Raw genomic sequence first — 135,000 nt, 5'->3', positions numbered from 1 at the left:
CAGCCCCATGCGCACCAGCTCGCTCCATTTTCCAATAAACTCCAGCAATCAGATCAGTGCTGCTTTAAATGGGGGGACTAGATGGCAGCAGCTTGCATTAGCCGCTGGTGTTCTCGCAATCCGATTAGACAGAGACAGTGACAGTTTCCAGCCAAAAGAGGCAGGTAAAACATTATGCTCACGCACGCACGCACACACACACACAACACCAATAACGCACACGCACACGCCCACGCACGCGCACACACTCACAGACATACACAGTACACACACTTGTGGCCGCACTAAAAAACAAAAGCATTGGGGCGTCCGGTGGCCTACTGGTCAAGGCGCATACCACATAGGCACCGCCACAAAGGCATGGTTGCCGCGGCGTCGCCGGTTCGATTCCCGATCCGGATGACCTTTGCCGCATGTCACTCCCCATCTCTCTCTCTCCCCATTTCCTGTCAGTCTACTGTATACTATCAATAAAGGCATAAAAGCCAAAAAAAATAATTATAAAAAAAAACAAAAACAAAAGCATTCACTGCACAAATTGCCTCATGTGATACAGTATACACACCCACAACACATACATTATGCACATACTGTAACACATATTACCAGACTTGTGAAGATGTCAACAACATTTTAGGACGGTGATTTTATGAATGTCCTTTTTAACCGTAAGCCCCGCCCCCCCCCCCCCCCCCCAAAAAAAACCTAAGTAGCCGATCTACAAGCTGACAACATGTGGCCACAGCACAGCATGGCGCGTTGCGATGCATTTTTGTGCATGAGACCGGCATGCAATTAATAATAAATCTAACTTTTAACTGCCTAACCTATAAATGGCTAACCTGGCCGAGCGCGGCCATTCTTTGGTTCAGAAGAAACTCTCCGACCAATAGCATTTGTTCACCGATCTCTGTGATATTGTGTCAGTCTCATGTGGTCTCAGCGCAGTTGAGGTCGCTTCTCCCCCTTAGGGTGTCTTACTAGTTGTACACAGAGTGGTTAAAATATGTTTTTGAGCAGTGCTAACCACTCCTACTGTACGTCTGGCTTTGTGTGTAGGTACCTATGTCCGTATGAGCATGATGTCCTTATGAGCACTAGACTAAGGTCACACTAGACTAACGTCAGAAAGTACATCACCACATGCACGTGTGTCATTGTTTGATACCATGGTGCGGTGGAGCCACTCCTCCGACTGGGTATGTCTGTATGTGGTACAACAACATTATTTTCTTTCTAGGACTGCAGGAAAATGGTCCTCACAATGTCTATTTCTCAAATTGGACTATATACTACTGTATATACTTGGACATTTGGCCCGGCTCACAAGTATAGTAATGCAAGTAAACACACACACACACACACACACACACACACACACACACACACACACACACACACACACACACACACACACACACGCTCCAGAGGCAGGACCTCTTGTGGCCGTTTGCGGTGCTAATTGGATGTTCTGAGGCAGATGTCATTATTGTTGAGCAGTCGGCCAACTGATGTTTCCAAGTTGTTGGCCAGTAATTTGAGCGCATTAGCAGCTCCTCCAGAGCAAAGGTCACACCCCTTGGCTACGTTGCTGTCTGTGTGTGTGTGTGTGTGTGTGTGTGTGTGTGTGTGTGTGTGTGTGTGTGTGTGTGTGTGTGTGTGTGTTTACTTAACACATCTGGTGCCAACCCCGAGTTTCCCGAGTTTGTATTGATACCAACGCTGTGCCAACCCCGAGTTTCCCGAGTTTGGGCCGTTTTTTCAAAAAAAAAAAAAAATCAAAAAAATTTTTTGGACCTCCAGAAATGTATGATCGCGATCGCGAAATTGCATGTTTAACCCCCATACCAACCCATTCTTTCAAACATGGCAGCCATGTTTGTTTACATCTGAAGAAAACATAATGGCCCATAAATCATGAATGCCTGAACGGATTTCCAAGCGGATTTTTTTGTTTGAAAGCTGTGAACAGCATCTACACACGTGGTGCATCATCTAGGCATGGGCGTGCACTTTTTACACAATTGCACAATTACATGGAAGTCTATGGTAACCATGGCAACGCGAGACATTGAAGAGAAAAAATCATTGCAACATAAGTGTAAAAGTATCAATGCTGTAATGTAGAACTTAAAGCACTTAAAGTACCAAAAGTAAAAGTAGTCATATGCAGAATCTCCCATTTCACAAGTTTTCAATTGTACGAAAATCTTTTGAAAATAGCAGATCTGCTGTGAGCTTGTAAATCTGCTGTTTTCAAATGGCCGAAATGTTTATAGGGCTGAAGTGTTTAATGTACAAAAAATTTATGTTTTGGTAATAATAATCAAAATCTACAAAGTGTTCAAATAAATGTGGTGGAGTAAAAATACAATATTTGCATCTGAAATGTTTAGAGGTAGAAGTAAAAATATTGGAAATTGGTACAAGTACCTTAAAATTGTTCTTAAGTACAACACTTAAGTAATTGTATTTACTCGCTTTACACCACTGGCGTCCTTAAGTGATTTATCCATGTAAAAACCTACTCATTCTTCCTAACGGTTGCGATCTTGTAGAGCCATGCCATTTTATTACCCCTGATTGTTTTTTAACACAGACAATTGGGTGGTTTTCTGCGAGCCACGTGCCTGATGTGAGAAACCTGGCAACATGCTGCTAAGTGCAACAAAACAGCGCCATAAAAATGGCTGCCATGCCTCAAAATGCCCCCCCATCCCAAAAGAAACGCTCTTTGAAGGCACTCTCTCCTCAGCAACTCCACTGTGTTTAAAGAGGAGAGAATGGCTCCTCAGTGTAGCTTATCGGGGGAAATAAACCTCGGTGATGCAAAGTAATGGCTCGGTTATGTGAGAACGTGTGTGTGTGTGGTGTGTGTGTGTGTGTGTGTGTGTGTGGTAGAAATTGGGAGTTCTGTTTCTTATCACAGAGAGGAGAGGAGTGAGACTGTACTTAACAGATTCAGACGGTCGGTGAAGCCCAGCACCTGGACAGAGAGAGAGAGAGAGAGAGGGGAGAGAGAGAGAGAGAGAGAGAGAGAGAGAGAATCTCAGGTTACTGCGCAGCCAGCCCAACCACAAAGCCTCAAACGGGAGAGATGGAGGGAGAGATACAGTGGAAAAAACAGAATAGTACAACGCTAGTAAAAAAAAAATCCTTGTGCAAAAGCGAAGACAGGGGCCAGCGATATTTTATCCCACTGAATCATTTGTATGTATCTTTGCCATTCCAGATTTCCACCAATTTCATAGCTCGGTCGGTTTAATTCTTTCCCTTTTCTCCCCGCGAGCTTTTGGTTTCTTGGAACACCTGCCACTATAGTGCAGAATATAAACTGTTGTAGATGGAAAGATTTATTGAAAAAATAAAAATAGTTTACTCTACCGTAACTCAGGGTGCTGATAAAGCAAACCACGAATAGTCCCCCCCCCCCCTTTTTAATGTTTTACATTTTAAACACATTTTGTGCAGCGCCGCGCTACACCTGACACTTTCTGATCCCGCGGCTGATGACGGACCGTGGATCAGCCAGTTAATTTAGGGCCAGATAAAAGCCTCTCATCTCAACCGAGGTAGATTACTGTAATAGCAGCCGCTCTCATCTTTTGATCTCTTTTTTCGCGGCTGCATCACTTCATTTGCATGTGTCAGAGATACGGCTTTATTTAGGGTGCTTATTAATGGGAACAGGAGGGATTCTAGATGCTAAAACCTGAGCCAGATTAAAGCTGACCCCCCCTGGATCTCGGCTGCAGTTTCATACAACCGTAGTAGAGTAGTATGTGTGTGGCCAGGTACCAACCCACGCTGGCCCTTCATGCTGTACATGTTCATGTAAATGCTTGTATACAGAATTAAAGATGTGTACATGCTCACACATTCTCGTAATTTATATAAAGCAACAAACAAACAAACAAACAAACATTCCTTCATGCTAGCATGCGTGTTCAACTTCTTAAACGTTTCCTCGAGGCTTTGGGCCTGTCATGCCCCCTGTCTCTCCCTCGGGTGCTGCAGATGTGGTCGATGTGGATGTGGACGTGTACTTTGTGCAGATCATCCGTGCAGATGAGATGAGAGGAAGTGGGAGGTATTGTTCTTCCTGTGGCGCTAAGCCTCCCGGGCGATTACCCTGTCAGGGCGAAAGAACCCAGCGGCGTTTGCCGACTGCCACACACCAGCGCTAAATCCCAACTGATCGCCAAAAGAGGCCGATTTTACACTTTAGATTCCCCGCATCTCTTAATGCTGCCGATGCGGCGGAGGATCTTCGCCTCAGCCCTCATCTTATCCGCGCCGCCGCTATCCCGCTCAGCCGGTGGCGTCAACCCCTAAGCTCGCACTGCGGGGATAAGTCTCAACGCCTTGTCAGGCCAGATCAATGTGATTTTACAATGCAAGTCCGAGGCGGGGGCCCATGCGAGCACTGCCAGCCGAGGCTAAACCAGCGGCACACGGTCCCCTAAACACATGCCCGAGGAGCTGCTCAAATGGGACTCCGCATAGCACTCGCGACTATCTGTCTTGCACAAATAAGATACCGTTTAATCTAACAGCAATCTTGTACACAAAACCTGCCAACTGCATCTCCTAAAATCTGACTACCTCACACATACCTGCACTATCTCTCCCTGTCTCTGTCTCTCTCTCTCTCTCTCTCTCTCTCTCTCTCTCTCTCTCTCTCTCTCTCTCTCTATCTTGCAGTCTATCAGTGGGTCTGATATCTCTGAATGCCTCATTGAACTACTCCATCGCTTCATCTTATCTACTTTCTCAGAATCACTCCTCGGGACACTTCTGTAAATACCTCCTCAAGTCGTCATGATTTATTTTTTTATTTTTTATTTTTTTCAAGAAACATCACCCAGGAAACATTGTGTTCTCCATGTTAGGCATGTTTGTTTGTCAGACTACAGTACCACCAATGTTTGGTAAGCTACTAACTAAAAATATAGCTTGTTACCGTGTATCAATCAGTTATTCTTGATCAAAAAAGTAACAAAGCTACTCTAAAAGCTCTCTCTCCAAATAAGTAACTATCAGTAGCTATGCTACAAGTTACCTTCACTAAGTAGAAGTTGACAGCTACGGTATGTTGAAGCTACTATGTCCCTAATGTGGCTGAGGACATGTTATGACACAAGTGATTGAAGTGAATAAAACATACAATACGACCTTGTAAAAGCTACAAGTGGACACAGATGAGAATTCTCTCTTTGATGTGATGGACTCAAAACTCGTCTCGAAAACAGGAATTGTAAAAATCACAAAAAGGTAAAGCTAAATTTCAAATGGAGGACAAAGTACTCACTTTTTTATTGGCACACACCAATAAACAAACTCATATGTTGCGCTATTTGATGTTGAAAAGTGATGTAGCTATGTCAAGCTACCCAGCCACATTAGAGCTACAGTATCATCCTTTGTGCCCACAAACTACAGGGAGTTAAGCTACTGTGTATCTTAGCTACTTATACTAGTTGTAATGATGCAGTGCATAGTGGACTCTATGACTATAAGTGATCATGTTACTATAATTCAACAGCACCCAGATGTGTCTGGTAGGCCTACAGTGCCTGTGTGTGCGTGTGCAGTCAAGCACTCATGTGCTAAATGTAACACAGGACCACAATGGAAACAAGCCCCTATATGGCTTTTTGTATTATCCTTAAAACTATTATCATAAAGTCATACCTCTGTACTATTTGCAAACTGCTGTTAAAAGTATTCAATCGACCAATCAATGCATTGGGGGGGACAGGGGTCCTTGAGGGGGCTCCAGCTAAATTAGTTAATATAACATACAAAATCAGTTTAACCACTTCAACCCTATTCACATCGGCTATTTTAAAATAGCGCCATACAATCTACATTTTGCAATATATATTCGAAAAAGTCTGTGGCCGAATACGTATTAATTCGGGGCTGTTTGACCTGAAAAAGTTCGGGAACCCCACTGTTCTAGACGGAATTGTGTGGGGGCGGGGGGGTGATAGAAGATTTAGTGAAAGGCGGTTCAGGGACAGACAGATTGAAGCTAAAAAGTGAGATAAGAGAAAGAAAGTCCCCCCCCCCCCCCCCCACCCCCCTTCCCCATAGGAGAGTCCAGCTGCAGTGTGACACTGTACTCCCCGTTTCCACCCTGACAAACATTCAGACTGATTTCCTGTTGGAGTTTGATTATCATATGGCGGCCGTGGCAGTAGATCATCCCCTCCCTCTGCTCTCTCTTTTAGTTTTACGAGTGACAGTTGGGGAATAAAGTAGTGTGTAAATCTCTGGCGGTAATAAAGCTGCTCGGGCCAATGTTCCTGCCTTAATGCTGGTTCTTCTCCCTTCTTTTTTTGGTGGGGGGCTCACTTCTTTTTGCTGCTGTCACAGTTAAGTCATGCCGAAGTGTCAGTCCTAAATCCAGGCTCCGAGAATGAAGAGAATAGGGACTAACACGTCTCGTGCATACACGCCAGCGAGCACGAGGAATTAGCGCACGCATGGCATATGCATGCACACGACGCTCATGCACGCTTGCGTGCACACACACACACACACACCTTTCCTCCTCGCTTGACCACATTCCAGTTGAGGCCGATCATGAATCTTGCCCTGGAATCCGAGCCCTGGGCTGGTAGGGCGGCCTGTGGCAGGCAGGCAGCACTCCACTCCCCCTCTATCCCCAATAAAGTCATCGCTGGGTGGGCAGGGAAGCCCCGACACAGCTCCCTGACCTCCATCCATCAGCCAGGGGGGAGTGAGTGCTCACCACTTGGACGGTTCCTAAATCAACCTGCCAGCGTCCAACTCCAGCCTCGCACACACACACACACACACACACACACACACACACATACACACGCTCGCGCACGCACCCACTTCAGTACCTGGCCATAGCCCACAGGTGTCACAGGTGTGCTCCGAAAATTGCCGATCTACAAGCTCACAGTGTGTCGCAGCCTGTCGCGTTGTGAGCTTGTAGATCTGCTTCGCGGCGCCCGACACCAGCCAGCACGCGACCCAAGTATAAATCACGCCTAACAGCTCTTCAACCTCGCGGCCCACAGCCGTCCATAATCAGTCAACTGTTAGAGATAATGCTGTCGAGTGGTCAGCTATTCACTCCTGTCATACCATCCAACAATGCCTTCAGTCCCCACATCCCCTGATAGTGATGAGATGGGCAGATTGCCATTTAACTCGACGAAAACGGAGGATGCTCATGAGAGTATAATGCCATACCTCCTGAAATATCACGTTTCAAGCTGCAGGCGGAAACCTCTTATATCCATGTTTTAACTATTTGTGTTTGTGTTGTTCTTGTCAATTAACAGCCCTACTTGTCTTGATCGTCCTACAGCAGTGGTTCATATCAAGGTCCATTATTTATTCTGCATTTGAGCCACAGACCACCATTTGATATTGACATTTAGCCTCTCAGACCCAAAACTTTCAATATTTTGTTATCGTTGGATAAGATTTTGTCCACAATTCCATGCTGTATTGATGTGGTACCATGCATAGGAGAGAGAACAGGCTATTCTACGTTCTCTAATTGTGACTGTAGACTTCTAGATGAATTTAACTCTTGAGAGTTCATTTTACGCTCTCAAGAGAGAATATCTATATAAAGGTCCATTTACAGTAGTTACTAGCTGGAGACCACCTGGAACCCCTTCAAGGACCACTGGGTCAGTCCTATAGTCACACAAAAACATCAAAAGCAGCAGATACACAAACCCGACACATGACATGAAGTGGTGCATATTGAGTTTGTAGATCCGCTACTTTTGCTATTTTTGAATTTGAATCCTGAAAAGTAACGGTTTTGGATATATTTATGAGGTTTCCTCCCCAACATAGAAGGTTTACAGAAAGCGTTCATCATGCAAGAACATTAAGTCTAGGCTACCAACACCCTTCAGGTGCACTTTCAGTACACTGTAAGCCAGGGTTCCCCAATAGGCGGCCCGCGGGCCATTTGCGGCCCACGGGGGGCTACTGTCTGGCCCACACCAACCACAGTAATAATGGTGGTATAAGAGCAGCAACAACACTAGAATATCGTCGTTGTCGGCTGGAAATCTTGTATCTCCAAATTTGTACGTTCTTTCGCAAATCATTCAAGGCCGTCGCACAAAATAGTGAAAACAGCAGATCTACAAGCACACAACGCCTCGCACCGCGAGGCGTTGTGTGCTTGTGTGCTTTGCTGCTGTGTAGAGAAGAGATCGGTCTGGGATCCAAAGTGTGGGTCTTGTTCCAGAAAAACAGACACTTTTGTGCAGAACTGTCAGAAGTGCCTGCGCAATATCAGTTTGAGCATTGTGTCATGACTCATGTGAGACAAACAGAGATTCAGAGACCTCTACGATGTCAGATATCGTGTCCTGAGAGCCTCCACAGTGAGCACTAGCCCACAATTCTTTTTATTGATTGAAAACAGTTTGCAAAAGGTACAGTGTTACGATTATACAAAATGGTGCTAAAAGGATAACACAAACAAAAACTTAGTGATAACACAAAAACTTATGGCTCATGCCACTCCATAGTGGTCCTGTGTATTTAAACGTCAGTATATCAGTGGTTCTCAAGGACCCCCAAAATGATATGTATTTGGCTGCGGACACCCGTCTGAAAATTATTTTGTGTCAGGGACCCCCCCAGAAGCAAAGATTTGAGTAAATGCTTTTTAGCTAAAATCAATAGCCAAAGTATAATATCAAACATATAATTTTCCAAATGTCTGTCTGTCTGTCTGTCTGTCTGTCTGTCTGTCTGTCTGTCTGTCTGTCTGTCTGTCTGTCTGTCTGTCTGTCTGAGTGTCTGTCTGAAACAGCGTTTCTCCTCAGTGGCTGGAGCAATTGATCTGAAATCGCATCACCATTAGCATATGAACACACCTAACATAACTGTGAAGCCCGTTTGTCACTTTCACAAATCGTATGCTGTATATTAGCATTTTTATGGTGTATCTACTATCTATTCTGCATCTAGCATGAGGCTTATCTATTCTGCATCTAGCATGAGGCAACATGTTTAACCAGCTGTGTGTGTGTGTGTGTGTGTGTGTGTGTGTGTGTGTGTGTGTGTGTGTGTGTGTGTGTGTGTGTGTGTGTGTGTGTGTGTGTGTGTGTGTGTGTGTGTGTGTGTGCGCGCACACAGGCGGGGGGTGGGGGGGAGTGTCATGGCCCTGTTACAGATGTTGTCCAAAAATCATGCAGATCGGTACACAGTATCTCTATAGCCATTAAACGAAACGGGTATTTCTTACATTGATGCTCCTACATATTATCATGTAAGCACCAGTTAAAGTTACTTTCCATCCCTCATATACTGTGTGCACAGTGCACCCCATAACCCACACACTGCACATCATTTCAGAGCTCATATCTTTGAACGGGTAAGGGCTAGTATAGTTAAAGTGGTAAAAATGATTGTGACGCTGTATTAATTTAACTAATTTTGCTGGTGACCCTTGGTACCCTCCAAAGGACCTCTGGGGCCCCCCAGACCAGGTCCAGCAGACCCAACTTTGAGTTTGCACTGACATCGCGAGCTTGTGATGTCACAAGCTCACTGAGGTTACCATAATCCAGTATACATGGAGACTATTGTGGTGCACAGAGTGGAAGATCTTTGGCCATGCCTCACATGGAACTCCAGATACAGAAATCTCTTTATATGAGAATTAAAGGGAAACAGACATGTACAACGGGTACACTGACAACAGGTACAGCGTGTAAGGCATTAACCAGGTATACGGTTAATATATTTTCACCCCAACACCATAGGGAGGGGTACACTGACAACAGGTACAGCGTGTAAGGCATTAACCAGGTATACGGTTAATATATTTTCACCCCAACACCATAGGGAGGGGTGAAAATAATTGGGGGGGAGGGGGGCTCACAGCCTGAAAAGATTGAGAACCACAGCATTAGGTAAGCATTCGTAGGTTATGAAACCAACAGCTGTTGTGTTGTATTGTAGCATTTTGCTCGTGACAGAAGAAAGCACTTAACACAATCAAGTTAAGTAAACGTTGTTATGCCATCTACTCCTGCCTCACGACTGACTGCAAACCATTTGCTGCAAACCGCTTTTGTTGTTTCAATTTATATTCTGCCAGAGCAGAATTGCACGAAATAAGGTTATGTCACTGCTAAAATGACAGCTTCTTCCTCTATATACTGGTGCTCCCGCATCATCTGAGGTCAACTGCAAACGATTTCATTCAAATTAATTGAATTTGGTGTGGAATATTGCTGTCATGCTTGCTGGTGTGACCAGCCCAGCCCTTATCGGATCAAGCCATATAGGTGACAGCTGATGCAGGCAGGATTGAGGCTGGAGGCCTGGCTAGGCCAGGGTTTCTTAAAGTGGCATCTTCGGGGGAAAGATTTGCATATTTACGTAGCGTTATATGACATAAGATTCTAGAAATTAACAGTGTAATTCAGGAGTGTCATGGATTAAATAGTTGACAATTTGACCAATGATTAATTTGTAATTTTAGGGGTATTAAAAAGTCCTTAAATTGTCACTTTATAAATGTGCAGATACGCTCTATACACTTAAAATTAATGTTGGTTTGTTTACTGTGAGAAAACAATGTTTCACATTAAGTTAATCATCTGGGGACCCCCCAAATTAATTTGGTGACGCCCCCTGGGGGTCCACAGGTTGAGAACCACTGCTCTTGGCAACAACAACACTCATTTAATAAATAGATTAACATGACGGTCATCGAGGAACTGCCCCAGTGAACTAAATGCCCTCTGGGATTTCCTGACGGTGTGGGGACTGGGGAGGGAGTTGTCTGAGTACATGTCAGGTGCTGCTGGCAGGCCTTGATCTTGTTGGTAATGCAGCCATTGTTGTGCAGTGTCAAAACGTTGCTAGATGTTTTCTGCTCTTGGCACTCATATATATCCAGTGTCAGTCTACTCTGAATTTGGTGCCTGGCTAGCCATCTATGACATGTGTGTGTGTGTGTGTGTGTGTGTGTGTGTGTGTGTGTGTGTGTGTGTGTGTGTGTGTGTGTGTGTGTGTGTGTGTGTGTGTGTGTGTGTGTGTGTGTGTGTGTGTGTGTGTGTGTGTGTGTTCTTACTTAGAGTACTCTTTCTATGCATTTGTTGTATTGATGTTGATGTATTGATATGATATAGTATGTGTATGTGTGTGTATTGTCAGTTCACACTGAAATTTGTCTTGCGACACAGCAGCCATGTTTGCGACAACATATATACAAACAATTGACGCAAAGGAACAAAGACAGGATTACATACATAAGAATAATACAGACAAGAGCAATGTCCACCGCTTCGCCTACCTATGGCCAAGCTCCTGATTAAGCCTTAAAGTCGACTGATGGACAAAGGACCTTTTTAGTCTGACCTTACTGTATTCTGGAGTATCTCCGTCCTGAGGGCAGCAGTCTATATTTTCTATGCAACACATGGCTACTGTTAGAGGTAATATTTCTTGCCAACCTTAGAATGCTGTTATTATACGTAGATGTATACACAGTGTGTGTGTGTGTGCGTGCGTGCGTGCGTGCGTGCGTGCGTGCGTGCGTGCGTGCGAGAGAGAGTGTTGTGATTCTGTTTGTCCAGTGATAATCTCACAACACTGCCACTGCCAGTAGGCCACCGAACCTACTCATACTTTTTGAAATGTTTAACCAACATCATCATAGATGTCTGTTATTATACATGACTGATGTCACAGCTGGTCACATGGAGTCTGAGATCCACATTGGAGCCACACCGTTTCTATGTGGGTCTTAAGATCGGCGTAATTTTCAAGGTTTTTAGTTTTTTTAGTTAGGTTGCTCATATTGACAGTCCAGCTACTGCCAAATCAGCCTAATTGGGCTGATAGCAGTTATCAGCCTTAGGGCGGGATGATGACTTATCACCCTCTCTGTCCTTTTTATCAGCCCCATCACCTACTTGGGCAAATAAAGTTTGTGTACGCGTGATAAATAGAGCGTATATATGCGCGGCTTTTATTAGAAGTTTCAGAGACAACAACAATGAATCGATGTGTAACGCACGCACATATGCGCACAACAATGACGGACACTCACCCAGACTTGTGTGTGCCACATGTGCGTCAACGCTCTGCCCAGTTTGATCGGTGTCTGTTTCACACGGGGGTGGGACTGTGGGAACCACACTGTCACTTCCTGTGCCTGCGGGGCCAGAGCCAATCGCCCATCAGATAAGAGGCAGCGCTCTGCCAATCAGAGGCCGCTCCTGGGCCGCACATGACAGCACAGAGGACACGATAAGGACATAACTTGCCAGAGAAAATGTCTTGATCTCAATTGTACTCCCTCCAACCGTTGGCCGCCCCCTCCCCACCTCCCACCAAAATAGTTGTTTGGAGACAAGGTTTCTTTTTGTCTTTTGCCCATAATTACACTTGCCTTTCATCTGCCCCCCTGTTCCCCTTGACCTCCTGCTCTGGGGGTCAGCGGCCAGGATATCCCACTCTACTCGGCCCCATAATGTGCCTTTTAGGGTTGGATGAAGAGGGGCATTCACGCCAAGGGCAGACAGGAGAGCAAGGGAGTGCAGTAATCACTCCATCACACGCTGCCCCCGTCTGTCCTTCGCCAAACAGAGCCGCTCCGCTATAGTCCGCTCGTTCACATCAAAGCCCGTGGACGCTGGGAGCTCAGACTCCGGCCCCGGCCCCGGACGCATGCAGCACAGAGGAGCGCCTGTGTCGAACCGGCAGGGGCACCGTGGAAAAGCACAGTGGTTTTTCACCCAGTCAGTGTGGCTGCCCGGCCGCGATCGCACTGGAAAACCCCCTTGAGAGGCAGAGCCGCTCGCTGCTATCGGCGATCAGCGTTGATATGACGACTGGCGAGGCTATTTTTGATGTGCTGTTGAAAGTATATGACTGGGAGACATATAGGAAAGGAGGGCGGAAGCAGCGCGCCGCCTGGAATGAATGCATGTTCTAGTGCTGGGGGAGGGGGAGGGGGGGGCTCCCAAACTTCTCCTCCATGCCAAGAACTGCAGCCCCCCCCTCTCCCCTCCAAGGCAAAATGGCATAAAAACTAAACCAAAACAAAATCGTAAATGGTAAAAATAAATGTCTGTGCTCAGTGTGCTGTGATATGTAAGTTAGAAAAATGTTGTAACATTTTACTATAACAGCATATTCCAAAACGTACGTTAAAAATATATATGAATTTAAATAAAATAAATGATATATCATACAAAAGATATTGTATATATATTTTTTCAATTGCTCCCTTGCTATTTCCACAATTTTTGAAAAGGTTTGGAAATTAAAAAAAATATATCTATGTGGAAATGACAATGACAATTATGCAAAAAAATATATATATTATCTCAAATAATTGCGATTAGACAATTATGTAATAATTGTGACAGGCCTGTACCCATGTACCCACAAGTGCATGCATACACCCTCGCACGCATGCACTGCACGCACACACACACACACACACACACACACACACACACACACACACACACACACACACACACACACACGCACGCATGTAGGCACGCACACACACCCACACCCACACACCGACCCGTCGTCATCAAATGTGCTGTAATTGACTTTGGGTTGGGTTCTCCTACACATAAACAATGACTCATTAGGGAAGTGTTTGAGTCTCGGGGAATGTTCCATTACCCAGACTGTGGTCTCCCAGTCACACAGGCCTCACATAGATTACTATTGTTATTAGCGTGTAGAGACCAAGGTGGTCGGACGGATTAACTGGTCCCCGCGGACACCGTCTGAATAACAATAACTTACATTATGGTTATGTCAACATCTTAAAACACATAATAATTGTCGAGAACACGCTAAGGTAATCTCACTGTAAATCTACATGCAGTCTGTCTGACAATTTAAAGTGTTTCACTTGGCTTTAAATTGTGGCGGAGGGCTCATCGGTGCACTAAGAATATTCAAAGTGCGAGGCGTTATCTTGAAACATTCCTGAAAACCAGTGGTGGATTTACTCAAGTACTGTACTTAAGTGCAATTTTGAGGTACTTTTACTTTAACTATTTTCGATTATTAGACTTCTACCCCACTTAGGGCTGTCACGATATGACATTTTACATGACGTCACTCAAATAATTGCGATTAACGATTTAATTGTGTTTTTGTCGTTGATAATTACATTTCTGTTCGGCTTTTAGGCTTTGAAGTTGCACAGGGCAGATATGACACATAACCTAAATCTACAAAGAAATTAGTGACATATTTGACAACTTTCTACATAAAAAATAACATTATTTCCACTATTTCTGAAAATGTTTGTAAAAGTATGAACATTTTTCAACATTCACTACTATGACAAAATATTTGCGATTATGTCAAATAATTGCGATTAGATGATTATGTAATAATTGTGACAGCCCTAACCCCACTAACATCTCAGAGGAAGATATCGTACTTTTACTCCACTGCAATCAGTGGTGTGTTCTATCGTGTTAGTCGTAGTCCTCTACTCACCTTTTCATCCACTGACCACGCGCGAGCGTAACACATCTACGTGCATGTCGGCATTATCGTATACCCGCCGAATAAAAACTAAAAACACAATTATATGAAAGCTTGAGTTACTTACTTTGTAGATTTTGATTACAAAATGTACAATAACCACTTAATTTCAGCCATTTGAAAATAGCCTATCTAGAAGTCAAGATCACAATGATCACATTGTGAGATTGTAGATCTACTATTTTCAAAACATTTTTTTTTTACATTTTATACATTTGAAAACTTGTGAAATGGGACATTCTGCACATTGCTTTTGTACTTTTACTCAAGTACATTTTGAATACAGGACTTCTACTTGTTGTAACAGTAGTATTTCTGCAGAGAGTACTGCTACTTTTTTTTTCCATTACTGGGAGGCGGTATCTTCAAACATTCCTGAAAACGAGTCAAAGAATGAATGGAATTCTGCCAAAATGTTCCATGGTGTCAAAGTAATACTCCCCCATCTCCTCCAAAACATGCACCACACACGCACACACCCACAGGTTTCATGATGCATACTGTAAGTCAACATGATGTAATTTTCAGTTAAATATTTATTATATATTGGATATATGTACGACGTACGTACATTGTATTCTAATACTGTGAAAAACAGGAAATTACATTTTACATGATAATTTGTAATGAAAATAATTGAAAACCTTTATGTATTTATGTTTTATTTATCACACACACACACACACACACACACACACACACACACTCTCACACTCACACTCACACACACTCACGCACACGCACACGCACACACACACACACACACACACACACACACACACACACACACACACCTGTATATAGAATACCAATAGAATACCTATACAAACCCATTGTAACTTCAAACTCCATTTTAACCATGATAGACCTCCTATTACGTGAGCTGGCCATGTTTTTTCGAAAACTTTTTTCATACATTTTTTATATTTTTTTGGGAAAATGGAAAAAATGTACGGTAATACGATAAAAATTATTAAAGCTTGGGCTACATCACTGAGGATATGTCCCAGGTGCATCCATGCAATGTTTCTTCGTTATAGCTATTCTATTTATAGTGACTCATAGGAATAGACTACGTGACAACCAGGAATAGTCTGGTGACCACCGGAGAGACGGGTGACAGCCGGAATGTAGACGGCACCCGGGAGCAGGTTGGGTTAGTGCCCCAGCCTGTTTCTTCTGTGAGGAAGAAGCACAACAGACCCACGGTGAGGCCTTTAGGAGGGCCATTCAAGCCGCAAGCGGAGCCTGCAGCATCACCGTTGCCTAGGTGGAGCCTGCAGCACCATTGCGGCTCAATAATCCACCACTCCTGAGTGAAATGTCTGGGGCTGGAGTCTGGTGCAATGCACAGGTCGTGGACCCGGTGAGAACAGGAGTGGACCTGGTGAGACATTGGAGGGGCCCGGACAGAGCCTAGTCCTTCCATGTGCCAGATTTCCTCTCCCAGTCTCGGCAGAGTAGTTCCGGAGCGGTGGAGTGAATGGTCCTGTCTTTCCCTAATGGGACTGATCGTGGGTAGCTACTGTGACGTAATGATGAGCTTGGGCTACATCACTGAGGATAAGTCCCAGGTGCATCCATGCAATGTTTTTTCGTTATTAAAAATAAATGAAAAAAGTTATCGAAAAAACATGGCCAGCTCACGTATTAGGAGGGTAGTATGAGTCACCAGAAAAAAAGACGGCTGTTTACAATGACTTCATCATGGTTAAAATGGAGTTTGAAGTTACATTGGGTTTGTAATGGGTCCTGGATGGGGAGTGTCTGATAAAATGAATATCAAATATCTAAATATTGAATCAAGCAAATTAAAATCCGTCCAGGGTGTTCACAAAAGCCTGATTAGACAATAAAATGACCAAAAGTTTGACAAGTGGAATGTCCCTTTAAGAAATACTGGTTTTGACTTTGTCACCACTCCACACAGTGTCAGTTCACAAATGATTCACAAATGATATAATTTTTTTTAATGCAATGCTGGTTGGTTATTAAACAACCCAATGCTTAAACAAGAGGGAAGGTCAAAGATGCACCATCACTACCATTGTGGCACCAACCTACCATGCAGCCACAACAGGGTCGCAATAAATAGACCTCTGCCAGTCTGCCTGCAGCCTCCTCAGCCTTTTGAGTTCCACTCTGATCAATAGCTGGATTAATTGCTGAAAGGGTGTGGGGAGGTGCATGGGGGGAGGAGGGGGGGAAAAGAAAGGAGAAGAAGGAGGGAGTAGGTCATCAGAGCCCCAGGCAGGGGAGGGTTCTGGGGGTCTGAGGAGGAGGAGGTGGGGGGAGATGGTGCTGACAGCCAGGGAAAGCTGAGGGGATTTAAAAGGCGACCAGAGAGAGAGAGAGAGAGAGGGGTTTGGGGGGCTGTGGTAGCTAAAGAGGGAACGTCGCCCCCACCCCAGGTCACCTGGCAGCGCGCAGGGCGGCGGGCCGTCAGATTAGGATCTGAGAGGGGGAGATAACGAGTTTATTGCCCCCTGGACGGGGCTGCTGGAGCCAGGAGAGGAGGAGGGCTGGCCAAGCATGGCCAGGGTGCAGGGTGGGAAGAGGCTGAATGGGAGGCATGGTGTTGGTGTTTGTTTTAACCTGGGGAGAATAGATAGACGCAGGCTCTCTTTGTGAAGAGCACCCCATAGGGCCGTAAAACACACAGGCAGCATGGTTAGAATACCAGCCTCTCAACTAGAGCCACAATTACTGCAGCTCATCCATCACCGCCTCCACACTTGTAGTGTACACGCACACACGCACACGCACACACACACACACACACACACACACACACACACACACACACACACACACACACACACACACACACACACATGTGCGCGAACACGGCACATGCAAATGTATATCAATAAGTAAATACACATGCCACACAAAGCCTCGTAATCTTGAAGTAATGTCTGCGTGCGCATGCGTGTGTGTGCGTGCGTGTGCATGCGCGCGTGCGCGCGCACGTGTGTGTGTGTGTGTGTGTGTGTGTGTGTGTGCGCGCGTGTGCGTGTGTGGTTGTAACTACTGGGGTAAAGCAAGCAGGCAACACAAATTGATTATCCAGTGTTCTTGCAACAATTGATCTTATGAATAGGCATAACAAAACCACAGTTGTTGCCATTTGCCAAGCCTGTCATCGTTTGTGTGAGGCAGAGTGAATTCATGTCTTACGGGGCTGCGAGGAAATTCCAGTTCGCCATTGATCAGAGACGTGTAATTCCACCGTTATCTCTTGAATTATTGGGAAACGGAGATCAACCCCCTTCTTCCTATTATTACCAGCAAGCACAGAATAACATATGAAATCTATATGTATTTCACACACCGGGGGTTGATATTAAGCCACGGGATGATTCCGCGCACGTACTGCGATGCGAGCCCTGTATTAAAGCTCTTGCGTGTCTGGCCCCGGCGCTGCAGCAGAGATAAGGCGAGCAGGATATGAGAAATATGAAAAATAGCACTGTGATAGAGATGATCAGTGGGAATGAGCAACACAGGCTGCGGTGACAAATGGGACAGGGAGAGCCAAAAGAAGGAGAGCAATGCAAAACCACATTAAAGTCAAGGACAGAGCGATGTTCCAGGAGGAGACCGCGATGATGGCATGAATAGTGTATACCTTCTCAGAAGCATCAGGTTAAATAATAAACACAAACATCATTGAAGTCATCTTTGAAAAACTCCAAAACCTTGTGGAAATACAATGGATAGCAAACTCAGTCAACGTCCTATAACTCTGAGGCGGTACAAAGATTTCATTTTGTTTCATTTGTACCCTCTCAGAGTTACGAATGGATAAATGGACACATTGGATTTTATTGTGAAGTGACAGTGAGCTACAGTTATGTAGAATAGTTGTTCTTTGGCTGTTGATTCACCTGCAGTGCAAAATCCCAGAGGAAATCGAATAGCCAAAACAAAACAAAACATTAACAATGACCAAACAAAAGACCAACATTACGTATATCACCCCATAGATCAGATAAGATTATTAGGTTAGGTTAAGTTAAGATGAAATGTTCAGCTGGAGTTTCTTTTTTTTTTCGTGAACAATGAAACGGAACAATTAAAACGGACAGAGACACAAAGTATCAAGAGAAATGGAATGAATAGCAGCCTTGATCCTATCCCCAAACACACACGCACGCACACACACACACAAGCACGCGCGCCCTCACTTTCTCTCTTTTCTCCCGACATTCACGCTCGTATACTTTGCACTCAAAGGGATTTCGGGGCCCTGCGGAGCGGCACGTGAGCGGCCCTCTGTCAGCTGTGTTTGCACTGAGGCAGGCGAGGGGCGCCTCGCCTCGCGCCTCCGTAAAGACCAGGGCTGCAGAGAGAGGGGAGAGAGAGAGACAGACAGACAGAGGAGAGAGTGGGCAGAAAGGAGGGGTGCTCAGTGGAAAAGGCCAAGGCCTGGACGAGAAGAGAAGAGAAAAGAGCAACCACCACAATAAGCTGCCAGAGACAGAGAGAGGGGGGGGGGGGGGGGTTAGGGTATTGGAACAATGCCCTTTTAGCTGCAGGTGCAATGGCCCAAGCTCTGTGTGTGTGTGTGTGTGTGTGTGTGTGTGTGTGTGTGTGTGTGTGTGTGTGTGTGTGTGCGTGCGTGCAGTGAGCGCTTTTCTTTTTTGTGTTAATTGAGCTGATCCGTTGTCTTTTCACTGCTGCAAGTTTAACTCGCTGCTGATTAACATGTGGCCTTACGGAGCGTGTGTGTGTTTGTGTGCGTGCGTTCGTGTGTGTGCATAGCATATGATGTGTGTGTGTGCGTGCCTGTGCTACAGAATTAGCCTGTGTGTGTGTGTGTGGAGAGTAATGACCCTGGCACCGTGTGTGTGGACACAAGCAAACAGGGAGTGTTAACTCGATTTGCACTTGTATGAAGCACAGAGCGATGGTTAACACTCGTGAATAAAAGAGCTGTGCGATACATGTCGTACAATTGGAAGTAGCTATAAGCGCCGTCTTTACACACAGCCACTAGATTACATAGAACAGTGTGGGGATTATTTGGCTGGCTTCCTATCTACGAAAAGTACAACAATAACGTGGTGTTGAATTCATGAAATAATTCATTGTTAACAGAAACCAAACTGTGTGTGTGACACATTATTACGATGACACTGCATTGTTCTGCACTACCGTGCAAAGGCTGCCATGCACAGTTCCCCACGGGTACCAGATTTTATGATCTGGTGAGATGTGATTTCATCCCACAACTTGTCATATTATCATCAACACGCACATGCACGCACGTGCACGCACACACGCACGCACGCACGCACGCACGCACGCACGCACGCACGCACGCACGCACACACACACACACACACACACACACACACACACACACACAAAACCTCTATATATGAAGGTGGTATAGTTCGTGTGCTCAGGTATTAGGTCAAGCAAAGAACACTTTAATATTGTCTAATTTGACGTCAAAACACAGTGGCCATTGAACTTAATGAGTTCCTCAGGGTACCTGACGCCTAGTGTCTGTCCCTGCCAGCTGCCCCCCATGGTGAGAGACCCTGCTATCCAGACACCGACCGGGGCCGGCCTGGCCTGTTTGGACAAGTGGTTCCTATCCCACACTCCTATGAACCATCGCGGCCACGGGAGGGAGGATGGCTCGACTCTTATACTGCAGCCCCGAGGGCACATTACTGCATGGGGCTGCTGCTATAGTCGCTGGAATCCACCGTCAGTCGGCCACTGACCGACTGGCTGCACAGGTGGTTGTTGTTTTCTTTGTGGGGAGGCAAAAACAAAAACTCATGAGTATATGATATTGTCACTGTCGGGCAGAAACCTTGTATCTCCCAAGTTTCAAATGTGTATGTTTTTTCGTAAAGTGAAGCCCTGCTTCGTCATACAAGACTGTCGCGCAAAACTATAGCGAAAATAGACGACGGCTATTTCCGCTAGTTTAAATCATTTTTGAAATGATAAATACATAACGAACGGTATTGGACATGCAAGGTTTCCACCCCGACAACGACAATATGAGAGATGTGTGAAGAGTCAACAACACGCATGCAACAACTGTGCATGCGCACACATGCATTTGTGGTGCTTTCAGTCTCTCACGCACGCGCGCGCACACACACACACACACACACACACACACACACACACACACACACACACACACACACACACACACACACTCGTATGCACAACAAAACACCTCAAAGTGAAAGCCCCAGGGCCATCGGCGGGGTGCTCAGACAGCCCTGGTGAGGCAGAAACTCAGAAACACATGTAGGCCTTAATGTAGACACTTTGACTTCACAGAGGAGCGAAGTCTGTGTCCCAACGGTTCCTCCTCTTCCCTCCCCCATGCGGCCCGGCCCACACCTTGGCCCGTCCCTTTCATATGAGATTATTAGGAGAGTGTGAGGGGGCAGAGGGTAAGAGATGGGGGAGAGTGATACGAGAGAGAGAGAGAGTGAGAGAGAGAGAGAATGTGTTTTCCACCCCTCTCTCTGCAGATATTACTGCTTAATTAAAAGGGCAGCATGTGCTAAGTATTATTCCAGCTGAGATCTCTATCTCCCACAGCCTATGTAATAAGATCTTCGCCCAGGCTTACAGCTAAATTTTCAAGCAAATTTCCTTCCTATTCTTTGCCCTTATTTCCTTTTCGGGCCCAATATGCGTCTGTTTTGTGCTGTCGCTGCAGTCTTCTTCGCGTGCCGGTATTGTGTGTGTGTGTGTGTGTGTGTGTGTGTGTGTGTGTGGGTGTGTGTACGCCGGGTGCGGGGGTGGGGGGGTGTGGGGACTGTTTTGCATGTTAATTAATCTAATATTTTGTACACCACTCTGGTGCGTGTAAGTGTTCTCTTGAAAGTGTTCCAATTAAGAAACGTCCCTCGGGGACAAATTGGTTTGAACGCTCTGAAAATGTTCCCTATTTTTTTTCCTTTCCTACATATTTGTCGGAGGGGAGGGGGGGGGGGGGGTTTACATGGAAGAACGTGAACAAAATGCAGAGCTGAGTTGACACGCCGTGTTGATTTGGAAGATGTCGGGTTTCTGCGGATTCCTCCATTTAACGTAGAGGCCGATTCCCTTTAACTCCGCCAGTGGTATAAAGCGGCCTGGGCCTGGGCTCCATCTGCTCTCTATATCCTGATGATGATTCATGTCTCCTCGTAAGGCTGCTGCAGATCCAAGGAGAGATGATGGTGGCTGGGCTGGGGGTGTCAGAGACTATAGCTCTGCCTTTAAAAGGAACATCTTCCAAAACCTTCACAATGTACAATGCCATGTTTGAAGCTAAACTATCAAAACCATGTGCCAACGACGCATTTTTGTCATGACCGCAAATATGTCACTCAAGTTTTCATTTTTGCTCTCTATAGACACAGTAGAAATCACCTCATAAACTTTCACCTCACTGCAGAAGACGCGCACGCACGCACACGCACACGCACGCACGCACGCGCACGCACGTACGCACACACGCCAGGCACGTGCACACATAGACATCAAAGGGGGCTTGAGCCCTTGCCCTTTCGCCCGTCTGTAAAAAGTGCCCTTTTACAGACCATGAATGCAGTTTTTACTATGGTGAAAGAAATGCAAATGCCCCCTTTCCATGCCATACCTGAAGGCAGCAGGTATGGCATGGAGAATTGCCTCCTGAATGTCTTATGTTGAAAGAATTGCCCTCTTTGTGTAGAAATCCATGCCGTTACGCCACATCTCCAGTATTGACTTGATTATGCTAAGCATAATCAAGTCAATATAGATAGTATCAATATCAATATTGATAGTTTAGCTTCAAACATGGTTTAGTGATATAGCCGACCTCCGAAAAAAGAGGTCTGCTATTTTCAATATTTTCACCTAAAGGCCCTTTTAGAAATGTCAGCCCCTGCCTTTCTAACATTCTCTGCACTTCCCTGCGCACGCGCACACACACACTCACTCACTTATGGTTGGTTGGTATCCTGGCTGGTGACTGAGGGCTGGCTGGCTGGCCACCCTGACCCCCCTCTCCCCCTTTTACATTATTTCCAATAGAGTGGCTTTGGAATCACATTCAATCATCTGGTAAATTAGTTTAATCCCGTAGAAAATCTGCCTCTCTCCTGGGACGGTTCCAGAGGTGTCAATCGGAGATAAGGCCGTGTGACAATAAAGCCACCACCAAACCTCAGGGGGTCGAGAGAGAGAGGGTAGCCTTTAACAGGCCTGGATGGGCTCATTCATTCATTCACTAAACAGGAAAAAAAAACACTTTACCTTTCATGTTCCATAAGGAATGAGTGGAACAATAACAGACTCCTCCTCAGTCATGATGCACTTTGTTTGAGCGCTATAACAAACTGAGGTAAATCGACGTAACAGCATTGCTCCAATGTGTAATATCTTGACTCATGACATACAGACATAGCTGTTTGTTGAACAAATGAATCCCAGAGAGTCGACATTGTCACAATGTCGATTGGAACACCTTAAAAATCCACCGTTCACTGCAACTACAGTAGCAGCTCCAGTGTGCAGAAATATGCAGAAATATTCAAAAAAATTAACACATACAGTAGCCTATACATACACTGTTTGGCTACTCTACATACAGATGCACACTTAGTGTGTAGACCTACAGTATATGCACTTTGCCTTTGTCCTTCATAGCATTCACATTGTTACTATGGTCTCTGCAGACCACTACTGCCCTCTATTGTCCATAAACAGGATTGTATCTGAGGAGATGCAATAAGGCAGGCTGATTTGGGAATGGAAAGATTTAAAGATTACGTTTCTCTTCAAGCCTGCCTTTGTAAAGCTCCCGTGGAGAGACATTATGACTCTCTGTGGTAGATTAATGGTTAACTCAATTTAGCCAAAAAGTATTAGGAGCAACTGGTACAACCTCTGTTGTTTAGGAGAATTAGAATAGTAGCGCAATTTCCTAATCATGCTTGACAATATTATTGACGGGGAATAGCAAGAAGCACCACAATGAAACCTAAAGTATTTAGAATGTCAGCATTATTACTATCACAATGATGATAGATAGGAAAAACCATCTCCACACTGTGCACTTTAAATACCAACACTGTACATGAAAATGCTATGCCTTATACTGTATGCTCAGAATACAAATTTACAGCAACAATGTATTTATTAACAAAAATCTGAATGGGTTAAGTTTATAGTGTTTGTATACTGTATACATTTACACCACAATGTCAGATAAGGAACACAGAAAATATTGTGTGTGTGCGTGTGTGTATAATATATTATTTTTTGCATTTAAAAAAAGGAAGAAGAAAAAATATATATACTGTATGTGGTGGCACTCCAAATGAACATCATATTAATAAGCATTAATTAACAGTTATAAATCCATTATTAAATGCTTATTAACCTTTATTTGTTAATAAATAGCGGGTATAGGCTGCTTAAAGAGATATATCACTTTCAAACACCTTTGGGGTGATTGTAATGTCTACTCTTTGGCTTTTGTTTCACCCCAGGCAGTTTATTACGTTTCTTCGTCAGTATTTAGATATTTTATATTCAATTTCAACAGACACGCCCCCTTGATCATATAAACCCAACTTCAAACTCCATTTTATCCATGTTAGATTCATCGAAAACACACGTCCTTGGTTCTGGTGGTGACTGACATTGTCCTTCTAAGGCACGAGAGGGCTGTGTCTTTTGTTTTTTGTTCTTCACTTATATGAAAAAAACAATATCAGTCAACAGAACCAGGGATATATGTGTTTTGAATTATTAGTCTAAAAATGGTTAAAATTGGGTTACAATTGGTTTGTACAGGGTAGCGTGTCTGGTAAAATGAATACTGTATCTAAATATTAACAACTGACTGTAAAATTAACCCAGACATTAAAGTTAAATAATATAAGATCAGTAACAAAAGCCTTAAGTCTCTAAAAGTAGTTTCTAAAAGCATTAACATACACATTTATTCAGTCTCATTAACTTAACTATCATTTCAGTGTTCAACCTTTATTATGTTTTGTTGTTGCTTTATTGGCATTACCTGGTCTAAAGTGGGAACAGTGCCTTATTAAGGTTGATAAATCATTCATTATGCACTTATTAATAGTTTCATTAGGATTGTTGGATATAACTGGTCTAAAGTGGGATTTAAGGTTAATAAATAGGCCCTGTGCATATTGCATAACTGCAGTCCCGGATTAATTTGATTGATTGCAACCGAGCCAATCATATGAGGCTTTTGGAATTGGATATTCCAGCTTCTGGAAACCCACAGAGCCTATACTGTATATTACGCACTTATTGACGGTTAACTTTTCTTTCTTCATCTACTTGGTCTAAATAGGGAATAATGCCTTATTGGAGGATAATAAATCCTTTATTAAAATATGCATTTCATGTTCCGGATCATTTCCCCATAGCTTCATATGATTGGCTCGGCTGCAATCAATCGAAATGATCCAACTGAAATCAAGCCAATCAAATGAAGCTATGGGAAAATTAACCGGAACCAGGAAACAGGCATGACACCACATCAGTTACATGCACAGATTCTAGAAAGGATTTGTTAACTTTAATAAGGAATTCCCACTTTAGACCATGGGTAGTTTCAACGGTTAATAAGTTCATATTTAACCATTAATAAATGCATCATAAACTAATGTTAATAAAACAGAAAGACAACTTTGTAAAGGTCGAATAATGACATAATTAGGTAAGGTAAGACAGTGACATTGAATACATGTTTTTGTAATGCTATTTCAAACACTTTTCAACTTGTATTAATGTTCTTGCTGTTAAACTGTTAACAAGTTTCTTATAAGCTCTCATAAATGTCTTATAATAAATAAACTATAAACATGTTTACAATCATATTATTAAGACTTATATAGCCTTATGAACAAATAACAAGGTTAATAAGCATCTTATAAGGAATTAAAAGTATCGTACAGTCAGCGTATTAACTGTTAAATTAATGCTTGTTAATAGGAAGTTTGTTTGAAGAGCTACCAGAAATCCTACTCTCATGCATGAACATTCTCTGTTCACGCACAAGCATTCTCTGTGAGACGAGCGTTGATCAAAATTGTAAGAGCTTTCATTAGCAGTTAGCAGAGAGCTAACGGATACAAGGGGTGAGTTGTGGGATTGCGGCGGGGGTGGGTGGGGGGGCGGGACGTGTGGGTTGATTTAATGTGAGTCATTTTAACATTAAAACAAGTGGGTGCTGGGAGGAAACAAAAAGAGCGAAAGAGGAAAGGAAACTTCAAAATGCTCTTTGAGGAAAGTGAGATCACAGGCTGCAATTATATAATTCTTGTCAAGTGATGGCGGCGATAGCCATAGAAGAACGCTTGTGTGCACGCACGCACACGCACACTCACGCGCACACTCACACACACACGCACGCACGCACGACGCACTCCCGCACACTCACACGCACGCTCCCACACACAAACATGCTCACTGGCAAACGCACACGCACAAACTGCCCTGACTACATTTTTAAATGTTGGCATTAAGTTCTGTGTGGGGGGGGGGGGGTGGGGGTTCACACTGGGGTCAGATACAGGAAGAATAAGTGTGTGTCTGTCCGTGTGTGTGTGTGTGTGTGTGTGTGTGTGTGTGTGTGTGTGTGTGTGTGTGTGTGTGTGTGTGTGTGTGTGTGTGTGAACAGACCCTGCACACTGGGCCCTAGGATAAAAGCACTCTTTCTGATTTCCTCTTTGGTTTTTGCTTTTTGTGTCCATCTTGGTCTCTCTAGTCTTTCTAGTTATGATGAAAGTCAGAAAGAGCCGAGCGTTCTCAAGTGTTCACTGATGCCAAGCATAGATTTGAAATGGGAGAGCTGCACAACTCATGAAGTATGTGCATGTGTGCGCACACGCGTGTGTGTTAGATGTTTGGTGTCTCTGGTGGACTCCAAGGAACGGTCAATCTTGATAGAGGCTCCTTCAACATGCACTGCTGCTACACCAGCGCATGAATACAAACATAACATAATGAATGCAGTGACAGCGGCGCAGGCCTCTCCGTCTGAGATAGAATGAATGAGCGCTCGGAATAAACCCCAGCATTCATGCCGTGGCCCACATCATGTCCCGTACTCTGTATGGATGGATGTTTTAGCCATGGCTGCACCGTATACTATCCCTATCCCCCCACGAGTTTACAAGAGCCATTTACAAACACTGGGGAAGGAACACAAAAGGTTCAACTCTAAGCCTCCTGTCGTCGATTCCTCGCACACACGCACTCCTACGCACACATGCACACACACTGTGTGTGTGTGTGTGGTGGACGGATGGTGGGGCCAGGGGGTCTAGCATGCTGCTAGGTTCCCAGGGAGCCCCTCTGGTCTGGACGGTGGAGGCACTTTGTCTGAGGCCAGGGCTGCAGACTGACTGCAGCGCTCACAGACTGACTCCAGAGGAGATGCTATCAGCTGCACACTGGCTGCTGCTATACGTACGCTGCTACAGCCTGGAGGAGTGGAGGAGGAGAGAGGCCAGGCGAGCTGAGCGAGCGAGGGCGAGAGACACACACAGAGAGAGAGAGAGAGAGAGAGAGAGAGAGAGAGAGAGAGAGAGAAGAAACAAGGTGGATGCAAAATATAATTTAATATATTATGATACAAGGTGACTACATTCTTTAAAAAAGAACATTTTGAATTGTCAGCCTATATATATAGTGCCCTACAAAGCCAAAGTGCACTACGAACAACTGATAAACTGGTCAGCCAAATATATAGGCATACTGTACATGTATAAGGGCTATTACACTGATTGTATTATCTGTTCTTGAGGTAATTGTTTATCCACCAAAATCACGGAAGACTGGGATACACAAATAAGTCGGTGTGTCCAAAAACACAGTTACTGCACTTTGGCATTCTCTGTAGAGCAGTGTAGTCACAGTCAGCCGTCGCTTATGAAGAGCGAATCAAAGGTTTTCCGTGCGCCATTAAAGCTTGAATATTTCATAGGCCCTGATGTATCGGGTTAAGGAAGCTCCTGGGAAAATTCCCGCCGTCATTCACGTTAAGCTATATGACAGGAATCGATTATGATAAATGCCTTCGTTTCATCTTCAAGAAAGAGGAAATTCAAGTGATCGGGGGACGACGGAAAAGATCCCTCAGCGAGGGAATCACGTTAAAAGGACAGAGTGTGCTCACAGCACTGACAAAGCCATCCGTCCGCCGTGTGATGTATACTGTAGATAACAGTAAGCACTGTGGAGTCCATATTGCACTGAGTGTTGACAGGCTGAGTGATGTATGGGAAGACCTGGCTGGGGGGCGGGGGTCAGCGGTCAACAAGGAGCACGACCCCCACCAGGTGTGGCCTCTCTCTCTCTCTCTCTAGCAGTGGTTCTCAACCTTTCCAGGCCGCGACCCCCCCAAATAATCATATTTTAACTGGGGACCCCCCGACCCTGACGTGCACTAAGAGTTGAGGCATTACATTTTGTATAACACGGTTCTATTTCAGATCTACATGCTCACAACGCCTCGCAACGTGAGGTAGATCTGCTATTTTCACAATTTCTGCCTCTAATATTTGACAATTTGGCCAATGTTTAATTTGTCATTTTAGAGGTATTAAAAAGTCCTTAAATTGTCACTTTAGAAATGTGCATATACCCTCTATATAAACTTTATGTTGGTTTGTTTACTGTTGAGAGAGAAAACAATGCTGTACGTTAAGTTAATCATCTCGGACCCCCCCCCCCCCCCCCCAAATATAATTTGGCGACCCCCTGGGGGTCCCGACCCACAGGTTGAGAACCACTGCTCTATATCTCTGAGCTCCAAACAGGCCGGACAATAATTCCTGACTTTCTTTCTTCATCCCTGCACTATTTCCACCCTCTATTGCGTTATTTGGCATCATTTCTTTTAATTACACACATCCTATAGTCTATATGTTTGATCTTGTTTAATATTTGTATTTTTTGTATGTCCTGTGGCTACGTGTATGTTGTTGCACTGGCCTGTTCTGTTGATGCCTCGTACAGCATGTGCAGCACTTTGGCCAATTTTGATTGTTGTAAACGTGCTTTATAAGTAAAGCTTACTTTGATTTAATTTGAAACCACTTTCAACCTGGATTTTATTTCGGACATTCTGTGATTATAGATCAGAATTGTAAAAGAAATTAAACATTTAGTCAAAAACATTCCAAGTATAAATTGGGCTATTTTAAAAAGTGTCTACAGCACATTGTGTTTTCTTTCTACAGAGTAGACTTCTTTGACAGGTATTTAAAAAGGTGCTGAACGGAGATAATACAAAAGAAAAAAAGAAACGCAGACACCAAGGACAAACGTGATCCCTTTCTCCGATGTTCTTTTTCTGTAATCTCCGTCTCTCTCTCTCTCTCTCATGCGTGCTGATTATTGAGGCGAGGAGGTGTGCACGGTGTCAGAGTTATGTTGAGGACCGGGGGTTGGTCTTTTAGCCGGCGTAGCCGTAGACAGATCTAATGTGAGCTGTCTCCTGCATGGATGGCGACTTCCTGGTTAGAGCGCGAGGGCGCTGGTCTAAGGGGGGCAGGGGGGGCTCGCACCGCACCGTGACCCAGGGATCTCCACAGCAGCTCTGTCAGCGGAAAATTAGATTACGACTGCGGGACCAGGGGGGGCGTCAAGAAGTCTAAATATGGAGGGCTGAGTATGTCCATAATCACTTTATACAAGTTTAACAAGAAAGACTTATCTCTCTGTGAGTGGCGACTCCTGGCCAGCTTTGCGTGTGTAGGCTATGTGTCCGGCGTGTGGGTCACGCATGCGTTAGCCGCGTTTTTGGCGGGGAGACCCTTCTCTGATTGGATGCCCTCTGCCTGCCTGCGCGGGTTTTCATGTCTGTGTAAATTCTTCGCCCTCTGTGAACCGGAGAAAAGAATGTAAAAGTGAAGCATAAATGTTAGTGTGATGTGTGTGTGAGTGAATTCATGGATGGGTTCGACACACAGGAAGCCAAAACAGGCCAATTCAAACGGTTCTGTTGACTACATTACCGTTTGGAGAGGCGGACACAAAGAGCCGACTGTCTGTGTTCCACATCTATCTGCACCACTATGTCCATTTCAATTAACATACATTTGTGGACCATGAGATATGAGTTAGCTGCTTCATCAACATGGTAATGTCAGAGGTCACTGCATGGCAAGAAAAGAAGACGGCCATTATTTGAAGATTAGGTAGTCCAAAGAAGAAAAGAAAGCATTCTAGGCAAAACTCAGCCAAGATGAGTGATTTAATCATGCGGCTGCTTGTTTTAAAAATAGGTGATCAACTTTTCTTTAGACCAGGGGTCTTCAACAGAAGGGGTCCTCAGAGAGTTACTACAGGGGGTCCGCCACATCTATGTGTGACGGGGAACATTAGCCAAAAATAGCAGATCTGCAAGCTCACAACCCCTTGCAACATCGTGAGGGTGTTGTAGAGGAGGGGAAAAGAACGGACCAAGTACAGAGCCAATGTGACGTTGACTAAAAGTATTAAAAGGTTCACTGTCTGTAAATACACATTGTCATGAATCCAACTATGTATGGAATCTATGAAAAGGTAAATATGTAGTGGGGGTCCCTGCTTAATCTTTCTCTCAGCTAGCCTAGGGCATCCCTGGAATGAAAAACGTTGTCAGAAGTACAGTACCAATGGAACACAACTATAAAAGGCAGAGAGGAAGGGGACAGAGAGAGAGAGAGAGAGGAAGAGAGAAAAAAACAGAAACCAGCAAGACTGCATAATAATGAAGTCTTGCTGGACAGAAGGAAAAGCGACAATGACTGTTAGCTGAACAGTGGCGGTGGTGGGGCTGTGTGGGGCTGGGGGGGCTGGTGGATGGTGGTGGTGGGGGGGGGGGGGACGTTAGACAGAGACAGAGCAGAAAATTGAAGTACATGTAACATGACACAAAATGGACAAAAGTATTTAGCTAATGATTTATTATTAAACAGGCCAGGCAGCCCCCCTCCCCCCTACATCAGCCCCCCTGGCCCACCAGTCCAAGCCCTATTGTAGGGAGATGGGAGAAGGCGATAAGCCAGGCTGTAATGGTAGTCAGATGGCAGGTGGGCCGGCGGCCGCTGACGGGGCTCTGAGAGTCCAGGGTTAATCACTGCTAAGTGCTGTGGAGAGGGGAGAGGACACAGGACACACAGGCCTGGATGAGACACTGTATCCAGGAGGGGAGGGGGGGTTAGAGGCCACAGGTAAAGTCAGCCCAGGTAAACTCTCTCTCTCTCTCTCTCTCTCTCTCTCTCTCTCTCTCTCTCTCTCTCTCTCTCTCTCTCTCTCTCTCTCTCTCGCCTCGGAGGCTGCAGAGGGAGAGGCAGCTGGAACTGTCTGTCACCCTAGTCTTAACTTATAACTCAGTGGTTCTCAACCCGTGGGTCGAGAGTCGGGAACCCCCAGCCAGGGGGGTCCCCAAATTATTTTGGGGGGGTCCCCAGATGATTAAATTAATGTGCAACATTGTTTTCTCATTCAACAGTAAACTAACCAACATAAAGTTCAAGTGTATATAGAGGGTATCTGCACACACTATAGGGACAATTTAAGGACTTTTTAATACCTCTAAAATGGGAAATTAAACATTGGCCAAATTGTCAAAAATTAGAGGCGGAAATTGTGAAAATAGACGATCTACAGGCTAACAACGCTTCGCGTTGCGAGGCGTTGTGAGCATGTAGATCTGCTATTTTCACAATAGAACCGTGTTACAAAATGTAATGGCTCAACTCTCAACTCTTGATCACCACCAATGGGGGTCCAGGGACTGCAGATGGAAATTAGCCCACAGCGGGCTAAATCTGGCTCATTTACATTGAAGTGAAAACTGACATGTCCATTAATGAGCAAGGTCCCTGTCAAATAAACAGATCTTAACTCTTAGTGCTCATCAGGGTGGGGGGTCCCCAGTTAAAATATTATTATTTTGGGGGTCGCAGCCTGAAAAGGTTGAGAACCACTGTCTTAACTAATGGTGTTAACTCAGGAGGGCCTCCAAAATGATGTTACATCAACACCCCCCCTCCCCCCAACACACACACACACACACACACACACACACACACACACACATGCACACACGCACGCACGCACGCACACACACACACACACACACACACACACACACACACACACACACACACACACACACACACACACACACACACATGCACACACACATCATCTCCCCTTCATCTCGGGTCTCTCAAACAACGTTAGGCTCTTTTGTATGCGCGCCCCATCCGGCCCTCCATTGCTAGGAGCGGTTCCGAGTAACATAAGTGATTTAATCTGTCTGAAAGGAGGGAGTGAACACTGGCTATCACAGCAGCAGCAGCACAAAAAAACAAAAACAGAGAGTGCGTGCGGATATTTCAATTGCCACAGCTCCAGATGATATCGCTGAAAAAGAAAAGAAACCGTCTTTGCAGGCGGGTGATGTGAACGCATAATATTATAAGCAGTTTATTGAAGAATGTAAGACCCTAAAACAGGGGTCTTCAATGTTTTCAGGCAAAGGACCCCTTAGTTGAGAGGGAGATGAAGCAGGGACCCCCACAACCTTGTCATAGATTCCATATCGTTTCATTGTTTGACAGCACAATCATCAGTGTATTTTGGATTCATGTCAATTTGCGTTTTCCGATATTTAACCACTTGAACCGTCAATACTTCATAAACTTGACCTTTCACTCTGTACTTAGTCTGCTCCTCTTTTTCCCCTCTACACCAAACCTCTTTGCCAAAAATAGACGAGCTACAAGCTCACAACGCCGAGCATGTAGATCTGCTATTTTTGGCTAAAGTTCTCAGAATCTGGATAAGAATCTGTCTAAAAAGGAGATTTTCATTTTTCTCTTTCTGATTTGGAGGCTCCCCTGTAGTAACTCTGAGGACCCCCTAGGGGTCCCGGACCCCCTGTTGAAGACCCCTGCCCTAAAACAACACAACTATTTGAGCATAAAACATTTCCCAGTCAGCTTTTGATTTGGTTTCTCACAGTGCCCCCTATCGGTGGCGCCTCCTGGCTTCATAGGCTCTGAAGGGAAATCAGGCTCAATGGAGAAGAAAAAAAAGTCTTATGCCACGGCATGAAATGCAGGCCGCTTGCATTGCGTCTAAATGTCGGCTGACAAACCCATAATGAAAGCGGTAATTGGAACAACATTTTTTGGGGGTCCACTGCTGTGTGCACGTCTCGCTCCGGTATTCCCTGCCGGCCGATAGGCCTCCTGTCTCCCAAATCATTCCCAAACGTCCGGCAAATCAAAACAAAACACGGGGGAAAGGAACACAGCGTTACACAGCGGTGACTTCTGATGGGCCGTTCCTGCAGGAGACTGGAGTCTGGCGTGGAGGTGGGCCTCGCCTGGCCACGTCTAACATGAAACAGGCCGCTGACTCTAGGCTATGTGCCTCAGCTGTCTTCCTGAAGACGCTGCTGCTGCGCGTAGGGATGGGACGATACGTGATAATATCGTTTATCGTGATAAAAAGACACTCACGATAATCGTATTGCGGAGATTTAATTCATCGTGATATTGTCTTCCGTCATGCATTGGGTTCAATTCACCTTTTATTTGATGAGCTGCATATCTGGTACACTTAAACGCTCTAGAATTGGTAAAAGATACTTATAATATACGTACGTGATACAGTCTTTTTTCACTCTCTATCAAATATCTTTGCCAAAAAATAGCCGATCTACAAGCTCACAACGCGCATTGTGAGCTTGTAGATCTGCTATTTTTTGGCAAATGTTCTGCGCAAGGATGATGGATTTTGATTATCGCGATAATATCGTAAATCGCGATTTATTTTGTCACAATAATCGTGATATGACATTTTCATATCGTCCCATCCCTAGCTGCGCGCTATAAGTTGTTGCTGTTTCCTCCCGCATTTTTTGGAAACTTGTTGTTGTGTTTTCAAATCAAAAAGATGCGCCCAAGAGCGTGTGTAGTGTGTGCTGCGGGTGAGTTTTGACGTTTCTGTCTTGTGGTAATGGACACATGAGACAAAACATGGTGACACGCACACACGCGCACGCAACACTCCCCATCAACCCTATATCCTGGGCTGGCTCCTTCCTTTCTCTCTGCCTGCTCCCATAAAATGGAGCCATCGTAAACAACAGGATGAAGTCATCTTTGGGGAAGAAGAAACAGAGGAGGAGAGGAGAGGTCAAGTTGAACACAGAGCCGTAGTTAAATTATCTGCTTGTAGTAAACAGTTGAGAGGAACATCTATCAGCCAGGCACGTGCCGCTGACAGTATAATAATAAGGTGGCGAGAGCTGGAGCGTGCACCGGGAACAGATGAAGAGAGAGAGAGAGAGCTACCACTCACTCCTGGTAGAGGGAGAGAGAGGGGGGGGGGGGGGGGTGGAGAGAGGGAGAGATGGGGGGAGAGGGAGAGAGGGAGAGGGAGAGAGAGAAAGGGGAACAAAGAGAAAGAGGAGAGTACTGTATACTCATCACATCTTCTATCAACGACACTGACTGACTGACTGACTGACTGACTGACTGACTGACTGACTGACTGACTGACTGATTGACTGACTGACTGCAGTGTGCAGACTGACTGACTGACTGACTGACTCACTGACTGACAGGGGCGTCACAAGGGGGGGGGGGAGTGGGACTGAGTTACTAGGGCCCAGGGTGGATGGGGCCTTAATTATTTTATACTTTAGCTATTGAAAAATAGCAGATCTACAAACTCACAGAAGGAGAAGGATTTGAAATATTCAAAGACTTGGACAAAAATCTTGAAAAATGTTGAACATTTAATATTCAAAAATTTTCAAAAATAGCAGATCTACAAGCTCGCAGCGCGGCACATAGTCAAAGCACAAAACGTGAGTGAATCCTTGTACCCAGAGCCCGGAATTTGGTGTGACCCCTGCTCGCTGGCTGACTGACTGACTGATAACTGATTTATGTTTAGTTACATGCTGGTGTCTCACACGTTGTGAGCTTTTGTAGATCGGCTATTTTCAGTGCGGGACACAACACAATGAACATGGATGGAGCCTGCATGGTCGCATCACCGCAGAAAGCTCCCCTGTAGCATTCTAGTAACTAAAGTGGTTCGAAGTGGAGCGGTGAATTTGAGCAGCTGTACCCTTTGTGAGTGAGTGAGTGAGTGAGTAAACTGTGCCTGTGAGTGAGTGGTGAGTGTGCCTGGCCTGCACAAAACAGCGCCCCTCCTTTAACTAGTGTGTTGTGTGTGGCCACTCAAGGTATTGCCAGGCTACGGACATGGCCAGCCAGCCACCCACCCACCCAGCCAGCCACATACCCACGGACATACCTGTCTATTGGGAGCGCTTTCACCGCTCCAAAAACGGACCCTTTACTTTACGGGACCTTTTTGGTCTGTTTTGTTACACTCTCTGGGAGTTGTGCCTATAAGACAGAGGACTGGTGGGTTACTGTTCATTGTTCGCCTGGACCCTGCAGCACACATGACTGGCACAAGGTGGGCACAGCCCAGCTCTGTGCCACTGTGAGGATAATTACCTCATGACAACAAAGAAGTGAACTTTCATCTACACGCTCTCCTGCCTTAGTTAATGACCTTTGTGTTGCTATGCTTATGCCGTGCGTGTGTGTGTGCGTGCGCGTGTGCATGCGTGCGTGTACCGTGTCTCTGTGTGCATACACGGCTGACACATAAGGTGTGCCGTGAGGGGCAGAATTCAAACTCACCTCTCACACAGACTATACTGAAAATGTTGCTGCCTCACAAACACACTACTGAAAACCTCTCATATAGAGATGTGCCGATTGATCGGTGAGTGATCGTGATCGACCGATAATGCCTCTATCGGCTTTGCCGATCTACAAGCTAGATCAGCTATTTTCCCAATATTTATCTGTGAGACTGAATGTAACCTCAGCTTCAACTCCTACACGTTGAATTGGATACTAAAGGACCTCAGGCCTGCAATCTCCTAATGTTTATACTTAATATACAATGTCAATGTTTTGTAAGAAGAATCATTAAATATATAAATGCTGCTACAGTAACACAATAAATAGAAGAATTTATGGATTTGACACTGTGATCGGGATTATCGGTATTGGCAGAAACTGATTCCAGTTGATCGGTGATCAGTATCGACCCCAAAAATAGCAATCGGAGCATCTCTACTTCTCACACACTATAGTGAAACCTCACACACAAACTACTGGAAATGTTGCCTCACACAACCACTGAAAATGTTGCCTCTCACACACACACACACACACACACGCGCGCACGCACGCACGCACGCACGCACGCACGCACGCACGCACGCACGCACGCACGCACACACACACACACACACACACTACTAAAATGAAAATACACACTCAGTCAACCAAGCATGTTCTACTGTAGCACACATATTGACACAAACGTACACTGTTGCACTTTCATGCACTGTCTTACACGCACGTCGCCAGCACGCACGCACGTGCACACGCACACACACACGCACGCCTCAGCCAGCAGTGAGCCAGCCAGCAGGCTTGATGTCAATCAAGTGGGTGTCTAATTAAAAGTAGCAGAGGAAGCTGCTGGGGACAGCAGTCGCTATCAGACTCCCATTTTCATATGAATGGCCTTTTTTAATTAAACTCAACAGCTAATAAGCCTCTGTATCCAAACCATGTAGCAGTTTAACAGACAAAGAGCTGCAAAGGAAGGAAAAAAAAAAGAAAACACACTCACACACACACACACACACACACACACACACACACACACACACACACACACACACACACACACACACACACACACACACACACACACGGGAGAAGAGAAAGGGGGGGATGAGAGGTAAAGACAGAGGGATGAATAATGAAGAGTCAGAAGGAGACAGAGTGATGCATTGCCTTTGAACCTGTTGGCTGTCTTTTGTTGTTGGCGGAGGCACGTCGCCAGCAGCTATTGTTGTCAACAAAGTTTATTTAAGCATTGATGGTGTTGAAGAACACAGACAGTCCAACAGAATGATGATGAGAAGCGGGAGAAATGAAAGAGAAGCTCACAGTGCTATCTCTCTTCTTCAAATGCAAAGAGGTCTAGAAACAATTTGAGTGCCACGGCTCGGGGGTAAACTACAAATTTGTTTGAGCAGAACAACTGGATTGAATCAAACGTTAAAAAAAAAACTAAACAAAAAAGTACTGACTGAGTGGAGCGTGTTCATTTTTAAACCAAGCGAGGCAAAAACAATAATAGTATGCTTGTTTAACGCTTTATAGGAAACCCTAGCTGACATTTTTTTGGAAATATAATCTGAAATAATACAAAAGTAGATGTTGCGTTGGACTTGCGTTGGATGGTTTTCAGTCGTTGAAAAGACTGACAATGGATGACATAATTCAGTTGAGTCGGAAACAATGAGCTTAATTGTCGGTGCTCTCATCTTAAGAATCACACTGCAGTGTTCGAACCAGTGTAGCCTCCGGGACATTAAACAGGCATTTGTTTGTACATCGGCCAGATGTTATTAATGTGCATGGTTGTCAATGACAAATTAAGCTGCCAGCAAATCCCTGTATTTCTTTAGAATACAAGGAAAATCTCCCAATTCTTCCTCCCTTCTGCGCGCCGAACAGACAACGTGCGGAGAGAATGACAGAAACAAAAGGCCTAAACAAAGGCTATAATGCACGAGTCACGACTCCCATACTGCTACGATTTCTCAGCGGAGGGGATTATGGTTCCGTTCTAACAAACACGACAAATCTCCATTTTCTCAACCTTTTTACGGCAGATAAAACCCTCAGATCCCCTTTTTGCACGCTAAATCCCCAGATCAACTTCTCCTCAGCTATTCAAACCACCCAGCAGGTTGTTTCCAAAGGGCTTGTTGAAACTGAGCAGAGAGAGAGAGAGATAGGCAGCCATCTCACTCTAAAATGAGCTCTCCACGCCGCCTCGACGCGCACACACACGCTAATTCTCTCTCCTCCTCCTCCTCCTCACTTTCCTCTGAAACTTTTAACATCATGACCCCGAGAAACATTTGCAAAACTATAACAATAAAATTAACTTGTAATGAGCAAAATAATTGCACATCAAACGCCGCTCGTTGGCGGAGCGCGAGCTCGGGAAGAAAGGGCCCAATTTACAGATTACATGGCTCATGACTAGCCCGAGTTCAAAACACAGAGAAATTGGTTGTGAAGTGAGAAAAAAAAGGGCCCTTTCCAAAACGACTCCCCAGCATTCTTTAAACTTGTGTAATGGATACGCTGCGGGCAACGACGGGGCGAATTTACCATGCAAAGAATCTCCATTCTGCACGCAGCACTTCAAAGGACGAGGGGGGGGAACGGCGGAGTTTCAGGCAGCCGGTGGGCACGGCGGCGTCGGGGAGAAGGAGGAAGGGGGAACCGACGACTCGCCCAACGATGCCATGCACACACATTTGTCTCCCGGAGTGACATAAATTGGCAGGGGGTGCTGGAAATGAGAGATCTTTAGCTGATCTAGGGCATGAGGAGCTGTGGTGGTATATGGTGGCGGTGGCGTCGTCAACACCGTGCTGCGTGCTGCGGCGCTTCCTCCATCTTCAAACACTACAGAGTAGGGCATTCACCAAATATTAGAATATTCGAGTATTCGAATATCAAAGTCACTATTCGACGTTGTTCACAGAAGTCGAATATTCGCTTATTTAATTTTTTTTATTGTTTTCTCTTTAAAAAATATATAGTTTATAAAGCTTGGCTAGATAGGAAGTCATAAGAATGAATTGTCAATGCCCCTGGTGGATGAATTTCTTAATGCTCTATACCAGGGGTTCTCAAACTTTTTTAGGCCGTGACCCCCAAAATAAACATATTTGAACTGGGGACCCCCACTCTGACAAGCACATGAAATTGTAGGTATTATATTTAATGTGACTCGGTTCCGCAGATAAATATTGTTGCGAGACGTTGTGAGCATGTAGATCGGCTATTTTCACAATGTTCGCCTCTTGCTTACTTAATATTTGACAGTTTGGCCAGTCCTGTCAAATATTCGACTATTCGAATACTTTGAGGTCGAATAATTCGAATACTAAAAATCACTATTCGTGAATGCCCTACTACAGAGCGAAATTATTTCACGTGCAGGAGGAAGGAAGGAGGGAGAAATGTTGAGAAAGTTAGAAAGGCAACCTGTGGTATTACCCCCCCCCCCCTCCCCCCGCCTCCTCCCCTGAGAACTAAGAGAGAGAGAGCAAGGCAGAGGGAGATATGGGAGAAACGATGGCTTGTGAGGCCGACCTGCAGGCCATGTTGTTGTGTGGTATTTTTCCTCTATCAGTTAGTGGAGGTCTCTCGGGTTATGTTGGTGTAGAGGTGTTGGATCGAAGGATGCGGTCCAGATTACATTAGCGGTGATAAAGTGACAAACACCTTATACGGTGGCTTACCATCAGATACACTACAGTAGAAAAGCACAGTTTATATACAGCTCAAATCACACCCCTTAAATCCAAGATATAGTCAGACCGAGACTGCAGCATGATATGGCCACCGTATATATATAATATATATATACACGTACGCACGCGCACACACACACACACACACACACACACACACACACACACACACACACACACACACACACACACACACACACACACACACACATACATATATATATATATTTCAAATGTTCTGTAATTTTTCCCACCGGTCGTTGTTGATGTAAAAAAAAAAAAAAAAAAACATTATAACGGTTTGCAGAAATTACACGGTGCAATTGTGAAAGGTCAGATGCCATGTATAAATGGAAAGCAATGGATGTGCTCTCAAGATAAATGTGTTGGTATTTATTCGGCTGACTAAAAAACGGTCATGTGAGATTATTTCTTGGCTTTATATTTCTTTATTTCTTTGCTTGTTTCACAATCTTTTCCCTCCTTTTTCACCCTTCACCCTTTCTCTGGCTCTTTCCCGCTCTCTCTCTCTCTCTCTCTCTCTCTCTCTCTCTCCCGCTTCTCCCTCTCCTATTCTGTTGCCTTATCTGATGGGCGCCCTGCCACTATTTTCATAAAACACTGTTTATAAGGGGTTGCATATGTACATTAAATCTCTGTCCTGTGAATGCACACACACACACACACACACACACACACACACACACACACACACACACACACACACACACACACACACATATGCGCGAGCACGCTAAGTTGTGTTGAACTGAACTTGTTAGAAAGCCTGGCGACAGACGCACCGTGGGTTTGTCTAAACACGGCCTCTCCCTCCCTTCATACGGGGCTTGGCAACGCATAAAACACACAGACAGAAAGAATGAAGTTGTAATCAGTTTAGCTACATGACAGAACTCATGTAGTGAGAGCTTTACCCCCATGCCTCAAAGTGCACTTAAGTAAAAGTAGTATCAATTCCACTAAATGTATAAATTGAAGAAATACTCCGGTCCGGTATTCAAAATGTACTTGAGTAAAAATTCAGTCAAAGTATACTTAAAGTACAGAAAGTAAAAGTAGTCATTATGCAGAATGTCCCATTTCACAAGTTTCCAAATGTATAAAATCTTTAGAAAATAGCAGAGCAAAGTGTCGCGTTGTGAGCTTGTACAAATAGATGTTTTATAATGATAATCTTAAACTACACTTTAACTAGTAATTAACGTTTTCAAATAATTGTAGTGGAGTAAAAGTACAATATTTGCATTTGAGATGTATTGGAGTAGAAGTAAATGTATTGAAAATTGGAAATACTCCAGTGATTAAAATAATAATAATAATAATAATAATAATAATCAAATCTGTACTTTCCACCAAGAAATTCCAAGAAATCGGGATCACTTCATCATTTCTTTATTCATATTAGATTTAGTCTTTACTTGTTTTATTCCATAACAGATTGTATTTCAATCTATTGACACTACTCACACATACTGTACGTTTATATGTGCATAGGCCATGCGTGTAAACATACACATCTAGTTACTGTAATACTGTACTAATCGGGTCATTTCATAAGACAGTGACGACACAGTGAATATTTTCCATCCATCTCATCTCATCTCATCTCATCGCTTCCTCCCCTCCAGCCAGGGGCGTCACAAGGGGGGGAAAGTGGGACTGAGTTACTAGGGCCCAAGGTGGAGGGGCCTTAATTATTTTATACTTTAGCTATTGAAAAATGGCAGACATACAAGCTCACAGCGTGGCACCGAGTGCCGCGCTGCAAGCTTGTAGGTCTGCCATTTTTGAAAAGTCGTGAAAATGTGTGCAAATCTTTGAATATATGTATTTTTTAAGCGAACATTTGTAACTCAAATTTTGCTTCTGGCGGATCCCTGGAACTGAATATTTGGAGATGGGGGTCCGTTGTCAAATACATATCATTTTGGGGGTCCTTCACATGAAAATGTTTGAGCACCACTGACATAGAAACATAGTTTTTTCAAAAAACCTTCAAAGAAGCACAAAGTTTTTTCAAAAATAGCAGATCTACAAGCTCACAGCCGCGCTGTGAGCTTGTATGTCTGCTATTTTTCAATAGTTAAAGCACAAAATAACGCAGTGAATCCTTGTAACCCAGGGCCCAGAATTTGATGCGACTCCCCTGCCTCCAGCCTCTAACCCTGCATGGTGATAATCACCAAGGCAGCAGCCTACACAAACCATTAGTCTTTGCATCGGTCTCGCCTCATTTTCCCCCCAACCATTCCGCCCGGCGACTCGACTCGACCAGCCGCTATTGTGTCCAATTAAAATTCCGCCATTTGTTTTCTCTGAAAATTGGGTTACTTCTGCAAATTTACACTAATTTACTTAACTTACGCAAACCTCTGGCTCTGGCCACTCAAAAGGCCCCGCTGTTTGTTTTACGTGCAACCCGAACTCTGTGACTTTTTACATCTGCCCTCTCCCTCCGCCCTGGCTGCCCCCCCCCCTCCACTCCAGCCCACTGATGGTTCAGGCCAGGGACACCTTCCAATGTTGCCATGTCTTCTTATTATAAGCGACTTTGGGCTTGTCTTTCTTTGTAAAGATGCTTGTAAATTATTTGATTAGTTGCAGTTTGCATTCTTTGGGGGGGGGTAAATGTTGTTTTAACCACTGGTTCTCCACTGTCAAGGACCCCCCCCCCCCCCCCCCCCAAAAGAAAAAGCAGCTCCCCTCCCCTTCTGAAAATATTTTATGCCAGAAACCCTATACAAGATTTATGTGGATTTTGAAATATAACACAATTCCAAAATTGAGAACAGTTATTTTCAAATATACTGTAGGGTTAGAGTGGCCTAATACAGTCGCTTCTTTTGGGCTTGCTTTCATAGACCTGGTTGCTTATTTCTCTCTCAACATCTGGCAACACTGACACCTTCCCTGTTATGACTTTAGTATTATAAAACAGAAGGGCGGGTGTGTGGTTGGGGGGGGGGGGGGGGGGTTATCAGGAAGATACTGACAGCTGTGGTTTTGATTAGTCCGCCACACTACTTCCTGGGGGAGGTTTTCCTCTCAGCTTATACCGCTAGCTAGGGATGTCCTGCTTGGTATTTTAAAGCTGCAAGCTACACTTTTTACTTGATTATATACCTTTTAGTTTTTTTGCCAAACACAACACACAAACAAACACAACTACAGTGGTTGGAGGTAGTCGCCCAGTTTTTCTGACACATTTAAATCACTTGTCCACGTGTCTTTGCCTTTGAGGATAAGGGCCCTTTTCACCCATTAAAGCCAGGAAAGCATCTGTCATTTCCGATTTTTTAAAAATAGCAGATATACATGCTCACAGCGTGTCACTTAGTGCCATACTGCGAGCTTGTAGATCTCCTTTTTTATATACAATATTTTTGGGAGCTTTTTCTGTCTTTACATAGGTTGACAGGAAATGGGGAGAGAGATGGGGGTGACACGAAGCAAAGGTCGTTGGGAATGGGACTCAAACCCGCGACACGCTGTCAGGCCAGATTACGTATGTATAATATCTTATTTGTATATATAACAAAATATTTTGAGACGCAGTTGGGGGTCCTTGACACAAAATAGTTTGAGAACCTGCACTGATATTATAGTAACATAGGTTTTTCAGAAAAATAAAACTGGATTTAGAAGACATTGTAGAATCTGCCTTAAAGGGGAAGACCACCCATTTTCAATATTGAACGTCATTAATATACCTTAGAGGAGTTGTGTGGAAATAAAGAAAAAGTTCCCCCTCTTCTGTGTTGCCTAGAACTGGAGGATTGATTTTGGGGTTTGTATTGCAAATTACAACTTGATGACATCACACATTGTACTGTACTTTACAATACAAACCCCAAAATCAATCCTCCAGTTCTAGGCAACACAGAAGGGGGGGAACTTTTCTTTTATTTCCACACAACTCCTCTAAGGTATATTAATGACATAGTTCAATATTGAAAATGGGTGGTCTTCCCCTTTAAGTCTTAAAGGGTCAATCCCTACTTTATACTGTAGCCTACTTTTTCGTACAAGAGAGTGTCATGCAAAAGTCGTGAAAATAAGTCGATCTACAAGCTCACAACATGTTGCGATGCGATGAGTTCCTGACAGAGCTTATATATTTGCCATTTTGGCTCTTTTAGAAATGATTTTACCTTTGATAATAATAATTAAAAATAAAAATAAAGATTTACTCTCATTACATGCCCAAAATAGGGAAGCCAGGTGAAAGTAGCTAAAAGTGGAGTGGCCAGCGAGTACAGCGTTCTCGGGGGATTGAGGAGTGAAAGTTGTGTAATGTGGCTGTCAGCAGCAGACAGACACAGCCCACTACCCTCCTCGACCTTTGACCTTACCACTTCCGGGTCATGTCGTGACAGTTTTCACTGAAGGTTACTCAGAGGGCCAGGGGTGTTTCACGTGACCCCAGACATGTCAAATTCCACAGAGTTGCGATCACACAACCTTGCCCCCCCCCCCCCCACCACCCCAACCCGCACCCATTTTCTGTCTCGTCTCTCTGTCACGCACACACACGTAGTGCACACCTAGACATCAAAGGGGGCTTAAGCCCTTTTACCCGTCTGTAAAAAAAAACTGTCCTCTCCAGACCATGAATGCAGCTTTTACTATGGTGAAAGAAATGCAAATGCCCCCCTTTTCCATGCCATACCTGAAGGAAGCATTAGGGAAAATTACCTTTTTTCCCAAACTCTCCCGAACTTGAACGCAGCATTTTGAGTTGAAAGAATTTATCCTCTGTGTAGAAATCCTTGTTATACGCCACATCCTCAGTAGCTAAAGAGTGCATGGTTGCCCCCCGAAAATAGCTCTATGCTTGTAGATCGGCATTTTTTTCTTTTTTTTTTACCAAAAGTGCCCTTTTTTTAGGGAATTTCCGCCCCTGCCTCTCTAACATTCTCTACATGTTCCTGCACACACGCGCGCACACACACATACACACACAGACACGCACGCATTCATTCTCTGACACATTCCCAGTCCACAACAACTTGAAGTGAAGTCGTGTCAGCGTAACCACACAAACATGCCCGTTTGATGTGTGAACCATTAGAGGGGGGTGGGGTTAGAGTCAATCGCTGAGTCATGCAGGGGTTAATGGAGACAGCGGGCGAGTGCCAGGGGTCTCAGTCCCGGGGCACGGTCTCTTTTCTGGCCACGCGTGACTACACATCATCATCATTAGTGTGCCAAGGGTACTCAGTCCACTGCTCTAAAAGTGGAGCCACTATGAGCTCATCACGACCTGATGATGATGGCGGCCATTTGTCATTTCCACAAGCATTCATTCAAAGTCCTCTATAGGTTTGCGACATCATCAGCCATCTATTGTCCACATATTCATAGTAAACTATGTTTTTTTTTTTTTTTTTTTTGAGCCGGAGGTTGATAACGCGAAACATTGAAGACTATTACCATACACCAGTGTTTCCCAAACTTAACATTCAAAAGAGATTGACAATAGCAATTTAAATAGCAGCAAATTGCACATCTACAGACGTTCAGATTTAAAATATGAAGTGCTTACCACATCGTCACGATGTTACAATTATATAGTCAGAAGTACAAGTACCTGTATATTCCGTATTTTTCAATAAAAAGCATTTTAATCTGATCAGATCTTCTCTATATGCTTTCAACTGCGCGACCCTATCGATTGGGAGGTGTATTGCACTTTGATACATTATAACTCTATGATAAAATCTGACACCTATCGGCTTAAAATGCTTTTTATTAACAATATGGAATATACAGGTACTTCTGAGGGGCCGTAAATAATTGTAACATCCTTGGGCATGTGGTATACGTTTCATATTTTAAATCTGAACGTGTATGCAGATGAACTAACTGGAAGACTGTCAGATAATATTGTCACTGTCGGGTGAAAACCTTGTATGTCTAAAACTGTTCGTTTTGCATTTATCATTTTAAAAATGATTTAAACTAGTGAAAACAGCAGATCTACAAGCACACAACGCCTCGCACCGTGAGGCGTTGGGTGCTTGTACATCTGCTGGTTTCCACCCGACAACGACGATATGCCAGTCTTGTATCAAAGCTACCGTCAGCCCAGACAAGACCCCAAAAACCTCTGGATGAACCTCTGCATCTGTGCTTAACCCTTTAGCGGATACACAGAGAGTTGTTTCTGGGACCGTTAGGGCAAGCTGCAGGAACCAAAGGTTGTTCCGAGGTCACTTGATTGATGTGTTCCCCCAAACCACATTTCAGAAAATCCACTTCCCTGAAAGCAGTGGTCCTCAAACCTTTTTCATGTCAAGGACCCCAAAATCAGTATGTATTTGTCCACATACCTTGTGCCAAGGAGGGACCCTACAAGATTAGTGTTGTTCAAATGTTTCACAAATATTCCCAATTCATCCAGAATTATATCAAGACTTTTTGAAAATAGCCGATCAAGCTCACAGCGATTGATGATTGCTTTCTTTTTTGAGGTATTAAAAAGTATTTAAAAGTCCTTAAATTGTCACTTCACTGCCATGTGGCGACCCGCCGAACCCCCTGGGGGTCCCGACCCACAGGTTGAGAACCAGCAGCCCTAAAGCCACAACAGGAAGCAGAGTTAAGGACACAGTAATGGACAATCATTATGATTACTCTCTCTGGCTGCATTCCTTCTCATTTCTGTTGTTGCACTGTTGCTGTGTGAGAACATCAGTGGCTTTTCAACCTATCTTCATATAATTGGTCCTCACTAATGTTCATGATGGTTTTTGTGTCTCAGAGGAGGGCTGTGGGCAGGTAAGAAACCCATCATCTTGTGACATCATCGATGGGGAATCCAAGCTACAGTACTAGAAAATGCAGGCTTTCTATTCCTGAAAAGTTGCAATGTTAAAGTGGAAGCCATTGTTCTCGCGATAATAAAAATCTAATGATCTAATGATCCTGTGATGATGTCACAAGATGATGGGTTTCAGAACTTCCCACAACTCTCCTAAGAGACTTGGACCGAGTAGAATTTTTGAGGACCTATTATATGAAGATAGGTTGAAAAGTGGCAAAGTCATCCTAAGTAAAAGTACTCAAATCTTTTGCTTAAGTAAGTAAGTAATCAAAAGTTACATTATTACAAGTTACATGTACATACTTAGTTACTTTCCACCACTTCTAATGGACAATCATTATGCTCTCATTTCTGTGAGTGCATCAGTGTGAGAAGAACATATACAGCATATCGTCGTTGTCGGGTGGAAACCTTGTATGTCCAAAAGCGTCCGTTTTGTATTTATCATTTGAAAAATGAATTAAACTAGTGAAAACAGCCGATCTACAAGCACGGTGCGAGGCGTTGTGTGCTTGTAGATCTGCTGTTTTCACTAGTTTTGTGTGACGGCCTTGTATGATGAAGCAGGGCTTTACTTTGAGAACGAACATACAACTTGAAACTTGGAGATACGAGGTTTCTGCCCGACAGTGACGATATAGAGTCTATAGACCCTCTGGCCCCATTCATAGTTAAGAAGAAATACACTTTGATGTTCACACACTGTACGCTCATTATGTCACAGAAGTGATAGACCGTTTCCCCCATTCCTGGTCTTTTTATTCGCTTTAATCCGTCATATAGTTTTAGCCATTTCCCCTGATGGCCGCCGCGCTCTAGCTCTGCTCTCGTCCTGCTCCTCCTCAGTCTCCTGGCATTGCTCTGTATCTCTTACTTAATCCCGCTCTTATTGGTGGAGTCAATGTTCTCCGTTAGAAAAAAGTACAACTGCGAACGCGGCTCAAGTTTCCTTTACATCGGAGGCTGCCATTGGTCAGCAAGAGGCTGTATACTCTGCAGATATACAGTACTGTTACTGTATGCACATGCTGCGCTGTTGCAATAATCACTTCCACTTTGATATACGTTCACCAAACTCTATTTACTGTGTGTGTGTGTGTGTGTGTGTGTGTGTGTGTGTGTGTGTGTGTGTGTGTGTGTGTGTGTGCGTGCGTGCGTGTGCGCGTGCATGCGCGCGTGTGTGTGCGTGCGTGTTTGCTCATCCACACTCGCATTCAATCCTTATTTGTGACTTTCCTTTTGTTCGTTCTCTTTCTTCCAAAGTCAGATTAGCTTCAATATTGTTTGCAACTCCACAGCTGACAGCATTGTGTCCCCCGCTGCCTGTCGCCGGTCCGGCCCTGTCCCGCGCCTCAAAGTGTGTCCAGACTGAATGGGAGCGGGACGCGGGGGCACAGGGCATATAGGTGCATATTGTGAAAGTGTGCTTGACAGACAGCCAAAAGAGACAGGGCCGCCAAACCGGGCCAAAGGGAGAGCCGCAGTGAATGGGGTGCAGCGTGACGTGTGTGTGTATTCAGGGGGCAGCGAGGATGGGAGATGTCAACATTGTTTCTGCAGAGTGCCAATCTCCATTTGCATATTTCATTCCCCCAAGAGCAACAAAGAAAAGGGAGTCGATGCTCAAACAAAACCCAGACTGACGGGAGAACAATGGTGTCCTGAAGGGGCATTTTTGCAACGAAACAAAAAAAAAAATCCCCAAATCGTGGTTTAATATTTTGTCAGGCAGAGTTTTCTGGAAAATCCTGTACTTTTGTCATAGCTTTCTTTGCTTTGACGAGAAAAATGCGATGGAAAAGTGAACAGTTCTTGAGTAATGAAGAAAAGCAACTGTGTTTCTCTTGTCAGTGTCCGTTCACCTTTACAGCTTGCCAAAAAAAAAGTGAGTACTACAGCAGATAAGGGCATAGAGGATGGTGGACATGTCAAGTGATTAATGCCCGTCCTTCACAAGTTGAGCTTGAGTCTCAAACACCACACAACCGAGTGGCGACTGCAACTTAAAGAGCCAAAGACTCGGGACGGACAGTAACTTCTGATTCGAGTACATCACCTTACAAAGGCTTCGGAACACCCGGAAAAGTTCTGGAAGTACAAATACTACTGTAGATCAAGGGTTTTTCAACAGGGGGTCCGGGACCCCTAGGGGGTCCTCAGAGTTACTACAGGGGGTCCTCCAAATCTTTGGGTGGTAGAAACCTTTTTCTCCTTTTTTATATTAACCACTTGGACCCTAGCATCCATAATATATTCTGAGAACTTTAGCCAAAAATAGCAGATCTATAAGCTCACAACGCCTGGCAGCATGAGGCGTTGTGAGCTTGTAGATCGGCTATTTTTGGAATAGTGAAGTTTATTAAGTATGGACGGTTCAAGTAGTTAAATATCTGAAAAATACAAATGGACATGAATCCAAAATACACTGATTGCGCTGTCAAACAATGAAACTATTATGGAATCTATGAACAGTGATGAGGGTTGAGTGAGACTGGGTTGTTGTGGGAGTCCCTGCTTCATCTCTCTCTCAACTAAGGGGTCCTTCCTTGGCCTGAAAACGTTGAAGACCCTTAATTGTACTAGATGCATAAGGCAGCCGATGGAAACTCAAAGTTCCGTTACGGCTTGCGGGGTAGCGCGTTATGAAAGGTCAGGACAGGCCCATTGGACCGGGGCAGAGGGACAGGTGTGTGGGGAATAAAAGGGGGTCTGACGGGCGGCGAGGGCGGATGAGCGGCCCGGGCAGGCGGGCAAAGATGGATGATGGATGGTGTTGATACAGGAGGCAACAGCCCCGCTTTATCTAGGCAGCCGCAGCCAGACCTGTCGGGGTGATGGGTGGGCTGTCAGCTCTTTGTTTATGGCCTACCACCCATATGCCCCCCAAAAGCCTAGATCACTCAAAAATGGCTTAATACCTCATCCTTCCTTTGTCTCTCCATCTCGGGCTCTCTCTCTCTCTCTCTCTCTCTCTCTCTCCTCTCGCACTTTTTCATTTTCTTCTCTTTAACCTTCTCAGCGATATTGCTCTAATAAATGACATTATGCCCCTCAAACTTTAGTTTCTTTGTAGACGGGACCGTGTACAGTAGAGGAAGTAAAGTACAGGGATGTCAATTCAATTTCCGTTTATGTAGACGTTTGATTTAAAGGGGAAAGAAGAAAATGAAAAAGAAATAAAATAACCATTGATAATGGAATACATTTTAAGTCTGAGGATGAAGGACTGTAAGAAAAAAAAAGGGCAGAAAGCAAAGGGGGAAAAAGTGAGGTCCATAATCCACGCGCCTATCCCCACGAGTTGCGCGCTTCTAATTAACGACCGCTTGGTTTATCGGGCTCCGACTGGTGATTGCCGTTTTTAATCATTTCCCTTCTCTACACGGTTTCTTCCCCTCTATCAGTTCCTGCTCCGCTCTTATCATCCCACTCCCTCCTCCTGCCGTCTCTCTCTCCTCCGCTTCCAACCACATCTCTTGTCGAGCACAGCTCTCCTTTTCATGGTGTTCTCACGGTGCGCCTCCTTCACGCCGTGTTCGACGTGGGAGCAGCAGCAGCAGCTGGCATCCGACCAACTAGAAGCTTAGGAAACAGGCCAAGAACCATTTTGTCCGTCCGAGGATGGATCAATACGGCGGCGGCTTTCACAATAAATGATTAGATCAAGTGGCCAAAGACATCTCGGCTGAATTACACGGTGTGTGAGATCTCGTATAACCACACCTAAAATATTGTCCTACACAGTGAATTCCTGTGTTAATTTCACTGTGTACTGTATATGCAACATTATACTGTAGTTCTTGAACAGTGATAGGGATAACCAACTTAGCAAAATATATGCTTATCAGCAACAGATAAACATCGGCTACTGCCATCGGTTAATGTCATCTTTATTTGCCGATACCGATATTGATCGATAACGGCAAATGGCCGATATATCGGTGCATCCCTAACCGTGATACTGAATGACAGAGGCTGTCCCTTCAAATCAAATCATGGAAAAAAAGGGGATCGAAGCGTCGAATTGCCTCGTGCAGGACATTACAACAGAGGTTAAACTGGGGCCTTTTCTCCTGACTCATCCACAAAACCGAGCCACCTTCCTCCTCCTCCTCCTCCTCCATGCCTTTGTTGGCGTGATTGATTTGGAGACCTGAAATGTGCCTGTCACTTTGATCGATCTGCCCCACCTGATGGGGGAGGGGAGGGGCCGGGCCACCCCTGCATGGGCGCCCGTCGTTGGCATGGTAATAAATGGAGGGTGACGGGCCGGGCGGGCGGGTGACGGAGCGGCAGCGGTTATGGCTTATTTAATTTGGCAGACGCCTCGCAGTGACAGAGACTCATAACGAGGTGACACGGTGCTGTAATGGCCACGCTCTGTCACCTCTCAGCGGGGGGCGGGTTGGAGCGAGGGAGGGCATGGGGGCGGTGGAGGTACAGCATATAGAGCTGTGTGTTTTCTTTTCTTGTGTTGTTCACCAGGGGCGTCACAAGGGGGGGAAAAGTGGGACTGAGTTACTAGGGCCCAAGGTGGTGGAGGGGCCTTGATTATTTTATACTTTAGCTATTGAAAAATAGCAGCTATACAAGCTCACAGCGTGGCACTGCGAGCTTGTAGATCTGCTATTTTTGAAAAGTTGTGAAAATGTGTGCAAATCTTTGAATATATGTATTTTTTACGTGAACATTTGTAACTCAAATTTTGCTTCTGGGGGGGTCCCTGGATAGGGGTCCGCGGCCAAATACATATCATTTTGGGGGTCCTTCACATGAAAAGGTTTGAGCACCACTGAGATAGAAACATAGATTTTTCAAAAAACCTTAGAAAAAATTTAAATATTCAAAGACTTGCACAAACTTTCAAGATTTTTCAAAAATAGCAGATCTACAAGCTCGCAGGTGCCACGCTGTGAGCTTGTAGATCTTCTATTTTTCAATAGTTAAAGCACAAAATAACGCGCAATAAGGCGTTCCCAGTCTAAATGGGTTAAACACCCCTCCCCCTATGAAGAACATTCATGGGAGGCCCGCAGTGAATCCTTGTAACCCCAGGGCCCAGAAGTTGGTGCGACGACACCCCTGGTTGTTCGCCCACGGATTGGTTGTTGTCCTCCTCTCCTTCAGCCTGGTCAAGGTGTTATTGAGAGCGTGGCTGTTATCTCTCCGTGTGAGACGCCCTCGCTATAGCGGGAGAACACCGGCCCCACCAATCCCAAGGAGGCGAGCGGGGCGGCGTGTCTGGGGTGGGTCGCTGTTCGCCGCGTCCTCCTCCCGGGTGGGCTATAACTCATCTCCCAGCCCGGAGAGAAGAGGGGGGGGGGCCTTATCTCGGTCTTACCCTTCCCCAGGCCCACCCCTCACTCGCTCTGTCTTAAGGAAAAGATTTCCTTGCGCCCCCAATGTGTGAGTTATAGTTGGGTTTTAAGGTTGACTGAATGGGCCTGTCTGTTTGGTGTGTCTCTGAGAATTTATATCCTATGTACGTGGCCTTGGGGATGTGCACGTATAGAGGAATGTGTGGGTGCATCTCTGCGTATGCACGTGTGCGTCTATACACTACGTACAATTAGCTGCATTAATAATAATGCATGACAGAACTGGAAAGATGCATGCGTTCAAGTACGTTTGAGGTGTCCCGCAGGTGAAACGCTATTGTGGTAAGTTATTTAATCATGTGAAGGGCATCATTACATTACAGTAGCATCTGAGCATATTCGCCCCCTCCTCCACACACCACACATACACACACACAGGCCTTCACCCACCCTATCCTTACCGCCTCTCTCTGTCATCTCGGCCTATCAATCAAAAATGTATTAAGTCCGGAGTCGGGGCCGATCAAAGGCAGAATTCCTGGGAGGAGAGCAGATAAGGCCTATCTCATTAATAAGTGCTTTACCATCGGAGGGGCCCGCGTTCACCGCCACACCCAGCCTGCCTCCCTTTGATATCTAATTATCCATCCGTTTCATTCTGTCAGAGAGGGAGGAGAGGGACGACTCAGTGTCATCAGAACCAAATGCGCGCACAGTACTCGTGTTTGTGTATATGCGTATGTGTGTGTGTGTGTGTGTGTGTGTGTGTGTGTGTGTGTGTGTGTGTGTGTGTGTGTGTGTGTGTGTGTGTGTGTGTGTGTGTGTGTGTGTGTTTGTGTGTGTGTTTGTGTATATGCGTGTGTGTGTGTGTGTGTGTGTGTGTGATTGTGTGTGTGAGTGTGCATTGCACGCTGATGTGTCGGGGATCTTAGCACGGGGCTGCACCAAAACATCAGCGTGACACACAAGCGATGTGCAAAGGACTGGCACATGTATAAAAATGCTAATAGCAAAATAGCATGTTTAGGCCCCGAAAAGGAACCATTAGCTCATGTGGAGCAACCTTCCTAAAAAGCTATCGGTCTGCATACAGTCTGCAGTTTGAAATGGATAGTGGGATCTATTCTACGGGGGTGTAATAGCCAAACCACTGCAAAGACTTTATGGTAGGCCACGGTAGACTTCCCTTCTATACCAATCTGTAGAGGCAATGAGCCTTAAGAGCGCTACCAAAGAGCCAGAGACGGATAGATAGTGTTGGGGCGAGCAAAGAAACAAGATATTAAAACATCAAGGTGAGATATTGAGGGAAGAGGACAATGGGAGAAGTGCAAGGGTTAAGAGGATTTTTAAGGAGCAGCGGGCAAAGAAAGACTGATGGACAAAAGAGGGAGGAGAAATGAAGTAGGCAGGGGTAGAGGCAGACAGGAGAAAATGAGAGAATGGGAAATGGGAGGCAGAGAAAGAGCAGGGCATTATTTTCCCTTCTCTCCTTGGTTTTCTGTAAGAGTAGCTCGGGAAGATAAGGCTAAGAGGTCCGTCAGTCTGTTGTGGAACAATCCGTTCTGTGTGTGTGTGTGTGTCTCTCTCTCTCCCCCCTCTCTCTCCCTCGCTCTCTCTCTCTCTCTCTCAAAGATACTGGCTTTTTCTTCTGTCTAATGGCACAACTCAGATTTCTAGCGATGCCTCTTTCTGATATGGCTCATCTCTGGTGGCATGGTTTACTGACATCACTTGTGTCCAATACTCATCTCATATCGAGCTGTCCCGGGGCCCATGCAGCAGACCTAGCGGTGTTCCGTGACAAGCCGAATACATACCAGTACAAAACACTTCTTCTGAGATGACTTCTAAGCGAACAAACGCTGAATTACACATGCTTGTGAACCATCGCGAAGCGCCAGTGTCATTTATTGATACGGAGTGGGGGGGAGAATATTCAAAGCTACAATAAAGAGACAGAATACACGTCTTAATTTTAGCCTTAGCCGGTCCCTAATCACTCAAAGCAAAGCTCTGAGACGAACATGAACCGAGCGGGATTTAGAGGAACAAAAAATGGACTAAAAAACACAGGCCCACGTGCCTGACAAAGACTCCAAAGCCTGCCTCTATACGACTCGTGTCCTCTTTTTAAAAGAGAAGCCCTTCATCTCTCGCCGCTCCGTGTTATGAAGAGACTTTCCTTTAAGAAAGAGAAAGGAGGCACGTCAAACACATGGGTCACAATGTTTACAAAGACAACTTTTAATCCAATCACAGACTCTCCCCTTCTTTTATTTCTCCTTTCATGGGATTACAAAAAAAGAAAAAGACTAAATGAAACGTTGCGAAAAACCTAAATTAATTTATGGGCTGCATAATGTACTTCCTTGTTTTAAAGAAGAGAAGAAGAAAAAGGAGCCTGGGGATTTAAAAAACTCTACAAAGGCGACAATTACAGTCAAAGAGACCAACAACTTAAGTTCCCGCCGACCGAAACATTTATTAATTATTTCATTAGGAGAGTTTCAAGGCAAAAGCGACGACAACAGACGACACAGACAGAGAGAGCACTGAATGTCTTTCCCCATTAAACGTTTGACGAAATCCACTCGAAGATGGGACACTTTCATCATCACAGCCCTGTAATCTGATTATGTGATGGATTATCTGTAGTAGTAGACATAAATATTACTACATTACAGTTAATCAGTAAATGATTCACCGCTGAGGCGCGCGCGCACTCTCTCTCTCTCTCTCTCTCCCTCTCTGTGACCTGTAGTCTCTCTGCCTGAGGGTTTGAATAACTGGCTGGTGCCAGGCTGCCTCAGCCTCAGGCCCTTGTGGGAGATGAAGCAGAGGTCAACGAAAGGGGCAAGGGGAGGGAGGGAGTGTGACGTGTGTGTGTGTGTGTGTGTGTGTGTGTGTGTGTGTGTGTGTGTGTGTGTGTGTGTGTGTGTGTGTGTGTGTGTGTGTGTGTGTGTGTGTGTGTGTGTGTGTGTGTACACGCGCGCACGCGTGTGAGAGAGGAGATAATTCTGATTCCCATTTATTAAATCTATTGCCCCATGTACAGTATGTCCACATGACATCTTAAAATGAATTGCGTTAAAAGAAAAAAAGGAGAGAAAGAGATGGAAAGAGACTCCCGAACAATATGAAAGACAGAGAGAGAGAGAGGGGGAGGGGGAGAGGGGTGTGCATGTACAGTAAATGTGTTAATTTAACTCATGAACTCCATTTGTACACCATTAGAAGCTGTGTGTGTGCACGTGTGTGTGTGTGTGTGTGTGTGTGTGTGTGTGTGTGTGTGTGTGTGTGTGTGTGTGTGTGTGCGTGCGTGCGTGCGTGCGTGCGTGCGTGCGTGCGTGCGTGCGTGCGTGCGTGCGTGCGTGCGTGCGTGCGTGCGTGCGCGCGTGCGCGCGTGCGCGCGTGCGTGCGTGCACATGTGTGAATGCACTACACAGCTCTCATAGGAAGGACATGGAAGAGGAGTACACGGATGGAAAGGTGGAAAGACTGAGACGTGTGGAATGTTGGTCATGAGACCCAGCAGATAAGGAACAGTAACAGAGCAGCATGGATGGATGGATGGATGGATGGATGCCCTCACATGATACAACTGGCGCTATAAACGCTAATTTAGCATCTGCCCCACGATGTGGTTGGTGGACTCAAATAGTACTCAATTACCACCACAAGCTCACAATACAGCCTGTTAGAACAGCTATTTTCCACAATATAAAAAAAAAGAAAAGAAATGGCCAAAGTAATAACTTTTGTCTTTGAAATGCAGTGGAGTGAAAGTCATAAGCATCAAAAACATACAAATACTCAAATAAAGTACCAGCACTCAAAAAAAAAAAAAAAAAAAAAGAAAGGAAGAAAAAAGAGAGAAGTACTTAAGTACAGTAATGAAGTAAAATGTAAGTGTCCACCACTGGCACCATGCTCTGTAGAGAAGTGAAAGTGCCGTAATGGATTTCACGCTGCAGATGTACAGTACTAATGATATGTAATTGGGTTTGGGGATCCAGTGACAGCAGATGCTTGTGTGTCTACAACAGTTAGCTGTGCGTTAGCTCTATACTGTATATATTGACTTCAATCTTAACCACTCCTATTAGAACAGCTCCCATTATTCCACTGTTAATTTTGACAGCACATTTGATTCAGTTTTAGTCATAGTCTTTTGAACACATTTTCATTTACTTTTACTCATATCTTTCGCAAGATTTTTATACATTTTGGGACATTTCTGCATAATAAGTACTTCTACTTTAAGTATATTTTGATACCAATACTGTTGTACTTGCAGGACATCTACTTGTAACAAGAGTAAATCTATGTTGCTGTATTGATACTTTTATTTAAGTAAGTGAGTACTTCTTCCATCACTGCATCTGGGAATATTGCTTTCTTTCTCTTCAACGTAGTATATCGTCACTGTCGGGCAGAAACCCTGTAACTCCAAGCTTCAAATACAGGGGTTGACACTAAGGTCTCAGAGGCACTTGCCCGTCGGGCAAGTACAGGTCATGTTCTACCTGCCCAAAGGTCATGCCCACTTGCCCTAAAAGTAAATCCTCCATTATAAAATGATAGGTAAGACTTTAATTGCAGCTCAATTTAACACTTATTTCTTTACTTTCTGGGGCTGTGCGATAAACAATGTCATTCCTCAATACCTCCAAATCCAAATACCTACATATCTATGATTGAATATGTCTATGTTTCACACTTGTTACATTCCACAGACCAGAAACAAGCGCACTGGCCACATTCAGGTGTTTAGACAGATATCTGGTATTGTGTTTATAAACGGTTGCGTCCCCTCTCAAATGAGCACTTGCCCGGTCGGGCAACCTGAAAGCAAACTTCACTTGCCCGAAGGTTTTATTCACCTGCCGGGGGCAGGTGGGCAAGCCTGAAATATATGTTTTTTGGTAAATTAAAGCCCTACTTCATCATACAAAAGTGTCGCACAAAACTAGTGAAAATAGCAGATCTACAAGCACAGGCGTTGTGTGCTTGTAGATAGGCTATTTTCACTATTTTAGATCATTTTTAAAATGATAAATCTGTGCTTGTAGATCGGCTATTTTCACTATTTTAGATCATTTTTAAAATGATAAATACAAAACAAACGGTTTTGGACATGGTTTACACCCGACAACGACGATATAGTGTCTGGTAGAGGTGGATGTGTTCCCACCATGACCACTAGGGTCTACAATCTCTCAACACAAGAGCACCAGTAATTGTGTTAATTATATTGTATTTAAATAGTAGTCTTCAAAAGACAAGAATGTCTCTTGAAGATTAACAAGAGTCTTGTTAATACAATTATATTGTATTAACATACTCTACCGTAAACATTGCTTAACCACTTAAACCCTATTGTATAGAAAGTACAATAACCCTGGTGCCCCCAGGGTTGTGTATTTGATCTGTCCCGTTTTCCCCAACCTATTCTTTGGTGAAAATAGCCGATCTACAAGCTCACAACACGTCAGAACAGGCCTCTGCTTTGTGAGCTTGTAGATCGGATATTTTAGCTGAAAGTCCCCGCTAAGGTTCATGTGGTTGAAATAATGTTTTTCTATTTAATTTTTTAAGATATTTTGGGGCTTATCTGACTTCATTGGATAGTACAGTGAAAGATTGACAGTTAACAGGGAGAGAGAGACAGAGAGCGACACGCAGCAAAGGTCATCGGGGATCAAACCCACAACTCGCTGCATTAGAGCCTATATGTGGTACAGTATGTGCCTTCGCCTTTAACCGCTATGCCATCGGTGCCCAAAATAATGTTTTATTCTAAAAAAAAAAAAAAAAGAAGTACTGCAGCTTTAACACATGAATCACAAAGTGATTACGCGTTGTGTCGCACAGATGACTGAAAATAGGCGATCAGCTATTTTCAGTAAAACAAGTTGTGTAGGGAATCGTAGCCTGAAGGCCATGATGTTCTCTTCTTGGCTGAGACTTTGCCCTCTGTTGGGTGTGATGTCAGGACACCAGCGGCCAGATGAAAGGGAGAGTCACCCCCGCTGGGATGAGACTCCTCTTATAGGGCCAAATGGGGCGAGAGGAGAGAGAGAGGGGGGTGGGGGGGCACCGCCCCTGGGTGGCATTGCGGCGGTCCCGGGGCCCGCGCATCTGGGAATATTACTTTCTTTCTCTTCAAAATAGTATATCGTCACTGTCGGGCAGAAACCCTGTAACTCCAAGTTTCAAATATACTGTATGTTTTTTGGTAAATTAAAGCCCTACTTCATCATACAAAAGTGTCGCACAAAACTATAGTCAGGTTCACTATGTTAATAAAGGTTTATTCGTTGGATTTTTTTGGAGATTTATAAAACTATACATTTTTGGAATCTTCAGAGCATGGGGAATCCAAAAATCTTTGTTGGCATTTGCACGGACATGTGCAAAGCCGCCAATTTGGACGTTCAAAATGGCCGACATAAAATACATAATTCGTGCTGTCTTGGCTTCTAGACAACCTAGAAACGTAATTAAACATGCCAATCCTATATGTTTTCTGGGTCAAGGAATCGAATGAGTGAATGGTGGATGTAAAATGTTCTGGACCCCCACCACCTTTCTGGGGGTTATCTATTTTGGGACCTCCCAGAACAGTACGCCAGTTAATGTCCGATTTTCATAATATTAGATTTGTATTGTAGGTTTTAAAACATCCTGAGTTCATTTATTAGACTTTTAAAGCAGCCAGAATAACCTTTCTGACTTTTGGTTGGGGTCTTTTCTCACCTGGGACCCCCGAGACAGACCCCTGAGCCTATCTCAGTAATCACTCTGCTCCTGCTCCAGAACAATGTTAAATTAGATCATAATTTAAGCATAAAAGTTGTTGTACTGTAGCTGGGCTCTGAAAACAAAAATGAGTAGTAGCAAATACCTCGGGGGGTCCGGGACCCCGGGGGGTCCTCAGAGTTACTACAGGGGGCCACATATTGATGGTATCTTTTTTCTTTATTTTTTTTTACATTTGAAACTGAAACGTTGAATGTTTTTATGTGTCCTGGGTTTATTGCGACCTATGGTCGCAGTTTACTATCAGAACCGTCACATCTTGACCGTATCTGTCTGTCTGTCTGGACGGGTAACACTTGTCTTTTTTGCTGATTGACTCTCACACGCTGACATCCCACTCTGACAACACTGTGATGTCAGGGGAACCAAATCCCCTTTATGCCCATATATGGAGATCCCTGTGATGCCAGGGGAACCAAATCCCTTTTATGGACAACTAGGTAGTCATCCGGCAACAGCTCACAGCTGTGAAGCCGGGAGGAGTTCAGATTGACAATCAGGTTCACAGGAGGGGAGGTTGGCGAGCCAAGTGTGGTAGAACAGGGAAGGGCAAGGGCCAGACCCAGAATTTGACATAATGAAACTTCTCACTTTGGGTGCGCAGAACAACATGTCCATTTATTGCACTGCACTCACACTGACAACACAACACAACACAACACACACACACACACACACACACACACACACACACACACACACACACACACACACACACACACACACACACACACACCCCTTTGTTATTGTCACCCCAAAACCCTCACCTTATGCTCTTGAAGAGCCCATGGTCAATTACACCCAAAAAGATTCACTACAATGGAGTCATTTCAGACATGCAGGATCTATTTGTCTTTATCATTGTCATCTTCAATGTCCAACCTAATAGTGTTGACAGTGTCTCCACCATAGCATAGAGTGAAAGGCAGGTTATTTGAGCAGCTGCACCGTCCCTTGCAAACTGCTTTGCAGCCATATTTGATGAACTCAAGTACTGCGTTTGGAGCAGGGAGGGCAAGACACCTGACTGGAACATACCCTCCACTCTCTGAATTCCATCTATTTTCTTTGATTGGTGGAAGCTCAGAGCAATTATCAGGTATGATTTATCCCACAATGTGACATAGTTGGCACAGAGGATTCTGTGGTAGCAGTCCAGCACAAGTTGGAGGTAGCCTCTCACCCTCCAAGTTCTTTGACAGAAATAGTTCCCCTCTGATTAATCATAGGGTTGTTGGATCTTTTGAACCGTAAACATGGCTTGCAAAATGCTCCAAAGACTGCAATGTTGAATAAGCTTGGGAGGAATGGAAACCTTGCCAAGGTCCTTGAAGTGGATAATGACTTGGTCAACATCATCAGGCTTCAAGTAGGCATTGACCCATGTCTTTTTGGAGATTTCAACAAATGCTCTTCCCCAGCCAGCACCAGAAAAATTGTGTAGGCCAAGGAACCCTTGACATTTGTGACACTTGAAATCGCTCGAATATATCTATAGAGGACATCGGTGTTGGGTGACAAAACACATATGTCTTGCAAAGCACCATAAGCCGCAGAGGCAAGGACTTGATGAGGAATCAGGGTATCAGCCTCTTCATGTGTGTGCACTTCCACAAAATCATGTCCCTTGATGAAGGTATCATATTATGATGACTACTTTGTCATACTTGACAAATTGCCACAAGCTTCGATCATTCGAAGAAAATAGATGGCATTTAGAGAGTGGAGGGTATGTTCCAGTCAGGTGTCTTGCCCTCCCTGCTCCAAAGTCAGTACTTGAGCTCATCAAATGTGGCTGTGTGTGTGTGTGTGTGTGTGTGTGTGTGTGTGTGTGTGTGTGTGTGTGTGTGTGTGTGTGTGTGTGTGTGTGTGTGTGTGTGCGTGCGTGCGTGTGCGTGTGCGTGTTGTGTTGTCAGTGTGAGTGCAGTGCAATAAATGCACACGTTAGTCTGCACGCCCAAAGTGAGAAGTTGCAATACCTTAATTCTTGCAATCCCTGCAGTAACACCTGTCAACCAACTGTCTAACACAAAAATGTTATAAATAATACTGAGAATACTAATGAATCATTGAAGTACAATAAATAAACCCAGGATACATACCAGTAAGACTCCCTAATCGGGAGATAAGCGACCGTTGGTCGCTTATCTCCATAAATAGAGCAAAAATGTGTTTTTCCAAAATCTTCCTGATCCATGTTGTTGACATGAGTGTAGACATACTGTGTAGTGATTTTCGTGATTTTAGGGCAAAATCTGAATCGGCCTCATGGTGGCGCTAGAGGGCCATGTGAGAAATGAGGGGTGGGGTCTCCTCGCCGCCAAGGCGGACGAATAGGTACCGGCCCCGGCTCTCCCGGTCGCTCCTAGCCCGAGTTACGGCATTTTATGTGAGCTGCAGTGGCAGGGGGTCCTCCACTGGGGGCGCCACCACTTTTGCATCCGTTCTGGAGCACCAGGAGTGGGTGGTCCCCGGGAATGCCCCGTGAGCAGCCCCGTTGGGGTGGTCATTTGGTCATTTTTGCACATTTGGTAATTTTTTACACCTGGGGGTCCCCCAGGGACCTGGGGGTCCCCGAAACTCCGGGGGTCCTTGGAGGTTGTAGTTTGGCAGGCAAGGAGTGTGTGTGCAAAATCTGGCATGGATCGGGGCAACGGTTGCAGAGATATGAGCAGGGCAAAAGTGTGACGTGTGACGTGTGACAGAGGGAGTGACGGAGGGACAGCCGGTGGAGGTTTGGATAGTGTGCAAGTAACTGCGACCTACGGTCGCAATAATGTAAAAAATAAAAAAATAAAATCCTTTCCCATCAAGATTTGGCGGCCCCCTGTAGTAACTCTGAAGACCCCCCAGGGGTCCCGGACCCTCTAAGGAAGACCCCTGGTATTTTGCTAACCCATTTTTGTTTTCAGAGCCCAGCTACAACAACTTTTATGCTTAAATTATTATCTAATTTAACATTGTTCTGGAGCAGGAGCAGAGTGATTACTGAGATACTGTAGGCTCGGGGGTATGTCTGGGGGGTCCCGGGTGAGGAAAGACCCAGACCAAAAGTCAGAAAGGTTATTTTGGCTGGTTCAGTCTACTGAATGAACTCAGGATGTTTTAAAGCCTACAAAACAACTCCAATATTATGAAAATCAGACATTAATTGACTGGTGCTGTTTTGGGAGGTCCCAAACTAGATAACCCACGGAAAGGGGGTGGGGGTCTGGAATATTTTACACCCATCATTTACTCAGTCGATTCCTTGACCCAGAAAACATAGGATTGGCATGTTTAATTAGGTTTTTAGGTTGTCTAGAAGCCAAGATAGCACAAATTATGTATTTTATGTCATCCATTTTGAACGTCCAAAATGGCGGCTTTGCACATGTCCGTGCAAATGCCAACAAAGATTTTTGGATTTTCCATGCTCTGAAGATTCCAGAAATGTATAGTTTTACAAATCTCCAAAAAAATCCAACAAAAATACATAGTGGACCTGACTGATGCGAGGCGTTGTGTGCTTGTAGATCGGCTATTTTCACTATTTTAGATCATTTTTAAAATGTATAAATACAAAACAAACGGTTTTGGACATACAAGGTTTACACCCGACAACGACGCTATAGTGTCTGGTAGAGGTGGATGTGTTCCCACCATGACCACTAGGGTCTACATCTCTCAACACAAGAGCACCAGTAATTGTGTTAATTATATTGTATTTAAATAGTAGTCTTCAAAAGACAAGAATGTCTCTTGAAGATTAACAAGAGTCTTGTTAATACAATTATATTGTATTAACATACTCTACCGTAAACATTGCTTAACCACTTAAACCCTATTGTATAGAAAGTACAATAACCCTGGTGCCCCCAGGGTTGTGTATTTGATCTGTCCCGTTTTCCCCAACCTATTCTTTGGTGAAAATAGCCGATCTACAAGCTCACAACACGTCAGAACAGGCCTCTGCTTTGTGAGCTTGTAGATCGGATATTTTAGCTGAAAGCCCCCCCCCCAAAAAAAAAAGAATATAGGGACGCTAAGGTTCATGTGGTTGAAATAATGTTTTTCTATTTAATTTTTTAAGATATTTTGGGGCTTATCTGACTTCATTGAAAGATTGACAGTTAACAGGGAGAGAGAGACAGAGAGCGACACGCAGCAAAGGTCGTCGGGAATCGAACCCGCCACTCGCTGTCAGGCTGCATTAGATCCTATATGTGGTACAGTATGTGCTTTCGCCTTTAACCGCTATGCCATCGGTGCCCAAAATAATGTTTTATTCTAAAAAAAAAAAAAAAAAAAAGTACTGCAGCTTTAACACATGAATCACAAAGTGATTACGCGTTGTGTCGCACAGATGACTGAAAATAGGCGATCAGCTATTTTCAGTTAAGTCTAAATCAGGCTTAACAACGCAACCAAAACAAGTTGTGTAGGGAATCGTAGCCTGAAGGCCATGATGTTCTCTTCTTGGCTGAGACTTTGCCCTCTGTTGGGTGTGATGTCAGGACACCAGCGGCCAGATGAAAGGGAGAGTCACCCCCGCTGGGATGAGACTCCTCTTATAGGGCCAAATGGGGCGAGAGGAGAGAGAGAGAGGGGGGGGGGGGGGGGGGCACCGCCTCTCCCTGGGTGGCACTGCGGTGGTCCCAGGGCCCGCGAAGGGGGCCTGGTTGTGATTTGGTCTAGTGCAGTGGTTCTCAGCCTGTGGGTCGGGACCCCAGGGGGGGGGGGGTCCCCAAATTATTTTGGGGGGTCTCCAAATGATTGACTTAATGTGCAACATTGTTTTCTCTCTCAACAGCAAACAAACCAACATAAAGTTTAAGTGTATAGAGGGTATCGGCACATATCTAAAGTGACAATTTCAGGACTTTTTAATACCACTAAAATGACAAATGAAACATTGACCAAATTGTCAAATATTAGAGGCAGAAATTGTGAAAATAGCCGATCTACATGCTCACAACGCCTCGCGTTGCAAGGCGTTGTGAGCATGTAGATCTGCTATTTTCACAATAGAACCTTTCCAGTTCCCTGACAATCAGGGAATGTAACTCTTAGTGCTCGTAGGGTGGGGGGGGGGTCCCCAGTTAAAATATGACTATTTTGGGGGTCGCAGCCTGAAAAGGTTGAGAACCACTGGTCTAGTGGACGCTAAGCCGCCGCGCCGGTCTCTTATTCCTCTTCCCTTTTTTTTTTTTTTTAGTTTTTTTAGCGTGTTCCCAGAATGCCTCCTTGGCCTGGCCTGTTGGCCACCACACAGGTTAAGAAGGGGGGGGGGGGGGGGGGTGAGGGAGAGGTCAGTCGGAGGGGCTCCAGTCAACTGTGTGTCCTGAGGGGGAATCCTGGGAGGAGGGTGGCAGTGCAGGGGGGGGGGGGGGGGGTGGCATCCCTCAGGAGCCTGGCCCCTCCCAAATCAAAACAAACAAACAGAGTGGTCCCGTCTGATCTAATCTGACTCATCTGCACAGGCTGCCTGGAGCAGCTACCAGCTTACTGTGCAGAGAGAGTACACACACACACACACACACACACACACACACACACACACACACACACACACACACACCAGGGATCATCATGTTCCCTGGCTCACACAACACCAGCGCCCGCTGTGCCCATAGGGAGCTTGTATCACCGTGTTTGTCGGTCATGCTTATTTATTCATAAAAGTGGTGAATGTATACTAGCGCCAACGCAGGATCGCCACTTTTTGTTTTGATGTACTACGCAAGACAATGACTCACTTTTTTTGCACCGTATACAGCAGTGGTTCTCAAACTTTTTTTGGTTCCTTATACTGATTTCTGAAGCCAAGTACCCCGTTCCCCTTACTACAGCATTTTGCTTATAACATTGACATCAAGGGTTAGGGTTCCAGCTCCAATGCCAACATCTTCAAAATAAAACAGCATAATGGCAAATAAACATTCAGACATTGCTTTCTATGAATCAATAACAGTTGTACTAGTCAAGGTATTGATGTAATTTGAAGTTTGACAATTTACAGATGAGTGGGTTCTAGGTTCATACAAAGACTGTCAATGTTTTGTCATTACCCATAACAGTAAAATACATATTCCCATATTCTCCTGTACCCCCTGCAGTACCCCACGTACCCCCATTTGACAAAAACTGGTATACAGTATATGGTGCCATGCAGCTAATTGAGGTGAATGAGTATGTAAAGGATTATACAGTATATTCTAAAAACATTAAAGCTGATTATACTAGTGTACAGTACGTTTAAAAATGTTCAAATTTACACTTAATCTAAGCACTTGACTAGATAGATAGATAGATAGATAGATAGATAGATAGATAGATTATATTTGCTCACATGAAGTCATGCTTCACACACACACCCACAAACCCCCCCACACACACAAATAAGGGGTAAACCGTATCAAGCATAATTCACACTGCCTGGGAAAAGCCTCCATGTTTGGCTCTCTGCATTCGAGCCCTAAACATTCCTTCACTTTCCAGTGTTTTGAAGCTTTGCTATGGTTTAGAGGGGCAGACTAAACCTCTCGCCGGCGTAACTGTTAACCCAACACAATGCTAAACAGAATTCCTCTTCCTCAGTGGCGTGCCCGCCAATGGCAGCGCGGCGTTTTTTGTCAGCTGACCCAACCTCGAAGAAGATGAGGGCAAGATTAGACCAATCAGGGGTCAGGCTGAGGTTATCACAACCACTCCAAAACTAAAACAGATGGAGAGTGCAGCGGCGCTGCACGACCCAACATCTAGTGTCGGACGGGGCCTTGTATTTTCCTACTCCAGTGGACTGGAAGAATGTTAGCTTTAGTTTTGCTTTTCAATTCTGGCCGGTGTTGTTTTAGGAAAACAGAGAGAGAGCATAATCAGTGAGTGGAGGGTGTGCGCGCTACGAGGAGGGATCAGACATTTTAACCACATGAACCCTATAGCGTCCCGCCGTTCTGGCCGTGTTGTAATGGGGAAACTACTGTAGCAGATTTACAAGCTCTTGTTGTGAGTTTTTTGAAGATTGATTGAAGACTTTATCAGTTTCATGACAGTACAGTTAGTTCACTGGTACAAGGTCAACTAAAAGGAGACCCTAGTAAGCTTTTCGGCTTATTTACACAGGAAACCTATGTATCTCATATAACATTGAATGACAGACGGATAGAACACAGTACTATGCAGTAGATTTCAGCAGAAAAATACAAAAAAAAACTGTGCAAGAAAATATATAGATATTTACAATAGAAGGGTCAGGGGGAGGGCAAGGCTATAGGTTTATTTTTACCAGTTACGAGCAGCTGCCGCCTGTAAGTGGTTTTTCAGGGCAATTTTAAAGAATTTTAAAGCTTCTAGATGGTCTAGAGCAGTGGTTCTCAACCTGTGGGTCGGGACCCCCAGGGGGTCCCCAAATTATTTTGGGGGGTCCCCAGATGATTCACTTTATGTGCAACATTGTTTTCTCACTCAACAGTAAACAAATCAACATAAAATTTAAGTGTAGGGTATCTGCACATTTCTAAAGTGACAATTTAAAGGGGAAGACCACCCATTTTCAATATTGAACTATGTAATTAATATACCTTAGAGGAGTTGTGTGGAAATAATAAAAAAGTTCCCCCTCTTCTGTGTTGCCTAGAACTGGAGGATTGATTTTAGGGTTTGTATTGTAAAGTACAATGTGTGATGTCATCAAGTTGTAATTTGCAATACAAACCCCCAAATCAATCCTCCAGTTCTAGGCAACACAGAAGGGGGGGAACTTTTTTTTAATTATTTCCACACAACTCCTCTAAGGTATATTAATGACATAGTTCAATATTGAAAATGGGTGGTCTTCCCCTTTAAGGACTTTTTAGTACCTCTAAAATGACAAATCCAACATTGGCCAAATTGTCAAATATTAGAGGCAGACATTTTCAAAATAGCCGATCTACATGCTCACAACGCCTTGCGTTGCGACTCTTGCGAGGCGTGAGCATGTAGATTGGCTATTTTCACAATAAAACCGTGTTATACAAAATCAAATGACTCAACTCTTAGTGCTCGTCAGGGTGGGGGGTCCCCAGTTCAAATATGATTATTTTGTGGGTCGCGGCCTGAAAAGGCTGAGAACCACTGGTCTAGAGGCGGAAAAAAGGACGGACCAAGTACAGACCCCTGGGGGCCCCTGGTCAACTAAGGATTAGTGGTGGAAGAAGTGCTCCCATATTTTACTTGAGTAAAAGTATCAATACCACAATGTAGAAATACTCTGTTACGAGTAAAAGTCTGGTATGCAGAAGTTTCTTTTGTAAAAGTACAAAAGTATTGGCATCAAAATATACTTAAAAACACCAAAAGTAAAAGTACTCAATGTGTAGAATGTCCCATTTCAAATTTTCAAAATGTATAAAAATCTTTTGAAAATTGCCGATCGATCTACATGCTCACAATGTGACATATGTATATATAGATATAGAGAGAGAGAGCTGAATGTATTTTTAGTAATAAAACTCTAAATTTATAAAGTAACCAGTTACAACTTTTTCAAATTACTGTAGTTTAGCAAAAGTACAATATTTTCCTCTGAGATGTAGTGGGGTAGGTGTAAAAATATTGAAAATTGGAAATACTCCACTAAAGTAAAAACAATACCTCCAAATTGTACTCAAGTACAGTACTTGAGTAAATGTACTTAGTTTCTTTACACCACTGCAGTGTATAGAGGGTTGAAGTGGTGAAGCTAATTTGTTATTTGACTTGGTGGAATACTGATTGTTGAAGTTATAAGTTGAACCATACCAATTCCTCACAAAAACAAGAAGTCAAGTCACCTTTATTTATAGAACTTTTGAAACCTAAAACAGATCAAATCAACCATGATAAAATCATAATCCGTACATGCAAGACGTGCAAGACTAAAATAGGAAACACGTGATTCACAATAAAATTATAATAATCTAAAGCAGTAGCAGCAAAATAAGAAGTCCTGAGAAACTGAATGAAATAACAGATTAAAAAGAGGATGTTACAAATCAACGATGGATGGACATGACAAACAGAACCATATAGGGAAACCTCGATTAAACTAAACGTTTTTATTTACAATTATCAGTGGTGGGGCTGGACTTGAGGATGGGAGACTAGTCACCTTTTATTTTAGGCGTGTTTGGGGAACTGGCAGGAGTTATTGTGAAGATGCCATGGCATAAGTCACCTGGGGGCAGAATACGGAATTAGCACATTATTTTGTTGTGCTAATTCCAATCCAATCCATTTTGGGCTTTAAAAATTAAGTGTTTTAAAATCAATTCTATATTTCATTAGCAATGGCAACCAATGCAAGTGAAAAGAACAGGGATGATGTACGTGCCATATTTTCTTAGTTGCACATAGATGTCTATAGCAGCTGTATTCTGAAGCGTCTGTATTGAGAGAGAGAGAGAGAGAGGGTGGGACTGGGTCAACCCCAAGTACTGGGAATTACAGTAGTCCAGCCGAGAAGTGATAAAAGCGTGGATAACCGTTTTCAGGTTCATGTGAGAAAAAACAGCTTTATTGGATGGAATCTTGCACACACGCGTCCTCTCGCTCTTTCTTCATCCTCATGTCCGGGGCACACAGCAAAAAGTCTTAATTTAACTCTTGAGTTAAAGGAACACTCAATAGTTTAGTATCTGCCTGGTCACTTCGGAACGCTGTCGTGCCCTCAACTTGCCTCAAGTGATTTCCCTCATGGGATCTGAAATAAAAAAACCTAACATTTGTCCTAGCCCTGCCCCCAAACATTACTCCTGTCGTCTGTCAGTCTGCCTTTAGCTTTTTCTTTCGCTCTTTTCTATTTTTGCCATTTTGTTTGCTTGTTTTTTGTCTATTATCTCTCCATCAGGAATTCAACTCCCTGATGGTGATAAACATAAGGCCCCACTGAGTCTCTCTCTCTCTCTCTCTCTCTCTCTCTCTCTGTCTCTCTCATCTGAGTCTTCTTGCACCCAGATGAGATGTAATTGCCGTTTAACCGCGGCGTGACGGAGGACACAATTCTTTCGTCATGTGGGGAAAACAAACAAACAAACAAAACAAGACAGATAAAAAAAAAAAAAAACAGGGGATGGAAATATGTACAGTTGCCTTATCACGGATGCTAATTGTTTCCGCGTGGGGCGGGGAGGGGAGGAGGGTGAGGGTGGCGATGGAGGAAGGGATAGACGGAGAGAAAGAGGAACTTGAGAATATCCTCCCTGTGCCTTTGGCCTGTGTCTGACTTCAGAACATAAGCCCTCTCCCAAGAAGGTCAACACCGAATTCAACTTTTCACCTCGGCAGCCTGAGAGAACACACTAAATACCATGGATTACACCGCCGTGGTGCAGAGCAGCACTGCCCTTCCCTGCACTCTATTTTACTGCACAGTAAAATACAGTAATTCTCAACCCTTTTAATTCCAAAGTTTGATATGCATTTCGAGTGGTGCTAACCGCTCCTACATCGTATCTGGCTTTGTCTGTATGTACAGTATATGTATGTATATATGTCCCACACTTGGATCATTGGCTAAGCTTTGCGCAACGTTTAATGAAATTAACATAAAAAGGTGTGATTTGTTAAAAAATCTCCGGGACCCTTAGTTATCAATCATTCAGCTGGGGACCCCCAGGCTGCCCCTTATGGACCCTGGGAGTCCCCACAACCGACGTCGAGACACATACATACAGTACATAGTGCTGTATGTCCATGCCCCACTCCTCACCTATCCCCACATTTTTACCTCCATATCATTCAACAGTGCAATTTCTAGTGCCCTACTATAAATGTTATACTAGTTAATTAGAATAAAGTGGGCGCACGACGAGCCAAGACCACACGCACTGACAAGGAAAGAACCCCCCCCCCAAAAAAATATATATAAGACAACTTCAAAGGCAAACCACGAGCCAGAGCCCCCCCACCCCCTTCCCCAAAGTCTGCCTCCTTGTCCTGCGAGGACATTGAGCAAGCAGCTACTGTGTGTATGTGATCCGGGGATTTTAGGTGTAAGCACTCGGGCACCGTGCCGTGTTGCCCCCTCCCGAGCGGTGCAGAGTGCGCGGTGTGTGGGGGCGATGTCAGCGCCGGTCAGGTGTGACCAAACAGGCGCACACCGTCACACAGACAGACAGACAGGCGGGCGGGCCAGGCTGAGGCGGGCAGGCTGGCTGGCGTCAGTGGCCACACGCGTGTCACGACACACCACACGCCAAGGGCCCGCATACCGCGGCGCCCACACCAGCGTATACGCACAATGAGCGCTCAGTGCTCCGCATCACGCACCAGCGGCAGCAGTAATGTGAAATATTCACACGGGGACAAAAGGTACAACCGAGCAGCGCAAGGGGAGAGGAGAGGAGGGAGAGGTGGGTGTGTGGAGGGGTGAGACCTGGGAGGTGGGGAGGGAGGGAGGGAGGGAGGGGAGAGGTGAGGAGAAGGGAAGGGAAAGTGGGGCATGGATATACTGTGTGTGTGTGTGTGTGTGTGTGTGTGTGTGTGTGTGTGTGTGTGTGTGTGTGTGTGTGTGCAATTTAGGCATTTAGCAGACGCTCTGAATCCAGAGCGACAACACAAGGTAATGCATCAAATGCATAGAAATATAGTCATCTAGGATCATAGGTACACCAAGAGTGTGAGTCTGTGTGTGTGTGTGTGTGTGAGTGTGTGTGTGTGTGTGTGTGTGTGTGTGTGTGTGTGTGTGTGTGTGTGTGTGTGTGTGTGTGTGAGCGCATGTGAATGCGAAACGATTCTGTGGCAAAGTTAGATTGTACCGCCCTGAGAAAAATAAAAAAATGTATTTTACTGAGCTGCATTCTTTGAAAATAATGTAGGCATATAGACACGCAACGTGTCATATTTCTTCCTTTTTATTAGAAAAAAAAGTTCCCGTTCTAATAAAAACACACTAAAGTGACATTGTCATCATACAACTTGAATAATAATTTGCATGACTATCAACAAATCTGTGTTCCTCGGTGGATTACATGATTTTATACAAGACATATTTAAATCCAGGCCAGATCTGAAAAACAAACAAAGCAAAGAGCAACTACTACTACTTCTACAGTATGTCAGTGTCAGTAAGGAGAACTATATGATTATTATCACATCATTTAATACAAAACCACAATACACAGTGCTTTATTTAGATTTTACAAAGAAAGAAAAGAGTTTCAAACTGAACTGGGTCAAAGTATATGAACTACAGTACCAGTAACATCACAGAGTTATTCTGGGGCCACGGGTCAGTTTGCCATCTCTAACAGCCCTCTGCTGACCCCTGGTGGCAGAAAAAGACAACTGCAATCTCAAAAAGTGTTTGACTTCTTCTTGTGAGCACAAAAACCAGTCACCCGCCTCCTCCTGGTTCTTTAAAATTCCTTGGGGGCAGACAGTGTTCTATGAGCCTGACCTGATGCTAGCTGACCTTTTCTAGGAGGGCTGTAGAGGATGAACAGCAGTTATTAATGTCAGGCATGTGTGAAGTTGCTTGTGTATTTTCAATGAGCAGAGCCTCATGGAGTACAGTGGGGCCTCTCAGACCATCATAGACACCGTGAGCCCCGCACATCTGGTGTGAATCAGCAGAGCTTACACAAACACACACACACACACGCACGCACGCACGCACGCACAGGCACACATGCACGGATGTATGCGTGCGCGCATGTCTCGTGTACAGACACACACAAGGGCACACGCGCACGCACACACTTCTAAGGCCCCGGCTACACGGAGCTGGATGGTTGCTGGATTGTTGATATCTAGACACTTTTTTGTGCTGTTGGGGCATGTAGCCACACGAAGCTGGATAGTTTGGCAGTGAATCTGGATAGTTTTCAATCCGGATAAATAAGTGGAGACACTGAAAACTATCCGCTTCACTGGATCCGTGTAGTCAAGATAGGCGGATAGTTCTGAAGACAATGACATCACCGTAATCTTCGCGCATGCCCATTGATTCTTTTGGCATTCGCTGTAGTGTTCTTCCAGAACAGAAGATGGCAGCAATGCACCAAAAAGATGGGTGCCAACCGTCCTCAAAAAAGAAGCTCTTGTCAGTGAGCATGCGCCAACAACAGCAGCAACAACTTCAAAACAAATAACCTCGCGTTTTGAAGAGTTTATTAGAAGTTTGCATAGGAAAAAGGTACAGTTTCATGACGGTACAGTTCACTGGTACAAGGTCAACTAAGGAGATCCTAGAAAAGCACTTGGCTTATTTCCAACCATCATCAGGCAGAACGTCACAACAACGCAGAGTCGCCGCCGACTCATCATCATCATCATCACAACAAACATGACGCCTTCCAAGCTTTTTACTTTTTTCCTTTCCCTTCTGGGACTTTTGGGAGTGCTCCAAATTAACATGGCACTGCTGCACCAACTCCACCACTTCAATGGGACGAGAAGGCGTATGATGCGCACCATATTGCTGAACACCGGTCCACAGCGTCCGCGGTTCAAAGCCCGCAAGCGGCGGCAGTTTTGGGTCAGACCTGGTCGAACCAGCCTCTGGTGGGACAATTTCGTGGCAGGGTTAGTGGTTGAGGAGGAGTGGAAGGAAAACTTCCGCATGTCGAAACCATCACTCGTTGCTTTGGCAGAGTGTCTCCGTCCTTACATCGAAGGTAGGCTATGCCTTACACACAGTAGGCCTATGTCTCTGTATGTTTTCACTATTGTTTGTATTTCTTTAGCTGATAAAGTCTGTATATGGGTCTTCCCCATGCTAGCTTGCAGTGGATATTTGTTGTCTCAATGCCATATTTGCCACGGACAAATGAAACTCATAAATAGCTAGTACTGAATGACCATAACAGGTATATATCACTCTGAGAGTGTACAAATGCAACCAAAAAGGGTAAATTTTGTTCCATTTATACCCCCATAACTGTCTCAGAGTGACTCTCAGAGTTATGGGGGTACAAATGAAACCAAATGGACCCCCATAACTCTTGCGTGTACAAATGGGTATTTGTACCCCCATAACTAGGGGTCTATTTGGTTCCATTTGTACCCCCATAACTATGGATAAAGTTATGGGGGTACAAATGGAACCAAATCCATTTGGAGGGTCCGTTTGGTTCCATAGAGTTATGGGGGTACAAATGGAACCTATTTGTACACTCTCAAGAGTTATGGGGGTCTTTGCAAATAAAACATTTGAGAACCACTAGTTATAGATAGATACCTTTATTATCCCAAGGGGGAAAATGTGTTGCTCAGAGGCAGCACAGCAGTATAATGTTATTTACAAAGTTACAGAGAAGTATGAAAAAGAAAACAACAAGAACAGAGTACAGTAAGTACAGTAAGAGCAAGGTACAACAGGAAAGGGAACGAATAATATATATAGTATATACATAGTGTCTTAAAGCATAAACTATCAAAATAATACAGTGCCCAAATCAAAGTGACCATAACAGTCAATACTAAAAAACTAACACAACCTAATAGTGCAAAAAACTAGCAACTAGCAAAATAGAATAAAAATAAACAAGAAAAGGTGATGCATGGGATTCCTAATATGCCATAGTGTCATACATGCACACGTGTGTATGGAAATATTGATGACCCCTGCTGTATAGCACTTTGTTTGTTTTTAAAATGTGTTTTATAAATAAATGTGATTTGATTTTGATTTGAAGGGGAAACAACGGTGATGAGAGCTCCAGTGGACGTGTTGAAGAAGGTGGCCTGTACCTTGTACTACCTGAGTGACCAAGGGAGGCAGCGGAAGACGGCAAACTCCTTTGGCTTGTCGAAACAGTGCGTCTCCAACATCGTGAGGGAGGTCTGTACAGCCATAACTGTCCATCTAGGCCCCCAGTACATCAGGCTGCCCTTCACAGAACCTGAAGCTGAAGAACTTGTTAGCCAGTTTCAACATGCCCATGGTATACCACAGTGCTTGGGAGCAGTTGATGGCACACACATCGAGATCAGACAGCCCATGGAAAACTCTGTGGAATATATCAACAGAAAAGGGAGATACACCCTCAACGTACAAGGCACGTGTAATTATAATTTCCAGTTTATGGATGTGGTTGTCAAATGGCCTGGGAGCGTTCACGATGCTCGTGTGTTTGCGAATTCAAAATTAAATTATTATTTCAAGACTGGTCGCATCCCTGCCCTGAAAAAGAGGATTGTGGAGGAGGAAGACCCCATCCCTATATTCCTACTTGGGGACCCGGCCTACCCATTAATGCCTTTCCTCATGAAGGAATATGCCAGCGGTGGGTGCAACCCTCAACAACAGTACTTTGGCATGTGTCTTTGCAGCGGACGAATGGTCATTGAATGTGCTTTTGGGCGATTGAAGGCCAGGTTTGGAGCGCTTCAGAAGAAACTGGACATCAACCTGAATGACCTCCCTTACGTCATCTATGCTTGTTTTGTTCTCCATAACTATTGTGAGGTCTGCAAGGAGACCATTGATGACCACAGTGTGACGTTAGCTCGCGAATCTGACAGTGCATTCCAGCCTCCCATGCAGAACAACCAGTACAGAACAGACTGCAATGAGGCTGAGGGAAAGAGGGTCAGGAGGGTCTTGACAAAATACCTTGATCCTTAAAACCTTTATTTTTTTTTTATTTTTTTTTTTTTTTCATTTCATTTTTTCAATATAAATGTTATTATTTACTTTGTAAGCACAACACATCTCTTCTGGGATGGCAACTGGCCCCTGGCAACAAACTTATTTCAGATGGATTATGGCCAAATTATAATAATTTTGGGGGTCCTTTACATGAAAAGGTTTGAGAACCACTGAAGGCTGTAGGAACAGCCTTTTTTTTATTTTATTTTTTACTATTACTACTTCTTTACTACTTCTTCTGAGGAGCCGAATCAAACAAAAAGGAATGCCTCAGCTCCTACTGTACTTTACAAGTGTTTATCAGGGTGTGAGGTCCCACTATTTTTTACTATTACTACTTACTTATTATTACTACTTACTATTACTACTTACTACTACTTACTACTTAATATTACTACTTTTACTATTACTACTTAATGCACACTAATGTGTGCATTGCAAGAATGTTTTCTCACTCAACAGTAAACAAACCAACATAAAAATTAAGTGTATAGAGGGTATCTGCACATTTCTTAAGTAACAATTTAAGGACTTTTTAATCCCTCTAAAATGACAAATTAAAATTGTCTAAAATTAGAGGCAGAAGTTGTGAAAATAGCCGATCTACATGCTCACAACGCCTCGCAACACGAGACGTTGTGAGCATGCAGATCTGCTATTTTCACAATAGAAACGGTGGTATAAAATATGTAATGCCTCAACTCTTAGTGTTCATCACGGTGGGGGGGTCCCTGGTTAAAATATGATTATTTTGGGGGTTGCGAGCCGAATCAAACAAAATGGAATGCCTCAGCTCCTACTGTACATTACAAGTGTTGTGCTGAATGTTATGATACATGTCCGTTTTTTCTTTTCTGATGTTTTCACACAGATGTGAAAGTATTGTAATGCTACACTATAATATACATTTTTCCTTGTAACTTCTCTGAACAGTTTTTCCAAGGCAACTTATTTGTGATTGAAACAAAATAAAGTAAATTTGGCATTGAAAACCCTTTTTTTATTCGTGTGTACAGACTGTCAACTGTTGTGGTAATAGCAATGCAACAAAACTAAACAGGCATTTAGTGCAAAATGACTTATAACAGTCTCACTCTCCATCCACATGGGATAGGCTATGTAAACAGTACATTTTACTTTAACACTATATTCAATGCAGTCTTTGTTCAACGCAAGTGCAACTGAACGCAAGTGCAACTGAAGTTTTATTCCAAAGAACTGTAAACATCCACATAGGATATGTATACACTATACAATCAATGTGGTATTATGTGCAACAAATATGCCAAAACCATTACAAAGTATGCCTCCAGAGCAATATTATCTAAAATAACAAATGGCCTAAAATGAAGGCTTAACAAAAACATTAGGCTGCAACAAAAAACTGAAATGTAACGGAAACTGTTATTTTTACAAATTTTCAAATTGGTCATTCTGGTCATCTTGGAACAGAGCCTGCCTGTAGGAAAACGGAGTAGGATGTTGGGTGCTATTTGGCTGAGGAGGTGACACGCTGTGTGATCGTGATGGGTTAGGGGATGGTGTGTTGGAAATGAACGGATCAGGATGTTGTGGTGTGTTTGACTGAGGAGGTGACACGCTGTGTGATCGTGATGGTGTGTTGAAAATGAACGGATCAGGATGTTGTGGTGTGTTTGACTGAGGAGGTGACACGCTGTGTGATCGTGATGGTGTGTTGAAAATGAACGGATCAGGATGTTGTGGTGTGTTTGGCTGTGGAGGTGACATGTTGTGTGATCGTGATGGGTTATGGGATGGTGGGGTGAAAATGAACGGATCGGGATGTTGTGGTGTGTTATTTGGCTGTGGAGGTGAGATGTGTGATGGGTTATGTAGGTATGGAGGGTAAGGGTTATGCATGTGCATGTAAGTGCCACTTTGAGGTTGTGCGTAATATGGATGCTGAGTAGGCAGGGGCATCATTTGGGTCAAAAGATGAATTCCACCAGTGATTGCGGATGTGAGCTGTGCAATGTTGGAGGTTATTTTGTTGAGATTCTCTGTGTTTTGTGTTTCTGCTTTTTCCATGAGTTTCAGCATGCTCCTCTTCACCTCTAGGTCTTCTTGGGCAGCGTTCTCCAATGGAACCCTTCTCTTGAGTTTGTCGTATCTGTAGCCCTTAAGTTTGTCCTTGAATAGAAGAATAAAATACTTTAGTTACATGGAAAATAAATTTCAAAACAAGCAGATAGAACTGTAATAGTCTATAACTGTATATCCTATGTCTGTAAAAACAACCAACAAAGAGCAAAATGCAATAGCATATTGTATTCCATATTTTAGAATATATATGTTTTAATCAACCAATAAAGGATAGGTGGGCACTAGTGACATCTGGGCACCTTGATGCGAAATTGCCTATTTTGTCCAAAATGTTAAAAAATATATATTTTAAAAATGATCTTAAGTAATGTAAAGTATACATGATGTGAACATTCACAGTACATCATTATCAGACTTAACTTTAACCTTCAAATTCTTGTTTATGCGCCAAAATGACTGGATATACTTTTTTTTTTCTTTTAGCAATTGTAGAAATATTAGACCGTATTGTCGAAATGTTTCAGCATGTTCTAATCAGATATACTTTACATACAATAGTAAAGTAGAGTAAATCATTATAGTAATTCGGTATTAGGACCACAAACATACTTGAAGTAGGTTCCTTCGGTCCTTCACGGTCGAGGCAGACACTCCTGGAGTGTCTGCAGCAGACCCATTTCCATCACTAGACGTGCCAGCAGTAGACCCATCTCCATCAATAGACGTGCCATCCGTAACGTGTCCTGTATCAGGAGGACCCTCGCTGGCAGATGATCCGTCGGTCTGGTCCACGTCAATGTCTGAAGACTCGATGCCAGAAGATATTGAACATGTAGCTGGAGAGCCACCCCAAAGCAGCGCACAGAGCTCGTAGTACAGCATCACCACTCTACCGTGTCCACTTCGGCGCCCGTTGTCAACGGCTTCGCGGTACTTTGATCTGATGTTCTTGAGCTTGGTCGATATTATTGACTTGATCGCCATTATTGACTTGGTCAACATGTCCTGTGAATGAGGAAAGTCTTTCCCAACCTTTTTAGCTTCCTCTGGATCAGGATACTGTTCCCGAAACTCTTCTGTGATGTCGTTATATTTTGTGTAACACGAATCCCAGTCAACACTCTCTTGTGCTCTCATGGCCTTGTATTGTACGGCGATATTAAGCAGCAACTCAACCTCATCGTCGGTCCATATAAAAATTTTATCACTTTTTTCACTTTTATCTTTTTTCTTCTTGCTCTCCATGACTTCACTCACGTGTTTTCAGTAGCTGTTTGTTTTTGTTTTTGATTCACTGCCGGGCTTCCGGCTTAGTACTGCGCATGCTGAGATGCTGAGCCTATTCTTCTATGGTAGAGCACTCTGGGTATTACTTATCCCTTACCACCACGGCGCCACCTACTGGCCTGGCATGCTTGTTGGAGCCTATAATTATAGACCTCCCTCCATGCCTCCCTCTAGTGGAGGTCTGGGGACTCATATTTTAGACCTAGATATCCAGCTCCGTGTGGACCTAGATAGTTTTCTATCTGGATATCAACAATCTATCTGGATATCAACCATCCAGCTCCGTGTAGCCGGGGCCTAAAGATCCCCTTAAGAAAATCCCTCTCAACTCCTGAACTTCCGACATGACTGGGGTCAACACGCTTGCCCTGCGTCTATTAGTACACACACCATAGCCATGTAATAAGATCTGGGAAGCTGTTACAGAACAGGAGGTTCACACACGCACACACACACACACACACACACACACACACACACACACACACACACACACACACACACACACACACAATACAGTTTAGGGTCATTGCATGGAGGCATATAAACACGGAGAATCGTCCATGCGTGATTTAAAAAGGGGGGGGGGGGGGATAAAATGCTTGAATTACAGCACAAGTACAGGAAATATCAATGGCTATAATTGAATTCTAAATTAATGAAGGCAATAAAAAGGAAGAAATGTAATATACTCCATCCTCACAAGCAGAGAGACTACAGTACGTGTCAGCCTCCAGGTCCTGGCATCAAGGCAGAGTCCTAGTAGAGGTCAGCAGTGGTGCATTGGTGATTCAATGTTTGGGGGGTCGCTTATCTAGAGACGTCACGGGCACGTCACTCAATAGGGCTGTCACAATTATTACATAATCGTCTAATCGCAATTATTTGACATGATCACGATTATTTTTCATAATCTTCATAATCGTTTCCATGTTGAAAAATGTTCACATATGTTTTTAAAGTAAAGAAATTGTGGAAATAGCAGGTCTACAAGCTCACAACGCGTGTTGTGAGCTTGTTTCTATTAGCTTGGATTCCCCATCGATGATGTCACTGGTTTCTGAACTGAACACAGACCTCCTCTGGGACACAGACAGAGTAGACAAAAATGCAGTTGTGGAAAAGTATGCAATGCAGAAATACTCTGTTACAAGTAAAAGTTCAGTATTCAAAATGTACTTGAGTAAAAGTACAAAATTGGTATTGGTATCAATTGGTATATACTTTAAGTAACAAAAGTAAAAGTACTCATTATGCAGAATGTCAGAAGTCATCAAAATGTATAAAGAATATTTTGAAAACGCAGATCTACAAGCTATTTTGTAACGATTTGTCATCATTTACAAAAATACGGATCTACAAGCTCACAAACAGCATTGCGACGCAACGCATTGTATGAGCTTATCCACAACTTTCCAACATCCCATCGTGCATTGCGCAGAATGTGCAGGCAGCTTTCGGCGCCGCAGCCGAGAGCTAATAATGGTTGCATCTGCAACGCGACGTGAGCTTGTATGTCTGCTGTTAACCCGGAAGTGTCCTGCAGATAATGCTACTGTAAAGTCTTGCGGAAACAGGTGGATAGATTGGCAATTCTTTGTATTGCTGAAGTAGAAAACAGTGGTTATTAACAAACAGACTCAGATTGTGTTAAACAGGCCTGACACGACGTAGGCTGAAGCATCTCCATCTATGAGGCCTGTTCCACTACTATGAATGAACCAGCATGGTGTATTTACTCCATTCTTCACATCCCTGTGGAAGTCTCTCTGCCAGTGTCTGTTGAAAGAAGAATGTGTATGCAGTCTTAATTTCGTCAACTAAAACTGTCTTTTTTAAATGACGAAAACTAAGCTATGATGACTAAAACTAAGACTAAATATATTGACACTTTCTTCAACATATAAAAGGTAGACTAAAATGTTGCGGTCGTGTGTTGCGCTCTGAAAATAGCAGAGCTACAGACTTGAGCCTGTAGATCGGCTATTTTTAGCATGCAACCGAGTGTAAAATCAGCCATTACGACGACATCAAGGCCCGCCGAAATACATTTGTGTCGACAAAATCAACTGTACATTTAGTCGACTGAAATCTCATGATATTTAGTCGACTACGTCTAAAACTTTTAAGATGACTAAAATATTACTAAAACAAAATGGCATTTTATTCAAAAGACTAAACTTAACACTGGTATTATTTCTACTGTGTTTTGAATTAATCATGACGACTTATATACTCAAATGTATTTGGTCACAGAGACCCCCCATCAGAAAATATTTGGTGCCAGGGACCTCCATAAGAGAAGATTTGTGTATTTTTTTTCTCTTTTTTTTTTCTTTTTTTCAAAAACTGTTGTAGAACAGCTATGTTGCGTGCATCTGTTGTGAGTCATGTGTACCTGGTCACATTGATCTGTTGTCCCTTCACATACAAGGTGGCATCAGGTTTGTCAGGGACCTCTCCTGGACGCAGATCTCCCACCTCAAACTCAACCCCATGGTAAAACTGACCTGGACAGAAAGAAAATACCCTTTATACAAGAAAATCATTCTTCTTCTGCCTTGCTAGCCATTTTTAATAATGCGTTAAAAATAAATTCTTCCCTTCTTATTTCAAACCACAAAAAAGCAACAGATTATGCAATGATTAGCATGTGGGACATAATTATCCACTTCCTGGCATGTTATGATAAATAGCATAATCCTGCCCCCTGGTGTTGAGAGTTGTACCTAACAGGCCATGAGGGGACAAGAGGTGAGCATCCAGTGTGTAGAAGCCTAGATAGTCCTGCTGGTAATGGAGTTTCTTCCACACCCTGGTGTGCAGGATGACCTCAAACCTGACGGAATCCTTCAGAGTCACTGTCAGAGTGCAGTTCTTGGTGACATTCAGGCTCATGCTGGAACACAGAGAAGAAAGCAGGTGTGTGAATGTAATTCACCATGGGGAAGTTAAAGGAGTAGGCCTAGTTCACCCAAAACATGACTTATTTTTAAGGCTGGGACTTTAACTGATTAATTGCGATTAATTAATTACAGAAAATTAACGCGATTAAAATAATTAACGCATTTTAATCACACTTAGTTTTTGCACCACAGAACCTTCAGTTTCGGGCATACCGATCATAGCGATGCACCAACGAAGAAGAGACAACAAACGCAAAGGGGGAAGTAGACGATCAGAGCGCTTTGCTTGGCCCAGTGGATGCGAAATTTAGATTTAAAAAACTCACTCGTTGATTCACTCGTACAACAAAATGTGTTTTACTTGAAATAAAAAATGCTTCTCAGGTCAAATCGATGTGCGATTAAAATTGCGATTAATTAATCACAGCACCTGTAATTAATTGGATTAAAAATTGTAATCGCATCCCAGTCCTACTTATTTTATATCAATTACACTCCCCATGTAAGAACTCATGGAGTTTAGTTTAGTTTTTGGTGCACCCGGTTGATTGGGTCATCAAATTATTGTCTCGGGAATGTGAAAAAAATTAAACATATAAAAAGAAAATGTCCATGAATGAGGTGTGTAATTGATAGAAAAAGAATAGGTCATTTCTAGGGCGAACAACTCATTCACAATTAAGCAAAATGCCCAAAAAAGGCTACCTGCACTTTAAACCATCCTCAGAAAGCTTGCTCTTTCGCTCTAATAAAAGTTTTAAGTTCTAGTATAGACACAGAACGCAGAACTTTCTCTCTTACCCAACATACAGTACAGTCACACACATCACGCCTAGCAATCTTTAAGGAATACTATCAGTTCTAGATAATAAAATATACTTATTATTTATACTTACTTGGGTCCGTGCAGGGCCACTGTATCAGACCAGAGCAGCTTGACACGTTTTCCATCTTGTGACACAGAGATGTCTTCAGTGGTCACCTCCAGTCTCACGCCGAGGGTTCGGTGAATGATGCCCAGACGTCCAAAGTAGGTGTTGGTTTTACCATCTGCGCCAACTTTCTTCTTGCCGATGATTTCACCGTTGACCAAAAAACCTGTGCAGCGATGTAAGGCTTGAGATCTCAGGCTTGCAAATTGTTGCGACTGTCAGGTCGCATTTACTATCAAAACCTCGACCAGCTGTCTGTCAGTCAGTCACTTAGTCTGTCTATCACACGTCACACGTAACACTTTTCCCCTGCTCATATCTCCGCAACCGTTGCCCCGCCCCCGATCCATGCCAAATTTTGCACACACACTCCTTGCCTGGCAAACCACAACCACCAATCAATGCTCACATGACCCTCTTCTAGCGCCACCATGAGGCAGGTTATTGCAAAACACATTTATGGACACAGCTCCTACAAATCGGTATACAGTATGTCTATACTCATGTTATCAACATGGATCTGTCCCATTTAGCGCCACTTTCAGGCCGATTTTTTAAAACAAATTTTTGGACACTACTCCTACAGATTTTGCCCTAAAATCAGCAAATCGCTACACAGTATGTCTACACTCATGTCATCAACATGGATCTGTCCCATATAGCGCCACCATCAGGCCAATTTTTTCAAACACATTTTTGGAAAATGCTCCTACAGATTTTGCCCTAAAATTACGCAAATCGGTGCACAGTATGTCTACACTCATCTCATCAACATGGATCTCTCCCATATAGCGCCACCATCAGGCCGATTTTTTCAAACATGTTTGGACACTGCTCCTACACATTTTGCCCTAAAATCACGCTGCGACCTAATCTCCCGATTAGGGAGTCTTACTGGTATTATCTACGGACTAAGCAATTGCAATGGTGCTATGGTGCGAAATATTCACTGTATGTTTTGCCATCAAATGAAGCTCCTCTACAATTAACATCATTTCACCTTTTCAAAATCTGCGCATTGTGAGTCACATTTGTGACACATTGTGAGCTAAGTAGATCTGCTATTTTAGCCAAATGTTTGCCTATTTTCACCAAAATAATGCTGGGCTACACAGCCTCACCTGAGGTTGAGTCTCTGACCAGGTTGAAGATGGTTCCTGGTGTGTCGTTGATGTCAAAGCACAGTGCATCCTGCTGTCCTGGAAGCTCTATCATGAAATGTGGATCTCCATCCACTGAGCAGTGTATTATCAACATCAGAGTAAAGTCATGAAAACTCAACCAGAGCATTAAAACACAATCTTAGTCTAAAACTCCATTCAGAAACTAACAAGTGAAGAAAGCATATCTTGTCAAGACAATTTGATTGATTGATTGATTGATTGAATTATTGATTGATAGATTACTACTTTATTAGCAGTTCGCAGAAAATAGCAAAGGAATTGAAGTTTAAACGTGCAACACACGTGCAGGACAACCTCGCCACAGCGTGAAAAGGGGATAGACACTCTCGTTATCAGCTGATACCTACAATAAGTCACTCTACTTGAAATAATATCACAGAAAACCAATGGAAGATGAAAATTGGTACAATCATCTATTCTACGGGACGGGTACAAACAAACCAATATACAGTATTATGCTATTTTAAGATTCTTAGTTCATTCATATGATTTATGCACATTTAAGTAAGGATTTAAGGACATTTTGTGAGGCAAAAACCGATACTTAATAACAGCTTACCTGATTGACTACCAGTACTGGAATGGGATGAGCTCTGAAGTCTTGAGCGGGAGTTGTGACTGCGCCCAGGGGAGGCTGCCACTGAAAGGTTAAAAACAATTACAGTTTCCTTTTTGAAAACATCTTAACCAAACATCATAATTGGTACAATCATCTATTCTACGGGACGGGTACAAACAAACCAATATACAGTATTATGCTTTATGTATATTTTAAGATTCTTAGTTCATTCATATGATTTATGCACATTTAAGTAAGGATTTAAGGACATTTTGTGAGGCAAAAACCGATACTTAATAACAGCTTACCTGATTGACTACCAGTACTGGAATGGGAGGAGCTCTGAAGTCTTGAGCGGGAGTTGTGACTGCGCCCAGGGGAGGCTGCCACTGAAAGGTTAAAAACAATTACAGTTTCCTTTTTGAAAACATCTTAACCAAACATCATGAGTATCCAGTATGATAGAACCGTTGATACTCACGTACCATTTTTCTCAGCTTTCTGTCGTTGGTCTGTGAAACAGTGAAGCAGGGAAGAAAACCATTAAACAACTCGCAAAACAAATGAGGGTGATTGGCACAAATCGGCACAAACCGGAACAACTGATGGAACCGCTCCAACATACAGTAAGTGAACCAAATTGCACACCAGGACACCAACACTGTCCACAATCCGCAAGACCACATGATAATTGACACGTTCGGTGCCCCACATGCATTAGCAGGCAACTCCTCTTCAGACACGTGTATGACCATAGCCTTGTGCTGTTAACGTATGCAGGGGCGTCACACCAAATTCTGGGCCCTGGGTACAAGGCTTCACTGCGGGCCCCCCATGAATGTTAACTATTGAAAAATAGCAGATATACAAGCTCACAGCTGCGAGCTTGTATATCTGCTATTTTTGAAAAATCGTGAAAATGTGTGCAAGAAACCTATGTCAAGGACCCCCAAGATGATATGTATTTGGCCACGGACCCCCATCTCAAAATATTTAGTTCCAGGGACCCCCAGAAGCAAAATTTGAGTTAGAAATGTTCGCTTAAAAAATACATATATTCAAAGATTTGCACACATTTTCACGACTTTTCAAAAATAGCAGATCTACAAACTCGCAGCGCGGCACACGGTGCCGCGCTGTGAGCTTGTATATCTGCTATTTTTCAATAGATAAAGTTATTAGGGCCCCTCCACCTTGGGCCCCAGTAACTCAGTCCCACTTTCCTACCCCTTGTGACGCCTCTGAACGTATGCATGTATCTACGTAAACCCATCTTCTGTGTGATCTACCTTCAGTCAGTTTCTCAGCGATGAGGTGACTGCCCAAGCCATCCTCAGGGTCTGGCTTGGTGACCACCAGGGAGGTCAGAGGGGTGACAAAACCGTATTTCAGGGACATTTCCAGAGCCCTGGCCGTGGCGTTGCTTTTCTCCAGTTCAGTAGCAATGTTACTGAGAAAGCAAACAGAAAATGATACACTTAGCCATAGACAAGTTGACCCTTCATATCAGATGGAAATAAATCTTACAGGGGGCATTTTAAAGTCAGACACTTTCCTCAGGATTAACCATTCATGCTATTGGCTGTGTGACTCTGCTCCTGTGATACTACAGATTATCTGTGCAAGCATGACACAGAATCTGAGATCACTAAACCCCCTGAAGCAGAGCATAACATACTGCATGAAAACTCAAATGCAGGTCAATTGAGTGGAGAGTTTACCGGTCATCAAATTATTGGCATAGGAATGCAAAAAAAAGAAAAAAATAAATAAATTCAAGGCTTCATGGGGTGATAAACCAACGTTTTTGATCTAACCCACATCAGAAAATGTGTTGCAAAAACGCTAAAAGTTCCTGATCACATTAAAACTGTCTCTCTTTTTCATCAAAATGCCTCGTATTTATTAATGTATTCACTTCCTTTCTGTGTCCATTTATCTCCTCAAAGCCATGCCTGCTGTGCTTTCTATGTTATTATTGACCCCATCTGTTTTCGAGGTAACATCCAATAGTCCCGGCACTTTGAATTCAACGTAGGGCATTATCCAGAATAATGCTTCCGCTTCCTTCTCTAGCCTCTGGCTGTGTTTGTAGCCATCTTCAAACAACTCTGCAGCGGGTGCCATGCTTCAAATGTAGACACACAGAATATGCTACAGGAAACTTTAGAGATGCATTTCTGTGTACAGTTTGTGGCCTTATGAAGTTACTGCTGTCAGCTGAACGGATGACAATTCAATTACATGCCGAATTTAACCACCTGGCGTCTCCTGTTTTGATCATGTCATCATAGGCGCAAAATGTTCAAATATTTATCTGAAAACAATGAGGTAAATGACAATGAAGTACAGTAGAAAACACTCCTCCATCATTTAATTATTTGTTTAGTTTCGTTAAGTGATTCTATTAGGCTTTGAAGGGCAAGATTCTTTCCAAAACTGCCATTTCATTTTAATGCCAACATCAATAATATGGTCTTTAGAGGAAGTTCAAACAGACCTCTGCTCCAGTAGCTGTTGGATGGTGATGTAGGCCCACATACGTTCTGTGAAGTCCCCAAAGATGTACTCCTTCTCTGGGTAGATAACGTTCCAATCTACAGTGGTCGCCTGGCCCTCCACCTGGAAGTCATCCTGAGACTGGACAAAGAGGAAACAGTTGTCAAACACTTGACATATTATATACCAAGGGGTGGGACGATTCACCTACCTCCCTATTCGATAAAATCACGATACCTAGGGTGCCGATTTGCTTTATATTGCGATTCTTAATTATACCGTATATTGCGATTCTGCGATTCGGCAATTGTTGCGATTCGATATTACGATTTATTGATGACAACAGCTATCTCCATATATGGGCATGAAAGTGACAAGGACCAACACAGAGATCTCTTAATTTATTATTGAATTACATTTCCCCATTGACTTGAATGGGTAAAATTCAAATGGTAAGACAAAATTCATTTGCAAGTGTGACAGCAACCACACTTGCAATTTCCAATTGCATCTTTCTAGTTACTGTATATACCGAACTAGAAAAATTATAACTCACTATGGCACACTTCAATGCAGCCAGATAACGGTCAATCTTTCTGATAAAAAAAAATATATATATATATATATATGTCACGGTTTGTTAGAGAAACAGTACGGTCGAGAAACGGAGCACTCGCCGTGCAGCACGGGGCGGAACAAGCGGTCGCCCACAACAACGTCCTCCAGGCGGAGCCGCTCGATTGTCCACGACATTGCAAGCGGCGCGAAGGCCAGCGGACCTTGGTCCTGCTCTTCGCCCCCGAGCGCCGCAGGCGCGGGTGGCCGCGAAGAGCGGGCCAGGGCCGTGCGGCCGGCGGAGCGCCGCGCGAGTTACGAAGCCGTGGTGAATGCAATCGTTATATTTTACGGCCTGGGCAAGCCCACGATAAACGCTCATAGTAAGCTAATGGCTAAGCTAATGGCTAAGCTAATGGCTAAACACCGCCCAGCTAGGCTAGTAAATAAAGAAAGAGAGTCGCAAACGAGTGACGTCAGCGCCTGCACTAGTGAATGGCTGTCTATGGGCTGTCGTCGCCATCTGGTGGTGATTAGTGTGTGGTGAACGACAAAACAAGCGCTCTTACTCTTACCGTCCTGAGTTACCCAAACATACTGTAACATATATATATATATATATATATATATATATATATATAATTCTGAACATTTCATTTTGGCATAAAGAAATCCTGATATTTGAGTGAATCGATTTTCATTATTATGGGTGAGCATTATTGTTCTTTTTCATCTAAAGTAAGAGACTACAGTACTCCTCTGTCTCACCCCCTTGGCGAACACTTCCACCTTGAAGTTATCAATGTCATTGTCACTCAGTCGTCCAGCCACCACAATCTCTGAGCCGTTGAACAGCTGATTGAAGTGGTTGTTGGTCAGCAAATCCACCGTTTTGTCAGGGTAACGAAGGTCCACCTCTGAGAGTAGAGTACTGGCCACCTCCTCATAGAAACCCTGGGACACAACACAGAAACCCATAAGGATAGGGTCGTTGTACACCGGCATTCAAATGTGAGTCCAAAAGCAACAGCGTATACTAAAACATAGAACATGCTCACAAGAAGGGCTGTAAGTAAAAATAAATTAAATAAATGAGTTGAATTGCACCTTCCCCACAACCATATCAACTATATTGTTTTCACTTGTCTGTCTGTCTGAACTTAGCAGGACATCTCAAAGTTATGAGGAATTAGGAGGATTTATTAGGAGGTTATGTGGAAAGATTGGGCACAGGCCAAAGACAGAATTATTAACTTTTCATGCTGATTGGGGCATCGGCATGGCGGTGTGGGCCCATCACAAAAAGGCAGAGAACTTAGGAACAGATTCACATCAACAACACAAATAAAACCATAAGCTTTTTTCATGGGACAAGATCAATCTGAAAAAACTGCAACAGCGTGTCGCGGGTTCGAGTCCCACTCCTGACGACCTTTGATGCGTGTCACTCCCAATCTCACTCCCCATTTCCTGTCAGTCTACTAAAATAAAATAAATTAAAAGTTAAATCCATCCAAATTGAGTAATGGGTCTCATGTAGCCATGATTTTTTCTCTTCAATGGGCCACGTTGCCATGGTTACCATAGACTTCCATGTAATTGCGCAATTGTGTAAAAAGTGCACGCCCATGCCTAGATGAGGCACCACGTGTGTGCAGGCTGTTCACAGCTTTCAAACAAAAAAATCCGCTTGGAAATCCGTTCAGGCATTCATGATTTATAGGCCATTATGTTTTCTTCAGATGTAAACAAACATGGCTGCCATGTTTGAAAGAATGGGTTGGTATGGGGGTTAAACATGCAATTTCGCGATCGCGATCATGCCTAATACATTTCTGGAGGTCCAAAAAAAAAATTTGAAAAAAAAAATTTTGAAAAAAAAAAATGTTTTTTTTTTTTTTTCAAAAACGGCCCAAACTCGGGAAACTCGGGGTTGGCACAGCACTAGTACCAATACAAACTCGGGAAACTCGGGGTTGGCACCATATGTGTTTTAACAGACCTGGAGTTGAATTGTTGCATCTGAGGCCTCATATATTCTGCGGGCAAATCCCTCATTTTGTTTGGCCATCACATCCAGAAAGGAGTAATCCACATTGTTTCCAAATCCCAGACAGAAGAGAGATATTTTTCCATTGATAGCCTCACGCAAATTTTCCTGGATCTTTGGGATAGATGTCTCTCCTGCATGTATATGGGCACACATACAATAAGGCAATGGAGGTTTATTTGCATAACACAATTGATACACAAAGGTAATTCAAAGTGCCTTACAAAAAGGCATTGGAAGACAGAATTAAGAATAGAAAGAATAAAATAGATTTTCTTTTTTATTGTTGAAGTTAAGTTGCACACTATCAGGAATTAATGTGTACTTGTCAGGAGTATTGCATTGTGTAAAGAACTTTTGCTCAGCCTCCAACATGTGGAACTGTGATGTCATTATTGGTTTCCTGTTTACAAACCTCTAATTCCCAGAACATATTTAGTGTCCCAGACCCACATACACATACCCACTCTGAACAGAGCTTATGCCTGTGTCCAAGCCTGCAATCCATTTCCTGAAAGCAGTTCTAGTGTGTTCCTCTGAACACACCCTTACTGTACCCTGAACGTATTGGATCGCCAAAACCATTTCAATATTCTGGGTGTCCTTTCACCCAATATAATGAAGTGCTGATTCATTATTCAGCATTTAGGTATGCAAGTTTTTTAACCTTAAAACCGCGAAAGCATCTGTGTAATTTTAGATTTTAGTTTTACAGAAAGGTCTTAGGGTTTAGAACAGAGACCAATTCTATAAATGTCTTCTAAATCCAGTGTTTCCATTGTGGTGTATATAAAATTAATACTGGGTGTTAGAAATTGGCCATAGGTAGCAAACTCACCGCTATTGGGTAATCCATCAGTCAGTAAAATGATCATGTCCACACTCCTCTCTGGAAGCTTCTGGTCTTGTCTGTCCTTCACCAGCATTTGTACAGCAGTCAACACTGCATCATTGATATCGGTCCCTGGAAGGTAATTGTAGATTTGATCTTAGTCATGTTATTAGTCAAGTTACACAAGGCTGAGTTCTTTTCGCGGCCCATCTTCTTGCAGCCCGTCCTGTCCCACGGCACCCACGGTGGACCGGAGCTTCGCAGAGGGTTAGATCTTCAACCACGGCGGGACGGAGCATCGCGGCAGGTTAGATTTTCACCCGTGTTAGTTTTACTGAGGTTAGTGTTTGGTTTAGGTGCTACAGTACCTCCCGGCGCTCTGTATCGTCAGCAGGTTAACATTTCACCTGCGTCCCTTGACGTGGGGACGCGGGACAGGACGAGATGCGAAAAGAACTCGCCCTCCTTCCAAGGGAGAGTCTCGAGCCCACGACAAGGACAGTATGACAATATGCATTTACAAATTAGTGTGCATTCCTGGTAGGGAACAAGACTTTGCCCCAGATCAGATGAAGGAATTTAAGTATCTCACAATCACCTGACCTCTTAATCAGAAAAGAGAGCCAGACATAAAGATGGCTGTGACTTGTTTTTATTCTCACCTCCTTTAGCCTTTAATGTTTTGGCATACGTCATAGCTTTAGCCACATTTCGCTCGGTGGCCTGGGTTAGAGAGTCCTTCCAGGTCAGGATGGTGTCGTCGAATTGAACGAGACCGAAGTGGTCATCCTCATGGAGGTCTTTGAGGATGGCAACCATGGCGTCCTGGGTCTGCAACAGTTTACACGGTTAAAGAGGACACAATGTCCATCTATGGACCCTGTTGACGCTCTGAGTCAAACACGGATGACGGATGTCCATACATTACTTGCCTGTTTCATTTTTGTTCCATGCATTGACCCACTCCTGTCGATTACAAACACCACATTCTTTGGAACTCTGGGCAAGTCAGGAGGAGCAAAAAAGTGCACAAAGTATCCATTCACAATCTGAAGAGGGAAAAAGGTTTAACATAAAAAGCATTAGTTACAGTAAGCTACAGTAGGGTATGTACAGCACAAAACAGTTCAGCAAGGTCCTGGCTGGGTGACTAAACAGTACTGACGTATGAACCAAAATGGCTGCCTTGCTTCCTCTGTTCCTAATAATGTTTTATTAAAAATAAATATGTGAGCGTAACTACTGTATAACCTGTAACACTAAAAGAAAGACGTCTTTATTTTTCATGTATGGATTAACCCTGATGCAAATGCTCTGACATGTTTTGAGTTTGAATGGAATAAAGGCACTTCAGTTTGCTGGACAGATCAATCATATTGCAAAGGTTACATGATTTAGATGTGTGTCATTATATCAGTTGCTTCTGTGCTCCATGAGTGGGGAAAGCATAGTGCTTAGTCAACATGTGCTGTTTCAGTCCCCACTTTCAGTAATCCTAACTAAATTCAGACTAATGAACCCTTCGGACTAATGAACATTCAGACTTATGGGCAGTCCCCGTTTCAGTCCCCACTGAAGTCAAACGTTTGACTTCTTTGGATGTCCGTCCCAAGATAGGACTGATGAAGCCCCTAAAGCCTCATCCAAGGGCTAACTTGCTCATACGCTTGCTCAGTATGTGTGATGGGGATTGACCTGAACATCCCCTAGGCTCGTGGGCCGTTTCACATCGTACTTGATGATGAAATCTCCATCGATCAGAGTTCCATCACAGTCTGGACACTTCCTCTGCTGCTCCGGTGTCGGTGAGAAGGAGATGTGTGCCTGAAATTTAAACGCAATCAATCTGTGATTTGTAAGACATGGATGCATGTCTACGCATTCTTACGCAGCAGCCAAAATGATGGTACATGTAGGAAAAGAGACCACAAAGTGGTTACCTGATAATATAGAACATTGGTTCTCAAAGTGGGGTCCGGGGACCCCGAGGGGTCCTTGAGGGAGTTCCAGGGGGTCCCCAGCTAAATGATAGTTAGGAACCAAATGGACCCTTGTGTGTAACTCAGAGAGTGTACGAACGGAACCAAATGGACCTCGGGGTCCGCGGGTGTCAATTTGGGGGTCCTCATCATGAAAAAGTTTGAGAACCGCTGATATAGAATATACTGTATGACCTTACTATACCTTTGAGTGTGAAACGGTTTTCTCCACCAGAGGAAGCAGCTCATTGGATAAGAAAGTTCCATAGGCATCAACATATGCAATACCCTGTGGCTCATAGATATCTGCCACAACCTACACGCGCACACACGCACACACGCACACAGTCACACACGCACACGCATACACACACACAAACACACATACACACACACAGTTACTGGGGCTGATGATCTGTAATATGCAATTTAATATTCACATTTACAAAAATCTTTTAAACGCACTCCTCAGTGTTATTTGACTTGAAGAGTGTAAAAATGTACAGAGAGAAGAAAGAATGTTGAACCTGAAGCTTGCGGACCAGTTGTTTGGGTGTGACCCGGGTCAGAATCTCATACTGGCCCAGTTTCCTCTCAAGAAGCTCCTCGTAAATGAGAACAAAAGCCACTTCACTGTTGGCGGCAATGTTTACAGACACAGAGAACTTCTCCATTTTTCTTCCGGAGGCTCTGGAACAGTTGACATGAGACATTCCTTGATTTAATATTATAATATGACATCAGTCCATCACTGCATGTCTTGGTTTGTCAACTTCATCTCTCCGTCAGACGTACTTGACCAGTCCAGCTGTCTGTCCTGATGAGACAGCTTTCTCATACTGCTTCTTGGCTTTCTCCTTCTCCTTGACCACTCCAACGTATATCTGACCGTCAATCTCCCTGGGAAGCAAGTGGACAATTAACACAAATGGAGAGAGATAGAGACGATGTACCGTAAGTTCTCTCAGTCAAAACATTTCGTTTCAACTAACATGCTGAAGTTGGTGATGAAGGCGGTCTTGGGCAGCTCCACCTCGAAGAAGATTTCCTGTGAGGAGTTGGCCTTGTTCAGAGCACTGGAGGTCATGACGGTGTGAGCGAAACGAGATGCTACGGTACAGTGCACTGTAACACTGTCCACCTCCACCTGAGAGAGAGAGAGAGAGAGAGAGAGAGAGAGAGAGAGAGACAGAGAGACAGAGAGAGAGAGAGACAGAGACAGAGAGAGAGAGGATGAGATTTTATATTTTGGTGAAGCCCTCCAGGGTACGATATACAATTAACATTTTCATTCATAATTGTTGTTTGCCTACCTTTGCATGGTGTATGCTTCTTTTCTATTAAATAGATAGACACGTATTATAATGAGTAAAGAAATATAATAACGGATTCAGATATTAGCAACGCAATATGATGTGATTGCTAAATGTGTTTTGTGTTGTACCTTTATTGACCTGGCACCTACAAATCTTTTTGTTTCCTAGAACACAACGAACAGAGTGCATCAGTTTATTATAATGCAGGATTACAAACAGGCAGAGGTCATTAATATGACGGTATACGGACAAATGAGCCTTGTCTGTGGAAATGTTTAGATTTATCTAAACAATGTTTGGAAATGTTTAGATTTTCTGTTTTACACACCATGTTCTTATTTTGATCATTTTGATCATGCAAGCCTATAGTATAGGGCGATGCCCTAATATAGAGCATCACAGCGTAAGTGGTTTAGTGGACTTTTCCCCAAAATATTTATAACAATTATGTTAAGCCTATAGAAGCAAGCCATCCAGGATCTCAGTGAATCATGACCATAAAACCTTTGATCCTATATAGAAACACATTTTAATGTTTAATTATTTGATATAATTAGACCCTTTGTCAGAAGGCTGACAAAGGGTGAATTTCATTCATGTATACAGTTATTGTAATGAGACATTCTTTTTTTGTTTCAAAAGTTACAACTCTGTCCTACCACCACGGTCTGTAGGTTTAGGTTACAATCTGGTTTGTGATTGCTGTTTGAGATTGTAATTGTATACATTGTGATTATGATTATGATCAGCTCCAGAGAGCAAACATTATGACCTGAGTCCCTCCTGTCCTGACTCCAGTCCATATACACTCCTGCGAGGAGTGGAATGCTCTCCGGTTTCGAGACAGACAGAGATCTAGAAACATCTCCAAAAACTGTAAACATTTTAAGCATTTATTTTGAAGACGAAATGTGTCCACTTCCGGGCGTTGTGTAGCTCAAACTCCGGAGTGGACTTATAGATAAGTTATTTACCTGTGTTAGAGGATCACTCCTGATCCTGGAGATGACCAGAGCTCCGTGGGCTTGGCTGTGAAACCACATGCATCCCCATAGCAGCAACAGCAGCGTGCTCCACACTGCACACATGGCCGATATACTGTTGTCTCCGCTTGTGGAAAGTAACTAAAGTGAGAGAATCCGAGGCATGCGAGTCTTGCAAGACTACACTTGTCTACACTGCCCACGTTATTTCCACGCCCGAAGGCGCGGCTTGTGATTGGCTGGAGCGGAGGTCTGGAGTGCTCGGCTGTGGTCACTTGGACGTTGTTGTCCCTATCTCGTAAGCTCTATGCTCGTAAGTGGGTGTGCCTCTCGTGCGGTAAGTGATGTGGATGTGACCTGATGTGAGTGGTCCATGTTCGTGCATGTAATGCATTGTGTAGAGTCAGTAGACAGTCAGTTAGCCTCCCAACACCAGGCTTTTATTTTGGCGATCAGCAGACAGTAGGGTAGGCTAAATAAATACAATTATGTAATAAATAATAATTAATCACTCACAATTCCTTGATTGATTAATTGTGACTTTGACATTTGGGAAACCGACTGATCTGACCATGTTCTGCCCATCCCTATAAGCATATACAATACATATACAACAGCAAATTCATAATGGTTTTAATATATTAATGACTGAATATTGGGGTAGTGTTTTCCTATAAAGTAAAAACGTGTCAATGCAACACAAATAATGTGGATTTAGCTTTTGTGTCTGGCCTTTTTATTTGGTGTTTACAGACTCCAACCATTCCCTTTCAAAATGTAGGTCTGGGCCCTAATCTACAATTCACAACATACATTCACATCATTCCAAGGCTTTGAATAACACTTTTGCTGGATACAATTGTGATGGTTAGGGTGCATTGAGCATTCCACATAGAAAATAATGCCTGAAAGCGAGTCCCAACTGGCATGTTTGCTGTAGGCCTATGTCACATCCACTAGAACATAGTTCCCAAACTTTTTAGCCTGTGACCCAGAAATTTGACATTTGCCCTGATCCCTAGTGAAAATAGCAGATCTTCAAGCTCACAACGTGTCGCTTCGTGCCATGTTGAGAGCTTGTAGATCGGCTATTTTCACCACTTCTTCATTGTTATTATTATATTTTATTTATGGAATTTCTTAGATGTGTTTCTTTGGGAACCCAGATGGTCCAGGGACCATCTGGACTCTTTGACAGAGTTCCAACTGTACCCTTACAGTTATGGGGTTCCTTGAAATGTAAAAGTTTGAGAACCAATGCCCTCTTTGTGTTTGCTGAAACGCTGTCTCTCTGCAATGTGCCAATCAATTAAAGCCACATCTCATGAAAAAAAAGAAGAAAAAAAAACAAATCTTAGTGTATATTTGCAGTTTACGTCAGTATAGAATGTTACAATTACAGAATGATAATCATGAACATTTTGTTCTGTACATTTGGAACCCGGTGAAACCTGTCATTGCCTCTATTACCGATTATCAGTAAGTCTTAAACAGGCCAGACACAATGTAATCTGACGCATCTCCATCTATGAGGCCTGTTCCATTACTATGAATGAACCAGCAGGGAATATTTACTCCATTCTTCACATCATTCCTATAGTCCTTCTGCCAGCCTCTGTGGACCAATGGAGAAAGAGACATTATAATTATTCAAATGTATAAAGAAAACTGTACAGCACATTGAAACAAAGACAAAGACACACTTTTATCTGTACCAGATCTATAAATATTCATTCAGCCTATAGGATGAGACAGTCATGTGTACCTGGTCACGTTGAGCTCCTGTCCCTTCACATACATGGTGGCATCAGGTTTCTCAGGGACCTCTCCTGGACGCAGATCTCCCACCTCAAACTCAACCCCATGGTAAAACTGACCTGGAGGAGGACAGACCATTGTCATTTATTTATTAATTCAAAATGGAATCATCCTGGAATTCTGGTTTATTCTCTATTAGTCTGCACTGAAACTAAATTGGCCCATTGCACAATGTATGTAGAAGAATTAAGCATCTAAAAATATTTTGTAATGTTTACTTGGATTCCCTAAATTATAACCATTAGTGTCATCATCTGTAATACTGTCATATTGCAACATGAATGAGGGTTGAACAAGTTAACTACATGATTACTGTACAGTATGTCAAAGGGGGTCAGTTATTTTGAAAGCTTAAAAAAACCTAGGGGTGATTTGATATGGAGGAGGGTAGAATAGATGTTTCAGTATGGTACTGAGATTCTATCCTGTCCTAGTGCTGCCCCCTAGTGTGATGTTCTGTACCTAGCAGTCCATGAACAGATGGGGAGAGAAGATGGCTGTCCAGGGTGTAGAAGCCCAGGTAGTCTTGGTGGTATGGGTGGTTCTTCCAGACCCGATGTAGCAGGACCACAAACTTTACTGAATCTTTTAGACTGACTGTCAGGGTGCAGTCTTTGGTCAACAGAAGATCCATGCTGTTGGTGGAAAGGAGGTGTCAGGGCCATAGCGTTATAGGTCAGGGCAGAGAGAACAGAGGTAGGGAGGCAGTGGGGAGGGAAGGAACAGACGAGAGAGAGAGGGGAGAAGGAAATGTTGATATTCAGTAGGTGTACACTGGAAGGGTGAGCAGCAGGGATTCAGTATAGGGTGGCCACGTTCTGAATCCCAGAAAAGAGGACACTTGGCCCGGCCTCTTGAAGATACTGTTTACTTAAAGATGCTTCATAAATGTTATCTCTAGAATGTAATAATAATAATTAAATAACAGAATGAATTTAACAGAAAGAAAAAGAGAGGTAGTGGCATATTGATTCAATGTCAGAGGCTCAGAGCTTAGTGCATTCAGCTCAGAGAATATTTTGATCGGAATGAAGGAGCCACAGCCACTCAGTTACGTCATGCTCCAAGCTCCAAACCCAGACATTTTAAGGGATAAAAAAAGTATATAGATATATAAAAAAGAAGACATTTGCTTACCCTAATTCAGCCTTAACTTTAAATATCATATTTGAGTGAGAAGGTACTCTCAAAAGCAATAACTTACTTTGGTCCTTTGAGGTCAGTTTTATCAGACCAAAGTAACTTGACAAGTTTTCCATCTTGTAACACAGAGATGTCTTCAGTGGTCACCTCCAGTCTCACCCCGAGGGTCTTGTGAATGATGCCGAAACGCCCAAAGTAGGTGTTGATTTTACCATCGGGGGCAACTTTCTTATCTCCAATAGTCTGACCATTGACTGAAATTCCTGAGGAAGTAAAAAGGGTCCCCCAACTTACCATTTAACTCTTACAAAACTCAACACTATTCAGATGTAAAATTGACGTCAGAATAATAATCAGAAGTTGTGCACTACAGTACCTTTGGTTCTGACATTGCGAATAATTATAAATGATAAGATAATCACATTTTTATCACCTGTGGTTGTGTCTCTAACCAGGTTGAAGATGGTTCCTGGTGTGTCATTGATATTGAAGCACAGTGCATCATCTCTCTTTGGAAGCTCTATCATGAAATGAGGATCTCCATCCACTGAAAGGACATTATCAAGGTGAGAGCACAGTTAACATTGGATGCTTCAAAGTCAGCTGCCAATATTTGAAGCTGAGCTACAGTATATGTTAGCACTTGGGTATTTACCAAAATATGTGGGAGCAGCAGCAGCATATTGCAATGATGTTCTCATTGGTGGTGAGTACTGTCGATATGATGTTGTTGATACACCTGGTTATACACAAAATAGCATCCGATGCTTTTTTTATAATATTTTATTTTTTAATGAACCAATTGGAAGCAGAAACCATTCTTATTCTCTTGGCTGGAAATAGGAAAATGTTTTACCTAGTCTCTCTGCCGTTTGTCGTTGCTCTGCAGAAAATAAAATATATTAGAAGATGACAACGTATGGATTCAGCTGTTTTAATAGTGCTTGTGTCATAAAGGACACAAGACAACAGTCAAGTGTCACACTTCTTTCCTTCTCATTCCATCTTCCCTACCCTCAGTCAGTTTGTCAGCGATGAGGGAATCACTCTCGCCATCCTCAGTCTGAGGCTTGGTGACCACCATTGAGGTCAGTGGAGTGACAAAATTGTACTGCAGGGCCATCTCAAGAGCCTTGTCTGTGGCATTACTTTTTTCCTCTGCAGTGCCAGTCTTACTGAAAAAAGAGAAGAAAACCAGTAATCCAGTCTCAAAGTGCTGACAGAGCAGCTGTCTAGAGATGATTCAAACAGACCTCTGCTCCAGTAGCTGTTGGATGGTGATGTAGGCCCACATACGTTCTGTGAAGTCTCCAAAGATGTACTCCTTCTCTGGGTAGATAACGTTCCAATCTACAGCGGTCGCCTGGCCCTGCACCTGAAAGTCCTCATTAGACTAGAGAAAGAGAAGAGAGTAAATAGCTGTGTGTAACACTTTTCAACTATAAGACATATACGGTAATTGCCGGACTATAAGCCGTGGCTTTTTTCCCATGTTTTGAACCCTGCGGCTTATACAACGGTGTGGCTTATATAGAGATTTTTACAGCTAACGGCCTGTTAGTTAGTTTTCCAATGGTCTTTAACAAGGATTTATATATAGATTTTTACAGCTATCGGCCACCAGGGGTGCTCTAGATGAAGCAGGAAGGACACCGTTATAGTTATATTCAGGTGCGGCTTATAGTCCTGCAATTACGGTACTGTACCAAGACCATTGGTTCATGCAGTCCAATGGGGGTCATGGGAGTAAATGAGTGAGCGATGCTGTGCTTTCTCAGCTAAAGAGACTCTGTCTCACCCCCTTGGCGGACACTTCCACCATGAAGTTATCGATGTCATTGTCACTCAGTCGTCCAGCCACCACAATCTCTGAGCCGTTGAACAGCTGATTGAAGTGGTTGTTGGTCAGCAAATCCACCGTGTTGTCAGGGTAACGAAGGTCCACCTCTAAGAGTAGAGTACTGGCCACCTCCTCATAGAAACCCTGGGGGAAATATACAAGATCAACATTCACTTAATTCAACCCAGAAGTCCTATCTTCTCTAGGTAGTACTGTAGGAGCTAAACCAATATAAGGCAGTGTCGGTGACAACTGTCCACATTGTGTGTTCCACACAGTGATAAAAGTAGCAGTCTAGAGAGAACTAAAATAGATCAAGTTACCTTGAGGATTGAAGATGAGCTGATTTTTTTGAAACATGTTTAAAACAGGAGGGGGACATGGCAGGAGTTATGGAGCAGTGAGGGACTAAATATATTACGACTGTTGTAAGCAAAGAAAATAATTCACACACTGCTAGAGGCAGCTCAAATGGATAGACTAACATTTCGAGATGGCCCTGACAGGTCTGTACACCTGCTACGGGTCCATTTGGTTCAATTTGTATTCTGTCAGAGTTAAGGGGGTCCTTGGTTTGAGAACCTAGTACTAGTGGACTCCTAATGTGCCATCGTCTGGTTGTAAATCAGTGTCATACATATTATGTATGACAACTTGGCATTCAGTAATTGGGTGTTATGATCAAAAGTATACCATAATAAACTATAATGGTGTGTAAAACAGAAAATCAAAGCAATTGCCACAGACGAAGCCTAGTCTTTGCCACGGATTTGTCCATGTACAGACATGGTGACCCCTGGGGTCAACTGAAATGTTGGCCAATGCCTTAATCTGGGTCTTATTGAGATCCAGTCGAGGTGACACTGAGATTGTTGATCTATTAAATTCAGTCAGCAGTATTAATCCAGTATTCTGCATACATGTATGTTGGATTTGACCTTCTACAATACCTGCTTAAAATGACTTACTTACATAGCTGTTTCCTATCACATGTCTTATCATAAATCCTGTATCACACCCTTCCTTACTGCACCTGGAGTTGGGCGGCCGCATCTGAGGCCTCATAGATTCTGCGGGCCAGTCCCTTGTTTTGTTGGGCCATCACATCCAGAAAGGAGTAATCCACATCATTTCCAAATCCCAGACAAAAGAGAGACATTTTTCCGTCAACAGCTTTGCGGACATTTTCTTGGATTGTTGGGAGGTGTTCTTCTCCTGTACAGTATGTAAATATAAGGTACATATATGTTTTACCTAATTTTATACAGCACTAGAGGTTCGGGCCGCTACTGTTGCCATGCAATCTACAAACTTACGTTCCTCCCGAATACTGTAGACTCTCTATCTAACAGATCTATTTACTATTCTAATGAATTTGGACTAACTCAGTCATTCATAGAAATGCACATAAGCCTATGGCGTAAGATAATCACTCTGGTCTCGTTAACGAACTTCCGTCACAAAGCCACACCCACTTCTACGATAAGCATTAAATATGAACAACCCTGTAATAATCAATGCCTATCTATAGTCACTCTGTTTAATGTCCGCTATCTTACTGTACTTATCTGCGTGTGAGTTGTTGAGTAGTTCACCCCCAAAATATATATATTTTTCTCTATTATTCAGTCTCACGCCATGGAGACTTGAGTTCATTAATATTATTTTGTATTTGTCGCATTCCTAAGACAACATTTTGATTATAGTACATTTACCCCCATTGATTCCGGATTGGGACCCAATGTGTCTCCATGGCGTGAGTAATCAATAGAATAAAAACAAGTCATTTTGGGGGTGAACTACTCCTTTAAGGTCTATTTACCGGTTCTAGGGTGTTGTTTGAACTATAATGGTTAGAGAGGTAACCTATAAAATCCTTGGATGCACAAACCTTTCTTTTACTATTGAGGAGTGGTGAAACAAATGTGAGAAATTATCCCAAAAGTGTTGTAAATAACTCTATATAAAACTCTGATACAGGAATAATCTATTACATTTCAAGCCAATGTTCATTGCTTTTGTATTCTTTAAAATGAATTTGCCAACCCTGTGTGACAGTTTTCTAAATTGTACTGTTACCTTTTGTCCAGGATTAGTCCTTTCATTGTATTATATTTAAAAAATGTAGCTCACCTACATTTGGCATTCCATCGGTCATGAAGATAATCATGTCGAAACTCCTTTCTGGGAGGATGTTGTCTTGTCTGTCTTTCACCAGCATGTTTACAGCAGCCAGTGCTGCACCATTGATATTGGTAGCTGGAAGGGGAACATACACAGTCAGCTGTGTACAATGATAGTCAGTGGTGGAAAAAGTACTCTAATGTTTTACTTAAGTAAAAATATCAGTACTGCAATGTAAAAATAGCCTACTCTGTTAGGCTGCACCTAGCCTTACATTAAGAGATACCTGCCGAGACTTCCGCATTGTGACGTTGGGTGTCACAATGCAGATGTCTCGGCAGGAGTTTCTCAATATAAGGCTAGGCTGCACCATAGGGCTGCACCCACACCAAAGTACCTATGAGAGTCCACGTTCCGCCAATGCATTTCAATGGGAAGGGGGAGTTTTCATGTCAGGAGAGGATATCTGCATACCGCAGATATCCGCAAATTGTTAGTGTAGTTGCTATAGGCAACACACTATTGTTCTAGGTCAGAGAACCTGCAGGCTAAAGTAACCCCGTTTTTTGTAACCTTTTAACTGAAGTTAGCTGGGGGGTTGTAAGGCCCACTGAACAGGCGGCCCGAGCCAACCTGTAGGAATCGTTTAATGCTGCGTCCAAGATGTGACTTATTCTGATGCTTACATCCCCATGCATGTATCCCTCTGGCGAATGTCATGGCTTCGGCCACGTTTTCCTTGCTGGCCTTGATAAGAGATTCTTTCCAGGGCTTCATATCGTTAGCAAACAAGATGATAGCAAAGTATTCGTCCTCATGCAGGTCCTGGAGGGTGGCCAGCAATGCCTCACGTGTCTGCACAGGGTAACAAGATCAGAGGTCAACAGAATAGCCCACATGATATACCATCAACTTACAGTATTTTCTGGACTATAAGGCGCACCTGACTATAAGGCGCACTGTCAATGAATGGTCTATTTTCAAACTGTTTTCATATATAAGGCGCACCTGACTATAAGGCGCACATAATAGACGCTACCGTTGCGTTATGCATCAAACAGATGGAGCTGTGCTAAAGGGAATGTCAATGTCAATGTCAATGAATGATCCATATATAAGGCGCACTGGACTATAAGGCGCACTGTAGTTTTTTGAGAAAATTAAAGGCTTTTAAGTGCGCCTTATAGTCCGGAAAATAAACTAAATGGCCTAACTAATTTTTTGAGTCAAGTCAGCTCCTCATGACACTGGCCACCTCTGGTAAAATTGCCTATCTCCTAATTGAAAAGGATCATGCTGTTACTGCCCCTTTTAAGGAGATATACTAGTCAACTAGTGTGACTTACAGTAGGACAAAATATACAATGTTTTGCCTAAGTCAAGGTTTAATCCTATTTGATCCTTATGTTACATAACTGACAGACAGTGTTATTTCTACATTGATAGTCATAATTATTTATAACCATTTTGGGTGAAATGATTTTGTTTTGGATCAGTTTTTTTTTTCATCCTGAAAACCTATTTTTTTTTTTACTTAGGCCAGTTTATTAAGGTGACGATACTGTAGTTCCATACATTTTCTCTCACACACTTTCTGTCTCGCAGACTGTACACTTTCTCACCTGCCTTATTTTATTTCCATCCATGGATCCACTAACGTCAATCACAAACACTACGTTCTTTGGAACTCTGGGTAAGTCAGGAGGTGCAAAGAAGTGGACAAAGTATCCATTCACAATCTGAGGGGAAAAAAAGACAGATGGACTGTATACTCAGAAAGCAGTGACGGAAGGGGAGAACAGTAACTGTACGACTATTGATAACATTTTTGGTCAAGTCAAGAACTCTGCAACTTATAGTATGTATGTTTGTTTGTATGTGATCATAGTAACTGTATTACTGTAAGACAGGAGTGTCCATTAATAGTTTGCAGAAAGATTTTAAGGTCAAACCGGTGTATTTGTTGGCAAGGCACCTTTATTTATACAGCACCTTACATACAACAGGCCAACACAGAGTGCTTCACAGAATGAAAACAAGTACAATCAAATTGCAACAGCGCACTTTAAAGAGAGGAGGAGGGAAAAAATGGATGAGATTAAAATAGATACAACAGACAGCTGACCTGAACGTCCCCTAGGCTTGTGGCCCGTTTCACATCGTACTTGATGATGAAATCTCCATCGATCAGAGTTCTATCACATTTTGGACACTTCCTCTGCTGCTCCAGTGTCGGTGAGAAGGAGATGTGTGCCTGAAAGAAGGATATAATACATTCACTTTATAGTGCAAACTGACATCTGACATGTCTAATAGAAGACAAGAGGTCCTGTAGAAGTGCTTCTTAGGTGTGTTGCCACAGGCGCTATTTGGATGGTTCAGTATGCTGCAGTTTGTCGCTGGAATAAAGTATGCATTCTCAAGCGTAGCGAGATTTTAAACAGCAGGTTTCCTTCAATAAATCCAAGGCACACTTTAGTGTTATCTAAACAAATCACACCCAGTGTGAAGTGAGCGGTGTTATTTATGATTTTATTTTATTTTATTTTATTTTATTTTATTTTTGTCCAGCTGATGCTCATTGACACTTGTTAATGTTAATTGCATCAAAGCAATTATGCTTCTCCACTTAAGGCCAAGATGATGACAAGTGTTGGTGATAATTGAAAAAAAGAGCAATTGTGGTTCCTGTGTAAATAAGCCGTAAAGCTTACTAGGATCTCCTTTTAGTTGTACCAGTGATTTGTGCTGTCATGAAACTGTACTTTTTTCTATTGCAAACTTCTAATAAATTATTCAATCAATCAATCAATCAAGAACTGACTATTGGACCAAAAAATCAAAACTCGGTTCGAAGTGAAGCGGTGGACAGATAAAACCTCTATTCTGAATGTATTTGGAGAGCCGGTATGACAGTTGGTATAATAGGTCTATATTTGTAATTACTTATTAGTTATATCAAAACAGTCTACTAACCACATCTTAAAGAGATGCATAAGTGAAAAGTGGTGAACATATAAAGCCTATTCATTCTGAACTGAAATGACCATATATGGACATGGGACACACATTTTGCTTTTTGAAAAAGCCTATTCATTCTGGACTGATATTTTGCACGTACGGGACAGGAAAAACCTGTTCATTCTGGCCTGGAGTGACCATATATGGACATAAGGTAACATACATTGTGTTTTTGAAAAACCCTGTTCATTCTGGACTGAGATCACCATATATGGTAATTAAACGGACATTCTGTTTTTGAAAAAGCCTGTTCATTCTGGACTGAAATTACCATATATGGGCGTGATACACACAAAGCCAAGCGGTTTTCACCGCTTCAAAAATAAATACATTAGCTGACCCTCCCCTTGACTAAAATTAGAAAGGCATGACCCTCCCCTCTTTTTCTCCAGGGCCCGGGGTACCCTTCTTTAAAAAACGACCTGTCCCTAAACGTCCCGCGAAGCTTGGCCAATGTGACCCTGGACAGTGGACACCAATTGACCAATCACAGTCCGGACAGACATGGGACAAACAGACAAAGCTCGATGTAGGAGCGGTTAGTGCCATTCAAAATGCCTTTATTTTTCATGACAGATTTAAGAAACGATCTACAAGTTGAGGCCTGCGCTGGTGGTCATCGTCTGTAATGAGTTGCTCACCTACTGTACTCATTACTTTTTCTTTTTACAAAACTACAGTGTGCTTTGGATTTATGGAAGATGATGTATATTTAATAATTTAATTATAGGGAGGTTTGGTGTATTATTCAACAGGCTAGGGTTTTGAGAGATTAAGGAGACATTTTTTAGCCCTCTACCTTTTTGTCTGTGACGGTTTTCTCCACCAGAGGGAGCAGCTTATTGGATAAGAAGGTTCCATAGGCATCAACATATTCAATACCCTGTGGCTCATAGATATCTGCCACAATCTGTGTAAAGTTAGACACAAACATACACACAGTGAGATGAGCCTTTCATTAAAGGACCACTTCACTCATTTTCAACGTATATTCATATAATTGTTCCTCGCTAATTCTCATAGTCATTATATGATGGTACATTTCATACAAGATTTCTGACTTCCAGGAATACTGTCTGTATTTACTATTACCTTGGAATTCTTATCGATGATGTCACTGAAGGCCTAACCTCACATTACCAGACTTTCCACCTCGGAGGAAAGCCTGGTATTCATTTTAAACAGGTCGTGTTATTCAGTCTAGGCGTGGCCTAAACCGAAAACTAGCAGAAGAATTAAGTGGCGTCACTTTGTTTTGGTCCCTATTTAAATGCTTGAGAAGTGTAGTCTTGCCATTCGCTACGAGTTGGACTAAAAGATGGATATACCAAACACATTTTTCCAAATTAACAAAAAACTATGCTGCATTTGGTAGGCCCTAAAATTATGCCCTTGAACGCAGGGAATTATTTTGGATTAAAACTGTTTCCGGTTTGGTAGTTCCGGCCAAAGTGTAGTCCGTCTGATGACTACAACATGACGTTGGTTGTTTCCGCAACCGACCGGATCAGAAACACGAAATGCTACGGATCCCAGGCTACTGATAGCCTGAACGACTGAGAAGCTAGGTAAAAAAGAAAAAAACTCAACATAGCGAATCAGTCTGGATTTCCAGACTAGGTTTCTGAACTGTCCAGAGTACAGAGTGCTGTCCAGGTGCAGAGTGGAAATTGTGCCATCTTATAATGAGCATTAGTGACAACCAGTTATATGAAGATAAGGTTGAAAATGTCTGAAGAGCTCCTATAAACAGTGTGATGTGAACATACTGCATGCATGGAGATCCACCTGAAAGTTGCGGACAAGCTGCTTGGGTTTGACCCGGGTCAGAATCTCATACTGGCCTAGTTTCCTGTTAAGAAGCTCCTCATAGGTCAGAATGAATTTCACGCTGCTATTGGCCGCAATATTCACTGACACAGAGAACTTCTCCATTTTTCTTCCAGAGGCCCTAGAACACAGACAAACCAAAAAGAATGAACAAAAGAACAATTGGGATTATGTAGTGTACCAGGCGATGCGAGAGTGTGGTCTAGCCAACCAACTGGGGACTCCCGAATTGCCCTCCTGTCTAGCATTAGGGTCTTGAGCTCTGCAATGTTGTTCGCTCCGCTGTTGCAGGCAAATGCCCTGTGGACCTTCGGGTCCTGTTCCACTGAAGCGCTCCAGCCCCGGAGATATTTGAAGTCCTCGTCTACCTCAAGCACCGTCCCGTTGGCAGTGGTAACGAGTTTGTCCTCCATGTTAACTGTCAATACTTTTTTTCTTGGTGTGGAGCTAGAGGCCGATCTTCCGGCACTCCATTTCTAATGCCAGTAGGAGTTCCCTTCCTTTCTCTGCTGTATGGCAATGTCATCTGCTATAGTATTTCATCCCTCTCCCGGTAACATGCTCGGAGACTTACTTGACCAGTCCTGCAGTCTGTCCTGACGAGACAGCTTTCTCATACTGCTTCTTAGCTTTCTCCTTCTCCTTGACCTCTCCAACATACATCTGATTATCAATTTCCCTGAAAAGCAAATTGGAAGCAAGTTAGAACGCAAGTTAGAACGCAACAAGGGTGTATCACTAATAGTTGTCATTTCCAAAAGCAGGCATAATATGCTTTGGTACATTGTGGTGTAAATGGTCAGGGAGATACAGAGGCAGCCATGCAGGGTACGACACAGTAGAAGAGACAGAGAGATGGCACTAACATGCTGAAGTTGGTGATGAAGGCGGTCTTGGGCAGCTCCACCTCAAAGAAGATTTCCTGTGAGGAGTTGGCCTTGTTCAGAGCACTGGAGGTCATGACGGTGTGAGCGAAACGAGATGCTACGGTACAGTGCACTGTAACACTGTCCACCTCCACCTGAGAGAGAGAGAGAGAGAGAGACAGAGAGAGAGAGAGAGAGAGAGAGAGGGAGGTGGAGAATGATGAAAGTGACATTCAACACTGCCCACAGACACCTTTTTTGCGTGTATGAAACAGCCTATAAGGTGCACTATTTTTATTTCTCACAAACTTGACAGATTCTCACTTTCACAATCAGGGAGCTAGCTGCCTCTGACTGGTGTCAAAGATTATGTTTTAGCATTTTGTATTCAGTTATTCCACATACAGCAGAATAACTGTATGTGGACTAATTGTAATTTATTGTTCTTCAGACTGAAAAAATCGAACCTCTGTTCGAAGTGGAGCTGTGTGTGTGTGTGTGTGTGTGTGTGTGTGTGTGTGTGTGTGTGTGTGTGTGTGTGTGTGTGTGTTGCAGTTGATGCTCAGGGCAGGCTAGACTCAACAGCACCTCTCTGGTCACCCAGGATCATGTGTACCGATTTTTGTGACATTTGAAGAAAATATGTAGGAAAAGGTGCAAAAAGTGTGTTTTGGAGAAAATTCAAGATGGCGGAAAATCTATCCTGGCGCAAATGGGCGTGGCCTATATGGGGAGATGCGTCTTGACCCAAGGAATCCAGGGAAAAAAGAATTTATTTTCCGATCTACGGTTCAAGAGTTACGGGGCAAAACGTAAAGTGGGCCGTTATAGCGCCACCATGAGGCCGAGTGATGTAATTATTTTTCGATTCATTCTTAAAATCATTATGAATCTCCTCTCCGAGGTTTGAAACTGTAGCTCCTATGGTTTACGAGAGAAAAATACTTGAAAGTGATTTCTTGCATTGTCCCATTATAAGTCAATGGGGACAATTAAGCGTCTTTTTTTGCCGATTACGTCGGCATGGTAAGGCGGATCGGAACGAAAGGTAATAGAACACCATTCCCGGCCGAGCCGCACATTTTGATGTATATATTGCGCGAGTGGCGTAAATGGTGCGGCACTAGTTACGCGCCGAAGTTTAGGCTACACGGACGGACGGACGGAGACAGACCCACACACACGGCCACGTATAGGGAGCTTGTGTTCCACACAGCTCCAAAAATCGAACCTCTGTTCGAAGTGGAGCTGTGTGTGTGTGTGTGTGTGTGTGTGTGTGTGTGTGTGTGTGTGTGTGTGTGTATTGCAGTTGATGCTCAGGGCAGGCTAGACTCAACAGCACCTCTCTGGTCACCCAGGATCATGTGTACCGATTTTTGTGACATTTGAAGAAAATATGTAGGAAAAGGTGCAAAAAGTGTGTTTTGGAGAAAATTCAAGATGGCGGAAAATCTATCCTGGCGCAAATGGGCGTGGCCTATATGGGGAGATGCGTCTTGACCCAAGGAATCCAGGGAAAAAAGAATTTTAATTTTCCGATCTACGGTTCAAGAGTTACGGGGCAAAACGTAAAGTGGGCCGTTATAGCGCCACCATGAGGCCGAGTGATGTAATTATTTTTCGATTCATTCTTAAAATCATTATGAATCTCCTCTCCGAGGTTTGAAACTGTAGCTCCTATGGTTTACGAGAGAAAAATACTTGAAAGTGATTTCTTGCATTGTCCCATTATAAGTCAATGGGGACAATTAAGCGTTGTTTTTTGCCGATTACGTCGGCATGGTAAGGCGGATCGGAACGAAAGGTAATAGAACACCATTCCCGGCCGAGCCGCACATTTTGATGTATATATTGCGCGAGTGGCGTAAATGGTGCGGCACTAGTTACGCGCCGAAGTTTAGGCTACACGGACGGACGGACGGAGACAGACAGACAGACCCACACACACGGCCACGTATAGGAAGCTTGTGTTCCACACAGCTCCAAAAAATCTCCTCTCCGAGGTTTGAAACTGTAGCTCCTATGGTTTACGAGAGAAAAATACTTGAAAGTGATTTCTTGCATTGTCCCACTATAAGTCAATGGGGACAATTAAGCGTAGTTTTTTGCCGATTACGTCGGCATGGTAAGGCGGATCGGAACGAAAGGTAATAGAACACCATTCCCGGCCGAGCCGCACATTTTGATGTATATATTGCGCGAGTGGCGTAAATGGTGCGGCACTAGTTACGCGCCGAAGTTTAGGCTACACGGACGGACGGACGGAGACAGACAGACAGACCCACACACACGGCCACGTATAGGGAGCTTGTGTTCCACACAGCTCCAAAAGGGGATATTGTCTCTTACCTCTATGTTGTTTGTACTTCTTTTCTGCAGTAGAAAGATGAAGAGACATTCATCATAATGTTAATAATTTGATTAACTGGGATAAAATACAGTATTAGTAGTGAAGCAGTGAAGCAGGCATGTTCAATCACTTATTATAGTGAGTGTTGTGAACATTTAGTACCATTAAAATAAGTATTTAGTAATGTACCAAAAGGTATTCTTTCCAGACTTTATTTCAGAAATTATGTTTATAACGATAACGATGTTGATTAATAATGACATCAAAAGTGTAAAATGTGTAAGCAGTGAGGTTCCAACCTCATTAAGAAGTTTTTCCAACTAAATTGGTTGAAAGGCTTTCACAAAGTAATGCGAACTTCAAAGTAATGCTAGCAGGGTAGAGAAGGATTTTTTGGGTGGAAATTATTTCATTTACTATACCTTAAGTAACCTGGTGGAATCCTGCGTCTCCTGCAATTCAGATAAAGGTGATTTAAAATATAGGCTAAGAATTGATGCAAATCACTCACCTACATACACAGAGGAGAGAAAGAGAAGAATGTAAAAAAGGAGAAAATCGATCGATCGATAGATAGATAGATATATAGATAGATAGATAGATAGATAGATAGATAGTACCTTTATTATCCCACGGGGGAAATTCAGTTGCCCAGAGGCAGCACAGCAGTTTAAGGTTACAAGTTACAAAGAAGTAAGAAAAAGAAAAAGAGTACTGTAGTGTACAGTCCAAGAGCAAGCACAAAAAAGAAGAATATAAACATAAAGTGTCGAAAAGCTATTGCAAAAAAAGAAGAAGAATATATACATAAAGTGAGCACGATACATTCAACGCACATAAGTGACACATCACACACACACACAAAAAAGCTATACTCAAAGCACAACTTAACAGACAGTGCCAAACAAAAAAGTGCACATAACAGTCAATGCTAGTCAATGCAACACAAGTACAGTATCACACCGCCATACACAGCAATTAGAGTACACAGTACAACCAACACAACCCAATAGTGCAGGGCCAGAAAAAGTGACCAAAGTCAGTGCAAATACATCAAGAATATACAATGTATATATATTTTTCCCCTTTTTTAAGCAATAGAGGGAGCCGCAGCAAGACGCCACAGCAACCCTCACAGGGAAAAGTATGTTAGAGGTCAGAGTCGGTAGAACTTTTGTTCCAGTAGTGCAAGGTAACAGTTGTCCTAGGTTATCCTATTAGGCCTTGGCAAGCGACCATCATGAGTCTCGTTGTATTGCTTGAGAGCGACCGGCACAAAGGACTTTCCAAGTCTCTCGCACCTCCGTATAAGATCTATGCAGTAAACTAAAATTAGAATCTGTTTATTATGGTGCATTGCTCATAAAATGTATATACATAGAGAGGAGAGAAATAAGAGTACAGAATAAGAGCAAAAAGCTGCGATGAGATTTTTAATATTGTGTTTGGCTGCGCTCCACAGATGATACAGTCCTAATACAAGAATAGGGCTAATACAAATTTTCCTTAACTTTTCCTCTTCATCTGCGTAGAAAGACATCATTGTTTTGCAAAGAGCAACAGTCCGAAAAACATGCCGGCACTGGTAAAAGGAATTGATAAGCGCACAAATGTATACAATGTTATTGTGTTTCCCATCCCCACGTGGAACACATGTGGGCTATAAAATAATACAAAGCAGCATTGCTGCAACATGTTGACTGAAAACTGAGTAGGCTCCTGAACTACAGTTTTAATTTGCATTTAAATGTGTTGTGCTGTTGTATTATTATTATTATTATTATTATTAGTTGTAGTAGTAGTAGTAGTAGTAGTAGTAATTCAACTACAACATAGCAGAAAGAGAAGAGAAGCAGTGATGTTACCTGCATGGCAGCGTCATGGTGGGAGATAACCAAAGCTCCTTGGGCCTCGCTGAGAAGCCAGAGGCAGACACAGCCCCACAGCAGCACAACACTCCTCAACCTGGACATGACTAAACTCCACTAAACACTGACTCAATTCATTGCTGAGAAGAGAGCCCAATTTATGTCCCTGCCCAGGAGGAGGGCTCAACATGAGCGTGTTGTGTTGAAATATTGACCAAATATGGACATGCACCAATTGCAGTAGCATCCAGAATTGTAAATGATTTAAAATTATTTCATTATTGTGTTTTGGTAACCTACACTTTTTTCTTTGAACAACATTTTACTGAGAAGTATCATTGTAACTGATAAATGCAAGAGTGAAAATGTACTGTGCATGCTAAGGTCTTACAGGTAACTGTCATATTAATTAAAAGCCTCAATATTCACATTTCTATCTGATAAACCCCCACTTGGAGCAGTGGTGTGCCTGTGTCCGCATGTGGCCCCCAGGGGCACACAAGGGGGTCATGTCATGGCAGAACCCTGAGAAGTGTTTGAGTAGTGTATGCCTTGAATTTTGTCCTTGAATGCACTTTACCGTTCATCTACAAAAAGCAGCCACAGTCATGCTGGTGAGTATCAATGTCCACTGTAAGGGAAAGATCTATACTACTGTGCAAACTGCAAAGTGCACTCACTAATGTCAATATTGTCAATATTGTAAAAAAAACACACTGGATTTGTTTTTAATTACAGTAGATTTTTAATATAGCTGCACAATGCACACATTTTAGTTTAAGAGTAAGACAAAATAATTACAATATAATGACTTGAAGAAAAATTACAACAATGAAAATTGAGGTGATAATGATCCATGATTGCAAGTTTGAATTTGAAAGATAGGAAGACTTTATTATCGACTTTTCTCTGTCCCAGCAACACACTCTTGTGGGATCTACAGTAGCACCAGTAAACATAGGACGTGCGCGAGCAATTTTTTATAGGGGTTTATATGTGACCATACCTCTGTATTACAAAATATTTCTTTACTTTCTGGGGTTGTGCAATAAAAATATACCTCAATAACTCTAAATCCAAATACCTACATACCTGTACGTAGCTACATATATGATTGGATGTGTCTATGGTTTCACACTTGTTACATTCCACAGACCAGAAGACCACGTTCAGGTGTTTAGAGAGATATCTTGTGTTCTATGTATATAGACGGTTTAGCACGTGCCCGGTCGGGCAACCTGAAAGCAAATTTCACCTGCCCGAAATCTTTATTCACCTGCCGGGGGCAGGTGTGCAAGCCTTAGTGTCAATGCCTGTTTTAGGTCAATACAAAAAGGATATACCAAATTTCCCACCCCACCTCGACGGCTGCCAGACTATGGCATTTTTATTTGGTATCACCAGACTCCACCATTTTGTTTTAAAAACTATTATTTACAGTTCACTTTACATTGATGTCACTGCGAGACTTTGAAGAAAAATAGTGATGATGGTGTACAATTGTTTATATTGATAATCATGAACATTTGTTCTGTACATTTGGAACCTGGTGAGACCTGCGTCATTGCCACTATTACCTATGATCAGTAAGTCTTAAACAGGCCAGACACAATGTAATCTGAGGCATCTCCATCTATGAGGCCTGTTCCATTACTATGAATGAACCAGCAGGGAATATTTACTCCATTCTTCACATCATTCCTATAGTCCTTCTGCCAGCCTCTGTGGACCAATGGAGAAAGAGACATTATAATGACTCAAATGTATAAAGAAAACTGTACAGCACATTGAAACAAAGACAAAGACACACTTGTATCTGTACCAGATCTATAAATATTCATTCAGCCTATAGGATGAGACAGTCATGTGTACCTGGTCACATTGAGCTCCTGTCCCTTCACATACATGGTGGCATCAGGTTTCTCAGGGACCTCTCCTGGACGCAGATCTCCCACCTCAAACTCAACCCCATGGTAAAACTGACCTGGAGGACAGCCCACCATTGTAATGCATTTATTTAAAAGGGAATCATTCTGGACTTGAGTTTATTCTCTATTAATCTGCACTGAAAATAGATTAATCTGCACTGAAAATACAATACAATGCAAGTTAACCATCAATTTAATATAATTAAGTATCTAAAAGCATTTTGTAATGTTGACTTGATTCCATAAGTTATAACCATTACTTTGATCATCTGTATAATGCCATATTGCAACATGAATAATATGGGTTGAAAAACAACATAACTACACAATTACTGTATGTCAAAGGGGTTCAATTATTCTTGACCACTTTTATTTTAATCCTAGGTGTGATTTGATAGGGAGGAGGGTAGAAAATATGTTTCAGCGTACAGTACATCTGAGATTCTATCCTGTCCTAGTGTTGCTCCCCCTAGTGGGTTGTTCTGTACCTAGCAGTCCATGAACAGATGGGGAAAGAAGATGGCTGTCCAGGGTGTAGAAGCCCAGGTAGTCTTGGTGGTATGGGTGGTTCTTCCAGACCCGGTGTAGCAGGACCACACACTTTACTGAATCTTTTAGACTGACCGTCAGGGTGCAGTTTTTGGTCAACAGAAGATCCATGCTGGTGGTGGAAAGGAGGTGTCAGGGCAGAGAGAACAGAGGTAGTGAAGAGAGAAGGAGAAGGCAGTGGGGAGGGCAGGATGAGTCGAGGGAGAGGGGATGAGGGAAGCAGGGATTCAGTCTTAACTTTAAATATACATTTAATTTTGGTTTTATTTTATTTGTCATTAAGTGAGAAGTTATACTTACTTGGGTCCTTTGAGGGCAGCTTTATCAGACCACAGTAACTTGACACGTTTTCCATCCTGTAACACAGAGATGTCTTCAGTGGTCACCTCCAGTCTCACCCCGAGGGTTTTGTGAATGATGCCAAAACGCCCAAAGTAGGTGTTGATTTTACCGTCGGGGGCAACTTTCTTATCACCAATAGTCTGACCGTTGACTAAAATGCCTAAGAAACCAAAACTGGATTGTTACTCACAAGAAGATGAAAACTTTATCTCAAACACCATACAACACTAATCTAACACCAAATCTAGTGATGAGTATTCAAATCTAGGTCGATATTATGTCCAAAAGGTTAAGCCTAAAATAAAAATGTATGCCTGAAATAATAATCAGATATTGTTCAGTGTCCAGGCCACTGTAATCACCTGTGGCTGTGTCTCTAACCAGGTTGAAGATGGTTCCTGGTGTGTCATTGATATTGAAGCACAGTGCATCATCTCTCTTTAGAAGCTCTATCATGAAATGAGGATCTCCATCCACTGAAAGGACATTATCAAGGTGAGAGCACTGTTACCATTGGGCACTTCAATGTCAGCTGCCAATACCTGAAGCTGAGCTATATGTTAGCACTTGAGTATTTACCAAAATATGTGGGAGCAGCATTTATGCTGTTATATGATGTTGTTGTTGGTCTGTACGGTCGATAAAATGCTGATACACCTGGTTATACACAAAATGAAAAAATGCATCCATTTGAAGCAGAAACCTTTCTTATTCTGTTTGGTTGAAATGAAATGTTTTATTTACCTAGGTGTCTGAGTTTCTCTAGCTCTTTCGCTGCCTCTGTAGAAAAGAAATAGTGAAATATATTAGAATATGACAACATATGGATTCAGCAGCCTTAATAGTGCTTGGGTGGCGCAGTGGCAAAGTAGCTGCCCACCACCACATAGATCTTAGATTCAAATCCACCCTGCATGTGGCTTTGTCATGCGATGGTGTGGCATCGGTCAGCAGGGAGTGTTGGGCGGGAGGATGAAGGCTCTACGTCCTCCCCGGTGGGGGCTCCTTACTGGTAGGTGAGTCCGTAGGCACACAACAGCAGTGACAACACGGAAATGTGTGTGTGGGGACTGGAGGAATCGGAAATGGTACAATGACTGGATAGAAAAGCACTCCCGAAAGGGGGGAGTAGCATTTATGCTATGTTGATATGATAATGATGCTGGTTTGCTCTGTCGATATGATGTTGTTGATATAGTATCCAGATTAGAAAATAACATTTTAAGCAGAAATCTTTCTTATTCTTTTGGGTGTAAATTGAATGCTTTACCTAGTCTCTCTGCCTCTTGGCGTTGCTCTGTAGAAAATAAATTGTGAAAAGATATTAGAAGATGACAACGTATGCATTCAGTATCTTTAATAGTGCTTGTGTCATAAAGGACAAGTGTCACACTTCTTTCCTGCTCATTCCATCTTCCCTACCCTCAGTCAGTTTGTCAGCGATGAGGGAATCACTCTCGCCATCCTCAGTCTGAGGCTTGGTGACCACCATGGAGGTCAGTGGAGTGACAAAATTGTACTGCAGGGACATTTCAAGAGCCTTGGCCTTTGCATTGCTTTTTTCCTCTGCTGTACCAGTCTTACTGGACAAAAAGAAGAAATTGAAACCAACTTGAAGGCTAAGGTTTTTAGACTTCCTACACTGTAAGAAATTCCAAAGTCCTGACAGAACAGCTAGATTGAGATGATTCAAACAGACCTCTTTTTCAGTAGCTGTTGGATGGTGATGTAGGCCCACATACGTTCTGTGAAGTCTCCAAAGATGTACTCCTTCTCTGGGTAGATAACGTTCCAATCTGCAGTGGTCGCCTGGCCCTGCACCTGAAAGTCCTCATTAGGCTAGATAAAGAGAAGACAGTAAATAGCTGTGTAACACTTTTCAACTATAAGATATATGCTGTACCAAGACCATTGGTTCATGCAGTCTAATAGGAGTGAAATGGATGAGCAATGCTTTGCTTTCTCAGCTAAAGAGACTACAGTACTCCTCTGTCTCACCCCCTTGGCGAACACTTCCACCATGAAGTTATCGATGTCATTGTCACTCAGTCGTCCAGCCACCACAATCTCTGAGCCGTTGAACAGCTGATTGAAGTGGTTGTTGGTCAGCAAATCCACCGTGTTGTCAGGGTAACGAAGGTCCACCTCTAAGAGTAGAGTACTGGCCACCTCCTCATAGAAACCCTGGGGAAAACAGATGAATAGACTAAGATTTTGACCAATGCCTAATTGGGTCTTATTAAGACCCAGTTGGGGTGTCACTGAGACCGTTGATCTATTAAATTCAGTCAGCAGCATCTAGCACTGTAGTGTGTGATTTTGTTCATTTTATTTTATTAGTAGTAGTATTGTACTTGACCTTCTACCTATAAATCCTATATCGAATCACACCCTCCCTTACTGCACCTGGATTTGGGCAGTCGCATCTGAGTCCTCAAAGATTCTGCGGGCCAGTCCCTTGTTTTGTTGAGACAACTCATCCAGAAAGGAGTAATCCACATCATTGCCAAATCCCAGAGAGAAGAGAGAAATTTTTCCATCAGCTGCTTTACGGACATTTTCTAGGATCGTTGGGAGGTGGCTGCCGCCTGTATGTTCACAGGTTGTACATATACAGTATGTAGAATATAACTAACAAAAATATTATAGTACATTCCATCATTTCACTGACAGTACCACAATCCTTTCTCAGAATACATTACAGGAGGTTGTCTCCCACATCATTTTGCAACTAGAAAAATATTGTTCCTTCGAAACAATTGTGGGCTCGCTTCAAGCCAGAAAACAATGGCTATAAAAGCACAAAACGTCAAGATCGCAGGCAGTGCTCTCTTTGACGTTACTGACGTCAAAGATTGGTCCATTTTGTTCCAAAAATGTGTTGTGCAAAAGTTGACCCGCTGGTGGCACTATAACAGGCCAATGTGAGAAGGTTGGTATCTGTTCCTTGACCTATTGGGAATGTGCTTGCAAGATTTCACGCACATCCCAGGCTGTGTTCATGATTTGAGGTGTTTTTGGCTTTGGACACTTTATCGCTGCTTGCAGCTATATTTATTATTATTATTTTATAATTTTTTTGTGTGCACTTCATAGGCATGTTAGATAAAGGTCCTTAGATTGCGTGTAGAATGTTTCATGCAAATTGCAAAAAAAACCCTAGAATAAAAACGGGTTTAAGCGTTTTACAAACTGCTCAAAATTATATAGCGCCCCCCTTTGGCCATTTGGGGTAAGATTGGTTTCAGTGATATTTGAACTAACCCTCTACACTATTTTGTCATGAAAATGTGACTTTGCTTGTATGTTTTAGAGGCAGAAGAATAATTTGCATAAAAATGCAATATTGTTTGAATTATTTAAAAAAGCATGTTTCAATGTTAAAGAAATCCGATCTGACAGATCTTTAGATATCGGTCCAAAGTTCACGTAAAAAAATGTTTTGTGCACGTGACGCGAAAATTCCAGAATAAAAGCGGGTTTACGCGTTTTACAAACTGCTCAAAGTGGCGGAAAATCGAAGGGCGGAGCTTACTTAACAAAGACACAGATGTCTTCCGCTCGAGTCAAAGCACGCGTGTAGGCAAGTTGCATGTCTTCAAACGAAACGAGGCATGACTTATGCCCGTTTAAAGTTTGAATTTTCAAACGCTTCGTATAGCGCCCCCCTTTGGCCGATTGGAATAAAATTGGTTTCAGTGATACTTTGACTAACCCTCCACATCTTTGCCAAATGCCATGAACGTGTAACTTTGCATGTATGATTTAGAGGCCAAAGAATAATTTGCATAAAACCGCAATATTGATTAAATTATTAAAAAATTATATTTCACTTTAAAAAAAATCTGGTTGATCAATCTGACCGTATTGGTCCAAAGTTCATGTGAAAAAAGTTTCGTGCGCGTAACAAAAAAAACCCAGGAGGAGATAGATTTTTACTGTTTTTCATATTATTCCGAATTGTGGGAGACCTAAAGGTCAGAGGTCAAAAGTTAGAGGGTAAAAGTTGTTCGGCATGAGGAGACGCATAAGTGTATACAGGTTTCATGCCTGTACCTCAAACACAGCATGAGCTATACCTGTTCAAAGATCGCACTTTCGAAGGCTTCCTACAGCGCCACCATTTGGCCGATTGCTGTAAAAAGTAATAGCACACTTCACCACTGTAAACTGAACACATTGATGTTTTTATTTTCATTTTCTCACTAAGTATGTAGGAGTAGAACGGAACCGAAGTTTTTGGTCTACTTGATCTAGTATAGAAATAAATAATGACAATAACTAGAAAAATATTGTTCCTTCGAAACAATTGTGGGCTCGCTTCAAGCCAGAAAACAATGGCTATAAAAGCACAAAATGTCAAGATCGCAGGCAGTGCTCTCTTTGACGTTACTGACGTCAAAGATTGGTCCATTTTGTTCCAAAAATGTGTTGTGCAAAAGTTGACCCGCTGGTGGCGCTATAACAGGCCAATGTGAGAAGGTTGGTATCTGTTCCTTGACCTATTGGGAATGTGCTTGCAAGATTTCACGCACATCCCAGGCTGTGTTCATGATTTGAGGTGTTTTTGGCTTTGGCCACTTTATCGCTGCTTGCAGCTATATTTATTATTATTATTTTATAATTTTTTTGTGTGCACTTCATAGGCATGTTAGACAAAGGTCCTTAGATTGCGTGTAGAATGTTTCATGCAAATTGCAAAAAAAATCCTAGAATAAAAACGGGTTTAAGCGTTTTACAAACTGCTCAAAATTATATAGCGCCCCCCTTTGGCCATTTGGGGTAAGATTGGTTTCAGTGATATTTGAACTAACCCTCTACACTATTTTGTCATGAAAATGTGACTTTGCATGTATGTTTTAGAGGCAGAAGAATAATTTGCATAAAAATGCAATATTGTTTGAATTATTTAAAAAAGCATGTTTCAATGTTAAAGAAATCCGATCTGACAGATCTTTAGATATCGGTCCAAAGTTCACGTAAAAAAAGTTTTGTGCACGTGACGCGAAAATTCCAGAATAAAAGCGGGTTTACGCGTTTTACAAACTGCTCAAAATGGCGGAAAATTGAAGGGCGGAGCTTACTTAACAACGACACAGATGTCTTCCGCTTGAGTCAAAGCACGCGTGTAACAAGTTGCATGTCTTCAAACGAAACGAGTCATGACTTATGCCCGTTTGAAGTTTGAATTTTCAGACGCTTCGTATAGCGCCCCCCTTTGGCCGATTGGAATAAAATTGGTTTCAGTGATACTTTGACTAACCCTCCACATCTTTGCCAAATGCCATGAACGTGTAACTTTGCATGTATGATTTAGAGGCCGAAGAATAATTTGCATAAAACCGCAATATTGATTGAACTATTAAAAAATTATATTTCACTTTAAAAGAAATCCGCCGAGATTAGTTTGACCGTATTGGTCCAAAGTTCATGTGAAAAAAGTTTTGTGCGCGTATCGAAAAAAACCCAGGAGGAGATAGATTTTTACTGTTTTTCATATAATTCCGAATTGTGGGAGACCTAAAGGTCAGAGGTCAAAAGTTAGAGGGTAAAAGTTGTTCGGCATGAGGAGACGCATAAGTGTATACAGGTTTCATGGCTGTACCTCAAACACAGCATGAGCTATACCTGTTCAAAGTTCGCACTTTCGAAGGCTTCGTGCAGCGCCACCATTTGGCCGATTGCTATAAAAAATAATAGCGCACTTCGCCACTGTAAACTGAACACATTGATGTTTTTATTTTCATTTTCTCACTAAGTATGTAGGAGTAGAAAGGAACCGAAGTTCCCGTCTACTGTCTGACTGACTGACTGACTGATAGATAAATAATGACAATATCTAAAGTGTGCTCGCCTTATAGGCGAGCCCACAAATATGGTCAAATTAACATGTAGTCAATAATAGCCTACATGCATCCCCAAAAGTATGTAACTTTGTAACAGATCATCGTGGACCAGGGGTGGAGTGTCATACACACACACACAGATAGTTTATACAATATTATAGCTAGATACAAAATTACCAGAGATATATGTTACAGGGCTCACTAAATCAGTTCAATATAAATACACTAGCTAGCCTATACTCAGGGATGCATACAGTATAATATGCCCCAACTAGTTCTGTATGTGCAGTCTTCTGCTAGCCACAACTCTGAGTCTGCCCAGACTTGCCAAAACATGCAAATAATAATTGGTTAAGCTCATGTGTACTTTTTGATTAATTGGCCAACCCATTGAGATGAAAACTGGAAGTAGACACAGACTCAAAGTTTTCAAAATGTTATAGTATTCTTTCATTCCTGGTGGCACAGCTGTATTTTGTTAATAATTGCATTGTTCCAAAGGTTGAGCTCACCGACGCTTGGCATTCCATCAGTCAAGAAGATAATCATGTCGAAACTCCTTTCTGGGAGGATGTTGTCTTGCCTGTCTTTCACCAGCATGTTTACAGCCATCAATACTGCTCTATTGATATTGGTCCCTGGTAGGGAAACACACACAGTCAACTTTTTGATTGATTGAATTGCAGCCAGAAGGATATTAAGGATTTACACTCCTTTAAGACTGTCGGTAGGGTTTTCCACATTTTTGTGGCATAGCAGGAGAACGAATTTAACCCCTTGTTTGAGCCAAATATGGGTTGAACGTGATTAGAGGAGCTCCCTCTGGTGTTGTGATTGTGGACGTAATTGACGTTCTTGAAGATACTGTGTACAATGATACTAGTAAGACACCTCAGGGTGACATGCGACCTCGCCCTAAAGGGCGAGGTCGCGCCAATTCTTGACTATCTGGCCAACCACAGTGTTTCTCTGACGATTCTAGTTGTTATCATTCTGGGGGGAGTTTGTTCATGTTTTTGTGAGGGTATCAACCCTAGGAGACACAGGGAGAACATGCAAACTCCACACAGAAAGGCCCTATCGCCAACCCCACCGAGGGTGTGAGCGATGGGGCCTAAACATGGAAATGTGGAGAACACTATATATGGAGATAGTCCAGTCCATCATGTCATAATGGGACTACCGTCATAGACAGTAGCCATTGTTAGGCCGGAGTCAATGGCTGTGTCTATGACGGTAGTTCCATATGACATATTGTACTAGACTATCTCCATGTTAGGACTCATATATGGGCATAAAAAGTATGTCATGTGACATCACTTCCTGTACAGACAGTCAGCCATTGACTCCGGATTAACAATGGCTACTGTCTATGACGGTAGTCCCATATGACATATTGGACTAGACTATCTCCATATATAGTGTTATCCACATCTCCATGTTTAGACAGCCAATGACTCCGGCCTAACAATGGCTACTTTCTATGACGGTAGTCCCATATGACATGATGGACTGGACTATCTCCATATATAGTGTTATCCACATTTCGTGTAGCCGCCCTGTACAGGAAGTGATGTCACAACTCGCTGACATCACACTGACATCACAGAGGATACGGAAGGACGGTCACGAGGATACGGAAGGAAGGAAGGAAGGAAGGAAGGACACTCAAGCGACACGATTCTTCAGAGTATATGCGACCTTTGGTCGCACTTTCAAACATCTATCATCCGTATAAGGAAGTGAACAAGGACAAAGATGTGACTTATTTTTGCCAAGTACTTCCCTCTTTTCTCCAAGGAAGTTATTATAGAAGGAAAGGAAACAAGTGACGCCGGGGATGCGCCATAACCGGCCAAAAGTCACCGTAAGTGCGATGAAATGCATGGCAGTGAATGGAGCCAGCTAGACCAGCTCATGAACAAACACTATTTATGGACGACTGAGACCAGTGTCATGTAATCGCTTCAGGAATATCGGAGCATCAGATATCGTTTCTGTCTCTGAAGTATCGCAAGATTTCATAAAGCTCTCAATTATTCAGAAATAGTGTTTGTTCATGAGCTGGTCCACAGGCTTACACTGACTCCAGTTCATAATACCGAACTTCCGGCTGCAGTTTGGCACCGATGGTGTGATGAATCTGTCGGTTGGAATTGCGTGATATTTCCCCTTCCTCTAAATATGCCTTGCTTTTCTCCCCAGTGTAGTTGATTTCTACATGCACTTGTGTACCAGTAAGACTCCCTAATCGGGAGATAAGCGATCGTCAGGTCGCAGCGTGATTTTAGGGCAAAATGTGTAGGAGCGTCCAAAAATGTGTTTAAAAAAATCGTCCAGATGTTAGCGCTATATGGGACAGATCCATGTTGATGACAGGAGTGTAGACATAGTGTGTACCGATTTGTGTGATTTTAGGGCAAAATCTGTAGGAGCAGTGTCCAAAAATGTGTTTGAAAGAATCGGCCTGATGGTGGCGCTATATGGGACAGATCCATGTTGATGACATGAGTGTAGACAAAGACATACTGTGTATCGATTTGCGTGATTTTAGGGCAAAATCTGTAGGAGCAGTTTCCAAAAATGTGTTTGAAAAAATGGGCCTGATGGTGGCGCTATATGGGACAGATTCATGTTGATGGCTCTCTTGGCGCCGCCGAGGCGGCCGCGTGGGTGCCGGCCCCGGCTCTCCCGGTCGCTCCTAGCCCGAGTTACGGCATTTTATGTGCGCTGCAGTGGCGGGGGTCCTCCACTAGGGGGTGCGACCACTTTTGCGTCCATTCAGGAGCACCAGGAGTCGGTGGTCCCCGGGAATTCCCCGTGAACAGCCCCGTTGGGGTGGTCATTTGGTCATTTTTGCACTTTTTGGAGGCAGCGGAAGGGGGTCCCTGGGGGTCCCTGGAGCTCCGGGGGTCCCTGGAGGGGTGGAGGTTGTGGATTGGCAGGCAAGGAGTGTGTGTGCAAATTTTGGCATGGATTGGGGCAATGGTGGCGGAGATATGAGTTGGGGAAAAGTGTGACGTGACAGACAGACTGACAGACTGCCAGACTGCCGGTGGAGGTTTTGGTAGTAACTGCGACCTGACGGTCGCAATAATCTGCTGACCCCTTCTGGTTGGTCTTTGGACCGATGGTATTAGAACCACATCCTCTGATACACATGAAATCACCCTCCACTTTTCACCTGCGTGATGATCTTCACACTTGAGGACGTAGGCCTACTGTAGCACATCCTCATTGGTTACTCATTGGTTGTTTTTTCTCCCCCTTTTTCTCCCATTTGAATTAGGTAAATTCCCAATTCCCTGTGTATTCTAGTCCCTCTACTCCTACAGTTAAGCTGGTTGCACACTGCACTGCGTGTTTTCGTTGCGTTTTGGAAATCCGAAAGCCGTAGGCCAGGGAGAGAGAGAGGAAAGAGAGAGAGAGCAAGGGACTCAGTGCGACAGCTGCGAAAATCGGGAAAAATAAACCCTGGTCCGAACATAAATACGAAACGGGCGGCAGTGTGCAAACGTGATTGACATAACGTGAGGTTGATTTTTTTATTCACGCACTCCAATATTCACTCCGATATTCGGCCCAAAAACGCAGCAGTGTGCAAAGACCTTTAGTCCTAGGGAGAGCACAGACAATTATGTGTCCTCCAATCCATGTGATATCAATGCTGCTTCCTTTCACCTGACAATGAGAAGTTTCACCAGGAGGATGTACAGTTACAGTAACACTCATGTAGGTATGGGCTATTCCATCCTAGTGCCACAGCACAGTCCAAGATGTGACTTATTCTGATGCTTACATCTACTTTCACGTATCTCTTCTTCGGCGTATGTCAAGGCTTCAGCCACATTTTCCTTGCTGGCCTTAACTAGGGATTCTTTCCAGGGTATAACCCAATGAGAAAACAGGACGATACCAAAGTAGTCGTCCTCATGCAGGTCCTGGAGGATGGCCAGGAATGCCTCGCGTGCCTGTACAGGGTAACAAGATCAGAGGTCATGCATAAACAACAACAACAACAACACTACTATGCCCTATTACTATATTGTATTGTAGATTTTCTTCTCTCACACACTCTTTGTCTCACATACTGTACACAGTATACACTTTCTTACCTGCCTTATTTTATCCCCTCCCATGGATTCACTACAGTCAATCACAAACACCACGTTCTTTGGAACTCTGGGTAAGTCAGGAGGTGCAAAAAAGTGGACAAAGTATCCATTCACAATCTGAGGGGGAAAAATACAGAATATATTACTCTATCTATAGTAACAGAGGGAGAGGACAGAACCTTCACAACATTCAATACATTTTTTGGAGGAAACAAACATACAACACTGTTTTCTAGAGAAAAAAGCAAAATAAATCCATTTGGACGACAACAGTGTTTTCGGGGGTTGAAAACGCAACAAAGTGAAACCACCTTCCAGAGTGGAAATCTTTGATGGCGCTCCGCTCCGCCTTACGTGTAAACGGGCAAAAACGGAGCAAACAACAATGTGTGACATGAGCTGAGCGACGAGTACAGTAACAACTGGAGGCCGGACGTCCGGAAAAACTGAGGGAACGCTGCCAGTCAAAGTGACTACTGGCCAATCACAGTGTGTCTTTTCCGGGACTTATCAATTCTTCAACAGAGCTTTATTGGCATGTTTCCATCCAGTTCCTGATGTTGCGCGGCTCATCTGTTCTTAGAGGCTGCGTACGTCAAAACCTGCCCCCACCTGCCTCTGATTGGCCTACCAACGTCCGTTTCTGTGACGCACGTGGAAGCGATGCACGCGGAAACGATGCAGATTCCCTTGGTCCCCCGATGCATATGCCCGAGAGCCAAAGACTATGCACTGCACTGGTGAATGAATGTAAACAAGGAAGTAGGGGGCGGATGTGTCTGACGCGCAATTTGGAATCGCACATGAGTTGGGGTTTGGAGCCACTCAGGTTAGCTACTCACCACCGTCGGCAGCTTAGTTACTCACCAGCGTTAGTTACACTGAAGTTAGGGTTAGGTTTAAGGCATGGCATGCACACTACAGCGTTTTCAATCTGTTGAGAATAAAAATTGAGAACGCAGCCGTTTTCTGTAGAGGCCGTTGTTGACTAAGCATGGCTTTAGAGTTTCAGGACATGCTTTGTATTGGGAATGTTCATTATGTTCATTAGGAATTTTCATTTCTGGAACTTGTTTCGAGAAAGATTTTTTCGTTGACAGCTGACCTGAATGACCCCTAGGCTCGTGGGCCGTTTCACATCGTACTTGATGATGAAATCTCCATCGATCAGAGTTCCATCACAGTCTGGACACTTCCTCTGCTGCTCCGGTGTCGGTGAGAAGGAGATGTGTGCCTGAAAGAAGGATACAATACATTCATTTTAGTGCAAACTGACATCTGACAAGTCTGACGCTTCTTAGGTGCGTTGCCACAATATACCGGTAGGTGCTATTTGGATGGTTCAAGTGTGCTGCAGTTTGTCGCTGGAATAAAGTTTTAATTCGCAAGCGAAGCAAGATTGTAAACGGCAGGTTTACTTCAATAATCCAAGGCACATAGTTGTAGTTTTATGTAAAGAAAATAAGGGAGGAAAATGTTGTTTAAATTGCCTTGATTTTTCATGGCAGATTTAAGAAACAGCCTACAAGTTGAGGCCTGCTCTGGTGGTCATCAGGGTAGTTTGTCAGTGATAAGTTCCCCACTTACTCATTACTTTTTCTTTCTACAAAACTACAATGTTGGAATAATGGAAGATGATGCATATTTAATAGTTTAATTATAGGGAACATTAAGACCTGGAAAGATATACGTACCTTTAAAACCGGGAAAGCATCTGTGTAATGTTAGATGTTGCCATGAATAATAGCAGCATGATTAAAAAAGAAAACATGGTTTTCAAAAACCTTTTTAAAGCGTTTTTAAAATCGTCCTCCGGTCTAAATGTGTTATTCCTCAGGGTAGGGTAGAAGAAACACAAAGATGCATTTGTGAGATTAATGAGAATTTGTTTATCCCTCTCTACCTTTTTGTCTGTGACGGTTTTCTCCACCAGAGGGAGCAGCTCATTGGATAAGAAGGTTCCATAGGCATCAACATATTCAATACCCTGTGGCTCATAGATATCTGCCACAATCTGTGCAAAGTTAAACACAAACATACACACAGTGAGATTATCCTTTCATACGCAGTGTGTGATGTGAACATATTGCATGCATGGAGATCCACCTGAAAGTTGCGGACAAGCTGCTTGGGTTTGACCCGGGTCAGAATCTCATACTGGCCGAGTTTCCTGTTAAGAAGCTCCTCATAGGTCAGAATGAATTTCACTCTGCTATTGGCCGCAATGTTCACTGACACTGAGAACTTCTCCATTTTTCTTCCAGAGGCCCTAGAACACAGACAAACCAAAATAAATGAATAAAATAATGATTGGGAATATGTACAGTATGTACCATGCCATGCGAGAGTGCGTTCTAGCCAACACCAACTCGGGACTCCTGAATTGCTGCCCTCCACACCCTGCCGTCTAGCATCAGGGTCTTGAGCTCTGCAGTGTTGTTAGCTCTGCTGTCGCGCCGCAATGCATCTATGTAGGTGGTGCGCTTCTTGCCATTCTTGGCTGTGCCCTGGGTTCGCTTCCAATTCAATTTTCAATTTTCAATTCAAAGGGCTTTATTGGCATGAGAAAACATACGTTTAAATTGCCAAAGCAGAAGTGTACACAGTACAATACAATCAATCAATATAATACAATCAAAATAAAATATGCACTGTTGAGATGGGTGAAAACAGTTTCCATGTATCAAGATTATACTTGATGCAGACAGTGCAGGAATGTATACACCAGGCTCAGTCTCCTATCACAGCTGCTCACATATCTTGCTATATTGCTTGTTATAAAATTTGAATGCTCTCTTTTTTATTTTGATTATGAGTCCTAATTCTGCCCTGCATGCATTATTTGGTGTTTTTCGCTGGATCCGGAGAATTGATTTGCAGAATTCTGATGTGTGCAGGGTCTCATTTGGTGTTTATCCCATTTTTCAGGATCTTGTTTTGCAGATGGTCCCCAGATCTCACAAGTTACCATAGAGAGAAATTGGTTCTATCACTAAGTCATGTATTTTAAGCCAGGTTTTTATTGGGATGTCCATTTAGATGTTTCTTTTATTTTGCCATTCTTGCCTTGTCTCTCAGGTCTTTTATAGCCTGGTTGAAATTTCATGTGCTGCCAAGGTAATTGTAGTTTTTTGTTTGTTCTAATGGGACTGTATTGTATCCCACACTGTCAGTTTGCTTGTCACTAGTTTTGAGTGCCTGACGCAGTGCCCTGCTAGCCTCATCCTGAGACTTACTTGACCAGTCCAGCAGTCTGTCCTGATGAGACAGCTTTCTCATACTGCTTCCTGGCTTTCTTCTTCTCCTTGACCTCTCCAACATACATCTGATTATCAATTTCCCTGAAAAGCAAATGGGAAGAGTTAGAACGTAACAGGCTTTATCACTAATAGTTGACATTTTGGAACTTTGTGGTTTGAAACATTGTGGTGAGAGTGGTCAGCGAGATACAGAGGTAGACATACTGTACAGGAGTACTATACACACACACACAGTAAGAAGAGACAGAGAGATGGCACTGACATGCTGAAGTTGGTGATGAAGGCGGTCTTGGGCAGCTCCACCTCAAAGAAGATTTCCTGTGAGGAGTTGGCCTTGTTCAGAGCACTGGAGGTCATGACGGTGTGAGCGAAACGAGATGCTACGGTACAGTGCACTGTAACACTGTCCACCTCCACCTGAGAGAGAGAGAGAGAGAGAGAGAGAGAGAGAGAGAGAGAGAGAGAGAGACAGACAGAGACAGAGAGAGAGACAGAGACAGAGGTATGGGAGCAATGGGGGGGATACAAATTAATGGGAGACAAAGAATGTTCTATACGGCTCAAAAAGTGTCATGCAAATATGAAACAGCCTTTGCAGTGCTGTGCAGTTTTTTTATTCATCATAAACTTTTTTGATTCTCATTTTCTCGACTAGGGAGGCATGTCTAATGACAGTTCAAATTTTCATTTCATTAACAGACAGAGACATTTTATATTGTTTCTTACCTCTATGTTGTTTGTACTTCTTTTCTGCAATACAACGATGAAGATGAAGAGACACTCGATCATCATAATAATGTTAACTGGGATAAAATACAGTATGAGTATTAGGCCTCTATGACAGGCGCGTAATCAGCGTTAGGCGGTATAGGTGGCCGCCTACCTCCTGAGATCTGATCTAGCCTAAATTAGAAAATATAAATTGACTAAAAAAATATATATTTCTATTGTGTAAAGACCAGACTGGACAGTATAATGTGGAGAGGGATAACAGCCCAGCTTCCGAAAGAATGTTGCGCGGCCAATTACTCACTTACTTAGAGATGTACATTTTTGCTATTGTTTTCATGGGGTGACTTTGGGGTTTGAGCTCTCAATGTCTTTGGCAGTGTTTTTGGTGTTAAAGTTAAAAACATGAGCTTGCTTCATTTTGGACTCACCTTGATATCAAAGAAAGCAAGGGAGCTAAATGTGACACACTGTGTGCTCAGATGGCCCTTTCGCCAGTGTCCATTCTTAAAAGCACTAATTACTTGCCCATGACAACATGTTCTGTTGAACGTCTGTTTTTCAGTGTGCAAAGAATCAAATGTGCATGCAGAACTGATGGTCTAGCATAAATCTGGTCTACAATAAAGTTATTAATATTTTCAAGCGCAAGCCCCGCCGTCTCATGTTGTGAGACAAGTATTTTAAGGGACAAATGTTTACTTTGAACTAATTTAGCTAGTGTTGTAATCGCACGTTGAAATGTGTCACTAGTCGGGCGTAATATTCGCCTTGTTTGTAATGATGCATACTGTGCATGGGCATTTCGGTGCTGGCATTTTGCCAATATTGACTCTCATTCCTGCATAGGCCACTGCTCTATGATGTCTAACCTTTGGACTTTACAAACACAGTGAAGCAGGGATCTTCATCATCATTTATTAAAGTGAGAGTAGTACTGTGAAATAATTTCATTTTAACCATACCTTAAGTAACCTGGTGGAATCCTGTGTCTCCTGGAATTCACATGGAAAGGTGAATTAAAATAGAGACTACAAACTGATGCAAGTCACTCACATACATACTCTACTCATGCATACACAGAGGAGAGAAAGAGAAGAATGCCAAAAAAGTAGAACATCTATTAAGATCTATGCAGTAAAATGAGAATCTGTGGTGCATTGCTCTGAGACATAAAATGTATTTGTACAGAGAGATGAGAGAAATTATAAAACATACAGTACAGTTAAGAGTTTTATGTAAATTTAACTACAACATAGCAGAAAGAGAAGAGAAGCAGTGATGTTACCTGCATGGTGGCGTCATGGTGGGAGATAACCAAAGCTCCTTGGGCCTCGCTGAGAAGCCAGAGGCAGACACAGCCCCACAGCAGCACAACACTCCTCAACCTGGACATGACTAAACTTCAATGCTGAGAAGAGACCCCAATGCCCCTGCCCAGGAGGAGGGCTCAACATGTGCATGTTATGTTGAAATATTGACCAAATATGGCTCAATTGCAGTAGCATCCAGAATTGTAAAAGCCTCAATATTCATATTTCTATCTGATAAACCCCCACTTGGAGCAGTGGTGTGCCTGTGGCCGCATGTGGCCCCCAGGGGCACACAAGGGGGTCGTGTTATGGCAGAACCCTGAGAAGTGTTTGAGTAGTGTATGCAGGGGCGCAGGAGGCATTTTAAAAGTGAAGGGGACATATCTGGGAGGTATGTGCGCGTGCATAGCGCGCGCGAAATATTTTGGGGTATCCCCCCCACTTTTGGTGATATCCCCCCCACTTTTGCCCCGAGGAGGGGGGGACATATCCCCTCCACTTGAGTTGAATTACACAGTTGTTTTACGCAGATTTCAAGGCAGGCAGGCCTGCCTGCTTGTCACTATCGCGTCGCATTAATTAAACTCATTCAGAACAGCTGAGCTGAGCTGCCGACTGCACTGCACTGGTGGGACTGTGCCTCTAGAGGGCAGTAATACGCCTTGAAATGAGAACTACTCAGTGTGTACAGTATAATCGATCATATTTGCGGCTTTTTCTTGGACCTGAACACTGGGGGCAGGGGCGTCACTAGCAATTCTGGGCCTCTAGGCCAGAAATCTGTATGGGCCCCCCCATGCAAGCGGAGAACCGGCCAACCGGGAACACTTTGTTACTGTTTGAATGACATGTCTCACAATGATACGGTAGCCGTGATCGCCTCAGCAATCATGTTCACCTTATTTGTCAAATTGTAACACCATTTACCATTTTTTCTCACTCTTTTAGTTTTACTATTGTAGCCTAAGCAGGCTATAAACACAAATGTGGTGTCTGGTGTAACAATTTGACAATGCTAGCTCTTGAAACAAAGTCCAGGAATTCTAGCTTGATCTAACCATGATCACTACACATAATCATCCATTACATGCACACTCAGATACAGCTACTGTATTATTAATGCAGTATAATAAAAAGTGCAGACCACCATCATCACCAGCAAGTGAATGAGACACCAGAACTCTGACTTGAGCCCAGCCTCCCATGCAAGCCAATATAAAACAGTATAACAATAAAACACTACATTGTATTTTTAGTAGCAGCTTAAATATGTGCAGGTGTTGTGCAGAATATACAATCACTAATCAATAGCAGCAGTGCTCAAGCAAATGCACATGAGGAGTGAAGCATATAGGCTATACATAGGAAATAGAATAGGAGGAAAAATAAGCAGTATAGGACTATTCAGATTGGGTGAAGTATGAAAATGATTAGCCTACATGCAAAAATGAGTCTGCATGCAATCAGAACTTTGGCTAGTTAGCTAAGCTATGGAAAACAAGGGTTGGCTATAATGATCTGAGAATACATCTACTGTATAACAGGCTAGATCATATAAGGCTATATGAGAATGGCATAACATGACATTCTTGTGTGTACTGTGTGTATGCACATACATTGTTTTAACAGCAAAGTCAGTCAGTGCGTTTAATCTACAGCAAGATCCTGTGAACATTTTGGGAGTTCACAAAACAATAATACTGTGACTGACTGAAACAAAAATATTGTGATGCCTAGATTGTTAATTTTGTATGACATAATCATATGACTACTAGATAGATGATGGGATATTATACAATTATTGTTATTACTAGGGACATCCAGCAGTTTAGTTTCTAGTATCTCCATCTATCTCTCTGGAAGAGGTTGCACATGAACTCTGCAGCGGCCGCACTGAGGCGCTCAAACACAAACACTCTAACATTAATCCTCACACTACTTGACACTATTACCATACTTTAGATAACTATTGTTGCAACAAACCAAACCATTTTTCACTTTTCACAATTTGGGAACCTACATACATTCATAACGTGATGTGATTGTGATCAACTGATCATGTCACTAGTTTGGGAGTGCTTCCTTCCAGAACTTAGCAAACAGGTGTTTCGTTCGAAACACTTGCGTTTGTGCTTAAAACGTTATCCATGCTTATTGCTTAATGGTGTTGGATAAAGAAGGAAGAAGGAAGAGGGGAGAAGATTTTCTGTTGCATGCTTACCCACAGACATCAGCTGCTTCCTTGAGTGTAAACAGTCAAGCTCTCCTCTCAGTTTACAGTAATGAAACATGCTGCTCTATGTTACATTACGTCTTTTTTTCTCTCTCTCCCTGTCTCTGTTCAATGCGTGTTGTGTGTGGAAGAAGCCGGGGGAGGGTGGAGCGAACAGAACCTGAAAGTTGATCTCATGTTTGCAGTCTTTTTTTTTTTTTTTTTCTCCCTGTCTCTGTTCAATGCATGCTGTTGTGTGCTGAAGAAGCTGCTTTACAGTCAGGACCGGGGGAGGGTGGGGCGAACAGAACCTGAGAGTTGATATTATGTTTGCAGGACCAATAAAAAGACTTTTCCATTTACTTCAGATGATCATAATTATCCTTTATAGCACACCTAAGTTTCACAACCATAACATGATGCAAGCGGACACACAAACCGCAAAGCTACTATAGGTCTCAAAACAATGTGAAAGCAGGAGAAACCATTTTAGCTTTATAAGGGGTGAGTATATAATATAGGTACCTTCAATTATTTAAATTGTATCGCTCATTGGTTTTATTCCAGCAGTAATTTTAAGTTTTTAGACACAATAAACATAATAATAATAATAATTATTATTGGGGGAAAAAGAGTTTTAATCCAGACTTTTTGACTGGGGGGGATATCCCCTCCACCCAAAAAAAGTGGAGGTGTTAATCCCCCCGTCCCCTCCTATCTATTGCGCACATGAGTGTATGCCTCGAATTGTGTCCTCGAATAAACTCCACCAAACACTCCCTCACTTAATTGCTGCAAGAGAGCCAAATATCCCTGCCCAGGAGAAGTGTGTGTTTATGTTAAAATATTGGAGCAAGAGCCGTTGGCCACCGCGTCCACGTCCATGGACGCGGCCGTGGACGCGTCCATGGACGCGGCCGCGAAAAAAACGGCCGTGGACGAGGCCAGGATGAACAGGTTTTATCTGTCCGTAAATGTGGTTTAGGCCGCGTCCACGGACGCAAACGGCCGGCCGTCCCGGCCGTGGACGCGGCCGTGGACGCAGACGGCCGGGGACGCGGCCGTGGACGAGGCCGTGGACGAGGCCGTGGACGAGGCCGCGGACGCAAACGGCCGGCCGTGGACGAGGCCGCGAAAAAAAGGCAGTGAAAAAAAAAAAAAGGTGTCTATTGTATGTATTTTTTGATGGAGAGTTCAAATATGACCTTCTTTTTTGCATAGGACAACTCTAACCTGCATCAATTGGTATTTTATAATTGCCAATTGTACCCTATCCATCTAAAAAACAAATTGGATGTCTATTGTATGTATTTTTTGATGGAGAATTCAAATATTACCTTCTTTTTGGGATAGGACAACTCTAACCGGCATCAATTGGTATTTTATAATTGCCAATTGTACCCTATCCATCTCAAAAACAAATTGGATGTCTAATGTATGTATTTTTTGATGGGGAATTCAAATGTTACCTTCTTTTTTAGATAGGACAACTCTAACCTGCATCAATTGGTGCATCAACCTACTTACTAACTATCTATCTATCTATCTATCTATCTATCTATCTATCTATCTATCTATCTATCTATCTATCTATCTATCTATCTATTTATTTATACTTCACCTTTAGTCCAGAAGAGAGTTCAGCCTCAGGAACTTGCACACATGGAACTGTGTCATGACTGTGTCATGGAGCTAAACAGGGCTATGTTAAATACTCACAATGAGTCTGATGGACCAATCAGAGTGGTGGTGGGGGGAGGGATCAACAATAGACAGAAACTGGGTAATGCTTTGTTAACTGTCCCACCTAAGTCCCTGCTAGTCTGAACAAACATCACCTTCCCTCTCATAATACTACTACTACTACTACTACTACTACATTTATATAAAGCTGCTCTTGCATTTGAATGCAAGTCTGACACAAGTTAAGGTTAACTTAGGTAGTATTTCATTTTGCTGGCTTTTAGGGTCTGTGTGTGAGTGTGTAGGCTCACAAATTATTATAATTGTCATTAAGTGACTCTATCTATCTATCTATCTATCTATCTATCTATCTATCTATCTATCTATCTATCTATCTATCTATCTATCTATCTATCTATCTATCTATCTATCTATCTATCCATCCATCCATCCATCTATCTATCTATCTATCTATCCATCAATCTATCCATCTATTTATTTATACTTACTGTTTACATTTTCTATAAATATTTATTTCTATATAAAACTCAGTTGTGTGGAGTTATTGTGTGCCTTTTCTTGTAGCTAAAGAGTCCATTTGTTCACTAGACATTAAGTCAAGGTTACTATTTTGAGTTGAAGCTAAGTGTTTTATTGCTTTGTGGTTTAACATGATTTAAAAAGCAAATTCATTGTTATGGTTACTTTAGAAGACTGCTTTTGCATTCATGAGTTAAAAAGAGAGCCAAGCTAATTCAAAGAGTTAAGTTAAAGGAACACAAAACATGACCTAACTCACAGCTGCCATTGGACAGACAGTTACAACATACTCTTATCTTTCACAGAACAGACAATTATCATTTATTTTATCTATTTGAGACTATGTAGCTGCTCTAGGGGAAATAGAGCATTATATCAGCCTATTCAATTGATAATGACCAATGGGTGCCAGTTTCTAAGTAGTTAAAGCATATTAACATAACAATATATGTGGCCTAGACATGGATATTGCCCAATCAACTCGTAATCTACAGAAATGTCCACCACATCACACAGTATAAAACCTATTAGGCTTAGTGGATTACCTATGTTAAATCATGTCAGGTTAGTTTGGTTCAAGGTTCAAGTATAATCATTTATGAGACAAAAATGTAACACAAATGTGCACAAATGTACAATCACATCTAGGCTAGAATGATAACATAAAGTCCTGACTACTCCTTGTTATTGTGGTCCTAAATACTACAATGATTAGTTTGGATGCATTGCTTCTATCATGTCCAATTAAAAATAAATACATTACATACATACAGAAATCTGCCTTCTCCTGTATTGTATTAGTGACATTCATTATAAATAGTAAAATAACAGGACAGAGCAAAAAAGGCCTCTGTTGTGTCTTTATCTGATCACATGCAATCAGACACTCACACTGCACAGCAATATATAAACTTTATTACAGGCTCAAGGCCCACAGGGTAAGAAGACAATACATTACAAAGATAATAATTTAAAAAAACAACAACAGAGAGTACATTCACCAAGCCCCACCGGAGCTAAATAGGCACTCATGCCACTCATGCCAGTGTCCACTAATGGTAGACGTGTACCTGACAGAGCTACATCCAGGGTCTGTCATCAGTCTCTGGAACAATCTGAAACAATGTATCTTTCCTGTGGCTGTTATAATGAACACAAACAGATCAGAAAGTAATTTAACATACAACAATGTACGGGATTCCTTTCTATTAAAAGCAAAATCATCACCGGGTCAAAGTTGTTGCTTGGTTCTCCCCATATAAAGGCATGTAGGTAACAGTAACATGATATTATGTCATGAATGATAAAAGTAATGTTTAAACACGTTGATGTGTGTGAGTTTATCTGGAGACTTACTCAGTCTGTGACTTACAGAGATCTTGATGGTCTTTGGGTTCCACCTGTTCATCAGAATTGCCGCTGGTGCCGTCTAGAGATTTCATCTTCACTTGAAGTCTGGAGTCTTGAAATGATGTACAGTGTATTCTGGACAGTTGTGGACACTCTGCAACTAACCTAACCTAACGCACACTATGTGTTAATGTTGATCAATATAATAATGTAAAAATACAAAGTTAAGTAGACCTAAGTAAGAAATAGTAAATACATTGTAATAATACATTGAAGGGGAAATGTAGAAAAACAAATGCAACTCAGCATTGAATTTATGGCAAACATTTTGCTACTCAACCCTTTCCAAATAACATACAATTAAGAAGTGGGATGTTCCACTTAGTAAGAGAAAGAATAATTAATGAAATATTATTTTTTTAAAAAGCTAGAAGACTCACCTATTATAGTAACCATGTGAATTGCTAATAATGTTATGGGTCAGATGTGTAAAGATCTATCACATTGTATTGTTCTTTTCAGACTCAACAATAATAATGATGATGTTACTTAAATGCTGATCAATGTGTGAATCTGGCTCTTATCAGGTGTGTGTTTTCTCTCCCTGTCCTGTGCTGTCCTCAGTTAAACCAAGACAGTGCTGTTGTGACCAATGTGGAAAAAGCCTTCAGCTCAATTTATTATCTCAAAGTAGACCAGAGAATTCATACCGGAGTGAAGCCATTCAGCTGTGAACAATGTGGGAAGTATTTTGCTCGTCTGGACAATTAAAAGATCATAAGCGTTCACATACTGGAGAGATTGTTGTGACCAGTGTGGGAAAAGATTTGTTCAAAAGGGGATTTTAAGAGAACACCAGAGAATTCACACTAGAGAGAAGCCCTATTGCTGTGACCAGTGTGGGAAAAGCTTTACTCGATTGTCTTATCTCAAAATACATGAACGAATTCACACAGGAGAGAAACCATACAGCTGTGTCCAATGTGGGGAAAAGTTCAGTTTAACGGCTGCTCTGAAAGTACACCAGAGATTTCACACCGAAGAAAAGCCTTACTGCTGTGAACACTGTGGCAAACGTTTCACTGTAAAATCTAGCCTCGTACAACACAAGAAGATTCACACTTGAGAGAGACCTCACTGCTGTCACCAATGTGGGAAAAGGTTCACTCTGAAGACGGCTCTGAAAAGACACCTGAAAATCCACACTGGTGAGAAGCCATATACTGCTGTGTCCAGTGTGAGAAAAGGTTCAGTGATATGCATCATCTCAAAGCACACCAGAAAAATCACACTGGAAAGAAACCTTATTGCTGTGACCAGTGTGGAAAGAGCTTTCCTAGACTGGAACATATCAAAATACACCAACAAATTCACACCGGAGAGAAACCTTATATCTGTAACCAATGTGGGGAAAACTCTGTCAGGTACACGTCTACCGTTAGAGGCCACTGGCATGAGTGCCTCTTTAGCTCCGGTGGGGCTTGGAGAATGTACTCTGTTGTTGTTTTTTTAATTATTAT

General features: G+C 43.0%; 4 protein-coding genes across 4 annotated transcripts; 1 reads left to right on the top strand and 3 right to left on the bottom strand.

Moving 5' to 3' along the window:
• Window positions 1-70,941: 70,941 nt before the first annotated feature.
• LOC308287055 (putative nuclease HARBI1) lies at window positions 70,942-73,583 on the top strand (the record flags this gene model as incomplete). The annotated part of the gene is made up of 2 exons (XM_080728176.1): window positions 70,942-71,631; window positions 72,652-73,583. Exons 1-2 carry the CDS (start codon window positions 71,301-71,303, stop codon window positions 73,581-73,583), a joined length of 1,263 nt encoding a protein of 420 aa, XP_080584302.1. The 5' UTR covers window positions 70,942-71,300.
• A 1,428-nt stretch (window positions 73,584-75,011) lies between these two features.
• LOC308287827 (uncharacterized protein) lies at window positions 75,012-76,966 on the bottom strand. The gene is made up of 2 exons (XM_080729118.1): window positions 76,281-76,966; window positions 75,012-75,758 (listed from the first exon to the last, which is right to left on the bottom strand). The coding sequence occupies exons 1-2, from the start codon at window positions 76,914-76,916 to the stop codon at window positions 75,018-75,020; spliced, it is 1,377 nt and encodes a 458-aa protein (XP_080585244.1). The 5' UTR covers window positions 76,917-76,966; the 3' UTR covers window positions 75,012-75,017.
• A 2,380-nt stretch (window positions 76,967-79,346) lies between these two features.
• On the bottom strand, window positions 79,347-110,335 carry LOC308287054 (inter-alpha-trypsin inhibitor heavy chain H3-like; the record flags this gene model as incomplete). Its single annotated transcript, XM_080728175.1, has 38 exons — window positions 109,611-110,335; window positions 108,168-108,197; window positions 107,745-107,768; window positions 105,396-105,550; window positions 105,104-105,208; window positions 104,488-104,650; window positions 103,499-103,609; window positions 101,804-101,932; window positions 101,301-101,417; window positions 100,365-100,533; window positions 99,688-99,813; window positions 98,588-98,769; window positions 97,513-97,698; window positions 96,968-97,107; window positions 96,729-96,889; window positions 96,571-96,597; window positions 96,370-96,453; window positions 96,148-96,261; window positions 95,776-95,977; window positions 95,034-95,206; window positions 94,519-94,630; window positions 94,236-94,368; window positions 91,447-91,634; window positions 91,250-91,354; window positions 90,982-91,144; window positions 90,660-90,770; window positions 90,171-90,299; window positions 89,408-89,524; window positions 89,138-89,306; window positions 88,482-88,607; window positions 87,596-87,777; window positions 86,362-86,547; window positions 85,040-85,179; window positions 83,829-83,989; window positions 81,918-82,031; window positions 80,761-80,962; window positions 79,688-79,857; window positions 79,347-79,468 (listed from the first exon to the last, which is right to left on the bottom strand). Exons 1-38 carry the CDS (start codon window positions 109,716-109,718, stop codon window positions 79,347-79,349), a joined length of 5,136 nt encoding a protein of 1,711 aa, XP_080584301.1. The 5' UTR covers window positions 109,719-110,335.
• Window positions 110,336-110,480: 145 nt separating this feature from the next.
• LOC308287452 (inter-alpha-trypsin inhibitor heavy chain H3-like) lies at window positions 110,481-127,951 on the bottom strand. The gene is made up of 23 exons (XM_080728625.1): window positions 127,671-127,951; window positions 127,348-127,377; window positions 126,380-126,403; window positions 125,916-126,070; window positions 125,630-125,734; window positions 124,500-124,662; window positions 124,297-124,407; window positions 123,499-123,627; window positions 122,394-122,510; window positions 122,078-122,249; window positions 118,791-118,916; window positions 114,839-115,020; window positions 114,431-114,616; window positions 114,132-114,271; window positions 113,855-114,015; window positions 113,703-113,729; window positions 113,177-113,212; window positions 113,012-113,089; window positions 112,795-112,908; window positions 112,391-112,592; window positions 112,030-112,202; window positions 111,486-111,597; window positions 110,481-111,335 (listed from the first exon to the last, which is right to left on the bottom strand). The coding sequence occupies exons 1-23, from the start codon at window positions 127,776-127,778 to the stop codon at window positions 111,197-111,199; spliced, it is 2,790 nt and encodes a 929-aa protein (XP_080584751.1). The 5' UTR covers window positions 127,779-127,951; the 3' UTR covers window positions 110,481-111,196.
• Between the last annotated feature and the right edge of the window lie 7,049 nt (window positions 127,952-135,000).

Source organism: Nannobrachium achirus, assembly GCF_963921795.1.
Source record: "Nannobrachium achirus genome assembly, chromosome: 6".
In the NCBI taxonomy this organism is placed as follows: Eukaryota; Metazoa; Chordata; class Actinopteri; order Myctophiformes; family Myctophidae; genus Nannobrachium; species Nannobrachium achirus.
This window is presented reverse-complemented; position numbering and strand designations above follow the sequence as displayed.

Excerpts from the sequence above, each read along its gene's own strand:
- LOC308287452 (XM_080728625.1), bottom strand. The coding sequence starts at position 127,778 with ATGTCCAGGTTGAGGAGTGTTGTGCTGCTGTGGGGCTGTGTCTGCCTC. Across the intron at positions 114,272-114,430 it reads TGGAAGTGTTCGCCAAGGGG|CCTAATGAGGACTTTCAGGT; the intron begins GTGAGACAGAGG and ends CTCTTTATCTAG. Across the intron at positions 113,213-113,702 it reads CCAAGAGGCAGAGAGACTAG|AGGCAGCGAAAGAGCTAGAG; the intron begins GTAAAGCATTCA and ends TCTTTTCTACAG.
- LOC308287827 (XM_080729118.1), bottom strand. The coding sequence starts at position 76,916 with ATGGAGAGCAAGAAGAAAAAAGATAAAAGTGAAAAAAGTGATAAAATT. Across the intron at positions 75,759-76,280 it reads ACCGAAGGAACCTACTTCAA|GACAAACTTAAGGGCTACAG; the intron begins GTATGTTTGTGG and ends CTTCTATTCAAG.